The sequence below is a fragment of the Phocoena phocoena genome, chromosome 5 (assembly GCF_963924675.1).
Source record: "Phocoena phocoena chromosome 5, mPhoPho1.1, whole genome shotgun sequence".
In the NCBI taxonomy this organism is placed as follows: domain Eukaryota; kingdom Metazoa; phylum Chordata; class Mammalia; order Artiodactyla; family Phocoenidae; genus Phocoena; species Phocoena phocoena.
Window position 1 is genome coordinate 68,041,374 of NC_089223.1, and position 107,735 is coordinate 68,149,108.

The window sequence follows — 107,735 nt, forward strand, 5'->3', positions numbered from 1 at the left end:
TGTCTGTTATAGCTTCATAGTAGACCCTGCAATTGAGTTTATTTGAGTGGGTTTCTGACCCTTATAATTTCTGACCAGGACACCATCTGAGTTAGAGCCTCATTTACTCATGAGCCCAGGGTAAAGAACGACAGTCTCCATCATGATGAAAGCAAGGCCGTGTATTGCCCCACACTGTATTGTTGGTTTTGTGGGCATCGAAAGCCCAGCAAGACACAGGGCCTTTCTTCAGGAGTTCGTCTGCTCTGGGGGACCGTGGTCTCCCCCCATGCTGTGGAGCATTGTGTGAACACTCTTTACGTAGCGTTCACATAAGTAGTTCTTATGTGAAGAAGCTACTTAATGCCCAGCGACGAGTTGTCTCAGTCAACAGCATCCCACAGAACATTCTCCAGGAACAGCTGACGAGGTTAAACCACAGTTTTGCCAAGGAAACAGCTCACAGGTGGGCAATGCTGGGTTCAAGAGTTTACCCCCCTGGCTTCCTAAGCAAGTAATGGGCCAGAAGTTGTGCCCATGGCCTCAGAATAACACAAATACTATTCCCTGGCTGCCTGTTTCCTCGAGGACTCCCTGTAGACCTTGGGACATGAAAAAGGCATCTCTGTGGTTTGTGTTTGAAGCACTAAGAAGTCTTATCCATTCACGTGGGGCCCAAAGGAACCTGCGTACAGCAGGACTCAGGATCCCAGAGGATTTATTACGGCTCTTGCTTCCAAGAATGAGCTGAGGCCTCTACATTTGATTTTTTTTAAGCTACATACTCAAGGCCCACTTCCTCTACCATCTTCAAGCCTCATTAACAAGGGAGTGGCTTCTTCTGTCACATGCCAGGTTGTTGGGACCCGGATAGCATGTCCTCTGCGTGTGACTTCTCATTTCCCTATGTTTCCACTAAGGATCTAGAGGCAAAGAGCAGGCAGTCGAGGTGAATGACCCATCTACCCTCTTCTGTTGATTGCTCTGGCTTGAATATTATAGCAGTGGGACCAGAACCATTTAACTCACTAAGTGCTTTAATGATTAAAAAAATTACTATACGTGGCTGCGTTTATGGAAAATCAAGACCTTTTACGGAACACAGGCTGTGGCTGGCTACTCTGAGTAGCACCTTCACATGACCGTGGAGAATCATCTTTCCATTCTGGTCAGTTCATCCCCTGAAGGCTGTCTTCTATCCTTCCCTGTCCCCCTTATAATGGAAAAAAATAAAATATTTATCCTAAGTCTTGTCACAGTCTGTTTGCCACCTTCCTTCTCATCTTCCTATTTACCTGTACCCCCATCACAAAAATATACACATCTGTTAACTGAATTGTAGCTCATTCAAGGGGTTGGCTGTATGCGCGCCCTGCCCTACTGTCATTGTCATACCTTCCTCCTTCCTCCTTCCTTCGTCTCTCACCTTGAGTCCTCTCGTCCCTCCCAGCCCCATCCCATACTTCCCTTTTGACCTTGAGGAACTGTGTTTAGAGCGCTAGGTCGCTTTGAAGAGAGAGGAGAAAGTATAGCCCTTAACCTAATAGTTATGTATACTTTTGATGGGAAAACAAGATTTGGCAACATTTGGGAATATTTTCTTCAAAAATCTTTAAATATTTCACTAGAACTTAAAAAAAAGTTTTTATATAAAACCATAGCTACGGCTAAAGGAGAAGTAAAAATAGAAGAATCCACCCAGAATGTGTAAAGAGATCTTAATCTAGAAAGCAGGGAATAGGAAGGGCAACGTGAATCTGCTGTGTCTTCAGTGCAGTGGTTCCCTTTGGTTTTAGTTACTTTTTGGTTATTTTTCAGTGGGATGAAGTGCAACTCCTAAGTGCGTTTTTATTGTTGATGTTGTTGTGTTTGTAGTTCTCGGCCATGCCCCAGTCACCTGGGGATGGATTAGTTTTTTCCCTCCTGCCCCGCAAAATAAACTTTCCTCGTACGGTGCCTAAAGTGTTAGTCCTGAGTAGGAGGACAGAATATTCTAGACGTGGTACTTCAAAACGTACAGTCTAATTCTGTTTCTACCACTAACGGTGTCCCTTATCCTATCTGTGCCTCCAATTCTTTCTCTGTCCAGAGAGAGCAATTTGAATTCATGCTCTTTTAAAGGTCCCTTTTACCCAAATCTTGTGATTTCTTGAAAATGGTGTTTGCTGGAGTCACCCACGCACTCGGGAATGAAGAACTAATAGCAGCTACCCTCAAAGATCTGGATGTAGATTATCAAGCTTTCTCTTATATAGGCCATTGGGTTGTCATTCACACACTTCTCTGAGGTTTTTAGAACAGGAAAATAGGTGGGGTTAACTTTGCCTGTGAGAAACGTCTTGGGTGAGCTATGATTTCAGTTAAAAGATGTGTTTTTGTGACAGGAGCATCGCTGAAGACCTGAAGGCTGTTTTGTTTGCTCCCCGCACAAGTGCAGCCATGATTCTTTCCACCTGTAAGTAAGATGGCTTTGTCCTTTATCTTCAGGGCTTGTTCTGGGCATGGTGCTTAGTCTTGAACGCCAGAAATTGTGAAGTGTGGAAGATAATTTCCTCAGATGTTGTGACAGTGTTTTGTTTGTTATTTAAATACCCATGGTGGTGATGTAATTTTAGAAAATGTTCAGCATTAAGAACACAAAAGAAAACAAAATAGTGTCCTTAAATCTACCTGTGTGTGTAGAAATGCAATCAGTTTGAAAAGTGTTTGTATTTAGAATATTTAGTGTAAAGAACTGAGAGCAAAAGTCTAGGAGACCAAGTTCCACTTCAGGATTTGCTGCAACATTAGTGGGTCACCTTTGGTAAGTTCTTTAGATCAGGTACCCATCTGTACAATGGGCACTCTCTTTTTGCCTACCTCCCAACAAGATAGTAGAGAGAAACAATAGATTAAAATGACAGGCTCTTCATGAACTTAATTTTGGAGTTGCTTTGGAAGACTATTCAGTCCCATGTACAAGTTTTGGAAATGCTTGTTGATTTACCTCGAAGACTCAGAGAGCCTTATCATGCAAATAATTAAAAATCTGGAAGAAAAATACTGATTTTAATCCTGGATGACTATGGAAACAAGCTTCAACAAAGCTCAGTCACCTCAGAATAAAGCAATCAAGGCTGCTGACAACAGTTTTTGCACTTCTGAGTTTTAAGTGGCATTAGGAAAAATTTTTTGCAATTTTTAAATGTCATGTGTTTAAACCAAATCACCTCATTAGGACCCAACACTTGTTGGTAGGATTCGTAAAAAATAAACCAGGCTACTCCACTTGTACCTACCTGAATTATAACTTACAGTCTGGGTCCACACATAGATCAAGACGGGGTGCCCATTATCAGAAACACAGACCAAGTAGAGCAAAGCAGAAAGAGCTAAGAAGCAGTAACCTATGTCGCCACTTCCCCCAATGGCAGGACAAAGGTGAGCAGTGACTTAATAAGAACCTTTTCATTAAAAGCCATGTGGGCATCTGTTCTTCATTTCTCCTGAGGTCAGAACTCGAGAGAAGGCTGTAAATGATAACAGGAAGGATTCAGTTATATATAAGATAAACAGTGAGGGTTGAAACAAGGATTAGATTGCCCAAAGGATTGAATAAGAGACCACCTATTAGTGGGGTTATTTTGAGGATCATTCTATCTGGCCTGGGAGGGCATGGGTTTGATGAACTATCACTGTCCTTTCCAGCTTCTGATAATTTGATTCAACGGTTAAGACTCACCCGTTTATTTCTTCCACAGATTGCACTTAGATGTGGCTCCATTTTCTTTCTTTCTTTTAAAATTAATTAATTAATTAAATTTATTTTTGGCTGCGTTTGGGTCTTTGTTGTTGCACACGGGCTTTCTCTAGTTGCAGTGAGCGGGGGCTACTCTTCATTGCGGTGCATGGGCTTCTCATTGCGTTGACTTCTCTTGTTGCGGAGCACGGGCTCTAGGCGTGCAGGCTTCAGTAGTTGTGGCTCACAGGCTGTAGAGCACAGGCTCAGTAGTTGTGGTGCATGGGCTTAGTTGCTCCACGGCATGTGGGATCTTCCCGGACCAGGGCTCGAACCCACGTCCCCTGCATTGGCAGGCAGATTCTTAACCACTGCGCCACCAGGGAAGCCGTGGCTCCATTTTCTTCTGGGTAAAACAATGAGTGTTTACTGTTGACCAGAGAAAGCTAAGAGGTGCCCCAGGGTGTGTTACTACTAATCAAAAAAATGTTTATAGGTATTTTTTGGGCCAGAGTCATTTGGGAAATACATTGGTTGTTTTAAGGGCTGTCATAGAAGTCTGGCTTCATAGGCTGCTGTAGGGCAGGAGGAGATCCTTGTGGAAGGTGCAATATTGATCTTACTGACTGGTGGGCAGAGCCTGGGAGTGGTACCAGGGCACTGCTCCTGTGAGGGTCAGTTTGTGAAACACAATTGGTCGTTTCTCCCAACTAACCCCTGCTCTGAGGACAGACCCAGCCCAGGAGAATCATTTAGGGGACGGGGACCAGGGAGATGTGCTGGGGGTTCGAAAAGCTGACCACCTCCCTTCCCTCCATCTCATCATCACCTAATTTCTCTGTCTTTTCTTCCCAATTTATAAAGTAGAAGGAAAAATAATAATTGGGTGGTTCTTAAATGTTGGTGTGCCTGAAGTGTGCTTTAGGATACTGTCAAAATGCAGTTTTCTGGACTCATAATTTGATCTGGAGGGTGAGGTAAGGACCCCTTGGTCACTCTGCTTTTCTTGGGTCTCTGCTTTCAAAGCCCTCTCTTATTCCTCGTTGTGTTTGAGTCCCATGCCAACCCCTTTAAGTTAGTATCTTGTTATTTCTTTTACAATTAATACAGAGATAACGAGGGTAGCTGCACAGGCATCTCTAAGGTGGCCCCAGTGATGTCCCCCTCCAGCTGTTCACACGATCCCTCTCCTTGGGGAAAGATGGAGTATGGTAACAGGGGTGGATGGAGTGTTACTGGGAGGTCAGGTTACGGCAGACTGTGGCTTCTTAGTGCTCTTGGGCTCCCTGTCTCTTGGATAACCTGCTGCCATGCTGTGAGCATTCTCAGGCAGCCTGTGGAGAATCCCCATCACCAGGAACCAAGGCCAGCGACAGCCATGTGACTGAACTTGAAAGTAGATTCTCCAGCAAATCCCAACTCCCCTTTACTACAATTTCATGAGCTTCATGAACTTCTCAATTTGATTCAGAGGCGCCCAGTTAAGCAGTGCCTGGACTCCAGACCCACAGAAACTGTGAGATAGTAAACAGTTTCTGCCTCTAGGTTTGGAGCTAATTTGTTTCCAACAATAGATATCTAATTCAGTGGCAAAAGCTAGGAGAGCCATGGACCAAAAAAAGACTTGGCCACTTTTACTGCCACTTTGCCTCAGGCTGGAGATGGTCCCCTTTCTCAAAAATAGGTTCAGTGTTAATATGGACACTAGTATATGTGTCTTTCCTTTTGTTTCTAAACCACTTCACTTCTATCCTCCTGCAACTGCCTGAAACCTGTAGCAATAATGCTAACAGCAGTCACCATCTGGAACTGCGTCTGTGAGGTTTCCACGCCTTCTTGTGTGTGACCGGCAGATGCCCTTCCTGTGTAGTGAAGCCCACTGGCTGGCATCTGTCCCCTTCCTGCCCTCGGGGGGCAGGGTGTTGCCCAGTGCTGGCCGCCAGCAGGTCTGGTGGCCAAACACCTACATCCCAAGCTGGCCAGGTGTCTTGGTTGTGATGTCTGTGAGCTGCTCATGAACTTGGAGCTCACGGGCCACAGTCTCCTAGGAAACACTGCTCTGAGACCAGGGGATGGAGGAGATGTGGGCAAGATGCCTGCAAAGTCCGCCTCACGCCAGCTCAGGACTGGGAAAGAATAAAATTCCTGTGTGGAACAAACAAGGGCTTCTGGTGCTGGAATGTTTGGTGCCTGGGGCTTTGCTGGCTGAAGCTGTGAACAGAGGAGCGATCAGTCTTCAGGGAGACTCTGCCTTTTCCTTCAGCATCTTTGCCCCTGGGACCCTGTCTCCCCTAGTGCCCAGCGCCCCATGCAGCTCCCCAGGCTTCCGGAGTCTCTGCACCCCTTCCCCACACACAGCACCCCTCAGGCTCAGCCAGGCCAGCACCGTTCTTCTCCTCCACCCAGATTATCAGTTACTGTCCCATGAGCTAGCTGCCTGTTTTCTGTTAGGAACCAACAAATCCCTAATGGAGTTATTCCCCTTACTTGAAGGTTTCACAGACGGGATAATGTCCAGAAACCAGTTTGGGATCTAATAATGGGTTGCTAACTTATTTTGTCAATACATTCAAAAACACTAACATCTCTGGCGACTATCATTTCTTAGAAGAACGGACATTTTAATATCAAAAGGAAACAGTGTTCTTTCAGTAATTCTGTTGAAAGGAGTGCCCTTTTAATATCAAAGGAGGCACACACACAAAGCAGGGATAATTTAATCCTTCAAATATATAAAGAGCATAAAAATTCAGAATCAAGGATATCTTTAAAAATTTTTTTAATTTAAATTTTATTTTATATTGGAGGATAGTTGATTTATAATGTTGTGTTAGTTTCAGGTGTACAGCAAAGTGATTCAGTTATACATATACATATATCAACTCTTCTTCAGATTCTTTTCCCCTGTAGGTTATTACAGAATATCGAGTAGAGTTCCCCTTGCTATACAGTAGGTCCTTGTTGATGATCTGTTTTTTTTTTTTTTTTTTTTTATGCGTTACGCGGGCCTCTCACTGTCGTGGCCTCTCCCGTTGCGGAGCACAGGCTCCGGACGCGCAGGCTCAGCGGCCATGGCTCACGGGCCCAGCCGCTCTGCAGCACGTGGGATCTTCCCACACCGGGGCACGAACCCGTGTCCCCTGCATCGGCAGGCGGACTCTCAACCACTGCGCCACCAGGGAAGCCCTGATGATCTGTTTTATATATAGTAGTGTGTATATGTTAATCCCAAACTCCTAATTTATCCCCCTCCCACCTTTCCCCTTTGGTAACCATAAGTTTGTATCAAGGATAACTTCTTAAATTGAATAAATGTTTCTGTGAAAAACCAGTGTATTTCTCTCTCTCTCTCGCCCCCCCCCCCACCATCCTTCCCTCTCTCCCCCTCTCCCTCTCTTTCTATTTTCTTTTCTTTCTTTCCCTCATTGGTGTGGATTATTGGTTTGGTGTCTTTTCAGAAAGTCTTTTCTGGTGCCTGCTTAGAGGCAGAAATTCAGGTTAAAAACAAAGCCAGCTATGTGTCACACCTCCCACATGATATGGGTTAAGTCCATTAACATGTATCTGGTCTTCAGAAGTCCCTTAAATAGATCTAGTGGTGGGAATTTATTACAGTCATGAGGAGGTTTGACCTTTCTGTAAATTTCTGGAAAAAAAATAAGGCGCTTCTTGTAGTGAACTTAGAGGATCAGTTCCAATTGCCCAGAGCCATTTATCCAAAGCCACAGGTTTTCCACACTTTCCAGTTCCCCGAGCCCTTCAGCTGTGAGCGCAGCTGCCCTGGAATTCCTCGTCCTAAAACCGCGACCCGGATTGTGTGCGTTGGGCCACTAGCCTAGTCTTTGGCTCAAGGCACTTCTTGAAACGAGCCAGTTATTCATGTTTTCAAATAAAAATCACCAGCCTTCTGCCAGTTATTCTAAGCAAACTCAGGAGGACTGAATTTCGCCTGAAGCACTGATTTATAACGAAACTCTGCCATCGTAAATACGTGAGGTTACATAGATATAAATCTGAAAACATTCGAAACGGAGGGAACGCCACCAGCTTCGCTTCCCAGACGGCGGTGACCCAGCAGCCCTTCAGCTACCGTTCATCTGCTGGACTGTGAGCGGCGGGGAGCTGTTCGGAGAAGTGGTGCTTCTCCCACTCGCTCCCTTCCAGCGCCCCCTGGTGGAAACCCGTCCCCAAGCCGAGCCCCGCTGCAGCCGCGCACACAAGCAGAAGGCTGTTAGGAGACCTGCACGGGTGGGAGAAGGGGGAAGCAAGCCTTCCCAGGAGAGTACGCGAACACTAAATAAAATAAGATGTTCGACTCCCTTACCCATGAGGGACGTGCCGGTTCCTAAAGGTCACGGAGATTACGCCGGGATGTGATGCCCTTTTCCTGATTTGCTGGTACAAGATAGATAATTAAAGGTATTTGCTGGGGAATAAGAAGCAGATGAAAAGAATAGCGTAGATGTAAGCCTGGGAGGGGAAGCTCTGGCTTCTTCCTGCGTTAATCCTCAACACTGAATATAACCTTCTAGCAGGCAAATAGTCATTGCCCATCTCTGGGGCATTTTAGATCGTCTCTGGCAAAGACCAGATATGCATGAGTTTCTGCCTTCATTGGGGATTTTATAAAGGCGAAAAAGGGCTTTCTCTCTGCAGGTTACTGAGAAAAGCAATTCAAAGAATGGCTTCTGTAACCACAGCAGGCATGTGGCAGTGACTCTCCATTTACCCACTCACCTGGAAGACCTGTGATGCTGTAAATAGAAAATGACCACAAATCTAATAATCATTGCTATCCGCTTTGGCATGAATCATTACTTCAGTCTGTAAATAAAGAGGCCTAGTGTCTTGAAGAGTCAAGCCAAGCAAGGAACACCAGGAAGCTGTTTGGCTTTCACAACTTGTTTTTTACTCACTCATCAATTATTTAATGGGCAGCGACTAGTTGCTAGCAACTGTGCTGGGCAGAACTGAACCATAAACAAGGCGGAGGTTGTCCTCGCTGCTCACAGCTATTCTTGGTCTTCAGGGGAGATAGAACAAAACCGTGTCGTAATTAAAGCTGTGGCAGAGTAGTACCCTTATTTGAAGGCAGCTGTCTTTGCTACTGAGTGAGGACAAATAAATACTTGTGAAAAAACTTCCTCCTAAATTCCAGGCTGCAGGAGAGAGTAAAGATAACCGAGAGATTGCTGTTGGATTTATAGTCCACTCTGTTGGTGTGTAGTCATGTACGGTAAATTCAGTGAAGGTGGGGGGGAGCCTTTTCCTAGTCTCCAGATATCATTCCTACTGACAAATGCCAGCAATTTCTCTTTGAAAGTTCTATATGTTTAATTTAAGGTATAATAATGGTTAATTTTATGGGTCAACTTGGCTGGGCCTTGATGCCTAGGTAGTGGGTTAAATGTTACTGTGGATGTTTCAGTGAAGATATTTTTTGTGTGAGATTAACATTTAAATCAGTGGATCTTTAGTAAAGCAGATTACCAAGACATAATGTGGGTGGGCCTCATCTAATCAGTTGAAGGCCTTAATAAACCAAAGACTGACCTCCACTAAGCAAGAAAAAATTCGGCCAGCAGACTGCCTTTGGACTCAGACTGCAGCTCTTCCCTGAGTTGTAAGCCCACCCCGTCAGATTTTGGACTCACCAGCCCTCACAATTGTGTGAGCCAATTCCTTAAGTCAGTTTATCTTGCTCTCTCTCTGATCACTCTGACAAATACAGTTGTCACGCTTACAGATATGAAAATGCCTTTAAAAGAAGTACCGCCATACATGTTTACTGTTATATCAGTTTACTATCATATCATTTTCACCTTGCCAAGACTAAGCTTCAGAGCACCTCCGGAGAGCTGTGTTGATAGTGGAGAGAGGACCCCTTAGAGTCCTGAGCGGGGTGAACAGGGGTAGAGAATGGGCTCAGGGGTTGAAGGTCAGCTTTGGTTTACTTGACCTTCTTCCCATTTTGTCTTCAGAGGGAGGACCATAGTGTGCTTCTATCTGTTTACCTCAAATCTGCTCTTTGAATACACAATACATACTTGCTGAATGAATTCTAGGGAACTGAGTGAGGGAAAAGGTTGGACATTAAATGTGTCTAGGACTGCTCTGTCCTAGACATTTCATCTCTGCTGTCTTACGCAATCTTCTCATCCACAAGGACTGTCTCATTATTATGCTCATGGACTCAGCCAAGCTCTGTGGGCTTAAATTCAATCTCAGCTGCTTTTTTAGGTATGTAGCTTTGGACAAATGACTGAACCTGTCTGTTACTCAATTTCTTCATCTGTGAAATGGGGATAATTACAGGACCTATTTCAGTATGTAGGGAGTGAGTTAGTATAGGATAGTAAGATCTTCCTGTAGTCCCTCCATATGGTAAATGCTTTGTTGGTAGCAGTGGGAAACGGCCTTTCCTAGAAGGTAGGTTTTATTTCTATCATTTTCCAGATCAGGCTCCTGAGTAATTGCCCCAAATCATATTGTCGCTACAAGAAAATGGAGTCATGATTTGACTTCAGGTTACCCTGACCCTAGTGACTGCTCAACCCCATATGCTGTCCTTATACAGAAAAAAGAACATTTGAACACCAGGTTTTAACCATTTCATTTAGCATCTCGTGGATTGATGCTTGATTTTGGATAAGCTGCCGCTGCTTTTTCTCCTTCCCACCTCCTTCCTCCTCCTCCCTCTCTTCCTTCTTCTTTTTTTTTTGCGGTACGCGGGCCTCTCACTGTTGTGGCCTCTCCTATTGCGGAGCACAGGCTCTGGACGCGCAGGCTCAGCGGCCATGGCTCACGGGCCCAGCCGCTCTGTGGCATGTGGGATCTTCCCGGACCGGGGCACGACCTGCATCCCCTGCATCGGCACGCAGACTCTCAGCCACTGCGCCACCAGGGAAGCCCCCTTCTTCTTTTTTACTATGCCTGGAACAAAAGGTTAGACTTATGACCTACTACAAGCTCCGGAAGCTGTCTTCTTCAACTTTACTGTTCTACTTAGTCAAAAGGACGTGGTCAACCTAGCTTGCTCTGCGGCCGGCCAGCGTCGAGCTGTGAGATTGCATGTGGTCGAATGAGTTACTGACAAATAGAGCCTAAGTGTAATGTGATGGTGTAGATATCGAGGAGACGTTATTTAACAGCTATCTATTGAGTTCTTGCTCTGTACCAGGCTCTCATGCTGCATGCTATGGACAAGACAAAAAACCATGAGACTCAGACCGTGAAATTGAAGAGTTCACAATCTAGCTCAGTGGTTCTTAACAAGGGGTGATTTTTGCCCACAGGGGACATCTGACAATTCCTGGAAACATTTTGGTCTTCACACCTGGGTGTGGGAGGTGGGTATCAGAGGAGTGAGGTGCTGTTGGTACTGACACCTAGTGCACGGGGGCCAGGGATGCTGCTCAACATACTGTAATACACAGGACAGCTCCCGCAGCAAAGCACTCATCACTCTAAGGTGTCGGTAGTGGTGAGATTGAGGAGCCCTGTGAGAGATGAAGGCTACACAAAGAAAAGTAAATAACCATCGACGTTGGTACCTAATTATGAGCCGCAGAGCAAGACAGATAACAGTGCTTCGGGAGCCGAAGGAAGATTAGGTGGGAGTGGATTGCAATGGGAGCCTTTTTTAAGCCGGGGACAGAAATGTGCAAGGTGTCTGTGAGAACGGTGAACAGAAGAATAGAAGCTGGTGTAATAGGAATTGGTGAGCACTAAGCATCAGGGGGGGCTGGCCAGATTACGGAAGGCCTCGGAAATAAGGAAAGATATACTCCTGTTGCCATATGTAATTGAGAGTCTATTTTATTTTATTAATTTAATTAAAGGAATGAAGATGTGGAGAGAGTAGGGAAGGCTGACAGCTGGGGGAAGAATGGTCCAGGCAGAACAAAAGCGAAGAGCCTTGGGTGAGAGCAGTCCTGGTCCAGAAGCGCTGCGGGGGCAGTGTGGATGGGGTGAAATGAGCACAAGCACATTGGAGAGAAGGTGAGAGGCACCAGGAGGCCAGGTCGTGGACGGTTTAAGGACGATTGTGAGAAAATTGGCTGTAACGCACAGTGAAATGGAGAGCCATTGTGGGTTTGTGAGACAAGGAGAAGCATGATCTGACCTAGGTTTTAAATTAATTACTGTGGCCACTGAAAAATAAGCCATAAAGGGTGGGGGGGGATGGGACTAAGTGTAGAAGCAGAAAGAAGTTAGGAGACTATTGGTATAATCCAGATAATGGAGACTTAGACCTTGTTAGTAACAGAAGGGTGGGGAAAAGCAGTAACATTCTGTGTGTGTGTGAGTTTTAAATTGTGGTGAAATGTAACATAAAATTTACCATTTTAACCATTTGTAAGTGTAGAGTCCAGGAGCGTGAAGTCCAAGCACATTATTGTACAATCATCACCATTACTCATCTCCAGAACTTTTTCGTCATCTCAAGCAGAAACTCTTGGATACATTTTTTTTTTTTGCGGTACGCGGGCCTCTCACTGTTGTGGCCTCTCCCGTTGCGGAGCACAGGCTCCAGACGCGCAGACTCAGCGGCCATGGCTCACGGGCCCAGCCGCTCCGCGGCACGTGGAATCTTCCCGGACCGGGACACGAACCCGTGTTCCCTGCATCGGCAGGCGGACTCTCAACCACTGCACCACCAGGGAAGCCCTTGGATACATTTTTAAGGAATAGTCAGCATGCTCTCCTGATGGATTGGACTGGGGTATGAGAGGAAGAGAGGAGTCAAAGGTAACTCCAAGATCATTGGCCTGAGCAACTGGAAAAATGGAGTTGCTCTTGACAAGATGGAGAAGAGTGGATAGACGAGTTTGGGGAGGAAGATGAGAGGAGTTCAGATTTCTTCCTGTGAATTCGAGATGTCCACTAGACATCCAAGTGGAGAATTTGAGAGTGCCTTTGGTTGTGCAAGTCTGGAATTCATTGGAACTGGGGTAGAGGTGTACATTTGGGTGTCATCAGCAGATAGATGGCTTTTAAGACACAGGAAGGAATGAGTTAATCAAGGGAGTGAATAAGGCAGAGTAAAGAAGAAATCAAAAGCTTTGGGGCAGCCTAGCATTAGACCCAGTCTAAGAAGTTAGCAGGGAGGAGAAGAAAGCAGTAAAGGAGACTGAGAAGAAGGAGGACCAGTAGGACCTAGTGTCAAATGCTGCTGAGAGCACAGGTAAGATGAGGCCTTAGAATTGACCATTGTTTATAGCAGTGCATAGGACCCTGGTGACTCTAACAAGAGCAGTTTTGGGAAGTAGTAGGATCAAAAGCTTAACTGGGATGGGTTAAGAGAAAGTAGGAGGGAAAGAATTGGAGGCAGCAAATAAAGACTGCTAATTACTATAAATGCGGAGCAAAGCTGATGGAAGAAATAAGATCAAGGGTAATTTGTTGTTTTGTTTTTAAGGGGTGAAGTAGCAGTATATTTATCTGCTATTGGGAAGGATCCAGTAGAGAGGGGGAAAATGGTGATGTAGAAGAGGGAAGGAGTATTTAAATACCTCTACACGGGACTTTGACACAGCATTTTGCCACAGTCCATACCATACTCTGCTTGCTTCTCTCACTTGTATAACCTACACTGGACTTCACATTTCTTGGCCTGGATGGATGCATATCTGTACAGGGCTCTAAGGCAACACTGGAATAAATCGGTAAGGATGCAAATTAGAACCACTCCTGCCAAGGTAGACAGAGCCCCCAAGTGCTAACGTACCCTGTTTGGGGGGCGTGTTTTTGGCAATTGGCTCATGCAGAGGCCACCAGATGAAAACTGACAGTCAGAAGCAGTTGATATCCAAAAGCCTAATAATACACCATGTAGTGAAGGTTTGCGGAACTCTATTTCGGTCCCTGGAAATCCACTTTGTGTTTCTTGGTGCAGGCTAAGGAAGAAAGTTATTAAATCAGGGGTGAGTGATCTCACAGCAGTGGGAGCAAAAGTGAATCTTTGCCTGGGCTGGGACTGGAATTGTATCTCCAGAGTAGGAATGAGATGTTTACCCCTGGACACCACTAGTGTGTCTGTAGCCCAAACATTGAATAACAGCAACATCCAAACCGGAGAAAGGCAAGTAACTAATGCATGAATCTAGGTTTTGAAGGTGAAAGGCAAAGGAACCAGTATATATTGATTACTGTGTTGGATATCTTTATTCTTATCCACCCTATTCTATCCTGGCAGGATGACCTGTAGGGGATTAAACGTGGAAGCCAGCCTCCATCGTGGCTCAGTGAGCCCGGCCTCTTGGTATTCATTCTTCTCCACCTTGCACTCTATCCTGGAAAAGTAATCTGTAGGGCTTGGTTCAGCATGCTTCTGAGCCCTCTGGCTTCTGGTTACACTACATCCACCCGGAGCCCTGGAAGGAAGCTGTGGTGAGGTTACCTTGAACTGGCTATGTCCCTCTACAGCAGATCATTGCTCCTGTAAAATGGTCCCTGCTCTACTTAACTCTCTCACTTTCCTGGGCCTTTTGGACATGGGGATGGTGACAGTTCCACTATTGCTGGACCCAGGTGTCTGCACATTCTTTATCGTTACCTTACCCCCTTCTACACCTTTGTAATTAGTCTCTTTGTAAATAAACCCGTCTAAAAGTATTCTAATTTAAGTATGTCTTGTTTTATATTATAGGCCTGATTGATACCATAATTGGTATGATAAGTGGCTCTAGGAAACAGAGTCAAAATTGGAATTGGGATTTATTTGGTCATATAGTTAGAGGTCCAGGGATAGCCTTATTGCTGGGAGAAATAACTCAATTTTCCATTACTCCAGTTATCATTGGTGGTAGCCTGGGATGAAGGGCAAAATGTTGGCTATATGGAGCCTCTGAAAGTCCCATTGTGAGAATCACAGCACAAACCCTCAGAAATTTGGAGTAATTACTTGACCCTGTGCTGATAACTATTTTTGATTTTTTTTTTTTTTTTTTTTTTTTGGCCACACTGCGTGGCATCAAGGATCTTAGTCCCCCAACCAGGGATTGAACCTGTGCCCCCTGCAGTGGAAGTGAGGAGACTTAACCACTGGACCGCCAGGGAAGAAGTCCCCACTATTTTTGATTTGAAAAGTAGCTCCTGGCTTCCTACTGGTGAAGACTGAATGCTCCAACCATGCCATGAAATGCTTATGTGATCCAAACTGAGTGAGCCTGTCATGAGCTGAGTGTTATCTGATTCACTGAACCAAAAAATTGGGCATGTGTAGGAGTAATCCATAATAATATGGAAATGGTATATGTGAAAGTGGGCCCCCGTAGATCCAGAAGGCTCAAGAAAACTTCATGAGCAGGTGACATTCACATAGTACCTGTTCTTTCTGCTTCTCCTTCACCTCACACCCAAGACCTCAAGAGGAATTTCCCATCAGGCCTGATTTACAGGTAGATCTGCAACCCAAACCCACATGAGCAGGAAATGAACAGCCATCATGCTACAGCCCTATTCAGAGGTAGCCTGAAAGATGGTGTTGAAATAACATTCTTGAACTTCAAGAAGTACATCAGTTTATTCACTTCATTAGGGACAGTTAGTCTGAGGCATCGATCTACATTGACTCATATGCAATGGCAGAAAAGTTGGCCTGCTAGTTCAGGAACGTGGAAAGAACAAGATTGGAAGGTTGGTGAAAGATCTGGGGAGGAATGTGTTTGAAACTCTTGGAATGGGGACAAAATGAGAAGATGTAACCAAAGGTCTATAAGATGATACATTTTGTGGAGTCAGCCTTTTCTTAGTTTCATTGGTGCTGGTACAGTGGTTCTCTGAATACTCTGACCATGTGTCCCGTAATTCAGAAGCAGCTGGCTTAATAGGACAGAAGAATGGCCTGCTAAAGGCTCAATTGCTATGACACCTGGGAGACAACATCTTGCAAAGTTGGAGTGGTGTCCTATCATATACAGTAAATGCCTTAAGCCAACAGCCAATGTGGTGTTGTTTCTGTATAGCCAGGATGTCTGAGTCTGGGAACTAAGGAGTAGAGGTTGGAGTGGCCCCTATCACCACCTAATAACCCACTGGATATTGTTATTCTCTTTCCCTGTGACTTTGGGTTTGGTGAGTTTGGAGATTCTAGTGCCTGAGAGGAGAATCCTTTTGTCAGGGAACATTGGAAGTTGAGATTGCCCTCTAACCATTTTGGGATTCCTTGTATCAGCAAATTGATAGGCACAGGAAAGGGTCAGAGTAGCTGGGATGAGTATCCTGATTACCAGGAATTGGGTTCATTCTTCACAATGAGTACAATGAGGACTTTGAAACTCAGGGAATTCACTAGCTTCATTTCTTAAAATTCATAATAGTCCTGGTCAGTAGAAAACTGTAACAACCCCATTAAGACAATACCAACTAAGGACCCAAATCCCACAGGAATGAACATTTGGGCAATTCCATTAGATAAAGTACCTCCTTTGGCCAAAGTGTCAGCAGAGGCAAGGGGGCACAAGGAATGAATGGTGACAGGAGGTATCTGTGATCAGCTTAGGACTCAGAACAGCTTAAGAGGTGGGAATTGTAGCAGCTATGTCCTATGTTACTCTTCTTTTCTCCTCGTTTCCTTCTCTACCTGACTTAAGAATCCTAATGGTGGTTAATATACTAGGTTTCGGGTGGGAATATGATCAAATTGACATCACCTGGTGATAATATGGTAGCTCTTTTTCATCCCTTGTTCTGGAGGCATAGAGTGGATGCTGAGGGGTAGATTGTACCAGGTGTCTTCTGCTTGTACCCCTCTTCCATGTTCCAGGACTTTAGAGAAAATATCTAATTTAATCTCAACAACCCTATAATGATAATAGGTCTTCTTGATTACCCTCTTACTATTGATATATACCTGGCATTGTTCTGCATGCTTCATATGAATTCATTCAATTAATCCTCATAGTAGCCTTACATGCCTAGTGTCCTATTATTCCCATTTTACAGATGAGGAAACTTAAGCACAGAACAGTTAAGTAACTTGCCCAAACCCACAAAGTTGGAGATTAACCTCTGCCCCCTAAGGCTTCTCAAAGGGGGTAGGTATGATTATCTTGTTTTCACAGATAGGAAAACAAAGAGATAGAGAAGTAAAGGGACTTATCCCAGATGTAGTCAGCGCCCTCCCCCCTACCCCCGCAGCTAGAATTCATCCTTAGATCTTTCTAACCTCAAAGCTAATGCTCATGTCTGATGTACTCTGCTTCCTTAACAAGGCTTCATTTTTAGGGGTCAGTATGAGAAAGTGCCACTGCGAAATGCAGATTCTATGAACATAAAACAGCTTTTGATAAATTCAAAATTTATGGTTTGAAAAAGGCAAATGGTCTAGCTTAAATAAAGATTAAACTTGACAGTAGAAGTGTAAGCATGACCCAGATTTACTAGATAGCTAGTGCTTTCTTTAAATATTCAGTTTATGTTTGGACCTAATCCATAGAAAATTTGAGAGCCAAAAAGGTATAAATGTATTTTGATACATAATATATAAAAATAAAATAAATATGTTAAATTATATTATTATATAATATGTTAAATATATTTATATTACTTTATGTAAATATATAAAATATATATTAAAATATTTTTGAAGAAATGCGATGGACCTAATTCAAAATCCCTGCTAACAGATTTCCTAGGAGAACACTGTTTCTGGAATCATATTCTTTTGTATACTTGTCAACTGACATTAGCCCTGATCAAGGTAAAGAGGAATACAATGGTCATTTATCATTCACAGACTGAGGAAATGCATGAAACCAGACCCAGGAACAAGAGCCTGAGAAGGGAAACCACAGTGGCCGGGGTGCCAGTAACTTCTTTTTGTGTTAGTGACAGTTTTTCATCTTCTGCTAGTGAAGAAGGGCACGGTCAAGACTTTGCATATGCTTTGCAATACTTTCTGTCACCCGTACCCTCAGGGATTTCCTCCTTTGGACCAGCACCAGCAGCCTCCTCTATCCAATATCACGGACTCACGGCTTTCTAACAGTTGAGAATGATCTGCTTTTCAGATAATACCGTCCAGTCGATTTTCTGCTGTTGCTGTTCCGTGCAGAAGCGGTAAGTCTTCTTCCGAGGGCAACTTCTTGGAAATTAATTCATTCCTTTTCTTTATTGTCTGTCGAGTCTCCACATCTCTTTGTATCTGCTGTTGCCTCTGCCTGGGAAACCCTACTCCCATTTTCTTCCTGTTGAATGGCCATTCATTTAAAGCTAGCTGTAGGTCAAATGTCAGGTCTGTGATGCTTCCCTGATCCTCTTGGATTTAATTGCTCCTTCCATTGTGTTCCCAGAGCACACGGCTTGGTTCTTTATTTAATACTTATTTCATGTATGCTATTTATATGTCTGTGTTTCACTCTGTAATTTTTACCTTTTTTTTTTTTTTTTTAATTTTTACCTTTTAAGGGTAAGAATCCTGTCTTGTTTATTTGAGTATCTCCCCCAAACTATCAGTGTGTTTTACACTTTGGTGCCCAGCAAATGATGTATAAGGATAAAATCCAGCGCACCATGATAATAATAAGAGCCAACATTTAATGGGAGTGTTCTATATGTCAGACTGTGCTAAGAAGTTTGCATATTTTAGCTCAAGTAACTCTCAAAACCACCCATTTTTTTTACAATCCCCATTATACAGATGAGGAAATTGAGGCTTAGAGAGGTTACATTGCTTACCCAAGGCCACACTATGAAAACGGTAGACCTGGGATCTAAACTCATGTTCTTATCGCTACACCATGTCTACTTATAACAATAGATACCATCGAATGAGGTGATGCATGTAAAATGATAAACACTGTGCCTGACACAGAGTAAGATCTTCATTATCATGATTGTAATTGTACACCCTTAATATGCACCAGACTCTGTATTGGGTACATGATATGTTTTCTCAGTTTTATTTCATAACAACTCTATACGCTCTTAGCATCTCTAGTTCCCAGATTAAAAAAAATGAAGTTCTGAGAGGTAGTACCTTGTTCAAGGAAATGGAGTTTGGAAGTCTTCTAAAAAAAAAAACGATAGGAAGGAGATTTTTCTACCAGTTTGTGATAATCTAGTAGATTCATAGATAACTTGAGTACAAATAATCATTTGTAAACATGATTATTTTTCAATGTCAGACAAGTGAGGACACAAATAAGCCTTAGCAAAGATGAAGAACTTCCAGAAAAATACACGCAGCGTCGCAGACCATGGTTCAGTGAATTGCCAAGTAAGAAGCAAGTGAGTATCGTTTTGATGGGGGTGAAGAGGTAGAGGACGGTGGCATTTTTAGGGTCTGTGCCTCATGAGGTACCGTTTGCTGCCATGCCCAGAACCTAGTATCATGGTTGGCACATAATGAGTTCTCAGTAAACATTTAGTGAATCGATGTCCTAGAAGAAAGTGAAAGACAAAAACCAACCAACCAACCAACCAACAAAAACAGTTAAAATAGACTACTCTGCTATATTTTGGCAGAACTTGAAATTGGGGAAAAAATGTGTTCTGGCTACTGCCATTTTGAGGCCAGGATTAATTTTCAGTTCAGTGGTGGAGAATCAGTTTTCTTGGGAAGTGTGTTAAACCCAAGCACAAGCTTACAGCACGCGAAAGGGAAGAGCCGTTTTTCTTTTTCCAAGAGAGAAAAATCCTTGAAGTGAAACTATGAAGGAGGAAATACAATTTTAAGAATTGGGACATGAAAACAATTCAGTGCAGTGCTGGCAAGAGAATTGGTGATCTTGAGAATTTACAAAATGATGAGTGTGTTGCTGGATCTGGAAGTCGTTCTATAGTTAGTCATTTCCTACCTTTATCCCACCTGGTCTTCTGCTTTGGTGCAGCTGGCTGGGAGAAGTGAGGGGGCAGGCAGATAGGCTCTATCCCGATTCGTTTTTAGTACAGATCACTAAAACAATAGCACAACGACTCACTCTTTAGTGTTTACAGTCCAACAGGGGCCGAGTGCAGCCATCAAAACGCAAGCCGCTGCCTCCCCTCCCACCCTCTGAGTTTGCCGAAGAGATCCAAGTCAAAGCACTGTATGATTTCCTGCCCAGAGAGCCCTGTGACTTAGCCTTAAAGAGAGCAGAGGAATACCTGATCTTGGAGAAGTGTAATCCTCACTGGTGGAAGGCAAGAGACCGCTCGGGGTAAGACTGATGGCTTAGTCTTTACCAAATCTCTCATCTCTCATTCTCTGAAGACTTCTGAAGCATGACATAGACTCCGTGTAGTGGCTCATTTAATCCAGGTTTATAACTCTTCCTCGTAAATGAAACAGAAGCTGTTCCCACACCTCCCCATCTGTATGAAAGAGCATTATAGCACCGTGATTTCAGGCAGACTCTCTAAACTAGGTACATGTGGCTTTATATCCTGATGCTGCCGCGTACTGTTGTGTGTCCTTGGGCAAGTCACTTACCCTCTGTTTCCCTCCCTCCCTCCCTCCTTCCCTCCTTTCCTTCCTTTCTCTCTTTCTTCTCAGTTATAATTGACATATAACATTATATTAGTTTTAAGTATACAGCATAATGATTCAATATTTATATATATTGTGAAATGTTAACTACAAGTCTAGTTAACATTCATCACCATACATAGTTACAAATTTTTTTTCTTGTGATGGGAACTTTTACGAACTTTTATTTATTCTCTTAGCAACTTTCAAACATGCAATACGGTACTATTAACTGCAGTCACCATTCTATACATTATATCCCCAAGACATATTTATTCTGTAGCGGGAGTTTTATACTTTCTGATCCCCTTCACCCACTTCACCCCCACCCACCCTTGCTTCTGGCAACCGCCAATCTGTTCTTTCTATATATGAGCTTGTTTGTTTGTTTCTTCAATTTTTAAAAGATTTTACGTGTAAGTGAGACCATATAGTATTTGTCTTTGTCTGACTTACTTCACTTAACATAGTGCTCTCCAGGTCCATCTATGTTGCTGTAAAGGACAAGATTTTCTTCTTTTTATAGCTGAATAATATTCCATTGTAGAGATATATACCACATTTTCTTTATCCACTCATCCATCAGTGGACACTTAGGTTGTTTCCACATCTTGGCTATTGTAAATAGTGCTGCAATGAACATGGGGGTGCATATATCTTTTTGAGTTAGTGTTTTCATTTTCTTCAGATAAATACCTAGAAGCAGAATTGCTGGATCATATGGTAGTTCTATTTTTAATGAATTTTTGTTTCTTTATTTGTAAAATGGGAATGATAGTTCCTACCATACAAGTTCTTATTCTAATTTATGCTTTCTTTGGCAATTTGAATTTTTTTCCTGTTAAGCTCTGAGATAGAAATGGAAACAGTATCTTATTCATTTTCATATTTCTACAATGACTAGTTTTAGAAGTAAACATTGCAATAGTTTCTGAATTAAATTGGAAAGAAAAAAGACCCTGGGATGCAATAAGACTTCTTTGTGTCAGTTGCAATAGATTGCTAATGCCAGACTGGAGTCCTGGGTAGAGAAGAATTCTGAGGAGTAGGTGAGCTTTCTGGGAAAGAATGCTGGCACTGATTTCTGATCCTTGTCAAGATTTGGAGATTATAAGTGTCTAAGCATCAGAAGTACATACATACCTCTTTATTTATATTTTCCTGATGATTTGGCTGTGTTACCAGTTTTTGATTGAGTCTCAACATGTGATGGAGACTTTTCAGTGGGAAAAGAGGTATGATGTCCCAGTGATCACAGTAAGTTAGTAGGTTCAGGGCTGTGTAATTAGCTACAGCTGCAGGTGGCCTATTGGCATGACTCAGAGAGAAACAACAACAATTTTTAACTTCAAAGTTAATAACTGAATATAGTTGTTTTTTTTTGGATTCAAACATGATAAATAGTACCCAAATTCTGCTTTGCCGCACCTCCAAACCCAGTCTCTTTCCCAAAAGGAAGCACCATTATTCATTTAGTGAGTACTTGTCCAGATCATTCTCAATGCACTCATTGAAACATATGGTATTGTTTGCAGATATAATTTACCTAAGTCTGACCATACTTTATGCATTGCTCTGCAACTTGCTTGTATTCCTCAATAAAATGTCTTGGAGATCTTTTCATAATTTTAAATTTCAGATTTCATTGGCGAAGGTATAGGAAAAGTGAAACCCCTCCCCTGCCGATGAGTGTATAAATTGGTACATTTCCCTTCAACAGCAATTTACTGTATCTACTGAAAGATGTACATACTCCGTGACCCAGCAGTTTCCCTGCTTGGTATCTGTCTTAGAGAAGTACTTTTACTTGTACACAAGAAGGCATGTTCAAGTATTTCTTTCCAGCTTTGCTGTAATAGGGGCGTGGCTGAACTAGAATATTCTGTGGAATACTCTGTGGCAATTAAAAAGAATTAAGTCAATATCTTTGTAATTGGTATGCTTTTAATCTAGTCACTATGATGTCCCAGTGATCACGTAAGTACACCTTTTCCTCTTTGCAAAGATTTTTGTCAGAAAACGTCTTAAACTATTCACATTATAAGTCAGAAACTTAGTATTTATCATGCAGAGATTTTAGTTGAAATGAAAAAACTTTTCTTCTTTCAACAATTTAATTAGTCAAATGAATTTGATTTTCCCCTGCATCCTTGAGGTTTTTAAAAGGATTTTTGCCACAATAATGCCACAAATGTGCCAAGCATTTTGATTTTTGCTTTGTCTTTGTAGGAATGAAGGCTTAATTCCAAGCAACTATGTAACTGAAAACAAACCAACCAACTTAGAAATATACGAGTAAGTGTCCTCCAAAATATGTCCTATGGTTAATCTATGAAAAATATGTACATTTGGGCAGCTTATAAGTATACATAGTGTTTTTGGTCTGTAAGACCAAAGTAAGGAAAAGAAGGTAACACGGTTGGCAGCTTTAACCTAAGAGATCTTTGATCCTTGTAACGGTTGATTCAGAAACTTCTTTTTCTTAAAATCACTTTTGTTTTGTACGGTCAATTAAAAAAATTTTTGACAGTGACAATGTGAAACCAAACACTCATCTTGCACTTATTTTAATGCATGTCCTAAATGGAAAAGTTATTATTTAAAAAATGGGGACTTTCCTGGTGGTCCAGTGGTTAAGACTCTGCACTTACACTGCAAGGGGCATGGGTTCGATCCCTGGTCAGGGTACTAAGATCCCTCATGCCATGCAGCGTGGTCAAAACATTTAAAAAAATTAAAAATGGCATTAATTGTGCATAAATGAAATTAGACTTAATATATAGACACATGACTGTATTTAGCTCATGTTTTGAAATCTTTTAGAAATCAATGAAGTTGAGAAGTAGGCTAATGTAGTTTGGAAGAACATTTGGTATGTTACTAGAGTTCTGCTTAGAAATACATTCTTGCTACCCTTATAGATTTAGAAGACGGAAATCTTAGCAGTCACTCTGTAGATCATTCTGCCCCTCATTCTGCAGATCAGAAACTAAGGTTGAGATATTAAATTTATTTATTTTTGGCTGCATTGGGTCTTTGTTGCTGCGCGCGGGCTTTCTCCAGCAGCGGCGAGTGGGGGCTACTCTTCGTTGCAGTGCACGGGCTTCTCACTGTGGTGGCTTCTCTTGTTGTGGAGCACGGGCTCTAGGCACGCAGGCTTCAGTAGTTGTGGCTCGCGGGCTCTAGGGAGCAGGCTCACTAGCTGTGGCGCAGGGGCCCAGTTGCTCCGTGGCATGTGAGATCTTCCTGGACCAGGGCTCGAACCCGTCTTGAACTGTGAAATGAACAGGTAAGGCATTTACAGTTCGGTCCACCTTGCCTAGTATTACAGGTGTACTACATTCATAGATACTTCAGTCCTCCAGTCAATTTATTTGTTCAGTCTTTTTTATCGTGCACTTAGGATGTACCAGATGTTAGCTGTTCCAGGCCTTGGAAACACAATATGGAATACACAGAAGCAGTCCCTGCCTTCATGCAACTTACAGCTTCATGGGAAAATAGACATTAAACAACCCCAAATTCACAAATAAATATATCATTTTAAATTGTGGTATTATGAAGGAACAGTATGGGGCACAGGGAGAGGGAAGGGGATATAATTTAAATGAGCGTGTTGGGTGGGGAAGACCTTCCTGAGGAAGTGACTTGAGGCCTAAAGGGGGCAGGAGGGAGTTAGGGGCCGAGCGGGGAAGGAATGCTGTGTCCACATGGGCTTCTGACATTTCAGGGGAACCTTTATTCAGAGAAATATTTATGGCTACTTTGGTTTGAAATTAAATTATCAACATTACAACGTAAAACCCTGGTTTTCAGTAAGCCTTCAGATTTAACTTGTAAGTCTTGATATACCACGCATAAATCTAAAAAAGTTAAGAACAATCACCTTAATTCATACTCAACATACGAAATGTCTTTAAACAATCCATCCTATTTATAAGCTCAGTTAATTAAATTTCTGGAAACATCTAACTTGCATTGATAAACTGAATAAATTCAGTTTTCTTTTTAAGTATTGTACGTCACATGCCTGACAGGGCAAATTTGCAATTGTAATAGCCCTTTGTAAGTCCTTACATGATCCTGGAAGTGTAATAAGCTAAACAGATATATGTGGTAAATCGAGTTCTCTTATCCATATGAATGTCATTTTAAAAATTGGTTCAATTCCCTCAAACTTCAAATAACAAGTTTAAGATTAATTTTAAATCAAAGACAAAAACCTGATATGCCAGATTCTCTTAAAGTTATAGATATTTTAAATAGCAAACATTGATTATCCTGAGCTATGGAAATATGAGTCTGATTTATCTAATTGTCTCTACACTGAGTGCTTAACCTTCTCAGGGTTAGAAAGTCACTCAGTGAAGCAGATTAACCTTCTCAGACCTAATAGGGTTTCTAGGGCTAAAACTCAAGACCACAATACTGTTACTTATTGATCAGAAATCTAAGAATGGCACATGGGTGGCTTACATATATATAAGATGGTTGTACTCAACCACAGTTGGACGTACCGTGAGTCCAATCCTGGTGAGTTTGAGCCAGGATTTTTTTTAATATGTCAGTAGAAGGCCCACCACAATCCTGGGTATTGGGGCTTCTATTGAAATCATTCAATGTTAGTTTTTTTTTTTAATTTTTTAAACATTTATTTACTATTTATTTATTTATTTTTGGCTGCATTGGGTCTTTGTTGCTGTGCGTGGGCTTTCTCTAGTTGCAGGGAGCCGGGGCTGCTCTTCGTTGCGGTGCGCAGGCTTCTCATTGCGGTGTTTTCTCTTGTTGCGGACCATAGGCTCTAGGTGCGTGGGCTTCAGCAGTTGTGGCTCACAGGCTGTAGCGCACAGGCTCAGTAGTTGTGGCACAGGGGCTTAGTTGCTCCACAGCATGTGGGATCTTCCCAGACCAGCGCTCAAACCCGTGTCCCCTGCATTGGCAGGTGGATTCTTAACCACTGCGCCACCAGGGAAGCCCCTCAATATTAGTTTTATAATCAGTGTTGTCTCAGTAAAGGAGTTACAGCCTTACCTATTTGAAAAAAACAAAACAGAACAAAAACTCTTCTAACTTTCACCAACTGATTTAAAGAGATGAAATTCTGAAATACCATGCTCCCACCTCCTCTAAATTGCATTCATCCTATCTTTTCCTGCCTTACATATATCATTATAATAATGCAGATGGAATTCTGCATTATTTTAAAGGGTCTTAAATTCATCATATACTTCTATCTGGCTCTTTTGTTACTACTTTGAAGTCATTCTAAGTATGACTTCCACGTGGATGGATTTTTAATTTATATTTAGTCAAAATTAATATATTTATTTTATTTATCACTATAATAAATAAGTACAAAGCAACAAAATTAACACCAACACAATAGCAGGTAAAAAACATTATTGAGAAAAAAATCAATTTATGTTAATCTCTCCCCTTTCGAGTACATTATGCAGTCTTGGCTTTTTATAGCTTCAGTTATTTCAGTGAGCTATAATCATCATTCTCCTTTTAGCACCCATATTTCAGAACTTAGCCAGTGGGGGGCCCATTAAACTGGTTCCCTGTGTCTTTAATTCTGCCTCATTTATTTTGAAAGAATTTCTTCTTTCTACAGCAAGAGGTCTCAGACTCATCTTGAAATTCCCTTCCACAATATGAATAGTCATTAAAAAGTACTGAATGATATGCACAGTTTAACATCACAGTTACTCTTGTTTCCACTAGCAGTAAGTAGTCATATAGTCATATTACTTTGATTAGAATCATCTGTAATCATCCCCTATTCTCTGTGGTTCATCTTTTTAAAAGACTGTTTTCAATTGGAGGGCATTAGTATTTAAAGAACCTGACCATTCTAATTTAGTGGCAACTTTCTACTATTGAAGGAAGTCCACATTGATGAGATAGGTTCCATCCTCCAAGGCAGGTCTGAGTTTCAATCAGCCACCTTTGCGCTCCCCCCACTTGACTTACTGCATGGTTATATATGCACTCTTCCTTCCACTGTCCACAAAAATATTATTTCTGGTAAAATTAGAGTAACTCCTTTTTAAAATCTTGTTTTGAAATGAAAGCTTTTCCATTTTTCTGTCTCTCGCCTTTGTTCTACCGTTTCCTCTCTCTTTCCTGTACCACATTTGCCTACTGATTGTGTTGTTATACCAAACCATGTGTTTAAATTACAGTGTTACTTAATTATGATCACTGTGTGTAGCTCTGGTATTTTAAAGTCATTTAATGATGGCTTCATGCAGAGATAACAGCAAGGTCGGAGGCGGAAAAGGGCTTCGTGAGTTTGAGTCAGGAAAGATTCCCAATGTGGCCCAAGCTTAGTAAGCGAGGGGAAAAAGAGGACCACCATGAGGCCCGTGAGGGATTGGGGCAGGGTGATTTGTATATTGGTTGTTTACGCTATCAAACCACTGACTTTACCACAAGGTAACAAACTTAGGAGAGTCAGATAAGTTGGTGTGAGTTTTAAGTTCAGAAAGATAACGTAACACATATATAAGCATGTAAACAAGATGTTCCTGAGGGGAAAGAAATGGTTATTTTTTAGTTTGTTTAACCAAAGCTCTGTAAGGTGTTTATTGAAGATGATGACTTCCTAACCACATACCTTTTATGGAATTTTCAGGAGGTTATATCATTCAAAATTATATACTAAGTGTGTGTCAGAAAGTTGAATGGAGATGTGATAGAATAAGTGAGATCTTGGCTTGCAATCAATAAAACTGTATTAAACTAATGGACACATTACAGTACGTTATTGTTTATCTGAGTTAAAAATCACTCCGTTTTCTAAAATCAGTTCTGGAGAAAGTTTTTAAAAATGAAGGAAATGGAGCAGCTTGGGGTTTTTTGGGTTTTTTTTTTCTGGAAAGAAATAGAACATAACATTTAAAAATTATTTTTATTACTTTTACAGGTGGTACCATAGAAATATCACCAGAAATCAGACAGAACGTCTTTTGAGACAAGAGGTAATTCAATTTATTTGTGAATAAATTTGTGAATATTTTCAAAATTTCTGAGAGAGGCACATTATAAAGACTTTACCCAACTAAAAAGTTGTATTACTCACTGGTTTTGTTTTTTTAGCTTTAAAATATTCTTACAACTTCATCTCTACTATACATTTTTTAAGTCGTAAGCTAGATATCTTTGTATCAAATCATGTTTTTCATTGATTTTCACCATAATTTCAGAAATGTCTTTCTCCTGAAATGATTCCAGCTCTAACATACTAAAACTCCTTCATTCACTCTGAAGTGCTTTCTGCCAGAAGGGTCTCTGTTTGGATTGCCTGTGTACCTTTGCATCAATGACAATCCAATATATAGTCTGCCCTCCTGAGCTTAGCTTAGACTCATGAAAAACACAGATATAGAAAAATACACGGGGCTGCACTTTCGTTCTTGGGAACAAAAGGAAGAGTGGAGTAGCCAAAATATCAAACTCAGATCAAAACTGCTCATCTAGGTCAAAACAAAACAAAACTGTGTATAGTTTAAATTTCCACCTGACGGTAAATATCAACTGTGGGTAAATGTACAGTCAGAACTAGAAAGTAAGTGAGAAGTATATGTGTCATTATGACCTGGTGTCGGATATTGAGGAAATCTAGAAATATGAGCGAGAATCAGGTCTGTATCTCAAAACTCAGTGCCAGTAATGGCTTAGGACACAGGGATGGTCCAGTTAGTAGCTGGGGGACAGGCTGAGCACGAGGGACACAGACCAGCCTCAGGTGGTGGTGGGGACAGAGGCTGGAGGTCTGGCCTGGCCTCACTGGCTGCAAGGAAATGGAGCATGGCAGCAAATGCAATATCTGCCTGGCATGGTGACATTATACATTAGTGGGTGCAGAATGGACAAAGAAGGTGTGATGACAGGCAGGCAGAAGTGGAGAAGGGAAGTCGAAAAGTAGGTCCACAGTAAGCAAGCTGGTCACAGGTAATATGGCCTGAATCTCTGGGCTGGGCAGGTCCTACATGAGGTTCTACATCTGAGAGGAAACCAGAACGGGGCAAGTGTCTGACCTCCCTACAAAGGCTAGAATGGGGAATTTGGTAGCAAACCTTCCCATACCCACAACCCAGATATCGTAAATATCAATAGTAACATTGGGTCATAACATTCTTTAACAAAATAAGACATTACAGATACAGTTAAAGCCCACCCCCTCCCTCATCTTTCTGGTCCTCACTCACTCAGCAGAGGCAACCACAGTAGAAGGGTGTGTTCCCATTTTGTCCATGTGTTTAATTTTTTTTTTTTTTTTACGGTACGCGGGCCTCTCACTGCTGTGTCCCCTCCCGTTGCGGAGCACAGGCTCCGGACGCGCAGGCTTAGCGGCCATGGCTCACGGGCCCAGCTGCTCCGTGGCATGTGGGATCTTCCCGGACCGGGACACGAACCCGTGTTCCCTGCATCGGCAGGCGGACTCTCAACCACTGCGCCACCAGGGAAGCCCTAAATGTTTTAAAGATGTGCTTTTCACATTTAGATCTTTAATCTGTCTGAAGAGTGTGTATGATATTTTAAATATATACATATTTTTCCTCTATATCTTAAAATATTTTTGTAATTTACATATTTTCTGATTTTTATTTTTAAAAATATGCCTGGTTTACATCCTGTTTGGTTATGAAGCATTTAAAATATATTGCTTGTTTGGGTTTCCTAATATTTTATTTAGCATTTGTCCTATCAAGTTCAAAGTTAGCCTGGCTTCTAATTTTCTGTCCTCTTTGTCTGGTTTTAGCATAAAAGTTATACTAGCATCATAAAATGAGTTGGCATGTGGGGTTTTTATCTCTTTTTCCAATCTCTGGAATTGTTATATTAGATAGAAGTTATTTGTTTCTTGAAGGTTAGATATATCTTTTGTAAAATAGTCTGGCAAGCTGCATTTTCAAACAGATAGATATTTGATTACAATTTAATTTCCTTTTCCGTTTGCGTTTTCTTTTTTTTTTTTTTTTTTTTTTTTGCGGTACGCGGGTCTCTCACCACTGTGGCCTCTCCTGTTGCGGAGCACAGGCTCCGGACGCGCAGGCTCAGCGGCCATGGCCCACGGGCCCAGCCGCTCTGCGGCACATGGGATCCTCCCGGACCGGGGCACAAACCCTCATCCCCTGCGTCGGCAGGCGGACCCTCAACCACTGCGCCACCAGGGAAGCCCCTGTTTGCGTTTTTTGGGGGGATTTAATTTATATTTACCTAAGGAATTGCCTATTTTATATTTATTTTCAAATTTATTGCATAAATTATTTATGGAAGTATCTTATAATTTTATTAATTTCATATTTCAATAGTCAATAAATTTTTATACTTCAAAAATCAAAAGGAAGGACTTTGAATTTTCTTTCATCCTTGTCTCCAACCCATCAATTTCCCTCCAAACTACTATTATTAGTTTGTTTTGTGTCCTTTCACAGATATTTACTACATATGCAAGCAAGTACAATATATCAATATTTTCTTGTGTTATTTTTATGCAAATGGTAACATAATTATTATACTTTTCTGTACATTAGTTTTTTTCACTTAATAATATATTTTAGGAATCTTTCCACATCAGTATGTAAAGCGTCCTCATTCATTTTACACCTGCATAGTATTTCTTAGCATGAATGTGTCACAATTTATTTTTTTTAATTAATTATTTTTTTTTGGCTGCGTTGGGTCTTCGTTGCGGTGCGCAGGCTTCTCATTGCAGTGGCTTCTCTTGTTGCGGAGCACGGGCTCTAGGTGTGCGGGCTTCAATAGTTGTGGCTCACGAGCTCTAGAGCCTACGCTCAGCAGTCGTGGCACTCAGGCTTAGTTACTCCGCGGCATGTGCGATCTTCCCAGACCAGGGCTCGAACCCGTGTCTCCTGCATTGGCAGGTGGATCCTTAACCACTGCGCCACCAGGGAAGTCCCTGTCACAATTTATTTAACCGATCCTTCATCATAGAAATTTAAGTAGTATATACTTCTTTACTATTAAAACAGTCCTGCCGTAGGTAACCAACACATTTGTCTTCTTTCCATTTATGTGAGAATATTTGTAGGATAAATCACCAAAGGTGGAAATTCTGGGTCAAAGAGAATGCACATTTCCAATTTTGTTAGATATCACAATGCCCTCTATAAGAGTTGTATCAATTTATACATCTGTCTTACATTTAGACATGTAAGAGAGTGCTTATTTTCCCACAACATCTTCAGCAAGCATTTTAATTAAGCATTTGGAACTTTGCTCTCTGACATCTCATCTCAGTGTGATTTAATTTGCTTTTCTTTTATTCTGGGAATGTTAAGTAGTTTTTTCTATATTAAAGTCTATATATTTGTATTTCCTTTTCTGTAGCTGTCCATATCCTTTGCAAAATTTTCTGTGGGTTTTTTTGGTGCTTCCCTCACAATTTGTAGGACCTAGGTAGCTATACTGAGGAAATTAACTCTTTGTGATATGTGGCAATATTTTCTCCAATTTTTGCTTTGTGTTTTTTTTCTTGCCATGAATAGTATTTGAATTTTTAAGACAAATTTTCGTAAGACTTCAGGGTTTGTGTCAGGTTAGAATTGCCTTGTCCACTCCAAGGTTATAAAAAGAAATTCCCATGTTTCTTGACTACTTTAGTGACTTTATTTTTTATGTATACATGTTTGATCCATTTATAATTTTTCCTGTTATCATGAGGTTTGGATTCAAGTTAATTTTTTTCTTTACCAAGTGTCCTTCTTGTCTGTATTGATTTGAGATGCCACTTTCATCATAAACACAAAAAACTATGTCTGGACTTACTACATGGTTTCATTGATCAGCCTGTCTATTCATGTTCTGCCATTATAATGTTTTTAAACACTGAAGCTTTCTCTGGTGTGGCTAGCCTCCTTTCTTCTTTTTTAGAAACATTCTGGAGACACATATTTTGTCCATATGAACTTCAGAATTACTTTGCCTCATTTAAAAAACTTTCCTGTTGGTTGCATTAAATTTACAGATTAATTTAGAGAAAATTGTTCATGCATTACAGATCAGTGGGGTTTAGGGACCAATTTGTTCCAGGACCCATATATTAATTACTCATATAGAAAAAATTAAAATTAGGTCCCTACATCAAGCAAAAACAGATCTTAGATGGAGTTAAGACCTAATAAGAAAAAGCAAATACTTTTGTATTTTTCAGGATCATTTTAAGGTTTTCTTCATTTAGCCCTTGCACATGGATTTTTAAGTTTATTTTAAGGTATTTTATCTTTTTGTTGCTATTATAAATGGGCTTATCTTGTTATTTTTACTTTTGAAAGCTCTTGATTTCTGTGAATTAGTTTGTAACTGATGACTTAGATGAATTCAAAAAATTTTTGTAGTATTTTTTCAGGCAATTCTCTTGGGTTTCAGGTATGTAATCTTATCAGCAACAAACAGTGATTATTTCAACCCTCTTTTACAATTTTAAATCAGTGTTGCTAATTTCTGCCTCATTTAATTGCACTGGCTAGTATCTCAGAACAGAATTAAATACCAGGGCTGACAGTGGGTATTTCTTTTTTCCTGGTTTTAGTTAGAATGATTTCTACATAAAACATGATGCTGGACTTGGGACTAAAGTAAATAAGGGCTATTGTGTTAAAGAAGTACACATATATTACCATTTTATAAAAAATAAGAAAATCCTGATAATATAAGTTGAAATTGTCAAATGCTTCTTCAACATCTATGGAGTTGTTGATGAGATTTTTCTCCTCAGATCTATTAAATGATGAATCATATTAATAAAATCCCTAATATTAAATTACTTGTGCATTCTTGTATGTAATCCCTCTTGGTCATGGTATATTATTCTTTTATTGTGCTACTGGATTCAGTTTGTTAGGATTTTTTTTTTTTTTTTTTTTTTTTTTTTTGCGGTACGTGGGCCTCTCACTGTTGCGGCTTCTCCCGTTTCGGAGCACAGGCTCCGGATGCGCAGGCCCAGCGGCCATGGCTCACAGGCCCAGCCGCTCCGCGGCATGTGGGATCCTCCCGGACCGGGGCACGAACCAGCGTCCCCTGCATCGGCAGGTGGACTCTCAACCACTGCGCCACCAGGGTAGCCCCTAGTTAGGATTTTTGCATTGATATAAATGAAGACTGGTTAGTTGTTTTCCCTTTTGTACACAATCTTTGCTGTGTTGTTGGTATGGATGTTAAACCACTTTGTATAATTTAGAAGTTTTTCTTCTTTCATATGTTCTGGAATTATTTAATTGATCTATCATTTCTTTAAGATTTAGTAACATCACAAGGTGTAACTATGGTGCTTTTTAATGTTGTAGCTCTTTTAAAACCTTATCCGTGTTTCAGTTCAATTGGTCCAGTAAGATTTCTAGCTTTTCTGGAATCAATTTTGATAAATTTTATGTTTTGCTAGCTAATTACCCATTTTATTCAAGTTTTCAAATGTATTTTATAGAGTCAAGAAGATTCTTTAATTTTTTTCTGGATGCTTGTGACTTATTTTTTAATAGATTCACCCCATTATTTATTGATTAGGTTAAGTAGTAGTTTATCTATTTTATTGTTTTTCCCTAGGCAACCAGACTTTGAATTTAATTACTTGCTGTATTATATTTTTATAATTTATTATTTTCTGCTTTTGTCTTTATTTTTTTAGAATAATGCAATTGATAAGGAAATGTAGTTATTTCTGAGATATACATTTTAAATTAATAACTAGAATTATGACTTATATCGTTATGTCAGAACATATAAGATTTTTAGAAATTTCATGTAATGTCTGAAACATTTATATTAACATATTTCCATACAAATAACCCAAAGAAAGATTAGTATTAGTTGTTTTTTTTTGTACTGCAGGTTCTTATCAGTCATCGATTTTATACACAGCAGTGTATACATGTCAATCCCAATCGCCCAATTCAGCACACCACCACTCCCACCCCACTGTGGTTTTCCCCTCTTGGTGTCCATACGTTTGTTCTCTACATCTGTGTCTCAACTTCTTTCCTGCAAACTGGTTCATCTGTACCATTTTTCTAGGTTCCACATACATGCGTTAATATATGATATTTGTTTTTCTCTTTCTGACTTACTTCATTCTATATGACAGTCTCTAGATCTTTTCTTCTACTTTACTTGGGTTTATTTTATAATTCTTAACCTAACTTCTTGAGTTGGATCTGTTTATTTTGTATTCCTTTCATTTATTGATATAAATAATGAGACTGTGAATTTATTTCTGAGTATTGCCTGACCGATATAACAGAGGTCCTGATATGTAGTGTTTCCTTATTAATTTCTAGATTTTTTCATTTTAATTTGAATTTCCTTTCTTAATTGAAATATGGTTGACACACAATATTATATTAGTTTCAGGTGTACTGCATAGTGATTTGATATTTGCATACATTATGAAATGATCACTGTTAAGTCACCATCTGTCCCTTTACAAAGTTATTACAATATTATTGACCGTATTTCTTATGTTGTATATTACATCCCTGTGGCTTATTTATTTTATAACTGGAGGTTTGTAATGCAGTCCCCTTCACCTATTTCATGCCCCCTCCCAACCCCCTCCCATCTGGCAACCACCCATTTGTTCTCTGTATCTATGAGTCTGTTTTTCTTTTGTTGGCTTGTTTGCTTTGCTTTTTAGATTCCACATATAGGTGACATCATATGGTATCTGTCCTTCTCTGTCTGGCTTATTTCACTTAGCATAACACCCTCTAGGTCCACCCATGTCACAAATCGCAAGATCTCATTCTTTTTTTATGGCTAAGTAATATTCCATTGTATATATATGTACCACATCTTCTTTATCCATTCGTCTGTTGATGGACACTTAGGTTGCTTCCATATCTTGGCTATTGCAAATAGTGCTGCTATGAACATTGGTGTGCATATATCCTTTCAAACTAGTGCTTTCGTTTTCTTTAGGTAAATATCCAGAAGTAGAATTGCTGAATCATATGGTAGTTCTATTTTAAATTTTTTGAGGAATCTACATACTATTTTCCATAGTGGTTGCACCAATTTATAATTCCACCAGTAGTACACAAGTGTTCTCTTTTCTCCACATCCTTGCCAACACTTGTTATTTGTTGTCTTTTTGATGACAGCCATTCTGACAGGTGTGAGGTGATATCTCGTTGTGGTTTTGATTTGCATTTTCCTGATGATTAGTGATGTTGAGCATCTTTTCATGGGTCTGTTGTATATCTTCTTTGGAAAAATGTCTATTCAGGTCCTCTGCCCATTTTTAAATAGAATTGTTTGTTTTTTGATGTTGAGTTGTATGAGTTCTTTGTGTATTTTAGACACTAACCCCTCTTCAGATATATCTTTTGTAAACATCTACTCCCATTCAGTAGGCTGCCTTTTCATTTTGTTGATAGTTTCCTTCACTGTGCAGAAGCTTTGTAGTTTAATATAGTCCTATTTGTTTATTTTTGCTTTTGTTCCCCTTGCCTGAGGAGACAAATCCAAAAAAATGTTGTTAAGACCGATGTCAGAGAGCATACTGCCTGTGTTTTCTTCTAGGACTTTTGTGGTTTCAGGTCTTACATTTAAGTCTTTAATCCATTTTGAGTTTATTCTGGTATATGGTGTGAGAAAGTAACCCAGTTTGATTCTTTTGCATGTAGCTGTCCAGTTTTCCCATTGCAATTTATTGAAAAGGCTGTCTTTTTCCCATTGTATATTCCTGTCTTTTTTTGTCACAGATTATTTGACCATATAAGCGTGGGTTTATTTCTGGGCTCTCTATTCTTTTCAATTGGTTCAAAAATTTGACCAGAAAATGAGGCTTGTTTCTTGGTAAGCATCTGGAAAGAGAAGGAGAAGATGTATTACGTTCATCTTGAGGAGATGCTGTTTGGATCGTGCAGTTCTCAAGCAACCCACCAGCACTTGATAAGTGTAAGCTTTCACGGGTCTGCCAAGATTCTGAGATATTTTCCTCTTCATGAGTGTAAGTGCACTTAATAAGGGGAAAACTTTTTTTACGGTATCAAACTAAGCCAAACCGTCAACTTTAAGCTTATTTGAAAGCAATTTTCAGCTTTAGTGGAGTTTCCCAAAGAATGTCCATGGGGATCCAATTGATAATGTACCATCAAACTTATTATAATATTCTTCGCTCCTGCCATTTCTCCTAATGCCTCTCCTGTACCCCTAGAGCAAGCAGAATGGCTGTCCTCACTCTTCTCTCCAGACTCTCCCAAGTCTATTCTCTTTCCATCCATATCATGAACTCTGGTCTCTCTTTCCATTCCTCATCTTCCCAGATGTATTCCTCTCTGCCTCCTTCACCCTCACTTACCATGTTGTTTCTTTTCCTCTAAAGAACAATCCTGTCAGTCTGTCTCAGAGTTCTTCTTATTCATCAGCTATTTTTATCTATTATCTTGATCAGTAGAACAAAAATAACTAAATGGTGGGGCACAAGGCTGTCAAATGCAGAATTCTTAGAAAAATCAGGAGCAAAGTTTTAAAATACTCATGCATTGCAAATTCTTGTCCCAATTATATTTTATTTTATAGTTATGACATTTAAGTCTATAAAGGGTTTAAGAGATAACATTGTGTGTACTTGTAAAAACAGTATCATCCTTTTATAGTAAGTCAGTATAGCTTTGGTTTTCATTATTGAGATGTTTGTCTTTCTTCCTAATAAGGAATAAACTTGTACAATGAATGAATTGTTTTGCAGTCTAAAGAAGGTGCATTTATTGTCAGAGATTCAAGACATTTGGGATGCTACACCATTTCTGTGTTTATAAGAGCTGGGAGGTAAGCAGTTGTGATTTTGATCTCTCTAGAAATAGCAATCCCTGCGACAGTCATTGTTATGGAGACACCATCACATAGAGAATGCAAGTGAGAGCCTAGCATAGAAAATTGCTGGCCTGGAACTTGGGACAACTAATTGGTTCAAATTTTATCCCCTAACGAGCTCTGCATGTGACATTGGATAAATTACTTCAACTGTCTCATCTCCTTTTCTCAAGCATCAAGTAAGGAGATTTGATTAGTTGTAGAAGGCACTGCTGGTGCGATTCTCTCCTCACCTTGGTTTACCCCTGGGTTACCCTGCAGAGAGCTCTCTTGTACTCAGAAAGCTTCCTGTTTCTTTCTGCCTGAGGATGTTCTCTGGCTGCGGGTTCTTGTGGTCCCCAGGGGTGGACTGGAGGTACCTGAGAGTTAGCTTCCTAGGTGACCCTCCATCCATGAGGAGTGGAGGATAAGCCCTTCAGCTCCTTTGCACTTTAGTGGGAAGACTCTGAGGTATGTTCCACAGACTCTCATCTCTTCCTAGAGGGATTAAGCCCCAGCTGCCCATAGCAAACCTGCTCATCAATACACCCGATACTGGTTTTCCTCCCTCCTTTGTCTCACATCTCTCACAGTGCATTTATTCATTCATTGAACTGATACTTGATTCAATAAATGCTCATAAGTGTCCATTACGAGCTGTACATTTTTGGACACTAGACTTGTCACCTAGACAACTTTCGCTGAAGTTATGTTTGAATCTAAGACCCCAGTACCATAGCTGAGGAATTTTCCTGGGCTGGGGGTGCAGCTGTTGAATTTAATCCTATCTGCTCTTCAATGTGTAGTGTTACTAGGATATGAGTTTTAGAGGTGGAGTCCTATTGCTTAATGATTGACTTGGTTCCAACGTGGTCTTTTGCTTGTTTATGAACTCAAATTTTACTGATTGTAGAAGTATGGAGGCTACCATCAAACATTATCAGATTAAAAGGAAGGACTCAGGACAGTGGTACGTGGCTGAAAGACACCTCTTTCAATCAATCCCCGAGTTGATCTGGTATCACCAGCACAACGCAGCTGGTAAGTCAGAAACTTCAGGCTGGGAGAGTCGGGGAGCCAGTCCCCAGAGAGGCAGTGTATCTCTGGTCAGACACTTAACAGGACCAAATATCCCTGTAGAAATGTTTAAGAGTCGAAATACAACCTGTCTTCTGTGCAATTCTCCTCCTCATTGATGCGTTTTTGTTTTTTCTAGTCAGGTGGCAAGACGTAGGTTGATTTTTTTTTTTTACATTTCTGCCAGGTTGGAAAAATGATAGATGACAAGGAAGCAAAAGGCCATTTAGTCATTATGCCTCTGTTCTTGAAATTTACATGGAGCTAAATGTAATAAAATTTCAAATGTCCTAAAGGCTCATTCTTTTTTCTCTTTACCCCTCTAAATTTGCTCTTAACTTTAGAAAGTTGCAATAGAAAATTACCCTTAAACGTCTCATCGTCTGTTCTTTCTTGTATGGAAAACAGAAAATGTTTTACACAGGACACAGTCTTACACAGTTACTATTTGACTTGAATATACCAGAGGCATATTTAACCCCCTTTCCCAGCTGTAATTTGTAATAATGGCTATTTTTGCAAACCTATCATCTATGGAAAGATGTAGAATTCCAGAAAGTTCCAACACGATTACAACCACAGCTCTGGTCTTCAGCCCTCGTCCAACCTGTACTGGACTACTCTGAGCCTATGGGGGGAAATCTCCTTACCTCAGTGTTATAGAATTTGGAACCCACTGTAACTTCCATATTCTTTTGACTTCTTGAAGTACTTGCAGTACTTTTTTTAGATTTTTCTCATGAAAAGTTGTGATGCCCAAACAAATCCCTTTTGGAAAGCGGCCACTTTTCCATTACACTGGTTCTAAATATCAGGAATAAATCCAAGGAAGTTTTTATTCTCTTATGGAGTGAGTCCACTTGGGTATTCCTGATGGTCACTGGGCGTTTGGTTAGAGAGGAAGTGGCAACATGTCTGAGCGGGGCCAGTGAGGACATATTTGTGGCTAGAGATAGAAACCCTTAGAATCAGGAGTTTTCTTCTTCACACTCTTCTTTCCCCTTCCTTCAAAGAAAAAATTTAAGAAACAGAGTGGTGGTGGTGGTGACGTTAAAAAAAATACCGAGGCAGATCAGGATGTGCTGACCTGAAAAGATGTTAGTGATAAGTTGCTTAGTAAAGAAAAAAAGGTGCAAAACAGTATATTTATAGTCTTACTTTTGAAAAGTCAATATATAGAAATACGTGCATACATAGAAAAATCCTGTTACAGTTTAGGTAATAATTTTTAAACTAATAAGATTATAACAGATTACAAGCTGTTAATGTTTACCTCTGGGGAATGAGACTGGGGGTAAGGGAAACTTATTTTCTGCTTTGTAGATTGTGCTAGGGTTTTAAAAAATTACAATGTATATAAATTATTCTTATAATGTAAGAAATACCACACAGATAACTTTTAAAATTAAAGCTAGATCGAATGATAAAAAAAAGAAAAACAGGGGTTGAGAACTTCTAACTATGGCAGCTGTTTATTAGGGAGAAAAGAAAGTAGAAAAGAGATAAGACAGAGAGAAAGAAGGATGATAAGAGGAAAGGCATGGGACTCAGAAATAGTTGATATTTACTGAAGACTTACTTTGGACCAGACCCTATTTTATGTATATTTATTTATTTAATCTTCAGAGAAATCCAACGAGGTAGATGCTGTTGATGTCTCTATCTTACAGAAGAGGAAACTGAGGCATGAGTTGTGCTCAAGGCACACCGTTAATAAGTATTTGCACTGAGATTTGAATTCACAGAAATCTTTGAAACCATTGGAGCCGTAGAACCTACTGGCTCCAGAGTCTGTGTTTAATGACTGTCATCTCCTCCAGAAAGAGGCAACTTAGATCATTGGAGGATCCAGATGAGGCTGTGAATTGAAACCCATGACTATCCCGTCTACTTTTTGACTTCTGATCAGTTTAGCTCATGACAATCCATCTCTTTACCAGAAGTAATGACAATGCAAAGAGAGTGACAGACTTTTTTTTTTTTTTCTATCAGAGAGACAAACCATCACTAAACCACTGGTAGTAATTCACAGAATAAAAATATTTGGCAAACAAAAACTTTGAAGTTAGAGGAAGGTGTTAGGGTCTTAAGGAAATTCCTATTATGTTCTTTATTTTGATCATGTGTTATAGAGTCCCAACTTCATGAGGGCTCTAACCCCAACTAGGTCTTCAGAGTCACTGGTAAGCATCCTTTCCTGTTTTCTGTTCAAACTTTTACCATTCTCCTCAAGACCCCCTTTCTAGTATTATCCACTGCCCATGAGTAAATTGCCCAACCATCTACTTCATTAAGAAAATTGAAGTCTAAGGGGTACAAACTATTATGTATAAAATAAGTTACAAGGATATATTGTACAACACAGAGAATATAGCCAATGTTTTATAATAACTGTGAATGGAGTACAATCTTTAAAAATTGCAAAACACTACACTACACCCGTAACTTACATAATATTGTACATCAACTATACTTCAATTGCATGATTCTCCTGCCTGGTAGACACAGATACCTGCAATCCCACATGCCCTGAACTTCAATGAGGAAATGGAGCTCTTCATCTTATACCGCTACTTTCCTTCCAAATTTACTCTTCCTGGTGTATCATCATCAGATAATCGTATCATCGTCTTGCCAATTACAGGGGCTGGAAACATGGAAGTCAGAATAGATACATCCATTCTCCTTGCACTTCTCATTAATTTCCAAGTGCAATGAATTTCATGTCCTATATATGTCTCATGTAGGTCCCTGCCTCTCCCTGTGTACTAGTACTGCCCTAATCATTGTTCACTTAGATAATTACAGTGGCCTCTTCACTGGTCTTGTTGCCTTCAAGGTTGACTTCCTCTTATCCATCCTCTATACTGATGCCAGAAGGATGTATCAAAATGTAAATCTGACTACACCACTCCCTTATTTAGGATCTTTCAATGGCTCCCTCCCACCTGCAGGAAGATGGAATGCTCCTTTGCAAAGCATACAAGGCCTTGACCACAACCAGAATATAACCTACCTCTCATGTATAATTTCTTGCCCCTTCTACCTCTCACTCTTTGCTCAAATAGCTCTTCCTGCATCATACCTCTAAGTATCAATATCTCATGCTACTACCTCTGCCTACAATGTGGACTCCTTTTGTCAGATCCATCTCAGGTATCATCTCCTGACAGAAGACTTCTTTGAATCCAACAGTGTGCGAGGTGCTCTTCCTCTGTGTCCCAGAGCACCTTGCGTATCTTCATCACAGAACTTACTCCTTTTACATTGAAATTGCCTCTCTCTGCCTGTCTTCCCTCACTGAGATGGAGCCCCTGTGTGCAGAGTCCTCATTTTCCTCATCTTTGGTCCTCTGGAATCTTTGGGATCTACTTAGAGAAGTGTCTTGCACACAATGGGCACTTAATAATGCTGCTTTCTGTTCTTATGTTGGCCAAGTTTGTTCCTGTCTTCCAGCCTTTGCACATGCTGTTCCATCTGCCTGGAATGCTGTTCCTTCTGATCCTTGTAAGATGGCTACTCATCCATCAATGGCAGCATAGCTGTCGTCTTGTCAGAAAGGCCTTCTGTGGGCACTCATTCTAAAGAAGCTCTATTTCATCTACTCTACTTCATCTGCTTCATCTACTCATCATCTGCTTCTTCTTGTGTGTGCATGTACTTCTTTATTTTCTCTGTTCCCACTGGAATGTAAGCTTCATGAGAGTAGGGACCATCGCTGTCTTACTCACTGCTGTCTCCCACCATCTAGATAATGCTTGGCACAAAGCAGTCTTTCAAGAAATGCTAGTTGAAGAAATAAATAATAAATGTTTGTTGAACAAAAACTGAAATTGACCCTATGGAATACTACATGTGGACCCAATCAAGAGAAGTCTCATTACTCTACCATGCTATTAAAAAATAATAATAAACTACTCTCAAGAGGAGGATGGGGAAATGGGTACACTTAGACACTGTTGGTGGTTGAATGAATTAGTACAAACTTTCTAGACACTCTTTGATCAGGAAGTCACATTTTAAGGAATTTATGCCTGAGGCAATAATTTGAGAGGTGCATACAGATATATGTTCAAAAATATACAGCATATTTTACAATAGTGAAATCTTGGAAATAATATTAAGGTCTATTTATAGTCATTGACACATGTCAATTACATTTTGAGAGTAAAAATCTTGGAGCAAAACATTTACATTTCTGTGAAACATATCAGATGTTTCAAACACGCATAAGGAAATTTTTGTGAAGATGTTCTCCAAAGTGATAACAGTGTATCTCTGGATACTAAGATTTTGTAAGGGACCTTTATTTCATCTTTGTATTTTCTTGGATTCTTTAGTTTCTGTTCAATGAGCGTATATTATTTTGTGAAAAGTGTTTTTCTAATGGGAAAAATAAGCAAACAGACTAACTGTAGAATGCTTTTTTGCCAGAGCACTATATTCTAGTATATTTGGCTTTTTCTTTTGTACTAGTAACTAGGACTGAAATGCTGGCTTTTTTTTCTCCCCAGGGCTCATGTCCCGTCTCCGCCACCCAGTTGGGCTGATGGGCAGTTGTTTGCCGGCCACAGCTGGTTTTAGCTATGGTAAAGTATGCACATGTGCTCAAGTAAAAATCAAATCCAGTGAAGAACCTACCCCAAGTTCCCTCTATGTTCTTTAAATTCTCAGCTCTTTTGAGGTAGAGTCTGTCTAGCTACATTTCTCTTCAAAGTTTAAATCTCCCTTCTGAGATGTTTAAATATATGCAGCTCCTAAGGGTATTTAAACTTTGGGGGAAAATGTTTCACTTTTACTTCAAATTTCATTATACATTATTTGGAACCCTTTTGATAAATTCCGGTTCTTTTTATTTGAACGTTTGGGTTGTTGCTCTCTGGTTATGTGGGTGGCTGGGAAATGACTTCTCCCCAAGAGAACCTGCTAAAATGAGTTGCTAAAAGTGTCCTTGTCACCTTTTTCGAATAGAACTTGGACCAAGTTTGATTTGAGCTATTTTCTAGTGAATGTGATAGTTGCACATCTGTGAGAAAAAATAAGAGCCAAAGAATCCTGCTTTCTAATTTGGTGATACTTTATTTCCTTAAATTTATCTCATTAGGGGGACTCAGAATATACTGAAGAAAAAAAGATAACACAATTATTGTGTAGCAGATAAGCAGGACTCAGGGTCACTGTGAATTGGGATGGAAAGGTGATTTCAGGGTGTTATGGGTGCCTAGATTATTCCTCTGCCCCATAAATACTATATGTTTTAAAAATTCTGTCATTAGCCATTTATCTAAGTTAAACATGGTCGTTTTTTTGTTTGTTTGTTTGTTTCGCGGTACGCGGGCCTCTCACTGTTGTGGTCCCTCCCGCTGCGGAGCACAGGCTCCGGACGCGCAGGCTCAGCGGCCATGGCTCACGGGCCCAGCCGCTCCACGGCATGTGGGATCTTCCCGGACCGGGGCACGAACCCGTGTCCCCTGCATCGGCAGGCGGACTCTCAACCACTGCGCCACCAGGGAAGCCCAAACATGGTCGTTTTTAATTAAAAAATAAACTTTTCAATTTTTCAATATCCAGAAGAGTGCACAGTTCGTAAGTCTAGAGCCTGAGTAATGTTGTCTGGTTTTGACTACCTTATATAAATGAAATTGGACACCGGGCATCCATGTCTGGCTTCTTTCTTCCATCCTTCCACATGTGAATTCACCCACCATGCTGGGTGTGGTTGGTCCACATGCACTGCGGTGAACTGCTCCGTTGCAGGACTACACCGCAATGGATTTGCCCATCCTTCTTCAGATAGCCTTTCGGGTTCTAACCAATGTTTGGCTTTTCTAAATAATATTATTATGAACATTCTTGTATGCCTTTTGATAACGTTTAACACACACATATGCCCCGACAATGATGGATATATACTTAAAAGTAGAATTGCTGGGTCGTAGAGTATGAACATACTCAGATTTAGTCAGTTTTCTAAAGAATTTATACCAGATTATACTTTAATAAAGAGGGTATGGACGTTTCAGCTGTTCCACATCTTTGCCCTTGCCAATATTTGGTATTCTTGTGGTTTTTGCTTGGTTTGGTTTGGTTTCTGTTTTCATTTTAGCCAATCTGGTGCATGTGTAGTGGTATCTCATTTTGGTTTAAATATGCATTTCCCTGACGACTAATTATGTTGATCAACTTCTCATAGGTTCAGTGACCATTTGGATATTCTCTTTTGTGAGAGAATACACTATTCAAGTTATTTTTAACCCTTAAAGAATAGGATTATCTGCCTTTTCCTAATCGATTTATTCTTACTTTGAATAGGAATTCTTTGTTGGTTATATGTTTTAAGAAATATTTTCTCCCCGTCTGTGGCTTACCTTTTCATTTTCTTAATGGGGTGTATTTGATAAATAGGATTTTTATGAAATTTAATCTATCAGTATTCTCCTTTATAGTTATATTCTGTTGAACAAATCTATGTCAGTCCCAAGGTCATGAATATATTCTCCCATGTTATTTTAAAAACACACCTACTATTGGGAAGGGGAGTACCTTGCAAAGCCTGGTGGTACAAGGGGTCACTGGCCATTACAATTCTTTTAAATGCATTATTTTAAAGTTCCAGCAGATGGTGGTGTTGCTGTATAAAAGTGGTTACTAAAAAGTTAAGATTTAATTCTCAGTTTTCCAAAGGGTTATTTTAAAAACAGTTCTTTTTTTCTTGATTTACTTCTGTAGAGTGAGAAATATTCAGTAATGCAAGCATCATTTCAAACATACACTTAGATATAGGTTAGAATCTTAATATTGAAAATATTTATCAGGTGAATTGATTAGACTTTTCGCAAAGGAGAAAGGGCAGGAAAGCCCTTTAGGGGTGGGAGTGGGCAAAGGAACAATAAAAGAAACTGAGATGGGGGACCCCAAATTTTATCTAATCTCACAAGTTTACTCACCAGGATAAAAACAGACTGGGGACATAAATATTTAGGCTCCAGGTCTGGTTTCGGCAGGTTTAGTTTAGAAAGGCACAGAACTGTTTCATCCTGGGTCTCTCTGGAAAGAGAAAGCATGTTTTGATATCCATAATTCCTCTCCAAGTAAGTGAGGTTTGTATTTTTATACTTGAATTCTGGAATTATACTTTTAAGCCACAATAAGAGTATTAAAAATGGTTACAGGTCCTTTCCACTCATTTATAAATTTTTTAAACCTCTCTGAAAAAGAAGAGAATAGGTTGAGAAAATTCCTAAATCTTTTCTAGCTCTAAAAATTTAACATGTTTTTCCTTATTTGTAATGTGGATGTTTTACTTTTCCAGAAAAGTGGGAGATAGATCCATCTGAGTTGGCTTTTGTAAAGGAGATTGGAAGCGGCCAGTTTGGGGTGGTCTATTTAGGCCAGTGGCGAGCACATGTCCAGGTAGCTATCAAGGCCATCAATGAAGGCTCCATGTCTGAAGAGGATTTCATTGAAGAGGCTAAAGTGATGATGTAAGTACATACAATACCCAGATAAGTATCGTACAACATCCTGGTGTCATAGAAAGAACACAGATTTTGGAGTCAGTCACATCTGGATTTGTGTCACAACTCTGCCCAAGCTAGTTGTGGGACCTGGGCAAATTATTTGACCTCTGTGTGACCTGGGTGAGTTATTTCACTTTTCTAAGCCTCAATTTCCTCACCTGTAAAATGGGGATAACAATACCTCACTCACTGGATCAGCGTGTGAACTGAATGAGATAATCTATGAAAATGACATGTAGGTGTATTCTTTTCAGCTCAATAATAGGTGCTGAATGACTACATTTTTTTCCTTTTCCCAGAAGCAAAAATCTTGATTTTGTCTAAATAGTAATATAAGGATATACTCTTTGCTTTCAGAGAATTCGAGAATCATGAGGTCTAACAGAAGTGGCTCTTTGCAGATCATTGGATGCTGCTCTTAGCTTCTGGAATTTCCCAGATTCAGCCTTTTGCCTCAGTCGAACCTGTGGCTATGGTTTATGTCAGTAACCTGGGCTGGACCAGGATAGGCCAATAATTTGGCACAATTCAAATCAATATTCTTTAAGTACTTGTTGAGAACATTTACTTAGAGGAAAAGCAATGTGGTAAAAAAGGAAGACTGCAGGTGGCATTACCTAGATTCTGTTTTATTATCCAAAGCGATTTAGTTCTCTTCCAAATTTGCAGACCCCAGTTGACAAAAACAAAAGCAAACCCCCCAAGACCAGTGGTGATTAACTTGATCCATTATTTGAAGGCAGAGCAATGTGTCTCTTGGGCCTCTCAACCCATACTCCAAGTACTATCAAAATATTCTTTCCATCCTCTTAGAATAAAATGAATTCTGAGAGAAGTTAACGATAAACACAACTTTCCAGTGGTATCAGTTTCTCAAAGATGTTCTTGTGCCCCTTGGTTACCCTACTGGCCTTTGCTCCCTGATACTACCTGCATCAGACCATGGTTTTCCTACATCTAAAGGACAGACAAAAATTATATTCCTGTGTATTGGATTAAATAGGTACAATAAGAAAAGAACGAAGGGGAGACATATGATTCAGGGAAAGTTGAAGTCGTACTAGAATCCCTATCAAAAAGAAAGAATCAGAATTTAAATCCCCCTTCTGAGATGTTTAAATATATGCATCTAGGGACTTCCCTGGCAGTCCAGTGGTTAAGATTCCACACTCCCAAGGCAGGGAGCACGGGTTTGATCTAAGGGGAACTTAGATCTAAGGGGAATCTAAGGGGAACTAAGATCTAAGATCCCGCATGCCACGGCCAAAAATTAAAATAAATAAATAAACAAACAAATCTATGCATCTCATAAAGGCAGTTTAACCTTTTGGGGAAAAGGTATCACTTTTACTTCAAATATCATAATACATTGTTAGGATCCCTTTTGATAAACTACAGTTCTTTTTATTTGAATGTTTGGGTTGTTGCTCTCTGGTTACTTGAGTGTCTGAGTGGAGTGTGGAGAAGAGAAATAGTTCCTGGCAGTTTATGGAGGCAGGAATGAGGCTACATGCTTATTTTTAAGTCATTTCAGATGGACATAATGTGTTCTTGGGTTTGAGCACAGTTGATTTTTTCTCCTGATTTTTTTTTTTTTTTTTTTTCAGTACGCAGGCCTCTCACTGTTGTGGCCTCTCCCGTTGTGGAGCACAGGCTCCAGACGCACAGGCTCAGCGGCCATGGCTCACAGGCCCAGCCGCTCCGCGGCATGTGGGATCTTCCCGGACCGGGGCACGAACCCGTGTCCCCTGCATTGGTAGGCGGACTCTCAACCGCTGAGCCACCAGGGAAGCCCTTTTCCTGATTTTTTGATAGCGAGGCAGGAAAAGTCCTATTCTAATGTCCTTTTGCAAATACATTCATCTTTAAAAAGTTAAATAGCTGACATACATTGGGCTCTATCTGCCAAGAATATACAGCTTGGCATATTACCTTCCTTTTTGTAAGCATACAGCTTAAATGTCACCTCTACCAGGAGATCTCCCCTGTCTACCCTGTTTAATTGGCAGTCACTCCCCCAAATGCTTTCTGTTGTATCACCTTGTATTAGTTCCATCAAAGCACTTGTCACTACTCCCAAGCTTCACGTGTATTGGTTTGTTTCTCCCCCAGTAGAACATAAGCTCCATGATAATGGGACCTTATTTATCTCTCTTCTACAACCGGGTGAGTGCTTAAAATAATAGCTAACATGTAGTTGGTGTTCAACAAATATTTGTGGATTATTGAATGAGTTAATGAATCCTCACCACATTTCTATGAGGTAGGTTCTATTAAGACCCCAATTTTAGAGATTGGTTCAAGATAGCGGAGTAGAAGGACGTGTGCTCACTCCCTCTTGCGAGAGCCTCGGAATCACTGCTGGCTGCTGAACAGTCGTCTACAGGACGACACTGGAACTCACCGAAAAAGATACCACACATCCAAAGGCAAAGGAGAAACCACAATAAGACAGTAGGAGGGCGCAATCACAATAAAATCAAATCCCATAACTGCTGGGTGGGTGACTCACAAATTGGAGAACACTTATACCACAGAAGTTCACCCACTGGAGAGAAGGTTCTGAGCCCCACGTCAGGCTTCCAACCTGGGGGTCCGGCAACAGGAGGAGGAATTCCTAGAGAATCAAATTTTGAAGGAATTTGATTGCAGGACTTTGACAGGACTCGAGGAAACAGAGACTCCACTCTTGGAGGGCACACACAAAGTAGTGTGTGCATCGGAACCCAGGGGAAGGAGCAGTGACCCCATAGGAGACTGAACCAGACCTACCTGCTAGTGTTGGAGGTCTCCTGCAGAGGTGGGGGATGGCTGTGTCTCACCATGAGGACAAGGACACTGGCAGCAGAAGTTCTGGGAAGTACTTCTTGGCGTGAGCCTTCCCAGAGTCCGCCACTAGCCCCACAAAAGAGCTGGGTAGGCTCCAGTGTTGGGTCACCTCAGGCCAGACAACCAACAGGGAGGGAACCCAGCCCCACCCATCAGCAGACAAGCAGATTAAAGTTTTACTGAGCTCAGCCCACCAGAGCAACACCCAGCTCTACCCACCACCAGTGTCTCCCATCAGGAAACTTGCACAAGCCTCTTAGATAGCCTCATCCACCAGAGGGCAGACAGCAGAAGCAATAAGAACTACAGTCCTGCAGGCTGTGGAACAAAAACCACATTTACAGAAAGATAGACAAGATGAAAAGGCAAAGGGCTATGTGCCAGATGAAGGAACAAGATAAATCCCCAGAAAAACAACTAAATGAAGTAGAGATAGGAAACCTTCTATAAAAAGGATTCAGAATAATGATAGTGAAGATGATCCAGGACCTCGGAAAAAGGATGGAGGCAAAGATTGAGAAGATCCAAGAAATGTTTAATAGAGACCTAGAAGAATTAAAGAACAAACACCTAGAAGAATTAAAGAACAAACAGAGATGAACAATACAATAACTGAAATGAAAAATACACTAGAAGGAATCAATAGCAGAATAACTGAGGCAGAAGAATGGATAAGTGACCTGGAAGACAGAATGGTGGGATTCACTGCCACAGAACAGAATAAAGAAAAAAGAATGAAAAGAAATGAAGATAGCCTAAGAGACCTCTGGGACAACATTAAACACTACAACATTCACATTATAGGGGTTCCAGAAGGAGAAGAGAGAGAGAAAGGACCCGAGAAAATATTTGAAGAGATTATAGTCAACAACTTTCCTAACATGGGAAAGGAAATAGCCACCCAAGTCCAGGAAGCACAGAGAGTCCCAGGCAGGATAAACCCAAGGAGAAACAGGCTGAGACACATAGTAATCAAATTGGCAAAAATTAAGAAAGCAAGAAAAATTATTGAAAGCAACGAGGGAAAAATGACAACATACAAGGGAACTCCCATAAGGTTAACAGCTGATTTCTCAGCAGAAACTCTACAAGCCAGAGGGAGTGGCATGATATATTTAAAGTGATGAAAGAGCAGAACCTACAACCAAGATTACTCTACCTGGCAAGGATCTCATTCCTATTCGATGGAGAAATCAAAAGCTTTACAGACAAGCAAAAGCTAAGAGAATTCAGCACCACCAAACCAGGTCTACAACAAATGCTAAAGGAACTTCTCTAAGTGGGAAACACAACAGAAGAAAAGAACCTACAAAAACAAAGTCAAAACAATTAAGAAAATTGTTATAGGAACATACATATTGATAATTACCTTAAACGTGAATGGATTAAATGCTCCAACCAAAAGACAGGCTCGCTGAATGGATACAAAAACAAGACCCATCTATATGCTGTCTACAAGAGACCCACTTCAGACCTAGGGACACATACAGACTGAAAGTGAGGGGATGGAAAAAGATATTCCGTGCAAATGGAAATCAAAAGAAAGCTGGAGTAGCAATCCTCGTATTAGATAAAATAGCCTTTAAAATAAAGAATGTTACAAGAGACAAGGAAGAACACTACATAATGATCGAGGGATCAATCCAAGAAGAAGATACATATATATATATATAGAGAGAGAGATATAGATATAGATATAGGTATATATGCACCCAACATAGCACTTAAATACATAAGGCAACTGCTAACAGTTATAAAAGAGGAAATCAACAGTAACACAATAATATTGGGGGACTTTAACACCTCACTTTCACCAATGGACAGATCATCCAAACAGAAAATTAATAAGGAAACACAAGCTTTAAATGACACTATAGACCAGATAGATTTAATTGATATTTATAGGACATTCCATTCAAAAACAGCAGATTACACTTTCTTCTCAAGTGCACATGGAACATTCTCCAGGATAGATCACATCTTGGATCACAAATCAAGCCTCAGTAAATTTAAGAAAATTGAAATCATATCAAGCATCTTTTCTGACCACAGTGCTATGAGATTAGAAATCAGTTACGGGGAAAAAAACGTAAAAAACACAAACACATGGAGGCTAAACAATTCTTTACTAAATAACCAAGAAATTACTGAAGAAATCAAAGAGGGAATAAAAAGTACTTAGAGACAAATGACACTGAAAACACAACGATCCAAAATGTATGGGATGCAGCAAAAGCAGTTCTAAGAGGGAAGTTTATAGCAATACAAGCCTATCTCAAGAAAGAAGAAAAATCTCAAAACAATGTAAACTTACACCTAAAGGAACTAGAGGAAGAAGAACAAACAAAACCCAAAGTTAGTAGAAGGAAAGAAATCATAAAGATCAGAGCAGAAATAAATAGAAAAAAAGAAAACAATAGCAAAGATCAATAAAGCTAAAAGCTGGTTCTTTGAGAAGATAAACAAATTGATAAACCATTAGCCAGACTCATCAAGAAAAAGAGAGAGAGGAATCAAATCAGTAAAATTAGAAATGTAAAAGGAGAAGTTACAACAGACACCTAAGCATCCTGAGAGACTACTACAAGCAACTCTATGCCAATAAAATGGACAACCTGGAAGAAGTGGACAAATTCTTAGAAAGGTTTAACCTTCCACGACTGAACCAGGAAGAAATAGAAAATATGAACAGACCAATCACAAGTAATGAAATTGAAGCTGTGACTGAAAATCTTCCAAGAAACAAAAGTCCAGGACCAGATGGCTTCACGGGTGAATTCTATAAAACGTTTAGAGAAGAGCTAACACCCATCCTTCTAAACTCTTCCAAAAAATTGCACAGGAAGGAATACTCCCAAACTCATTCTATGAGGCCACCATCACCCTGATACCAAAACCAGACAAAGATACTCCCAAAAAAGAAAATTACAGACCAATATCACTGATGACTATAGATGCAAAAATCCTCAACAAAATACTAGCAAACCGAATCCAGCAACACATTAAAAGGATCATACACCATGATCAAGTGGTATTTATCCCAGGGATGCAAGAATTCTTCAATATATGCAAATCAATCCATGTGATACACCACATTAACAAATTGAAGAAGAAAAACCATATGATCATCTCAGTAGATGCAGAAAAAGCTTTTGACAAAATTCAACACTGATTTATGATAAAAAGTCTCCAGAAAGTGGGCATAGACATATGCCCTCAACGTAATAAAGGCCATATACCGCAACATAATAAAGGCCATATATGACAAACCCACAGCAAACATCATTCTCAATGGTGAAAAGCTGAAAGCATTTCCTCCTAAAATCAGGAACAAGACAAGGATGTCCACTCTTGCCACTATTATTCAACATAGTTTTGGAAGTCCTAGCCATGGCAATCAGAGAAGAAAAAGAAATAAAAGGAATACAAATTGGAAAAGAAGAAGTAAAACTGTCACTGTTTGCAGATGACATGATACTATACATAGAGAATCCTAAAGATGCTGCCTAAAAACTACTAGAGCTAAGCAATGAATCTGGTAAAGTTGCAGGATACAAAATTAATGCACAGAAATCTCTTGCATTCCTATACACTAATGATGAAAAATCTGAAAGAGAAATTAAGGAAACACTTCCATTTACCACTGCAATAAAAAGAAGAAAATACCAAGGAATAAACCTACCTAGGGAGACAGAAGACCTGTATGCAGAAAACTATAAGACACTGATGAAAGAAATTAAAGATGTTACCAACAGATGGAGAGATATACCATGATCTCGAATTGGAAGAATCAGTATTGTGAAAATGACTATACTATCCATAGCAATCTACAGATTCAATGCAATCCCTATCAAATTACCAATGGCATTTTTTACAGAACTAGAACAAAAAATCTTAAAATTTGTATGGAGACACAAAAGACGCCAAATAGCCAAAGCAGTCTTGAGGGAGAAAAACAGAGCTGAAGGAATCAGACTCCCTGGCTTCAGACTATACTACAAAGCTACAGTAATCAAGACAATATGGTACTGGCACAAAAACAGAAACATAGATCAATGGAACAGGATAGAAAGCCCAGAGATAAACCCACGCACCTAGGGTCAACTAATCTATGACATAGGAGGCAAGGATATACAATGGAGAAAAGACAGTCCTTTCAATAAGTGGTGCTGGGAAACTGGACAGCTCCATGTAAAAGAATGAAATTAGAACACTCCCTAACACGATACAGAAAAATAAACTCAAAATGGATAGAGACCTAAGTGTAGGACCAGACACTATAAAACTCTTCGAGGAAAACATAGGAAGAACACTCTTTGACATAAATCACAGCAAGATCTTTTTTGATCCACCTCCTAGAGTAATGGAAATAAAAACAAAAATAAACAAATGGACCTCATGAAACTTCAAAGCTTTTGCACAGCAAAGGAAACTACAAGCAAGACGAAAAGACAACTCTTAAAATGGGAGAAAATATTTGCAAATGAATCAACGGACAAAGGATTAATCTCCCAAATATATAAACAGCTCATGCAGCTCAATATTAAAAAAACGAACAACCCAATCCAAAAATGGGCAGAAGACCTAAATAGACATTTCTCCAAAGAAGGCATACAGATGGCCAAGAAGCACATGAAAAGCTGCTCGACATTACTAATTATTAGAGAAATGCAAATCAAAACTACAATGAGGTATTAACCTCACAGCAGTTAGAATGGGCATCATCAGAAAATCTACAAACAACAAATGCTAGAGAGGGTGTGGAGAAAAGGGAACCCTCTTGCCCTGTTGGTGGGAATGTAAATTGATACAGGCACTATGGAGAACAGTATGGAGGTTGCTTAAAAACTAAAAATAGAATTACCACATGACTCAGCAATCCCACTACTTGGCATATACCCAGAGAAAACCGTAATTCAAAAAGACACACACACCCCAATGTTCATTGCAGCACTATTTACAATAGCCAGGTCATGGAAGCAACCTAAATGCCCATCGACAGATGAATGGTAAAGAAGATGTGGTACATATATACAATGGAATATTACTCAGCCATAAAAAGGAATGAAATTGGGTCATTTGTAGAGATGTGGATGAATCTAGAGACTGTCACAGAGAGTGAAGTAAGTGAGGAAGAGAAAAACAAATATTGTATATTAACGCATATACGTGGAACCTAGAAAAATGGTACAGATGACCAGTTTGCAGGGCAGAAGTAGAGACACAGATGTAGAGAACAAACGTATGGACACCAAGGGGGGAAAGTGGCGGGTGGTGGTGGTGGTGGTGGTGTGATGAATTGGGAGACTGGGATTAACATGTATACACTAATATGTATAAAATGGATGACTAATAAGGACCTGCTGTATAAAAAAATTAATTAAAAAAAGGAAAAAAAAGACCCCAATTTTATACATGATAAAAAGGAAATTTTGAAAACTTATGTAATTTGCCCACAGTTCCTCAACAAAACATTGGTAGTGTCTAATTGTAATCAAAACTGTGAACTGTCTGGGTACAAAGTCCATAGTCTTAGCTAACATAATAATCAACAAATATTTATTGAGCAACTACTATATGCCAGATCTTATAGTAGGGGCCATAATTGTTAACCAAAATTGTCATCCCGTGTAGTTTTTCCAGTGCACTAGCAGAGTAACTTCAAATCTCTACTGTGTTCTTAATTACCATATTTTAGAATATAGCCTAAATTGGGGGCCTGTACTCATGGTGTTTCCAGAGTACCTGCTAAAAGATTATTTAGGAAAATGAAAGAAAACCAGTCTTTTTTTCAGCCCATAAATTTCTACTAAAATTAAAAATTTTATCTTTATATTTTTACCATGGTTTATACTTTTTATAATATGTTCACATACATTATCTCATTTAATATTCATTGGAAGAAAGAAGGACAGGTTTTATTATCCTTATTTTACATGTGAAAAAACTGAGGCTTAGAAATTTTAAATAAGTTGCTCCTGGTCATGCATCAATAGGAGATAAAACAACTTGACTTCAGCTCTTTTGTTTAGGAGCATGACATTTTCTTTAAATTATTATAACACTGCATTGCTTTTAAAGGATCCTTTATTTTAGTTGATCAACTGTGGGTTTGTATCTCTGGATGTAGCTTATTAGTAGCAGTGCATATAGGAAAGTATGTGAACTAATTACATTTATAATAGTAAAAATATGTAAGTAATTCTAATTTCTCTAAAACCTGAATACTATAGTCGAGAAGAAACAAACTTTCGAAGTATATATGACTAAAAAGATTATTTTAGGGGGCTTCCCTGGTGGCTCAGTGGTTAAGAATCTGCCTGCCAATGCAGGGGACACGGGTTCGAGCCCTGGCCGGGAAGATCCCACATGCTGTGGAGCATCTAAGCCCATGCGCCACAACTACTGAGCCTGCGCTCTAGAGCCCGCGAGCCACAACTACTGAAGCCAGGGCGCCTAGAGCCCCTGCTCTGCAACAAGAGAAGCCACTGCAATGAGAAGCCCACGCAGCACAACAAAGAGTAGCCCCTGCTCGCCACAACTAGAGAAAACCCACGTGCAGCAACGAAGACCCAACACAGCCAAAAATAAATTAAAAAAAAAAAAAAGATTATTTTAGTGTGTGTACTTTAACAGGCAGTATTTGAGGACTTGTGCGTGTGTGTGTGTGTGTGTGTGTGTGTGTGTGTAATTACTAAATACAGAGAAGAGTTTCACATTGGTAAATGTTTTTCAGTCTTCAACTTAATCTAAAAATTTCCTTTAAATGCCTTTATTCTTCAGAATTTAATATTTTTAATGCACATCAATCACTCTTTCCTCCCTCCTGTCCAGAATTTTTTGTCTAAGCAGCTGCAGTTGGGGAGGTTGAAACTCAGGGAACAGGAACTGGGCAAGGAGCAGCAGTACTGAGGAAGCAAAAGGCTTACAAAATGGAAAAGAGAAAAGCAGAACATGGACATGTACTATCCTGTATGTACAGTGACTTAGGAAGTACTGCGTAAACTCTCAACCCCACTTTCTCAGCACATAAAGTAGAAAGGAAACTGTTCTACTTTCTCTGTGGTTGGGTTAATTTTAATCATAGTTTGATGATGAACATTATATGGAGCTGGTAAATATCACCAGTTGATTTCAAACACTTCAGAATGCAAAAACGATTCGGGTCTGTGTTTTTTTCACCAGGAAGTTATCTCATTCAAGGCTCGTTCAGCTTTATGGAGTGTGTATACAGCAGAAGCCCCTTTATATTGTGACGGAGTTTATGGAAAATGGTTGCCTGCTTAACTATCTCAGAGAGAGGAAAGGAAAACTTAGGAAGGAGATGCTATTGAGTGCATGTCAAGATATCTGTGAAGGAATGGAGTATCTGGAGAGAAACTGCTTTATCCACAGGGATTTAGTAAGTATGGTGCAAATTTGCTGATTATGTATATATTATACTTGTATTCAGAAGGACGTGATAAGTTAGGACTTTCAATACTTTGAATAATGCATTCTTTGACTTAATTTTTAAACATTTTCCTATTTGTGTAACCTGTTGCGACATGTAGCTTTATTTTTAATTGCTCATTGATGCTGGAACCAAGCAAGGTGTTACTCTAAATACGCCTTGAAGTAATTAATCACCACACTAATCAACTAAAACTAATTTACTTTTCTTTCCTCTTCCCCCTCTCTTCTTCCTTCTCTTCCTTCTATCTTTCTTTCAACCAATAATCAAATATATATTGGGTGCCTGTATATGCCACGCACTCTGCCAGGTGCTGGATACAATGCTGAAGAACCCCAGTGGGTCTCACCCGGGGGTGAAACTGCCTCAGGTGGAGGTGGTTAGGTTTTTGCAGTATCACAGCAGCACTACTGGCATTATTGGGAAGGAGTCAGAATGCTAAACCATTCTGTTGCATGGTGCTCAGAACAGCTCTCCAAACAAACAAAGAAGATTGAAGCTTGACTTGCCCCAAAAGCAAATAGCTCTGCTTCCCTGCCTTGTTACCTTCCCTTGAAAAACATTTTCTATCTGCTCCATATTTATTCATGATATTCATACTATTCCTTCTATGTCCTTCCATGTCTCATTTCTAAGTTCCCAAATTAAATCCAATGAGAATTTGAGAATTTCTGAGAAGTCCCTGATACTGTCATCTAGAGGTAATCCTGAACTTCCATCAGCCATCACCAGAGTGACCATATTATTTATCATTCAGGCTGGAATATTTTAGGGAGAGAAAGGAGGCATAATTTCATTGGCCCTAGCACACCACTGCTTTCCCTACACATGACTTAGAACTGTCAGAGCATTTATTATTTACGACTTCCTATAATAGTTGTTTACACAAATATTAGACTCTAAACTCCTTGACATCAAGGCGTAGACTTCTGAGCTGCAGTTGAGCATTATGAGAATACAAGTTGCCAAGCAATGGCTCTCAAGCTTAGCTGTGCATTAGAATCACCTGGGAGGTTTAAAAACATCACAGTACCCAGCCCATACCCCTGACCAATGAAATCAGAATCTCTGCGGGTAGAATCTAGTCATCAGCATTTTCGGAAAATTTCCCTGGTGAGTCCACTGTGCAGTCAAGATTGAGAGCCCTGCTCAAGAGCTAGTTGAAATCTCGCTTCTGTTTATTACTAGCCATGTGACCTTGAGTAAGCTAGATAACTAGTAAAGTGGTGTTAATTATAGCACCTCCCACATATGGACTTGTTGGGAGGATTACATGAATTAATATGCGTAAGCACTTAGAACAGTGTCTGGCACATAGAAAAGCTCAGCAATGCTCGACCATCGTTTTGCGTGCCTCATGGCACATTCCCCAGGGTCCAGCCCATAGTAGCCATTGAGCACATTTTTGAATGTATGGATCTGGTATCAATTCCACCTAACTCACTTTCCTGGTCTCTGCAATTTGTCCTTCCTGATAAGGATTAGAATTCAAAATTCAGTCAGGTGACAGTTCTGGTCATTCTGTTTGCTCCAGGTGGCTTCCTGCAGACCCTCCTAGTCTCGGCTCCTTCCTTGATTGCTTTCCTTTGAGTTCTGTTTTCTCCACGTACATGCCACTTAAAAGATATTAGCCAACTATGAGTCTTTTCTCGGTCGAGGGTTTGCCTTGTGGTTTAGCTTTGAGATCATTTGCTGGCACTCGTCAACATCTTCCAAACTGGCTCCTTCTGGCTCTCCATTTCAAGTTTTTGGCTTTTGTTTTTGAACTAACTGAACCACAAATTAGCTCAAAAGAGAAAAATTCTATCAAACCACTGGCCTACATGAGGCTAAATAACTAAGTCAATGATTCTCCTGACTAAGCTGACTGAAAATGGATTGTTTGGGCATCAACTAGATTGTTTCTGAATTATATAGTACTATATTTAGTTCACTGTGGTAATTTAATAAATATGAAAATATTGTAAAGAGTTATGTTCAATGAAATGTGTTAAGATACAGTTTCTTTATTTTTATTAGCAATTATATATAATGACTATCCCAAAGATATATAGTGACGATCTGTTATTTTTCATGCATTTTGGACTTCCCTCTTTTTATTTATGAAGATAAAATTGTAAATACACACTATTTTTTATACCAAGATGCACTTATCAAGGATACTTCTTGAGAAAGATTACACATTTTAAAAAGGAAAAGTGTTAAAATTTCTTTTCATTTTTTGTCATTTCTTTGAAAAGTCATTAAAATCCATCACATGAGGGCAGATACATTAAATCATATGTAGCATCGATAGGTATCACCATGAAATAACATGGCTGTTCACACAGAGAGGTAGTGCTGGGGCCCGAAGAAACTAAGGAAAAGGAGAGTAGAAACTCTGGAAAGAGAAACTTTGTATTCACACGTGGGCTCTTTTCTTCTCCCTATAGGCCGCGAGGAATTGTTTGGTCAGTTCTACAAGTATAGTAAAAATTTCAGACTTTGGAATGACAAGGTATGTGATATTCTTTTTTGTTTGTTTACTCACAGGAGGGAATCTTACATTAGTCTACAGACAAATAGACTGTAGGGCAGTGTTGATGTGGTTGTATGGCCTGCTGACCCACTTTGAACTTTAGGACATGCACCAGTGTTAGCTGTGAGGGCAACAGAGGCTGTGGGCTATTCTGATCTTCTTTCAGGCGGTTATTAATAAAACTATGTCGTATCTTAAAATTCAGAAGAATTTCTCAGTCTACTTGTCATATATATACAAGGTTAAGAAAAAAGCTTTCCTTATATATGTATATTTCTGAAATAGAGAAAGAATAAATTTATTTTCTCAGCTCTGAGTTTTCTGTCATCATCATGCATTTCTCTTATCAAGTGTAGCAGCTGACTCTAAGCCTACAGCACAAGAGTGTGAATCATCTGACCTTATTTTCAGCAACTCAGTGCAGTTTACATTTTGCATCTCCTTTCCTTCAGGTTGCTAGAAATTTCATCCCAGTGATTTCAGGGCTTCTCCCTGACGCTGTTCAGGGTCACAATCCAAATTCTGTGTGTCTCATGGGGCCACATACTGGAGATGGCCTGTCTGGTCCCTGTTGTTATCCATTGACACTGGCTTCCTTACAGCCACCATCCTCCTCTTTTGTCTTTGGCTGGCCATCCACACAGGTGGCCGCTGACTCATCTTGAATTTCTGCCTGTGAGATTCCTTCATGTCTGACATTCGCCATGACTAGAGCTCTCCACATGGCTAAGGCCCCGTCTGCCTTGGCACACCCATAGCCATTTGTCCTCTGGAATCTTTCTGTGTTTCCCAGGGCTTGGCCTGCGAAAGAGGACACAGGTTCTGTTTTGCTCTTGAATCCCACCAACCGACTGTAGGGCAGTGGGGTCTTCTTTCGCTGCAGTGTGACTAGGGCAGCCCTCATAGGGTGCAGGGTACAGGACCCTACCTCAGCCATCCCCTAGTGTCTAATACTCCTTCCCTTTCCTTTTGAATCTCTCCCACACCCCCAGCACAAGGGATATTTTTGTAGCAGAATGGATGGTGGTGGTAGTGAGATATCATTCGTATTCATGAGCCATTCTCCCAGATATTTTGTTCATAACTCAGTCCTTCTCCTTCTCCGGAAAGTCTAGACTTTTGAAACTCAAAAGCTATAAAAAAATGGCTCTTTTCCTTTCGTTTTCTGTTATTCATTCTTTCCTCTAGTAGAATGACCTCTGGCTCAATAAAGGACTTAAAGGTGCGGTGAGGTGAGGTATGTGCAAAACAAGTGGGTGTGTGGGGAAGCATTAATAAATATATTAATCTTATATTTAATATATATAGTATATATAGTATACTATATATATATAGTATTTCAAAAATACTATATAGCATACTCAAGGAGCTACATAGCACACGTTAGCTATCCTCTCTTTTCTCCAGATTCCCACACCTGGATGTTACTGTGTATGATTTTCAAAAAAGAGAGAGGGTTTAATTTTGTTGCTGTTGTTTTTTTTTTTTTTTAAAGGAGATGATAGTTGTTCCCGATTTATTTCCATTTGAATAAAGGCATTAGAGATTTTACACACCAGATGTATTACAAACACTTTTATTTTCCCCTTCTCTATCCTGCAAAAATTATATGTATATAGAAAGAAAATAAGGCATCAAACTTTGAATTTATTCTTTCATATATATTTATCTTTTTAAAAAAATAACCTTGGTTGTTAGCGCATCAGCATGCTTCTTTGCAGAATTAAGAATTTATCATAACTAATCAGTGGAGCATGTTTCAGACTGAAGAATTGCTATGGTTTTCTGAGATCCAAATACAATAAATGCAATTGAGGCTTGGTTTAAGGAAACTTTATAAGGGCTACTTTCTCACTTTGATAGCAAGAAGAGAAGGTATACTGAACCTTTCTGTGGAAAATACTTTGTATTTTAGAAATCAGAGTTAACTAAAAGGATTTGAAGTAAACTGAACTTAGAGGTAATTAACACAATGTGCTCTGAAATCTGATGGCCCTAGGTACGTTTTGGATGATGAATATATCAGTTCTTCTGGAGCCAAGTTCCCAGTCAAGTGGTCCCCTCCTGAAGTTTTCCATTTCAATAAGTATAGCAGCAAATCTGATGTCTGGTCATTTGGTGAGTGAATTCGATGTTCTTTTGTTGGAGCTTGATTTAATAAAATATAGATTGCTCTTTTTTAAAAAAAATATTTATTTATTGGAGTATATTTGCTTTACCGTATTGTGTTACTTTATACTGTACAGCAAAGTGAAACAGCTATATGTATACATATGTCCCCTGTTTTTTGGATTTCCTTCTCATTTAGGTCACCAGAGAGCACTGAGTTCCCTGTGCTATACAGTAGGTTCTCATAAAATAGGGATTGCTGTTTTAACTTTGATTTCTTAATATGATGTAGCTAAAGGTCTTCTTATAACCGTGTTTCTGTCTTAGGTGTTCTAAACACATCAGGCTGTCTTTGGCAACTGGTGTCATACACCTTCTTACCTGAAGTTTGCCTCTTGGATCTTTTCCCTTCCCACTGAGCACTTGCTGTAAAACCATAACAGAGTCTACTGATCTAGAAAACCAACTCAGCCAACTTTCCCACACCACAGAGACTTGCAAGAAAAACTGATCTTACGGCATCGTTAAATCTTGAGCATAATTAATAAACATCATTGTCTGACTTTGAGTGATGCCGTCTCATTTACATGATCACCTTCCTATTTTGTGAAATTGGACGTAGGCTTCCTTGGGATCTATCCATTGCTGTTTATATTGGGTAATGCTCTTCATTGAAAAAGAGATACTGTGGACCTCTGTCCCATGGAGTTTGTTCTTTGAGTTGACTTTCAAAAAATGGCAACAAATGTATAATAATCTATCTATTCTCTTTCACCTGTACCTTTCTGGATGGCTTCTTGGCTTTGGAGAGACATCTGCACCCTCAAAGGGTGCGAATATTATTGCCCACAATAAGGTTAAGCTTGTATTGATCTCATTAGCTCTCCACTGACATGTGGTAGTCTTGGCAGGTGACATTATAAGCTCTACGGGAGAGCAGTTAAGTTGTGAGACCAGCGGATAGCAACACAAGGATCTCACCAGGTGGTTGTAGAACATTTAGAACTCCTTGAGTTTTACCTGACCACTTGTCTTTCTTCCTCACTGTACAGTGAGCTTCTTGAGCACATAGACTGGTTTCAGTCTTAAGAATCCTATGGCTCTAGCACAGGCCTGGCCTCTGACCAATACCTAATACACATTTGTAGAATAAGTGAATAATTAAATGAACTCAAATTGGGAGCCTTGAAGGAGTTTCATCACTCAATCAATGATTTTTTTTTTTTTTTTTTTTTTTTTTTTTTTGCGGTACGCGGCCCTCTCACTGTTGTGGCCTCTCCTGTTGCGGAGCACAGGCTGCGGACGCGCAGACTCAGCGGCCATGGCTCACGGGCCCAGCCGCTCCACGGCATGTGGGATCTTCCCGGAAGGTGACACGAACCCGTGTCCCCTGCATCAGCAGGCGGACTCTCAACCACTGCGCCACCAGGGAAGCCCTCAATCAATGATTTTTGAACACCTACTTATAAACAGAGCTCCTGCCAGATTTTCTGGGACTCTACCCAGCATTCTTTCGGTGGGAAGATGGGAACGCATGCCATCTACTGGCTGGTAAACTCTTGGCTTTAGCAGGCAGCAGGGGATCACACAATTCTGTCATTTTCTATGGAATGGCAAAGTTTCATTGATTTCAGGGTGTGGAGACATGAGCAGTACTTTGAAATGAAGACACTGCCAGCATTTTTCTTCCAATAAGGAGGCAGTCATGACCAATGGAAAAGGAAAGGCATTGTTTTCACTTGGAATATATTCAGTTCATAGGCCTCTTCAAAAAGTAAGATGCACAGGGTCTGCTTCCTAGATAGAACTGCTGTCATTCTGGATGATTGTAACTCAATGACTGCAGGAGGAAAATAATGGGTTGTAATTTGAAACAGCTGTTTCAGTTCCAAGTAACCATTTCTCTAACCTCTTATTTTCATGCATTTTATTTGCAGGAGTTTTGATGTGGGAAGTTTTTACAGAAGGAAAAATGCCTTTTGAAAATAAGTCAAATTTGCAAGTTGTGGAAGCGATTTCTAAAGGCTTCAGGCTGTACCGACCTCACCTGGCACCGATTTCCATATATGAAGTCATGTACAGCTGCTGGCATGAGGTGAGTGTCCCTTACTTTCCTGCAAAGGTTGACAGTTCCAGCCTCTGAGAGTAGATCTGTTTATCACCCACATTACTCCAGCACTTCGTCATGGCAGGAAAAGGTGTCTATTTCTCGGTAATGACCCCTGAGAGCCAGAAGTACTTCCACTACAAAATCGTTAATCCATTTTGTTTTTAACAATGGCCTTTCATCTGAGGAATTCAGTGCATTTTCCAAGTCTTATCTTGCTGAAGTTGGTTCCTGCAGAAACTCTCGATGTTACTAAAGCCTCAGTGATGAGACGTTTTACTCCTTTTAAGAACTGGTTGGGTGGAAACTAAGGGTAGAATCAGGCTTGTTCAGTTTCCACATTGAAACAGAAGGATGGTGTTTTTATTTACTTCACTCTAATTTGTCTTGCTTTTCCAAGGCTAAAAGTAATGGGTTTCATCTCTCCTATGGCACTCAAGACTCCTGATAGAGAGATTAAACGAGAATAGGAATGAAGGCAGAAAGTGTGCCAGGAACTTTTACTCGGAAAATTATCTCCTGGGAGGCCAGTTTCTCTTTTACTTGAAATGCCAAGCTTTAAAATAAAGCCAGAGGGTTTATATCCCACCTCTGTCTTTTCTGGGCGCTGACTCAACACACCACTCCGCTTCATCAGACTCCTCTGTGATTTTGACAGTTCTCTCTTTCTAGCTGACTGTTTCAGCCCAGAAAAAACTACAGCTGGATGAGGATTTCCTCCTGGCTGAAAAAGAAATCACTTGACTCCCTATTCACAAACACTAAAAAAATTCAGTATTTCAAGAGCGACATGGTTGTTTCCATTCCAGAGAAGTATTAATTTTATAAAGATCCCCAGTGTACGAAAATACTTTGCATATGATTAACTGTTCTGCAAGGAATCTTGAAAGACATAAAAAATATTAAGTGAGCTGTTAGTAGCAAACAGATGTCTTAAGAGCATCTTTGCAATAACAACGTAAATAGCTTAGGAATATATATTGTATATTAAGCAATATACTTGTACATGCACATATACTTTTTGAGATTTTACATATCTGTGGAGAGGAGACAGAGAAAGGAGTAAATAAGATGCTGACAAGAGGACGAAGTAAACCAGGCGCTTATGCACCTCAAGATTCAAATGTGATTATGTTAGCAGTGATAACACTTGTTTCATAGGGTTTACTACCTGCACAACCTCAGCACCAGCAAAAAGCTCCACTATTTATTCTTGAAGTCTCAAGGAGCCCTTTATGTGTGCTCACATATCCTTCTGCTCTGTCCTATAATTTTTAAATTTTATTTATTTTTTAAAAATTTATTTTATTGAAGTATAGTTGACTTACAGTGTTGTGTTAATTTCTGCTGTACAGCAAAGTGATTCCGTTATACATATATATACATTCTTTTTCATGTTCTTTTCCATTATGGCTTATCACAGGATATTGAATATAATTCCCTGTGCTATACAGTAGGACCTTGTTGTTTATCCATTCTATATATAATAGTTTGCATCTGCCAAACTCCCACTCCATCCCCCTGCCACCCCCTTCCCCCTTGGCAACCACAAGTCTGTTCTCTATGCCTGTGAGTCTGTTTCTGTTTCATAAATAAGCTCATTTGTGTCATATTTTAGATCCCACATATAAGTGATATCATATGGTATTTCTTTTTCTGACTTACTTCGCTTAGTATGATAATCTCTAGTTCCATCCATGTTGCTGCAAATGACATTATTTCACTCTTTGTTATGGCTGAGTAGTATTCCATTGTATATATGTACCACATCTTCTTTATCCATTCATCTGTCGATGGACATTTAGGTTGTTTCTTGCTCTCTCCTTTTATTGATGCCTTCTGTTTACAAGCCACAAAGGGTGGTGTCTCCCCACTAACCCTGCTGCCAGGGACCTCTGTGAGAATATGGCTACCATGAGTAGTTCTATTTCCCATGGATTTCAAAGATGCCGTGGAGCTCCTCTTGGAGCCAAAGTCAAACCGCATCCCACTGTGAAGTAGGAAAAAGGCTCCAATCCTTGGTTTCGTGGTTGGAGATTTTGTTGACTGAGCCTTAAGACAGCACAGTCTGTGCTCTAAGACCTGCAAAGTGCCTCATGAAAACATGGCTTTTGCTTTTTGACTAAAATCCATCTTTCTACAGGGGGTCAGGTGTAGTGAATAATTGGGGCTGAGCCTGGGGGCTTGGGGCTCTAGAGGCCCCTCTCTCCCAGCTCTTCCTTTACCCTGTGTATCAAGTCATCCAAATAGATCTCTAGAGCAGTACTGTCCAATGGAACTTTCTGTGATGATGGAAATGTGCTATGTCTGCACTATCCAGTATGGTAGCCACACCTGGCTGTTGAAGAATTGAGAAGTGGCTAGTGTGACTGAGAACTGAATTTTAAAATGTATTTTCTTTTAAGTAATTTAAATTTAAATAGCCACATGTGGCTAGTGTTTGCAGCTGTAGCTATTCTACTTTTGGAGCGCTCTCTACCGTTACATTTTCACACTCATGCCTCGCTCAACTGCCATTCATGTCCTGCGTATCAGCCAAGATGTCTTTCTCTTCCATTTGTGGTGAACCAGCCTGGATCCAGGTCCTGCCAGCAAGTTCTAGAGCTGGTGTCTGAGTGAGTCTTAAGCTGAGCTGACCACCTCTACTTCCCTTTTCCAGAAACCTAAAGGCCGCCCGACATTTGCTGAGCTGCTGCAGGTTCTCACAGAGATTGCAGAAACCTGGTGACCTGGAGAGAATGCTGACCCAGAGCATCATGGGGCAAGACTGTCACAAAAGGAAACCCTGGGTGGGGTCACTGGTGGTGAATATCTTCCTTTAGAGTCACTGACTCCTGGAAACAGTTCAAAGATCACAGGCTTTTCCAACTTTTTAAAGCTCAAGAATATTCTGACAATTTTTCTACGTGTGTTTGAGAGTGACTTCTAAACTCTGATTTTTCTGTAATATTCTTCATGTTCCATATGTGAGGAAGGGAAAAATGCTCCATAGTGGTCGTTATGGTGGCTGCTCTTCACCAGGGAGCCCCTGAGCACACCTGAAAACCTGATTCTTTACTGAGGAAAAGACTGAAGAGGAGGAACATTCTTTATTTTGGTGGCCCATGCATAGAAGATGAAAATAAATTCTGCCTGCTCCTGGAATAAAGGAGCCACCCGTGCAGAATCTCATGCTTTTGAACTGTACAGATCTTTATGAAAAATGCACCTTTACAAACCACATGAATCTGGGCATTCTGGAAACTGTCTTTCATAATCTTCCCTATGTTATTTAACAAATTTATTTTTGCACAGATCTGGTTATTTTGGAGACAGTTTCCTGTGTTCCAGTATTGAATACTGTTAGAAAGTTCTTCTTTGAACAGGTCCTGGAGATGATTCTATTTCTAGTGAGATCCATTGTCCAGGACAATTCAGAACCTGAATCTCAATTCTGAGATTTCACACTTTGTACGTGTGAACTTGGACGATTGAAGAAGCCTCATTTTGTCATAGGAAGTACCTCCAGTACCTTTTCTAGAAGAGGACTTTCTTTTTCCACAAGAACAAGAGGAGGGCTTCCCTGGTGGCACAGTGGTTAAGAACCCACCTGCCAAGGGCTTCCCTGGTGGCACAGTGGTTGAGAGTCCGCCTGCCGATGCAGGGGACACAGGTTCGTGCCCCGGTCCTGGAAGATCCCACATGCCGTGGAGCAGCTGGGCCCGTGAGCCATGGCTGCTGGGCCTGCGCGTCCGGAGCCTGTGCTCCACGGCAGGAGAGGCCACAGCAGTGAGAGGCCCGCGTACCGCAATAAAAAAAAAAAAAGAATCCACCTGCCAATGCAGGGGACACAGATGGGTTCGAGCCCTGGTCCGGGAAGATCCCACATGCCACAGAGCAACTAAGCCTGTGCACCACAACTACTGAGCCTGCGCTCTAGAGCCTGCGAGCCACAACTACTGAGGTCCGCGTGCCACAACTACTGAAGCCCGCACACCTAGAGCCCGTGCAACAAGAGAAGCCACCACAGTGAGAAGCCCGTGCACTGCAGCGAAGAGTAGCCCCCACTCACCGCAACTAGAGAAAGCCCGTGCGCAGCAACGAAGACCCAACACAGCCAAAAATAAAAAATAAATAAATAGGGGCTTCCCTGGTGGCACAGTGGTTGAGAGTCCGCCTGCCGATGCAGGGGACACGGGTTCGTGCCTCAGTCCGGGAAGATCCCATATGCCGCGGAGTGGCTGGGCCCGTGAGCCATGGCCACTGAGCCTGCGCGTCCGGAGCCTGTGCTCCGCAACGGGAGAGGCCACAGCAGTGAGAGGCCCGTGTACCACAAAAACAAAAAACAAACAAACAAACAAAATAAATAAATAAAAGAACAAGAGGAGGCAAAAACAAGATATTCAAATATTACACCAAGTTCCATTATTTCTTAAATCCAGGGTATTGGATTCAAGATGAAAGAACCAGGAATCACAATTAAATCTTAATTTTTCATGTACCATTTGTAGGAATGATTGGAAATTGATCTTTGTCATCCTGAGTGCTTTGGAAGTACATAGGGAAAAGGGTGCTGCAGAAAGCGGGAGTCATTACCATTAGGTTTAACAATGGGAGCCTATTATTTGTGGATTGTCCCACCCTGCATCATGGTTCTGGGGGAACGTGTTTTATGATTCTCATGAGATTCTAAGATGCTGGCTGTCAGTAGCTGTGACTTTTAAATCATATTTCCTCACTCCAGCAATGACATCTTTGACTCTCAGTGGTACTCAATCAGTGTGCATTGAAATAGTGAGCATCAGACACAAGAATTATCAATCTTGATCATGCAAGTGGTGGTCTCAGAAATCTTTGCGATACGGTGCTGTTTCTGAAACTATCATCTCCCTTCTCCTAATGATTCCTACTATGGGGAGGTGAGACAGAAGGCTCCTACTACTGATACCTTAGTTCAAGTGAGATATGTGAAAGCCTAGCTCCAGGAGACATGAGACTGTTTAACAGCAAAAGCCAAGGGAGGCAAGGTTAATATTATGACATAGGAAATAAGGAAGTATCAATATATGCAGGAAGATGTCTTTCTCAGGCTTTGCTAAGCTTAGAAGTTCCCACTCCCCCCTCCAAAAAAACCCACAAAAAACCCAAACCCAAACACTGAAAACATAGAGCATCTGCCATCCCTATAGATGCAATGCAGGGAGACAGTACAGGGTAGACTTATGCCTGGGGATCATATGGCAGCAGCCAGCACTTCTAAGAGCATATATTGGTGTTGGCAAGCAAATTCTATTCATTTTAACAAGTCAGGAAAGTTTGAGACACCAAATTAGGAAAGGAACAACTGGATTGTCACGTAGGTAACTCCCTGGGTTTATCACCCGTCATGTAGGCCTACAGTTAATGGGTCTCCCGGCCCATGTGCTGTTTCACAGATCAGAGATTTCACAGTGTGTAAAATACATGTCTGGCCTTGGTATCCAACATTCCAAGTCTGTCTTAACTTGGGGACATATCTAGGGGACTGATGCTGGGAGAAGACAAACCTAAAATCCTCCCAGGAAGGTCTCGGTCCGGGAGAAAAAGAGCACAGGCCTGCTGTTAACCCTTTGCTCACATATACATAAACAAAAGTCCACAAATCATATGTATATGGCTTAATTTTCACAGTGAATATGTCTGTGTAACTCACACTCATATCAAGAAATGGTTACATTCTAGAATTTCAGAATCCATTCTCATTTCTATTTAAGTCATTAAACTAATAGTAATCAGTATCCTCATTTCTAACACCATGAATTAGTATGAGGTATTCTTGAACTTTCTATAAATGGAATCCTATGGTATGGACTCTGTGCACCTGGCTTCTTTTACTTAGTACGTTTGTTTGATCCGTCCGTGTTGCATATAGTTGTATTCATTCATTCTCATTTGCATATAGTCTTCTACTGTTTATTTATATCACAAATTATTTATCTGTTTTACTCTTGATGGATATTTGGGTTGTTTCCAATTTTGGGCTATTAAGATGAATGCTGCTATGAACATTGTTCTACATGTCTTTTGGTGAAAATATGTATGTATTTCTGTTAAGTATATGCCTAGGGGTGGAATTCAGAGCTAAAACATATGGTTATGTTCATTTTTTGTAAATAGTGCCAAAGCCCAAATGCCTTTTTACCAGTTGGTTGCTGTTCTTTTAATAACTCACCCTATTCCCTTGCCTGTATTGTCCTCTGCTCTTTCCTTGTATCTGCCCCAAATTGTGTTCCCTTGGAAGCACCTTCCAAACCCAGCAGCACTTAGAGTGAGGGTGGAGGGTTATATTCTTTTGGGGCTTCCTAAGGACTGGGTATGTGGTTTGGGCCAGGGGCCGACTTCCCAACTCCCTTTAGAAAATCTTCCTCCAGTTCAGGGCTTCTTAGTCTCCGTGCTATTGACATTTCGGGCTGGATAATTCTTTGCTGTGGAAGGATGTGCTGTGTATTGTAGGATATTTAGCAGCATCCCTGGCCTCTACTCACTAGATGCCAATAACACACCCCACTCCCCCTAGTGGTGACAACCAAAAATGTCTCTAGAACATTGCCAAATGTTCCCGGGCGGGTAAAGTCACCCTTGCTCGGGAACCACTGATCTAGTTACAAAAGGATCTTGACCTGAGATTAAAGACATCCATGAACTTGAAAGGAAAAAAAAAAAAATCACATCTTTGTTTTTACTAGCCTTTAACTAAAATTTAGCATTTCCTGTCATTCTAAATGTAGGCAAACAAAACAAAACAAAACCCCAAAACAACCAACCCCCCGCACCTCCAAAACCCCAGTACATTATATTAGCAATGTCTGTGACTTTGTCTTAATGTTATTTTCATATCATGTGGGAGTTGTTTCAGCTTTCTTGAGAAAGAATTTGCATTCATCACGACTTCAAAGTCTCAGCTTTTAGGACTGCCACTAGATCTTGTCACTTAACTCAGTAAACAAGACATGTTACTAAGGCACACATGTTTTTAAAATATTTTGATAACTTTCATTCAGTATAATTGGTTACCTTATTAGTTGTGTGTATTTTTATTTTATTCATTTAAAAACATTATGCCGAGAAGGGGTATAAAGGTTTCACTGGACTTCCAAAGTGATTCGTACCATTAAAAAAATTAAGAACCCCTGTTTTTTTTTTAACATCTTTATTGGAGTATAATTGCTTTACAATGGTGTGTTAGTTTCTGCTTTATAACAAAGTAAATCAGTTATACATATGTTCCCATATCTCTTCCCTCTTGCGTCTCCCTCCCTCCCACCCTCCCTATCCCACCCCTCTAGGTGGTCACAAAGCACTGAGCTGATCTCCCTGTGCTATGTGGCTGCTTCCCACTAGCTATCTGTTTTACATTTGGTAGTGTATATATGTCCATGCCGCTCTCTCACTTTGTCCCAGCTTACCCTTCCCCCTCCCCATATCCTCAAGTCCATCCTCTACTAGGTCTGTGTCTTTATTCCCATCTTACCCCTAGGTACTTAATGACTTTTTTGTTTTGTTTTGTTTTCTTAGATTTCATATATACGTGAAGAACCCCTGTTTTGTTTTTTTGTTTTGTTTTTCTGCGGTACGCAGGCCTCTCAGTGTTGTGGCCCCTCCCGTTGCGGAGCACAGGCTGCAGACGCACAGGCTCAGCGGCCATGGCTCACGGGCCCAGCCGCTCTGCGGCACGTGGGATCTTCCCGGACCGGGGCACGAACCCGTGTCCCCTGCATCGGCAGCCAGACTCTCAACCACTGCGCCACCAGGGAAGCCCTGTGAGGCTTTCTTGAATCACCCTATTTAAAATGATAACCCCACCATGGACTTTCCCTGACTCCCTTTTCTGTATAATTTTTCTCTATAGCTCTTAACACTATATAAAAATATAATACATGTATTCTTATTTATTCTGTGTATTTACTGTCTCCCTACCCTTGAAACTGTAACATGTGTGAGTTCAGGCATTTTTGTCTGTTTTTCACTGCTGTATCCCCAGGTCCTCGAATAGGGCCTGACACAGAGTTAAGCTAAATAAAGACTCATGGAATAACCCAATGAAATAAAAGCAGCGGAATTATCCAGAGGCTTCGTCTTCCAGAGGTGGGGGACCAGTCTTATAAGCAGCTCTCCTCTTGGGATTCTGGGCCAATCCATTGCTTTTCCACACAATGGTGGATCATTTTTCCTTCTGGTTGTAGTGTATAACCTCAGGTGGTCATCCATTCTTCTTTTTGGTAGAAGTCTTACTTTCTCGGGAACAATTTGACTTACATGTACATTTTCTATATCTCCCTCTCCCTATTTACGTAGAGAAAAATACATTACGTTAGGGATTGATATCAGATTAATAGAAAAAAAAAAGATACCTGAATAAATCTACAGAGAAATATAAATCCATATAGACACATCAATATTTAATAGAGGAAGTGGATAATCCTTATGTCTGCAGCAAGGATGGAAATTTCCTCACACTCCTGCCGGATGTACGAGCAACCTGCAGATACTTTATTTTGTCTGTAATTTTCCTGTTTTCCTCGGGTGCCCCTCCTTGCTGGGAAAACTCAAGTTAGCTCAATCTTGTAACTTTAGTCCAGGGCAAAACCAAAAATATTCTCTGTGGGTGAAGTGGGTTGTCTCTCAGATTTTGCCTTTCCCTCTGTTTCTGCCAAGGTAGCATCTGGGCATAGAAGAGAGAGGGGTGGCTTTATCCGGGGGTGATATTCAAAATATTTACCAACCGATTTGGTACAGGTACAGACCAATCAGAATGGATGCTGGTGCCAATAATCCGTCCAGCCCCCCCCCGCCCCCGATGCAGACGGCGACTATCCGCCCTGGCAAGGTGACCTCAAGGTGGTGACGTGAATGGGAGGGCTGCTTGGATTGGAGCAGTGTCCCCTGGCACCTCTGGTCTCAGCAACATTCCTTATCAGCCTGGTTGCTGCTTGCCCTGCTGGCATTTGCAGACCATGTTGGTGGCTGGTATAGGTTGGCCTCTCCTGAATTGGTCAGGAGAAGGTATCGGGTAAGTGAAGGTATTTCAAAGATAGTATACCTGTTCCCTACGTCCTTGTAGGAGTTGGGGGTTTACCTTCCAAAAGTCAGGTATAACCCTTTCTTCTTCCTTTTATGAAAGGTTGAAATACTCAGTTTTCTAGGCTGTCTTGTGGCAAGCATACCCACATGAGAAAGTTCCACATAACGAGATGCAGCCACAAGCACCTGATGAGAGCTTCCCTTCCTGAAGGAAAAAACAAGTCTCACCAAAAGGAAGTTGCTTCTTCCTGCTTGGAACATGGCTTTGAGACCTGAAGGTATAATGTCTATCTGGGACTCTGAGGAAATAAGCATGAAGATGAAGGCCCATGGATGGAGTTGCCAGATAAAATATAGGCAGCCCAGTTATATTTGAATTTCAGATAATCAACAATCTTTTTTTTTTTTGGCCGCCGCGCGGCCCAACCAGGGATCATACCTGTGCCCTCAGCAGTGAAAGCACCGGGTCCTAACCACTGGACTGCCAGGGAAGTCCCAACAAACAGTTTTTTAGTGAAAGTGTTGTAGCCTTTTCTCCTGTTGTGGTCACCCCCAGAAATGGATGAACCCCTATCCCAAATTTGATTCCAGTGTTGCAACTGTTGATGTCATACACATACCGAGAGAGTAGGAAAGATTTCCGACTCACGTAATGAGGGTTTCTGGGGACATCAGGGGACAGGTTCCCCAGCAGACCCAAAAATGACTTGAGAGAACAGGGAGGGGCAGCCGCCTTGGGGTTTTGTGGTGAGGAGGGCTGGAGCTGAGGGGAAGGGGCTGAGCTTGCGTTGTTTGACCTTCTAGCTGGTACCGAAGGAGGGAGCAGCCGTTCTTATCAGCTCGCTCAGGCGTGGGCAGAAGAGAAGGAGGCATTGATGGGGCTTGAAAACTGTCATTCATTAGTCAAACATCAAAAATGGAGTCAGACTCTTTGTTACAGTAAGTGTGTTCCAAAGATTGTATGGACATACTTATACTGAATTGATGTGTCGTGTGTCTGAAATTCAAATTCAGCTGGGTGGTGTTTGTTGTTGTTAAATCTGGGAGCCTTATCTATAGGGCAGAAAGATACAAAGGGCATGAGTCTCTCCTGTCTTGTGGAGCCCTTGCGCCAACCCTGAACTGCCCACTTCCAGACTTCTTGTTTATGAGACAAATGAATCCCCATTTCTTTACAGCAGTATATTAGACGTTGAATTACCTGAAGCCAAACCTGTTCCTAAATGATACATCTCTACTGACTCTTCTGTTGCCAGTTATCTAGAGCTCTTCCGTTGAAAGCTACTGTACGCTTCTACGCAGGAACAGATTATGTACCTCACTTCAAAGATTGTTGAAATCTAAGAAATTGAAAATAACCACAACCACAGAATGTGCATATATTATATTTCAGCACTTTTAAAAAAACAACTTTGCAGTTGGGATGTGACTTGTATAGGTGGGGTCTTAGATTAGATCTGTTGTTCTCAACCCTGGCTGCATGTGAAAAATCATCTGGAGCGCTTCTAACGAATAGCGTTCCTGTACCCCACCCTCAAATGATCTCTCTAATTGGTCCCGGGTGGGGCTCAGGCACAGGAATGTACAAGAGCCTTCTCAGGTGGAAGTAATGTGCAGTTAGGGCCAAACATCACTGCATGAGATAAAATACTTTATGGATGTATAGATGTGTTTACTCTGGGACAAGGCTTCTTGTGAAGTGTTTTAAAAGGTTGAACTAAGGGAGAAAGATGTCTCATCGATGCCTGATGACTAACAGCTATTCAACGGGAAAGCATTGGATGCTTTAGCCAGCCTGCCTTAAGACAACAGCATGGCCAGCGAATCAAAGCCAAGGAGAGCAGAGGGAATACAATGGCTTTTTACAAGGAGCCAGAAATCCAGAGGCAGGAAGTCTGCAGCTTCTCCCCACTTGATAGCAGTCCTACCAGGTCTCTGGAGAAGATATTAAAGGAGCCAATAGAGGATTCTACTCTGTACATCTCGTGGGGGCGCGAGGGGGGAGGTGGGTAGCGGCACACACGACATGCAGAATTCAGAAAGACATGCAGAAAGAGCCAAAAGTTCAAATATTTTAGGAAGGGGGTTTGTTGTTTTGTGAAATCTGCTGGTTGATTGGGGAAAATGAAAGTCAGGTGAATCGACTTCTGACTCTGAAAGTAAGCCTCGTTTTCTTGTCCGCTTGGGAACCAAACTGGGCGTGTTTCTGTTCAGCTGCATGTTTTAGATCTCAGCCTTTACGCCTCATTGACGATTCCGAAGTCGTGGACTTTCAGAGACACTGCACACACAAATGTGTTTGGTAGAAGTGTTCAGTCTTCAGTCTGTTGGACTGGAAGTTATCCTGATGTTGTGAAGGTACATCATGTGCTCGTGTCGTGGGGACCTGCTTCATCCAGCCCCAGCTACTCCACACTGTACAGCAAAACAAGTAATATAATACTTGATCTTGTTCGACCAGTTCCTCCACGCTTTTTATTTTTCCTCTGGCTGCGGGCTAATCTCCCATCAGCAGGCACGCCCCCATAAGAAGTGGAACTGCTGCGTGTAACCTGAATTGCACTGAATTCCTTCAGTCTGCCTGATTCTAAACCAGTCTGGTTCTCACAGTGAAACCACATCGTGATGCCACTGATGTTGATCCTCTTTTTTGCCCATGTGGACTCAATCCAGCAGCCTCCCTTCGCTGAGTGTCTGTCTGTCTCAGTACTTGCTGAAAGGCTGAATCACTGCCTTCCTTAAGTTTACACCCTGCGCTCCTATGATCCCTGCTCTCAAAGCCTTGCCCTTTTTTCTGTGCATGCAAGATTACTCAGAAGGAATTAAGTGCAAATAAGGTAACAAGGGTAAATAAAACCCCATTCTATCCATAAGAATTTATTTTCTGTTTCTTGCAAGACTTGCCCATTATAACTCAGCCCTACTGTTCCATGGGTTAAGAAGAAGTGTGATCTCTTTTATTCAACTATACTTTATCTAAATCTCTTCTAGTAATATGATGCAATGTTCATAGTGAAAACAAAGGCAAAAGCTAATTGAGAGACAAGGAGACCTTCTGAGCCGGAGAGCTAGTTTGTCCATTCCTGGTCTGTGAAACAATCTTGTTTTATTGCGCTTAGGCTATGGGATCTTCTTGAGTTTATTTTCTGAATGTTTGTTAGGCACAATTAACTTAAGGAGGAGCCATATACCTTTACCCAGATCCATTCCAGGCAAGATCTAGAGACTTTATCCATAGATGCTAAACAATCAGGGCCCTGTATTTGGTTTCTGTGGTTGGTGAGTCCCTATAGAAGTCATTCACAATGCAGTTCACAAGCTTTTTTTTTTTTAATGCTTTTATTGTACCTAGTTTAAAAAATGTTTTTTATTGAAATATAGTTGATTTACAATGTTGTGTTAGTTTCAGGTGTATAGTAAAGTGATTCAGTGATTTTATATATATATATAACCCATTCTTTTTTTAGATTCTTTTCCATTATAGGTTATTATAAGATATTGAGTATTGTTCCCTGTGCTGTACAGTAGGTCCTTGTTAGTTATCTATTTTATATATAGATAAAATAGATTTTTATATATAGTTAGTTATCTATTTTATATATGGTTGTGTGTGTATGTTAATCTATTTTATATATAGTTGTATGTGTATGTTAATCCCAAACTCCTAATTTCTCCCTCTCCGCCCCACCACCCTTTGGTAATTATAAGTTTCTATGTCTGAGTCTAGTTCTTTTTTGTAAATAAGTTCATTTGTATTATTATTATTTTTTAGATTTCTTGTATAAGTGATATCATATGATGTCTGTCTTTCTCTGACAGTGTGATAATCTCTGGGTCCATCCATGTTGCTGCAAATGGCGTTATTTCATCCTTTTTTTATGGCTGAGTAATATTCCATTGTGTATAGATATACCACATCTTCTTTTTTATTTACTTATTTATTTTTGGCTGTGTTGGGTCTTCATTTCTGTGCAAGGGCTTTCTCTAGTTGTGGCAAGCGGGGGCCACTCTTCATTGCGGTGTGCGGGTTTCTCACTGTCGCGGCCTCTCTTGTTGTGGAGCACAGGCTCCAGACGCGCAGGCTCAGTAGTTGTGGCTCACGGGCCTAGTTGCTCTGCGGCATGTGGGATCTTCCCAGACCAGGGCTCGAACCCGTGTCCCCTGCATTAGCAGGCAGATTCTCAACCACTGCACCACCAGGGAAGCCCATATACCACGTCTTCTTTATCCATTCATCTGCTGATGGACATTTAGGTTGCTTCTGTGTCTTGGCTATTGTAAATAGTGCCACAGGCTTTGGGGCCAGATTGAGTTGCATGCTGGCAGTCAGGAGTTACTGGCTAGATCACAGAAGGCAGGGGGTGGGAAGGGATTCTGGGAACATGGTGCTCAGAACATGGCTCTTATCTCCACTACCAACCCCCTCCATGTGCTTCCCCCCAGTCAAGTAGTTGCTGGGGCCTACATGTGGCTGGGTGCGAGTGAGGGCCATGTGGTCTTATGAGGGTCCCAGTACAGAAAACTGGTGTGAGGCCTTGTCTCCTGAGGGCTGGACAAGCTTGAGCCTGGTAGGGCTTGGCCTGAAGAGATTCTGCCCCCTCTGTCCCCAGCCACAGGGGAAGTTCTACATATAAAAATGAAAGTGGCTTCTAACTCAGAGGCTTTCTCCCATACTAATGGCATTAATGGAGATTCAGTTTTCCCTGAGGAAGAAAGGTCTTTTTGTGATTTGTGACCAAAGTAGGAAAAGGTATCTCAGGTGGTCGGCTCTGTCAAAAAACTTTGTTTTTTTCAAGCAAAGCCTTCATTGGGAAACATATGTTGTTCATTGTTATAGACAAAAGTTAAGACTCTTTGTAACCTAAGCTTACCTCTTGGAGGCTTCCTATACACCACAGCTAGGGTACTGAAATGTTTGGTGTACACTAACACAGCTTGCTGGGGGAAGCTGTCATTCATTCTAACTCTGCTGAGATGTGCTCCACCAAGGCCTCCTTAGACGTGCCTACATTCCGTGGAGTGGGTAGTCTGGGAGGTTTGAGGGACTTGGATTTGGGTCCTCATTCTGATCCTAAGTAACTGCGCGATTTAGGGAATTGCAAATTATTTCTGTTCATTTACAAAACAGACACAGGTAAGAAAGAGGCCTTCTGTACCCTAGACAATTCACTTCCATAGAAACAACTGAGGGAGTTATTCTCAAACATGAATTCAAATCAGAACAGGGAAAACTGATAAAGTCATGGTGATGTGCTCAATACTGAAGTTCTAATGGGGCTAGAAGGAAATTTGCTGAGGGTTTGCAAATGTAAATTTTCATGTAATGCAATGCTACCAAATATTGTTATAATGCTTTTTTCTCCTCCTCCTCCTTTTTCTTTTAAATTTCTGAACTGAGGGGAGATTTCATTACACCGACTGTTCAATAAAATTATCAAAAGATAAGATAGTGTCTCCTACCTTTTGTTCAGGAGATGGTTTTGTGGAGAGCCTTTTTCTAAAACAGATTTTAATTTCAAGGAAAATGACAAAGCATTAAACAAAGTGCAGATTTTTTTTTAAACCTCAGAATTTTCTTTTTAATTTCAAGGAGTATTTTTGCCTTTACATAAGCTTAACTTCAAGAAACTCAAAACTGAACTCCAACAAGCATAATTAAACCACATTATTTGATTGCAAATGAAAAACATACAGAAACATTAGTTTAAAAGTTGTAAACTTCCTAAAATGAACAGTATTTATAAACATTTGAAAAATAGAAAATTTCATGATCATAGTTTTTTGAAACATTTGAAAATATTTCATATATATTCATATAAAGTACTTTTCCACAAAGTTTTGTTGGAATGTGAAGATTGCATTTAGTTTGGTTTTATTAGGAAAAATAAAATATTTTTGTCAGAATCATTTTGTATTGTTGAGATAGTATACTAATGGAATTCATTTTCACTCGGATTATTAAAAATGAACTAAGGTAACACGAATTGAAAAAAGAAAAAGAATATATGAAAACTAGCAACTAATGGTCCTTACCTATATAGTACTGAGACTATGAGAATTAAAATGTTGATTGAAAGAGAACTAAATTGTATTAAATGCCTCAATATCAGGCATGATGTGGGTGCTTTCCACATATATGTATTTGATTTCGTACTCTTAAAACAAAAATGTTAATTTAATTGCATGTTGCCAAATCGAGGGTTTTATGAACATTCTGAAATCTGAACTAGAAATAAAATCATTAACCACTGACCTAAGAATAAAATTGTAAGTTGAAAAATAAAATGAAACTATTCTGTTTATAGAATTAGGAAAAGCTTTCCATTTGGCTGTGTGAGGACAGCTTTGTGATCCTTAATGACATGTGTACAGATATTCACATAATAAATCTTAAGGTATCTATGTGAGATAAAGTATACATATTAAAATATATATATATGAGACTACCAGTTAAGACTAACACAGTTAGTCTCAATACAGGGATCCAGCATTTTATTCCTCCTTAGACAACATCTTCCTATTTGGGAAAAAGTACTCTGGGTTTCGGATTTGCAACATTTTAGTTTTTCAATGCATATGCCCACCGGAGATTTTTAGAGTTTTTCAAATGTTTCATTGTTTCTCAACAGATTTCAGCTCATTAGCTCTTTCTCAGACTTTCTCCTGGGTGTATGTGTCAACACCAGTTCATTTTCCAACCCAGTGTACACATGGGTTCTTGTGTTACAAGAACCTTTAACCTGGGCACAATATACCAAGGGCAAAGCTTTGTCAACAGGTGACGTTGAAGAAATATCTGACACTAAGATACAGTCGAGTGGAGGACTACCCCAACCTCAGGTTGGATGCTATTAATTTCCTCACCAAGAAGGTGTCCTGGAGAAATCAACAGAGTTTTCAACAGAAAAAGAGAAACTTAAAAGAATTTCTACAACTTTCAGACACTACTTTTTGAGAGAATACTTTTTGTACAAACTTGTGTTCGTAGCTTATATATCTGATATACAATTAACAGCAATCAACACAGTAAACATATAGTTGACCTACGGTATCAACCCGTGAATCTTCCACAGATTATCAATTTTCAAAAGTTTAGAATGCCCTGAATTGCACTCAACACTAAACTATGCCAAAGAGACTATGCCAGCACTTTAGGGCTTTGCAATCATCTCAGGTCATCACCGTGAAAATCAATCACAGTTCAACCGAACTGGGGAAATGCTAAAGTCACTTTAATAGAATTCTGAAGAAAAGAATCTACTATTATTACCCAGAATAGACTTGAGGTAGATTACAAACAAACAAAACTAATAACATTTGACATTAGAAGAGAATAATCCAGTCAACCTGAAGAGTTTTTGTTTGTTTTTAATGTCATAATGTTTTGGTTAGGATTTTTTTTGAGAGGAATAAATTAGTCTAGAAATAAGATAGCTAATTTCTTTTCCATTAAATCAATGAGAAAAGATTAATGGATTAATCGATCCATAAACGGTAGAGACCACCAAAAATGTTACTCCTGCCACGCACCTGGAGTGAGATAGGAAAATTTTATATAGGCTTTAATAGAAAAAGGTATTTTCCTGTAGTATTCCCTGAGTTTTCTAAGAAGTTAACTTGCCTTCCTATTCTCCTCAAACTCCTCAATAAGTTACAATTTATAAGCTCTTCATAGGCGTGTGTGTCTTACACATTCTAGCCCACCAAGCAGCAGATTTCCAACATGTCTATTTTTTTCTTTAACACTCTACCCGTTAGCTACCTAGTTTAGAAAGAAGGAAGTTGTAGAAGGTGGGAGGCATCAGTGATCTCGCTTCTCAGTTTTAATAATTTGAAACTATGACTCATTAGAGAATGGTGACTGATATTCTGCTTATCAGCACACAGTTGTGTTTACCTGTGAATTACTGAGAGACTAAGAATAGCGGCCAAAGAAATGAAGAGCCACCTGGCAGAACCAAACATATTGTGACCAGAAGAAAGAGATCATTCTGAGAGTTATCCAACTCTGACTTCTTTCATGCTTAGGGAATATTTCAAGTTTGCAGAAATGAAAAACAGCAGAAGCCTTCTGGAGGAGGATCAAAACTTTGATTTTCAATTTTTTTTTTTTTTTTTTGCGGTACGTGGGCCTCTCACTGCTGTGGCCCCTCCCGTTGCGGAGCACAGGCTCCGGACGCGCAGGCTCAGCGGCCATGGCTCACGGGCCCAGCCGCTCCGCGGCATGTGGGATCTTCCCAGACCGGGGCACGAACCCGTGTCCCCTGCATCGGCAGGCGGACTCTCAACCACTGCGCCACCAGGGAAGCCCTGATTTTCAAATTTGATGGCCAAAAATAAAGGCATTTTTCTTTGGCCTCATGTCTAAATTATTAGTTAGAACTTTAAAAATGCCAGCTTTCCTAATAGTTGTTCCAAGAATCAGGTATTCCTTCTCCTCTCCAAGTGTCTCTTAGCGGTTAAAGTTCAGGGTTTCTAGCGACTTTGATCATCAGTCCTGCTAAACAAGGTAATGTCATCTTCAAATCCTGGGGCTGAACATTCTACATTCTCTAGTAAGACGTATTTGTCTTCATTGCCATTCAGAGAGAGGACTTCTTTCTGAGTGGTGGATGTCAGATCACTCCAGGTAATGTCAGTGTTTTTAAAAGCATGTAGAAGGAAGATGCCATTGATAATGGTGAAGAACCCACTCAAAGTCCCGATGATATCTCCAGCATTCATGCCATACCATTCTTGGAATAAGATGGCGGAGCAAGTTACTACCATGGAAGTGAAGAACACATAATAAATGGGAGTCACAAGAGATGTGTTAAAGGTGTCCAATGCCTTGTTGAGATAGTTAATCTGTGTTGTCACTGAAAGCACGAGTACAGCCAGCAAAACAAAGACCAGGGGATGCTTATAAATGGGCTTCCATTCCAGTAGTTCCTTGATGGCAATTCCCAGGCCCTTGACAGAAGAAACTGAAAATGCTCCAATCAATGAACAGATTGAAATGTAGACCAATATATTGGTCTGTCCTTTCTTGGGAGCTACAATCAAAATCAGCACCAAGGAGATCACAGTTATGATCACAGCAAAGGAGATAAATCCTGTTAGGAGGAGAAAAGAATTAGACTTCAGAAAATGCTAATAGAATCAAATCTTTTTGAAATCTTGTTAGTCATGAGTTTAGGAGCCTAGGTGTTTTAGGAAGAGACATGAGACTAAATAAAAAAACAGGAGCAACAACATTTTACTGCATGGCTCAATATTTCGCAATGGACTTTCACAGACATATCATTTGAACCTCACTGACAACACTATGAGGTACAGCAGGTATTGTCTGATTGACTTTTTATTTTCAGAGGGAGAAAGATGTGAAAGTTTGGGTTGGAGTATAAGTCTTTTCCCTTTTCTAACCCCATCTCTTCCTTTCATTTTGTGGAGGGGAAGCATGGGTGCCACATTTTCAGAAGACTTGTATCACTCGGTCAAACTGTACTGTACCTCAACCCACAACTAGGCTTCTAGGAAGCCTCTTACAATATTATTACCAATTCATTTGATGAGAAGAGAAAGTGGAGCAGAATTTGAGTAAGGGTTTCTTTTGGTTGAATCACAGACCTGGGTCTCTCAATTTCATTTCCATTTCATGCAGAGAAGCAACTTCCTCTTCTTGTGGGGCATGGATAACCATCACAGTTGACCCCAATATACTTAATATGCAGCCTATTTTCCCATGAATGTTCAAGTGCTCATTTAAAAAATAGGAAGACAACAGTGCACTGTTGGAAGAAGAAAAAAAAAAAATCACTCTTGTTCAGTTACCTTTGGATTCCGTGGCAGCTCAGACGTCGCACTGCGGTGCGCACCAGTCTGTATCCCAATCAACTGATTGGAATATGCTATGTGACACTGAAAACCCTGGTTGGCTGGCTTCCTTCCTTCCTTCCTTCCCTCCCTCCCTCCCTCCCTTCCTTCCTTCTCTCCCTCCCAACCTTCCTTCCTTTCTGTGTGTGAAGTTCGTTATATATTACTAAATTTGTATCTAGAAAAATACAAGTAATTAATCAAGTCTGCTTAATTGCTTTTATAGTTAAAAAGTTATAACAGGCATTCTATACACCTGTCATCTTCCCATGACCTTCTAAGAGGTCCCACTTAATTCATTTTGAATTTCCCCATTTTCTCCTATAAAGCCAAACAAAATGGAAGAACTTTTACATCTTACTGGCATGACACATTTAGAACATGTGTGCTCAGGAAAGCTTCAAAGAACGATATATACCTAAAGAAGAATTACTCTGCTCAGGGCCAATAGTTACCTGGTACACACAAGTACAACCATATGGGTTGTCAAAATATTAAAATATTTCCTTACCGACTGCTATTGCTCTGATACTTTCACCTATTCACTGCTCCCACTACCTTGTTGCCATGGCCTCAGGAAGTTCTAGGTTGGCACCACCATGGACACAGATGCCATCCTGCGGCTCAACCAGTAGGTCCACTGTGGCCCCTTCTCCTGATGCCCTGGCACTCCCACCAGGGCATTATCAGTATCCATTTGCACCCAAGACTATGGTCAATTACCAAGTGCTTTCTGAGAGTCACCCTCATGTGGCCACTGATGAGGACGGCAGCCTCAGCAAAAAGTGCTACTACCGATATCTACCATTCACTAGTAGCCAGTGTTCTAGTGCTTTCTTTATGGACTCACTTACTTCTCACAACAATCCTACAAAGACGGTGAAAAGAAGTGGGTAGCCTTAGTCATAAGCTTTCTTCTAGAGGTTGGTAATGAATGGAGATAAAAGGAAAAGAAAAAGACAACAAACAAAACAGTTGCTTAGTTACAAAATAGAGTTCATGGAACACATTCATTTGGAATCATAATAAAGACCAACTCAGAAATATTAGATCCACTTTTTATTGACAGGAATATGATTCCTGTTTCCAGTACTAAAAGAAACTAAGATATCTCCAAACAGAAGTATCCAGCAGACAATGCAAGAGTTTTAGTGAAAGTTGAAATTTAACCCGAACACCATGCTTTGTAAAGTCCTCTGACAACTACGGTCATTAGCCACTATGACAACAGAAAGCATTAAAAAGGGCTGCGGTAATTTGTTCAGGTGAGAGGGGAAAAAAATCTGCTTGGCTCCACTGAATCGTCACAAGGAAAACGCACAATTACTCTGGGTTTTGCGGGAAGACCATCCATTTCCTATTTCTCCTGCTATTTATTGTATAGTCTTCTCACATTAGTTTTGTGATTTTCAAAATTCTGTTTTGAGGTATGCTTCGTAATCTGTTTCTTGTGGGTTCAGTTTATCATGGTATTAAAACCCCTCAGAAGCCAAGTTCCTTATTGCTTACGTACCTTATGAGAACACTCAGAGCGCCCAGTGGGGTGACCAAGGTGGCAGGTGCGAAAGCATAAGCTGCAAAATTCGCAGCCTCGCCTGCTCCCACTGGAAAGCAAGCAGCAGTATTAATATAAAAGACAGGCTTATTGATCCCTATGAGAAAAACAACTGACGCATGCAAAGCAGTCGTCTTTTATCCCACAGACACTCATATATCTAATGAAAAGGAATAATTTAACTTCTTTTAGGGAAGGTGGGGAAGGTTTGGTATTAAAAGGATAAACTGTAACTACCTGGTGATGCAAACTCAATGAATGCAAAAAATGGCGACAGAGGAATAGCTATTTTAAATGACCTTCAATAACGTTTTTAGTTACTTTAGAACCAGAAACATGTTTGGTCACCCTGATGAAATCTAGAAGAGGTAGCTTTGGAGTAAGTAAGAATGATTGTTTGCTCAAGAATACCTACTGCTATGCAAATTAACAATAAAGCAGCTTGTAAAATTAGAACGCTTTCTAGAGATGTACATACAGTCTAGGCAGGGGATAGGCAGAGATGCCTACCACGGGCCTGTGTAGTCAGGCACCTCTGGATTGCAGATGATCTACATGTAAGTAACAGTATCTCAGTAGCTCAAGGATATCCAAGCAGCTCTTTGAAAGTCCTAACAACATGCTCCTGGAATCTTTATCTGAGGAACTCCAGGCTTCCATAAGATAGTGTGATGCAATTAACTTCTAGAGTGAGGGAAAATCTTTCTAAGAGTTGGGCCCTTGAATTGGGGCCGAATTATTCTCATGGGTCACAACTGAATGCTTGCCCACAGAATGTAGTATTTCACGCTGTAAACTGCGCCAAGCAGACACACTGTAGAGGGAGCTCCTGGAACAGATAAAAGACACCAGCACCCATTTTCTTTTTCCCTCTGGCTGCTATCCACTCCACCCCCCAAGCCCGACCCCAGCCCCAGCCAAATCTACAGGAGTAATCAGCTTTAAAATATCATAAAATAAATAGAAACGTACAGAACGGTAGGAGACTGCTCCCTTCAGAGCAACAGTGGTAGTTTTCTCAGAATAGTAAGTAATGAAATGAAATTCATACTTTATGGCAAGATGAGAAAAATGTAAACATAATTTTCTTTTTTGGCCCATCTGGACCTCCTCCCTCCCGTTTAGTGTGTGTTGTACGTCTGCATTAACCAGACCTCCTTAGGAGATGACCTTCCTTCTTAATCTCGTAAGGGCCCACTACTCTCTTTGTAAGTGCAGCTCTGGATTGTGTAAACTGTCCATTAGATGGCATTTAATGCCCCCTGTCTCAAGAACTTATAACTGTGCTTTGATCTCTAACAGGCGGAGCAGTTCTGTTTCTGAGAGGCTGTTCTCGGGTTATAATCCTCAGTTCGGTGTGAATAAAACTTGCCATTTTTTTCTTAGATCGACTGATTAATTTTTTTCATCGACGTGTTTTCTTGAATACTTCATTATTTATATTTTTATCATTACAGACAGCTTTCCAGGAAAATACTGATTTCATAATTGAAGTACTGTATGTTTGTCACTAGATAAAATCTCTGACGTTGAAGACTTGTGCTTTTCACTCTTCAATACTGGCAGAAACTTTGTGCATGGTGAGACTAAAATTACAAACATAGCCATATAATATTCTCCTTCTACTTTCATTCTATTGTGTGGGTAGAGGGTGGAGAGATACGACAGACAGAGAGAGAGAGAAAAGGAGAAAGAATCATCCAAATATTTATTTGGAATCTTCCCAGCACAGTCCCTGACAACATTTACTCAAATGAAGTAAGAAAACAGATGTGAAAACACCTTAAAAGCTGAAAAAGCTATACAAATTTAAATTATTTTTATTTACCATCCTGTAAGCAGATAGGGTATGGGATCCCGGGAGAAAAGAACCAGATACAGCTTTTTGACATAAGAGAAGCCATTTTAGGACTAAGCCATTTTTGATCTAAGCCTGGCCACAATGCTTGCCCTCAAACAGGTCTCAGTAATTAATGATCTTAAGGGAACAAAGGAACAAACTGTTATCAGGCAAGAGGAGTAACAACAGCAAAGATGATAAATCAGTTGTAAAGACTCGCAGTTCTGTTTCAATGGTAAAGATTAGCCTGAAGTACTTCCTTGACCTATTTTGTAGAATTTAAGTCCCCTCAACCACCAGATCAACTTGAACCCAAGGGACGATGATGCTGACCTTTTCTTTTTCTTTTTTTCTTAATTGAACCATAGTGCTTCCCCAGCATATATAACACTTATTTTTAGAAGATTTTTTAAGGTATTATAATTATTATTAAATTAAAAAAAATTTTTTTTGGCTGTGTGGGGTCTTCGTTGCCGTGTGCAGGCTTTCTCTAATTGCGGCGAGCGGGTGCTACTCTTCATTGCAGTGCATGGGCTTCTTGGTGGCTTCTCTTGTTGCGGAACATGGTCTCTGGGTGCGCAGGCTTCAGTAGTTGCAGCACGTGGGCTCAGTAGTTGTGGCACACGGGCCCTAGAGCACACGGGCTTCAGTAGATGCAGCGTGTGGGCTCAGTAGTTGCGGTGTGTGGGCTCTAGGGCGCGTGGGCTTCAGTAGTTGTGGTTTGCAGGCTCTAGAGTGCAGGTTCAGTAGTTGTGGCGCACGAGCTTAGTTGCTCCGCGGCATGTGGGATCTTCCTGGACCAGGGCTCGAACCCATGTCCCCTGCATTGGCCAGTGGATTCTTAACCACTGCGCCACAGGGAAGTCCTGATGTTGACCTTTTCTGACCCTCGTGACTTCCATCAGTTAATGCGTGGATTTTGTCAACCTCTGCCCCAATTCTATGCTGAATGCTCCTCTGCTCAAGCCCCTTCATGAATATGCATGTACTTTTAGCTTAAAACTTTCCTAGTTTTGCTGTTTGGGAAGACACTGCTTTGGGAAAGATCCCCAGTGTTCCCCTTACTTGCTGCAAGTAATAAATCCTTCCTTCTCCCAACCTCTGACTTGGTTGTGTCTTTTGACACCCATCAAGAGATGAACCCAGTTTTCAGGTAACACGCCTTTTAGATACCACCATTTATTAAAGAAAAGTTATCCAATTCTTTCTTGTAACAGGATCTCAAAAATACTGAAATGTCTTACTTAGTACAAGAAAATCACTGGAAGTTTTAAGGCTTTTGGCTGCAGAGATGGCTGGAAGTAGTGTGAAACTACAATTTATGAGGTCCTTTCCCTGGAAGTTTTAGGCTTGGGATTTGAGAAAGTTCAGAGGAGTTAGGAGGGAGATATAAATCTGCAAAAGTGCCTGAGGGTGATACACTGCCTTCTTACTGGACATCACATTAGCGTTTAGACAGTGCTTTCACCTCATACAGAGTCTCATTTAATCCTCAGGGCAAGTCTAGGAGGAAGGAGAGTGCTGGCAACCTTCATCTTCTCTCCATTTGTTCAGAGCTAAACAGTCCAAGGGGACTTTCATTTATCCATATTTTGGTCCTGGCCAGGAAAGTGTACCTACTCTATGCAGCGAGAACAGTCGCATATTGAATTAGGAGCTGGGAAAATGTGGGAGGGAAGCATTTTCCTCAATTGTTATGGGGAATAAAATACAAGAGAAGGAGAAGTTTGTGATAAAATATAAGATTCCAGACAATAACTTTTTTACGTGCATTCCAAAACAGTATTGAGAATGTGCAGGTGGGGGGAAGAAAGAGTAAAACTTAATTCTAAATACATGTAATTTATTTTATATGTAAGACATTATGCCCACACAAATCTAGACTTAAATGCCATCCTTAACACTTAGCTAAATTAATCAATTTGAACAATTGCATGTACTTTATCATTTCACAAGCAAACACTATTCTCGGCATTAAGGACTTACTTGAGAGTAATCCTGCCCACCAGAGCCATTCCTTGAGGTAAGAATATCCACCTTGTCCTAGGAAAATGATACAAATAGAAATTAAGTTCTAAAGTGGAGGAAGAGGGTTTGAGGAATTAATTTCTACAAAAGGTACCGGAGTATGGTTGGAAAACACAAGGCTTAAGGCCTGGTCAGTATATCTCATCTTTAGCTTATTTACTTGGTCGTTTCCAGTAAATCTTCCATTTAGAAATCTTCTAAAGCTTTTTTTATATTGTCTTTGATTTCTACACAAAGTCAGTTTTTTCATCTGCAGGAAAATTTTATTTAGTCATCAGGTTACTACTGTCTACTGAAAAGAAATGCGCAACCTGAAAGTTGAGAATTATGCTTTATTCGGTGGACTTGCTGAGGACTTAAGCCCAGGAGGCAGCCTCTCAGACAGCTCTGAGCAACTGCCCTGAATGAGTAAGGGAGGAGCCAGGATATATAGGAGTTTTTGCAAAAACAACAAACAAACAAAACAGGTATTTGGAACATCAAAAGATTACCATTAATTCAAGAAAATGAATTTAGCACTTTTCTAGGTATGGGAAGGTGCAAGGGTCTGGGCTCATTGAAATCACTCCTTTGATATGCACTTTTAACTATCTAGGGCCAGTATCCTGTTTTCTCCATCCTGAACGCCCTCAGGATGCACTGTCTGCTGGTGGCTGCAGTGGCTAATGGCTTGATGTTGGCAACACCATTTGTTTACTGATATGGCAGGTTATATTTTTTGTCCACACTATATTTATGCCATTCAGATATGGACATAGCGTATTATAAGCCCTAAATACTTTGTTTCAGCCACAGTTAAAAAATTAAAGACATAAATCATAAATTAGGTTGGTACCTAAGGAGGACCTCAAAGGGATGAAGATGGTTGACATAAGAGCCTTTGAGATTTTGGATAGTCAATGAGAGAATAGCCAGCATTGGCCAGCTGGATTCTACTTATTCTCTACCTTGGCACCATGAAATTGAATTTGTCTAGTCTACTGAAAAGGACAAAAACCTTTCCTAAGATATTCAGAGAGTTATCTTCCCACTCTGTAATTTGTGAGCTTAAGTCATTGTTATGATTGTTTTAGAAATTGCAATTTTCTCACCAATTTTAATATACTTAACGCTGTGAACTTGACCTATCTGATTTTGTTATAGTTAAGCTAAAAAGGATACGTTAGCTGTGAGGATTATGTTGCAAAGCAGTTAACCATGTTTATTTATGATTTTCTCCTTACAAAATTTGCAAATAACCAAACTGGAAAATTAAAATATGATTTCATATGCTGTTTTAAAAAAACTTAATAGAACAAATACTTTCTCAGCCCTTAATGATTGAATAGTCTAAAATCTGGTCTATTATATATTATTATTATTAATTTAACCTGTATGAGACCATATATATATATATATATATATATATATATACGTATGTATATATAATATATATGTGTTCGTTTTCTGTGTCTGTGAGTCTGTTTCTCTTTTTATATATATTCATTTGTATTATTTTATAGATTCCACATCTAAGTGATTTCATATATTTTTCTTTGTCTGACTTACTTCACTTAGTATAATATTCTCTAGGTTCATCCATGTTGCTGTAAATGGTAAGATTTCATTTATTTTTATGGCTGAGTAATATTCCATTGTATTGATATACCCCATCTTTTTAATCCAGTCATCTGTTGATGGGCACCTGGGTTGTTTCCATGTCTTGGCTATTGTCAATAGCGCTGCTTTGAACATTGGGGTGCATGTATCTTTTCAAATTAGAGTTTTCGTCTTTTTTGAAAATATGCCCAGGAGTGGGATTGCTGGATCATATAGTAGCTCTGTTTTTATTTAAGGAAACTCTATACTGTTTTCCACAGTGGCTGTACCAATTTACATTCCCACCAGCAGTGGAGGAGGGTTCCCTTTTCTCCACACCCTCTCCAGCATTTCTTATTTGTAGACCTTTTTGATGATAGCCATTCTGACCAGTGTGAGATGATACCTCATTGTAGTTTTGCTTTGCATTTCTCTAATAATTAGCAATGCTGAGCATCTTTTCATGTGCCTATTGACCATCTGTATGTCTTCTTTTAAGAAATGTCTATTTAGATCTTCTGTCCATTTTTTGATCGGGTTGTTTTTTTGATATTGAGTTGTACTAGCATTTGTATATTTTGGATATTAACCCCTCATTGGTTACATCGTTTGCAAATATTTTCTCCCATTACATAGGTTGTCTTTTTAGTTTTTTGGTGGTTTTCTTTGCTGTGCAAAAGCTTTCAGTTTGATTAGGTCCTGTTTGTTTATTTTTGCTTTTATTTCTTTTGCTTTGGGAGACTGATCTAAAAATATTGCCACGATTTATGTCCAAGCATGTTTTGTCTATGTTCTCTTCTAGGAGTTTTATGGTGTCACATCTTATATTTAGCTCTTTCAACCATTTTGAGTTTATTTTTGTATATGGTGTGAGGAAGTATTCTAATTTCATTGATTTACGTGTAGCTGTCCAGCTTTCCCATTGCCACTTGTTGAAGACACTGTCTTTTCTCCATTGTATATTCTTGCTTCCTCTGTTGTAGATTAATTGACCGTAGATGTGTGGGTTTACTTCTGGACTCTCTATTCTGTTCCACTGATCTATATGTCTGTTTTTGTGCCAATACAACACTGTTTTGATTATAGTACTGTAGCTTCGTTCACTTCTGAAGACAAACTCCTAGAGGTAGAATTATTAGATTTTAAGATATTAACATTTTTAAGCTTTCCCAAATTGCTCTCAGGAAAGTTTGTACCCATTTATATTGCTTCCACCAATGTTTGAGAGGGCTATTTATTTCCCAAATTCCCTTACCAACATAGGGCATTATTTTTTAAAGAAAAACCAAATATTGTTAAAATAGTAGGTAAAACCCAGGAGTTCAGTGTTATATAGTTGGTATATCTTTGGGTACTAGTGAAGTAACATTTACTTAGGTATGTTTATTGGCCACTTACAATTCTTATTCTGTGAGTTCCTTGTTTATGTGTTTTGCCTTTCTGTTAGGTACCTATCTTTTTCTTATCGACTATAGTCACTCTTTGTATATTGTGACTTAACTACCCTTTGTCATATAGTTTGAAAATTTTCCCCACATGTCATTTCCTTTATAGTTTCAGTTAAAGGTGTTTTTATATAGGATTTTTTTTTGGGGGGGTCAATCCAGATAATCTCTTCCTTTATATAGAATTGTTTCTTCCTTTATCTTTACGCTTAGGAAGACTTTCTTTTAGGTTTTTATAAAAAAATTATTTCATTTTAAATTTAACTCTAAACTATGAGGAATCTATTTTACCAAATGGTATAAAGTAAAGCTCTCACATTTTTCTCCTCTAGCTTTTGCCAGTTGTCTCAGTACTTTTGATTGAATAATTAATCCTTTCTCCAGTGGATTGAAATGCCACTTTTAAAAATTGTATATTAAATTGCTGTATGTACTTATATAAGTTTTCAATTATCTTTTATTATTTTGTCTATCTTTGTTAACGCCAAACTGTTTTATCAATGTCCCCTCAATAGTACTCTTTTATAAACTTGTTTGCACAATTCATAGCCGTTTATTTTCCCCTATGAACCTTAGAAAGATATTTAACTCTTTTAGGACATTATTCTTGATAAGAATGAATAGAAAACTCATGGTTAATGAAGGATAGCCAAGCAGAGCTACACAGCTTCTGAAATGTCACTACAAATAGTAACCTAACTCTACTGTAATCCATTTACTGATTTGACAATACTTATTGGATGCCAACCCCTATGCTAGGGTACGTCCCTGCTCTTGTGAATATACTATCAATAAACAAGTAAGCCTGTTGACAACAAGTAAATAGACTATTAATGTACAATGACAAGTTATTCCAAGTACAATGAAGGAAACCCTTAGTGCAGTGATAGAGAACAGCAGGGGTAGAGGTGAGTGAAACCTCCCCAGAGAGGATGGTCGAGGAAGGGCTTTCTGCAGGGGTGATAGTTTAGCTGAAGTCTGAAGGATGAGTCAGCTAAATGACAGTCAGGCAGAAGAGAGCTGCAGACAAAGGAAAAGACCCCGAGGTGGGAGAGAACTCGGTACATTCCAGGAGCCAGAGAAAAGCACACGATAGTGAAGGAGGCTGAAGATGAAGCTGGAGAGGTAGCACAGGCCATTTTAGGCAGCAGGTGAGGTCAGAGACTGTGCAAGGATGTTTGGAATTTACTCTGAGCGCAAAGAAAAGCCACTGATGTGTTTTAATCAGGGGAGTGGCCTGATCTGACTAAATCCTGGAATCTCAGACTAAGGCTATGAAAGAAGAGCTCATCCCACACCCCAAACCTCTTGCATTTTAGTCTCACCCTAAAGGAGACACAACTGGCTCAATCCTGGAAACTGCTGAGAACAGTTGCTAAGAACAGGAATAGGGGTGAAGACAGAGACGGTGAAACGTTATTCCTGTAGCACCGTGGTCTTACAGTAGGATGGTTTCTGCAGTTAGAAACTTGGATTCGTTAGTTGCATCCATTTCTTACCAGCTCTAGTAACTCCCCTGTTGGCCAGTTGTAAGAGGCCCTTTTTTTTCAAGATGAAACTGGAGCCAATAAAAATACTGGAACTTATTGCCAGTACCAGGCCTACATAAAGACTGTATTTGTTCTCTGCATTTGCAGAAATGCTGCAGTTGGTTATGCTGGAATTCAGGTCCCTGTAGAGGACAGGAGAAGCCAGCAGCTGTGACACACGTGTGATCTCACACCAAGCCTGGGAGGCATTCGGACAGATCAGAGACAGCACGTAGCCTGGAAAAGGGAAAGAGGGAAATGTCAACCGACAAAAGGGAGACACACTAATCTTTATTTTCTTTGTCCAAGAAAGAGAAACTTGAGTGGGCAGTACTGACACACTGTTTTTTTACTGCCCGATGGGCGGTCTCCAGCACGTGGTCCACGGGCTCACAGGTTCAGCTGGGCTCACACAGGTTCTTCAAAATGTCTGCAAAGTTGTTGAGCTGTTATCATGCAAACATGCGAGACGTCACGTGAAAGTCTGGATTCCTCTCATAAAATGGAAGATCTAGCAGTACTCAGTTCTCTGCTCCAGCTGGAGCAGCGTGGAGCTGTTCAGACCCGGCTTGCGCTCAGCGGTTCATCACAGCCCTACAATGTCCACTTCTCTTCTTCACGCCATCAGTGTGTCTCCGGGAAAGCAGCAGCATATATGGCGACTGAAGGTGGAAAAGGGCAGAGCAACCCTGTGGGTCTAGAAATCACCATGTTACAGGAAACTGAGCTATCCCACTTGGTGGGGTACGAATTGTTCATTTCAGAAAACATGTTTAAAAGCGGGTTTAGTTTTCTGGACCACTTTCCTAAAAAGAATAATTTTGCAGGTCTACTAACTCACTTCCTCCTTAAAAAAAAAAGCATCTAATAGACAAATGAATTAAATATCAGGAGGTTTTTTTTTTTTCCTGAATAGGATTCAAATGAGCATGTAAATCCACTGAACCAGACCCATTATTAAGTGCCTTTCTTTTTTTTTTTTTTTTGAGGCTAAATACTAAAACACAGAATAAAAACATTTTACACTAAGAAACTTTTTATAATCTATTCTCCACTCAAAAAGCTGCAAACAAGGTGACACCGTGACTAGGTTTTCTGACCATCTTCTCAACTTTTTTTTTTCCATTTAAAAGGCATATTTCCCTAGCATGACTTACCTTAAACAAAAACGGGCAAAGAAAAATTAATCAACTACAATTTTAGAATTAAGTGAAAAAAGAAAATCAGTTTTACATCTCAAAAATCTTAAGAGGGCACATGAACAACTAAATGATGTCTTAGAAACAAAACTTTAAAAACAGGATCTATGCCCCCTGGGCAAAGCATTATGAAGTTATGTGAATTTTACCACATACACAGTTGAGAAACAACCGTAAAGTTCAGGGCTAGCAAAAGGTAAAATAATTGAATTCAATCTTTTCATGATTACTATTTCATTTATCTCTGTAATTTGAAAATGAACCAACTTTGATCCTGTGATACAGGATAAATTCTGGGACAAAACTTCTAAATATTCCAAAGAGAATTATATTACTTCAGGGATATTCTATGGTAACTGAGGAATTGTTCAGGCTGGTTGTTTTAGTAAGAATTGCTGCAAATTTTCACATAAGCTAGCATCTAGCAATCTGTCCCAGGCACTGTTCATCTCATCCAACCCTTAAGAGTGCAAAGTAATATTTGGTAGTAAGAATTTTGATTGCGTGAATTCTTGGGAAAACATCTGACTTGACTGTCCAGTAAATTCCATGGCTGCATTAGTGTCACTTACTATGTAGTTAACATAACCATTCCAAAACTTTATCTCTGGAAACAGTGTGGGTGGACCTCATTCCAATCAAACAATATTCTTTCTGAGCTGTTGACACAGCAAAATGTTTCCAACATTTTAGGGGGTGTGGAGGCAGAAGGTGATAAGGGGGTGCAAATAAGTTTTGTTGCCTTTTATAAGTTCTCATTGTAAGCGGACATTAATGTTGCAAGGTATTTTTTTAAGTTAAAAAATTTTTTAAACAAAAACAAATTTTTTTAACTTAAAAATTTTTTTAATTATTTTTTTTGGCTGTGTTGGGTCTTTGTTGCTGCACACAGGCTTTCTCTAGTTGTGGCAAGTGGGGGCTACTCTCAATTGCGGTGCGCGGGCTTCTCATTGCGGTGGCTTCTCTTGTGGAGCACGGACTCTAGGCGCACGGACTTCAGTATTTGTGGTGCTCAGGCTCAGTAGTTGTGGCTCGCAGGCTCTAGAGCTCAGGCCCAGTAGTTGTGGTGCACGGGCTTAGTTGCTCTGCGGCATGTGGGATCTTTCTGGACCAGGGATCAAACCTGTGTCCCCTGCATTGGCAGGCGGATTCTTAACCACTGAACCACCAGGGTAGTCCCAATGCTGCAAGTTTTATGGCAGGAAAAAGTAATAAAAATCTTATCTAGTTACTGACCTTAGAACTTAAATTGTTTTATGTTTGGGGAGCATATTAAGGAGGGAGCCCACAGCAGGTATGACTGAAGGAGGGAGTGACTGGCAGGTTGGTGGGTGTGGAGTGGTGCTGGGCAGGAGGGGAGAGATGGATGAAGCAGAACGTGTGGGCAGGGACTTTGGAAGGTTTCAGAGGAATTAGAGATATCTCAAAATCAGAGGTGGCTTCTTATGTTTCTAGTAAGCAAAGTAATTCTCCAGAGTTTAATCCAAACCTTCTTCAACACAGAAAATTTATTACATTACTCATTTTTCATTTTATTTTATTATTATTATTGTTTTTGGCCACATTGCCCGGGCTTGTGGGATCTTAGTTCCCTGACCAGGGATTGAACTCAAGCCCTCGTCACTGAAAGCTCGGAGTCCTAACCACTAGATCACCAGGGAATTCCCCTTTATTTTTCATTTTAATAGACACTGTCAATAACCCTCTCAAGTGTCTGTACCAATTTACACTCCTGTCAGCAAACAGCATGGTGTTGTAACTTCTTTGATGTTATTATATATTGTTCTAAATATTGGATAATTAAGATTTAGGAAATATATGTCAGTTATAAAGAAAAAAATAATTCAATACACACCAATGTGTCAACCACCCATTTTAAGAAATAACAACTTGGGAATTCCCTTGTGGTCCAGTGGTTAGGGCTCAGCGCTTTCACGGATGGTGGAACTAAGATTCCGCAAGCCGTGTGGTTTCAACTGTCCTGATTTTCTGTCTAATATTCCTTTTCTTTAAAAAAATGATTTCCCCTATAAGATTATATCTTTAAATAATAAAGTGTTTCATTTGCCTCTTTTTGCACCTTCTAAAAATGTAATCATATAGTATGTATTCTTTGGTGACTTGCTTGTTTTTGAGATTTATCAATCTTGATGTTCTGGCTGTAAGGTTTGGTTTTTCCCCCACAGTTCTATAGAATTCCACTGCATGACTATCTCACCATTAATTTTTCTATTTTATAGTTGGTGGACATTGGATAATTTACAGTGTTTTTGCTTTTACAAACGGTGCTAATGTTCTCAATTATGTTAAACCAAATGAAATTGATGATATTTGACAATTTTTGACCCTACATAAATAGCAGTTTCATATGATTCAACTTAATATGTATCTTCTATGTACGGGTGTGAATGTTTCCTTACAGACACACACAACTTAAAAATTTTAAAACAAAGTTAAATTTTCTATAGGATTATATGCCTTTTCCCACCTTTAGCTCCATTACAAATTATCTATAATTTTGGGCAAGTTGAGTCATCACTCTTGGTTTCTTCTTCATCTCTAAAATGAAGGAGTTGGACTTGATGATTCTAAAGACCCCTTCCTTAATTTTGTGGTTTCATCATAAGCTATCTTGGTTCCCAGAGTAATTTACTTATAATCCTGGTAGCTCATAAATATTGCTGGTGGACCAGCTCTAAATTCATAGGCACTTGTAGCTGGAAGACATTTTAAAGAAACTGATGCCAAGATATTAAGTGACTTGCCAAAGTCATGTAACTGCCCAAACAGGGCCAGGTAACACAATTCCCAGGCTACTATTCTTTCTATTTCAGAAAAGTAAAAACATAAAGTACAAGTAAAGTCAGTTAAAATTTATTATTGTTTATACAAAGATGAAATGCTTTAATTTTTTCAAGTCCTATTTGTCTACAGAGAATAATAATATATATAGTCCAATCATTACATGGAATAGGGTATCAGTATCTTGGTTTCTGAGAAATCAGTGACTATATAAAACTACATTTTTAATCACTGCAAGATATTTCCAATTTGAGAAAATCATTGTCTCACCATCCATTCTACCAGTTAGTTTGGATTATTATTCAGCAATTAGTCACTTCCTTACCCCTCCCGACGAGGGCAGAGTATTCTTCCCTTGATGTCAGCTGGAAGTGAATTGGTGGCCAATGGGACATCAGCAGAGGTGATATAAGGAGAGGGTTCAAATATACTTACATGGTTGGGTCTACCACCTTGTATTATGGTTGGCTTTACTCTTGCACCTCTGTACTTTTCAGGAATAGAGCTTCCCTGAGCAGCTGCTGCCCCTTCAGCTTGATCCCAGAATGAAAACATATGGAGCAGACCTAAGCTCATCCCACATTAAGGAGCCAAACCCAGGTGGGTATGTAGCCTGATGCAGAGACACCCAGGTGTACCCAGTCTAGATTAGTCAACCATCAGCTGGCCTACAGACACATAAGCAAGGATATATGATTGTTGCTTTCAGTCTTTGGGTTTTGGGTTGTGTGTTATACAGCAATAGGTGACTGATACACCTGCCTATTTATATTAGCAAAGGAAAGAGTGAATGAAATCTCTCATGTCTCCTACAATTTGTTCTCCAAGTATCAGCCAGTGTGAATCAGATTATATCACTCCCCTGCTTAATTCCCCATGATTTTTCATGGCAGTTATAACAAAGTCTAGATTCCTAATCCTGGACTTAAAAAAAAAAGCTTTACATGCTCTAAAGCTTGCTCACCTCTGACATTACATTGCATTACTCTTTCTCTCTCTCTCATTCTCTGAAAAAACACTGGTTGTCTTTTTCATTCTTTGATTCAATATATATTTATTGAGTATCTATTATCTGTCAGGCATTTTTTAGAAGCTGGGGTTACAAAAGTGAGTAAAATAAAATTCCTGCTCTATTACATTCATTCTAATGGGGGGGGGGAATAAACAAGTGAACTAATAACTACAGAATATGTTGAGTGCCATGGAAAGCAGTAAAAGCCGCATGAAGGAGTATTTTTTTTAAAAAACAGCATTGAATGGAAAAACCTCTCTGCTAAGCGTAAATGCAAACACCCAGACTTGGGAATTTGCTTGAGGGGGTGGGAGGAACTGCACCAGCCAGGCTGGCTGGTGAGAGAAGGGAGATGGTATGAGATAAGGTCAAAGAGTAGCAGGGGACAAGCTCAGGTGAAATGAGCTTTTAGATAAGTAGGTCCAATCTTGTCATTTCTCCTTGCAAGATTCTGTAATGGCTTCCCTTTTCATTCAGAAAAAATCCAAAATCCCCACCACAGTCTACAAGGGCCTACAGAATCCTGGCCTCCAGCGTTCTCTGTAACCTCATTCCCTAATTTTTTCCCCTCTTCCTTTCATAGGCTAAATTCCTTCTCACCTTAAAGCATTTAAGTAGCCTTTACTTGTTACGTAGTGCCAGTAGTGGCTGGCATGCCTAACTCCTCTTCACTGAGCTCTCACTTTCTTAGAAAGGCCTTCTCTGCCTTTCCAATCTAAAGGAATTTCTCACTTTCCATCATACAATTTAATACTGCCAACCAAACAGACTTCCTCTTACAGCTTAATTATGGCTTTGTAATAACATCGTATATCCATATATCAATTTTATTTATTCACCCAACAAATCAGTTGTTGAACACCTACCATGCAAGACACCATGCTACGTATACATTCATGCAACACTTAACAATTCTTATTGAGCACTTCCTGTGTGCCAGGGTCTTGTTCTAAGAACTGGTGAGACAGTGATCAACAAGACAGGTAAACAGGTCTCTGTTCTCATGGAAACTGACAATTTTAGTGAGAAAACGAACAGAAAAACAGGAATAAGGGGAGTAGAATAGGAATGAGAAATAATTTAGAGCAAATTTGGAGCAGATAAGAATGAGAAATAAGTTTGAGTAAATTTGGAAATCAAGCAGATATATTTAGCAGATATATCTACATATGAACTCTGATAGGGCTGGGCAAGAAGCACATTATTTCAAGTAACCCAAATAAATTTGAGCATATACTGTTGATTTTTTAAAAAGTTAAAAATTTGTATCTCTAAACAAGATTGTCCCACTATCAGTGTTTTTGGAGGTCAAATACTCTATGAGGACTGTTGACCATCAGATTTCCTACATAAACTGCTGCAAGTAATAACATACTGCTTTTTGAACAACCTTTAGTGAATAATTTTTAATACCTTAAAGCACTTGAATTTCAGCACTTAGGAAATCTACAGAAGGCTGAAAAAACAACTTCTGCTTTTAATCGTCTTGTAAAAATCTGGAGAAAATCTTTTTTAGTGTAACATAAAAGAAGCTATAGTTTACATAGAAAATGCAGCTTGTCCTGCTGATAAAAGTTATGTTCATTTGGTGGAATTTTGAGAAATGTTTATAATATGGATTTTTTTTTAACGAGTAAAATCTCAGAATTATTAATGTATACCACTGCATCCAAGAGGCCAGAGAATGGGGATGGACACCTACAGAAAAAAACAAAGGCTCAAATAATTTTGTGCTTGGTTGGATTGCTAATTATGAAAACCAATTATCTGGGCCTCTAGACCCAGACTGTCTAGGACCAGATTGTCTTGCAAATCCCTCTATTCTAGAACTTAGGCCAATGTCTGGCACATGGGACTCTTGTCATTTGAATAAATGAACAAATGAAAAATGGAGCCTTTACTCCATGTCAGGCTCTGAAGTGTGTGCTTCATGTGTAATCCCATCTGCATCTATTCCTCAAACTCTAAACTGTAGGAATTATTCCCAATTTACAGATGAAGACAAGGAGGCCGTCATAGCTGAGAAGACTGGTGCCAAAGCCTAATCTCTTCCCACTACTGATAAGAAGGATTCTGATTTCTCTCAAGTCTTTCCCACTAGCATCCCACCTAATTAATTACCACAGTTAATTAACCCCAGGTATTAAGCATGGAGCTTGAATATTTCTTGTTGGAACTTAATGCATGAGCAAAGCAGGAAAATCATCCCTAAATTCAAACAAGTGGATGTAATTCACACATCCTCCTTACTTACAGATCCTTGAGTAAACAAGGGTGGATGTGTTAGTAACAGTCTGATTTACTAGTTTAGGAATTCTTTAGACAAAGAATGACTGACTGATTGTCTAGGAAATAATTCTAGATCCAGCTGTCTTAGTAACCACTTCCAAAACCTCAACTTCTGAATAGTTTGTGAATTGTTCAGGTATTTTTCTTTCTTTGTGTCCCTTCTTTCTCTTGGTGGCACAGTTTTGACTGGTTCACTGCCTTTTCCCCCCTTAAAACAACAACTCTCCGCATCAAGGAATAAACTGGGAGAGCCAAGAGAAGAGAAAACCCGGGGAAGTTGCCAGCAATTTTGGAAAGATAGTTCTTGCCACGCCTCTCACTGCCCCCTCCCTCTTTACATCCTTACCGGGTAAAATAGAAATCTGCTTTTCTTTGGACTCCGTAAAAATTGAAAACTGTCATTTCATATGATACACACTGTCCGCCCGCGCCCACTCCCCGCCGCCGCAGCCGTGCCCCTACTTTTATCCGGACTCACGCGCGCCTTTGGTATTGAGACTGTAGAAAGCCTGCGAGTGTTATAAACACCTGGCATATGGCAAGGGGTGGCGCCCTAAGAGTTTACACGACGCAGGGGGCGGCTGAAACCCCAGACTAGAAAGCAGTGAGAAACCTAAATGAGTGCACCTAGTTCCCGGTCTCTTCCTCTGTCCTGCTCTCGCCTTAAGCAGCCAAGAAGTGACTTCACAGCGAGTCAGACGCGAGGGTACTGGGGTTGGAGGCGTTTTCATCACAAAGGAAGAGGAGAGAGGTGGGCAGCCCAGGTTTGTTCAGAGCCCTCCCCCGGGGGGTGGGGCGGGGGGTGGTCCAGGGCGCCTGACCCTGCACCGTGTTTGACCCTCGCCAAGCCAGCGCTGGACGCAAGACAGGACTCCTGTCCGGTCCGCGGGCACGCCCTCTGCCCACTGGGTGACGTCGACCACGGACTCTGGAAGTGAGTCCGAGTCAGTGGAAGCGTCTTTTTCAGATGAGACTTGCGAGTCTTCCTACAGCACCCTGATTACTCAGTCACGACACTCAGCTCTCCGTATTTTACATGGATCTCTCTTCCGGACCAGGGTGGGAACCACGTATGTCTTGTTCGACTCAGGCATCCCCACAGAGTCTGGCATATTGTAGGCACCGATAAATACTTGTTGACCGTCTGACTGGCGGAATGACTGAATGAATAAATGCGTGAATGAGTGCGTGAAGAGTCGGCGTATCCCTTTCTGGACTCCACAAGTACCCGGGACCGCCCGCCCGCTCTCATCGCCACCTGAACGCCAGATCCTCCGGCTCTGGGCAGACACTCACCTTCTCGGCAGGGCTCTCCGGGTGGTAGCCTCACCTGTCCCCCCATGGCCCCCGACGAGGCTTCCCGGGCACAGAAGCTCGCTCCTCACCCACCTGTGCTTCTCCTCCGCTTGGATCAGCGTTGGGGTGGAGCTGCGGGGTCTCGGACTGGAGCGCGTTGACCCCGGCCCCGGGCAGCCTCAGCCAATGGGGACGGCGGGGTGGGGCCTCCGCGCAAGCCCCGCCCCCGAGGTCCGAGGCTTGGGTGCTCTCTCTTGTCGCGCTGGCTGCGGCTGCGGTCCGGGGGTAGTGGTGTGGCAGGTGGGAGCGCCGACCGCCACGCGGGACCACTGCGGGAGCCAAGCAGTACAGAAGCACAGACACACTTTACAGGGTAAAGGCGTCTCTCGGAGCGTGGAGGCCACCGAGCCAACCCCTTGGGAATTTAGCGGCGTAAAAGTCTGTGCTGAGGCCCCCTCTGGCTTCTCCGGGTCGGGATGTCTCCTGCCTTTGGATTCTGAGCGCCCTGCTTTGTGTGTTTGCGGCTTTGTAGGGAAGTTGTGGCCACTGGGATTCTGCTCTGATTACCATGCTAAAGTTTATTCTCAGGGCTTGACAATAGACCTTGCCGTTTTGTGCTAGTATCAGTTTCTCCTGCGGTCCCTCGGTTTCAAACTCCCGCCTTCAATACACCCCTTTCCTAAGTCATATAGTTATTGCAATAAACCCTAAAGGAAAGGCAATGCTGAAACTGAAACGACTAATTCCTACCAAATAATAATAGCTAATGTTTATGATATTCTTGCTTTACCGTGCATATGTAGGCACTTTATATGTATTAACTCATTATATCTCACAACATAGTCTATTAACCCCTAGTTTACAGATGAAAGATCAGAGGAAAAGAGTGAGATTAAATGATTTAACTAACTATTCAGTGGAAGACTTGGTAGCCGGTTATTATGCAACACGGTATAATTCCTGCTAAAACCCTCACCACAGGAATGGGGTGCCTCTGTGCTCTGGGGCTTCAGCACTGAAGGAAATACCCTTGTCTGCTTATCTTGCCTTTGCCTTAGATAATCATAAGCAGTGCTATTAACTTTGTTACCTAGGAGTTTCACAGCAGAGGCCTCAATCTTGCTTTTTTTGTTCTTAGGCTGAGTGAAGAGTTAAGATCAGTGAACAAAGCAATACAAGGCACACACTTTCACAGGTGATTGGCTTGGTGGAGAAGGAATAGCATGGGAAGGGGAATAGGTGAAAGTTGGAAGGGAGGGAGATTTATGCCCAATTTGGATAACAAACCTTAAAGCTTAGATTTCTGTTTAAACGTTTGGTTTAGACATCAGACATGAAAATTTTACCTTTATCAAAGATTGGTGATGATTGTAGACAGTGATCCAAAGTATTTACTTATTATTTATTTAACTGGCACATATATAACATTTATATGGGCAAACATTATTCTAAGCACTTTATAAATATTTACTTTTAAAATTATCATACTGATAGATATTATCATTAATCCCCACTTTACAGTTGAGGAAAGGGAGGCACAGAGGGATTCAGTAACTTGCCTATGGACACATAGCTAGTGAGTGGTGGAGCTGGGATGTTAACTAAGGCTTCAGAGTCTGTGCTCTTAACCCATTTGCTAATTGGATATTAAAAAAAAAACTAAAAATGTACCTTTGAGGTTTTTTTTTTAATAAAAATCGAATTCTAGTTTCTTATTAAGGTCTGTCTTAGGTAGGAGGAACTTTTATGTAGTTCTTCTCTTTTAGTTCTGCAAATAAAGAGAAAAACACTCAGAAAAAGTATTTAAGCCTATTTAAGGTCATTGTCCTCCCATTTAAAATGTTGCCTTGAAAACCTTTATAATGTATTTTCTTTCACTGCCTATTCCTAGATGACTTTGGGTGTTCAAATTTTGATGTGTTGTTATTATCATTTAGTTAAAAACATTTAAAAATTTTCCTTGTGATTTTTTTCTTCGGTGCATGTGTTATTTAGGAATGTGTTACTTGATTTCCAAATATTTGGTGATTTTCCAGATATCCTTCTGTTATTGATTTATAATTTAATTCTGATTTTCACACAGAATATATTCTGTATAATAACAGTCCTTTGAAATTTATTGTGATTTGGTTCATGGCCCAGCATATGCTCTATCTTGGAGAATGTTCCAAGTGAAATTGAAAAGAATGTGTATTCTGTAGTTGTTGGGTATAATGTTTTATAAATGTCAATTAGGTTAAACTGGTAGCTCAAAATCCAGTTTATTACCAATTTTGAAATTTGTTCTATCAGTTGCTAAGAAAGAAGTATTAAGATCACCTGTAATTTGATTTTGACTATAAATTTAGTGCTGTCAGTTTTTGCTTCATGAATTTTTGGAGCTTTGTCATTAGGTGCATATACAAGTAGGATTATTGTGTCTTCTTAATGAATTTACATTTTTATCATTATTAAACGTCCCTGTTTATTTTTTAGTAATACTTTTTGATTTGAATTTACTTTGATATTAATTTAGCTAAAACCAACTGTTTTATTATTAGAATTTATGTTATACCTTTTTCTGCCCCTTTACTTCTAACTTATCTTTGTATTTAAAACTTATTTCTTTGAAATGAAATATAGTTACATTTTACTTTTCTAACCAAGCTGACAATCTTTGCTTTTAATTAGCCTTTATAGTCTGATTACATATTTTGTAATTATTGATGTAGTTGGATTAGAGACTCAAAAAGTTCCTTTAACATTTCTTATAGTATAGATTTGCTTGCAGTAGTTTCTCTCCATTTTTGTTTGTCTGGGGAAAAAAAAAGTCTTTATTTTGTCTTTGTTTTTGAAAGCTCTTTTTCCTTAGTACAGAAGTATAAGTTGATAGTATTTCTTTTCTTACAGCACTTCAAAGATATTGTTCCGTTGTATTCTAGCTTACATTGTTTCTATTAGAAGGCTGTGACTATTCATTTGTTTTTTTCCCCACTATATGTAATGTACCTATTTTTCCCCTCTGGCTGTTAAAAATATATTTTTTTTTACCACTTATTTTCAGTAATTGGGCTTTTATTTGACTTGGTGTGATTTTCTTTGTATTTATTCTGTGTGGGTTCTTTGAGATTCTTGAATATGTAGGTTTATACTTTTCATCAAATTTGGAAAACTGTTGGCCATTAGTTCTTCAAATGTTTGTTTTTACCACCTTCCTTCTAGGACACCAGTTATGTTGAGCCATTTAATATAGTCTCTGATGTTTTATCTCTTGCTTCAGTTTGGTCAGCTTTTATTGCTATGTCTTCAAGTTTACTAAGCCTATCTTCTGTATTCTTTATTCCACTGAATAGACATCTGATGAATTTTTCATTTCAGATAGTCTAATTTTAACTTCTGAAAGTTCCCTTTGTTATTTTTCATGTCTTTCATGTTTGTTTATTCATTATGTACATTTTATTTTAAATTCCTGAGCATATTTATGATACATATTTTAAGGTCCTTGTTTGCTAATTCCATCATCTCTGTCATTTCTAGATCTGCAACTATTGAATGACTTTTCTCCTTCTTATAGATCACATTTTTTCTGTTTCTTTCTGTGTCTAGTAATTTCTGACTGAGTGCCAAACATTATAAAGTTGCATTGTGAAGTTTTTGGATTTTTGTTGCCTCCCTAAAAGAGAGAAAGGGAGATGAGTTACTTGGAGATTAGCTGGATCCTTTACAAGTTTGTTTGAAGACTTGTTATGGTAGATGAAAATATCCTTTACTCTAGATCTAGTTTAGCGCTACTACTAAAGTGTGGCTTTCCTGTGTACTCTATTAATGCTTGGGTATTCAGTGAGATCTCCCCACGCTGACAGGTAGAAACTTGATTATATCCACGGTCTGTGTGAACTCTGGGAATTATTTAACATTTAGTTCCCTGGCAGTTTTTCACTGCCCAGGCTGTGGGGTTCCAGCCTAGGCATGTGCAGTATTCCACCAAAGACTTGAAAAGACCCCTCCGCAGACTTTTGGAGCTCTTTCTCTACACAGCTTCCTCCTCTCTAGTACTCTGCTCTGCAAATTCTAGCTACTTGGGTCTCCAAGATAATTTCTGACTCCTCAGCTGAGCAAGACTGTAGGGCTCTGCTTGGTTTCTTATGACACAGTTCATACATTGCCTCTGAGCAGGGTTCAACTCATTTTTTCACCCTTTCTCAAGTATCACACTCCTGTGCTGCCTGTTGCCCAATATTTTGAAGACAACTGTTTCACATATTTTGCTCATTTTGGAGTCAAGCTACTTTTTCATGAGCAAAAGCTAAGTCCACAGTTCAGGTGATTTGTGGGAGCCTAATGCAATGTTCGAACATGATATTTAAAATTCATGATTTATTTCTGAGTCTAAGCATCATTTTGTGAGTTGTGTTGACAAACAAACAGTACAAAGTTTCTCCACATAGAAATTAATAAAAAATCTGTGATGACTTAAGAAGTGTTATCTGACTTGGCACTACTGTCAATAGAGCACAACCCCCTCTCTGTGATAGATTCCTGCCCTGCTCTGAATCCCTCTGAGCCCTTCTGTATTTAATTATGTTGCTTAACTAGAAATTTGATACTCTACCAGTCAATCATTAATTAATTAATAATGAACTCCAGGAACCATCTCTCAGTAAATAATATCTTAATAGTTATCATAGTTGAGGTCCTGATTTGTGCTAGACCTCTGGGAAGAGTTTTATGTAGATTATCTCTAATTACCATAAACTGATAAAAAGGATCCCTACCATTATACCCATGAAAAAAACAGAGGCCCAAGACCTCAATACTGTTGCTGATTGGCAGAGCCAGGATGCAAGTCTACATTAGCTTAACTCCAAAGTCTATTAACTTTTCAATATTCCAAGCAGCTGTTAACGTCAGGTGCTAAAATTCCATTACTCAGCTTCTTCTAGATAGATAAGAGAATTAATCAAAATTCTGTCAGTTTTTAAGGTCAGTTAAATTCAGACATAATAATACATATTTTTTTTATTTTAAATTGCATAATAATTTATGAAGAGTCTTGTAATTTCAGTTACAATAGCAAGATGATAACTTGGTATGTGCAATTCTTAGGGGTAGGACTGTGGCTATGTAGGTTCTAAAATTCTATTTTATTTATTCATTCAGTGGGTCTGGTTTTACAGATTGGATGCTTATAATCTGTAATTAGTGTGTTTTCTCCCTGTAAACAAATTTACCTGAGAAGCTAAATTATAATTAAGGGGTTAGTTTGCTCATCAGCAGAAATCTAGCCAAACATTGAGCACCGCATTTGTGGAAGACAGTTTACTGTATTTTATATATATATAAATATATATATATAATGTAATATACATGTATATATTTGTGTGTTTCAAAGCTTTTGTTTATTTTTTATTGAAGTACACTTGATTTACAATGTTGCTCCAATCTCTGCTATACAGCAAAGTGACTCAGTTATACACATATAGACATTCTTTTTTTAAAATATTCTCTTCCATTATGGTTTATCACAGGATGAATATAGTTCCCTGTACTATAGAGTAGGACCTTGTTTTTAGATAGATCTTTTAACTAAGAAATAGAGGTTTTTTGTTCCTTTTTTTCATTTTTGAAAATTGAGGTATAGTTGATTTACAATGTTTCAGGCGTACAGCAAAGCGATTGTTTTATATATATGTGTGTATATATCTTCTTTTTCAGATGCTTTTCCATTATAGGTTATTATAATATATTGAATATAATTCCTTGTGTTATACAGTGGATTCTTGTTGTTTAGCTCTTTTGTACATAGTAGTGTGTGTCTGTTAATCCTAAGTTCCTAGTTAATCCCTCCCCTGCTTCCCCTCTAGTAACCAGAAGTTCATTTTCGATTTCTGTTTTGTAAATAAATTCATTTGTATCAGGTTTTCAGATCCCACCCGTAAGTGATATCACATGATAAGAGATAGAGAAGTTTTATAACTTGCCATATAGGTAACACAGCTAGCAAGTGGAAGAGCTGGAATTTGAACCAAAGTGTGTCTAACATCCTAAGCTGATATTCCTGCCTGACTCTCATAGTGAGTGATCTTATGGACACTCCCGACCCCCCTGCCTGGCATGTAACACTACCCATTATTTTTTTCTTAACTGAATAAGAACAATAGCGTTTTCTCAATCTTGCACATTTTACATACTTTGGACTCTGAGTTTACTAAATAAAGAAGAGTTAACAGGTACTTAATAAATGTATATTGAATTAGTATATTGATACATATTAGCTATTTGGGGGAGGCAAATTGATGGAAATCATGGATCATCTCAGAAAAGAACACATTTTCCTGTATATACCAAACCATGTTACAGTATCATGGGGTCCTGGACCCCCAAATTCTGCCAATGGAATTTGTTTGAGAACCTTCGCGTTCAAAGGGCAGTGGGAGGCAGTTCTACTGTTTATCTCTTTATCAGTATTGCTACTCTCAGAACTATACAGCCTCCACTTCCTCTTGCTGGAATCCCGATTAATAAAGTAAGTACAGGTACAAGAAAATACATAAGTTTTTCATCCATCCATTTCAGTGTTACTGAGGCACTGACATGCACTAATGCCTTATTTTCCAAACAGAACCCCCCATGTCCCTCTATCCCCATCATGTTCTTCTTGGTGTCCTTCCTATCTCATTAAATTGCAACCTCTTCTTTAGTTGCTTAGGTCTAAAAAACTCTAAAGTCAACCTTGACTCCACTCTTTCACTCACAGCCCACATCCAATCAATCGGCAAATCTTATTGCCTCTATCTTAAAAATATATCCCCTTCTCATCACCTCCACATCTGCCATCCTGGTCTGCACCACTGCCATCTCTCACTGAATTGCTCTGATAGCCTCCTAACTGTTCTCCACGTGATCTGTCCTCTAAGACCTTAACTCCTACCCCTCCTGCCCTTGCTTCCTCTAACTTAGCCACCTGGCCTCCTTGATGTTCTTTAAATAGTGGAAGCACAGTCCTGTCTTTGGGCTTGGCACATATTTTCTTACCAGGCAGGATCTTCCCCCCAGGACTGGGCATGACCAGCTCTATGCCTACCTTGAGATCTCTGCTAGATGAGATCTTCCCTGACTACCCCATCTAAAACAGTCCTGCCCCATCCCCACACCATTCTCTATCACCCTGCCTTGCTTTATCATATTACTACTCACCATCTGGCTTCTTCTGTGTTTACTGCTTTGTTTATCGTCTTTCCTACCCCATTAGAATGTATACTGCACGAGGGCAGGAACTTAGTTACATCTACTATTGACTTCTCAGTGCTTAGATGGGAGCCTGTCAGTGAATATCTGTTGAATGAATGACTATGTGTGGCATTGAGCTAGACACTGGAGATACAGTAATGAACAACACAGACACAGTCCCTGCCCTCGTGGAGTTTACAGTTCTTATAGGGGAGACAGACATTAAACAATGACTTACATGAGATTTAATTATTATGGTTATAAGTGCTGAGGAGACATCATTGACCACTCTGACTGCAGGTCTTGGTGTGCTGGAAGACAATCAAATATTTAATAATTTAGGACCAAGAGCCAGAATCCCTTGAATCACACAATTTTGGAAATGAAAATACAAAAGAATCGATATCATGCAAATGAGCATCTATAGTTAGAGGCAGTTTAAATAGGATTATAAAGATTTAGAGGGAGCTGACAAAGCAAGGCTGGGAACCAGACTAAAAGTAGCCTACTAACCAGATAATCCAGTGTGGCTATGTTCTTTCTATCAGTCAAGGTTACTGCAGGTCCCAGGAAAAGAAATCCATTGATAGATAGACTGGGTCAAGCTAATCATACTTTGAAGGGGAAAACAAAACAAAATTAAACATACTCTTACCCTCTTAAACTTGGGTAAATCAGAAAAATATCCTAATGTGTGTGTTGTATATATAAAACAACATTTCTACTTACCTTCAATTTCAGCAAAGACATAATTTTTCCCCAAAAGTTTTCTCACCCAGCTCCTTTCCTCCCCAAATCTTAGGGCTCCTTGTATGTGCTTCCTCAGCACTTAATCACGCCGTGTTGTAAGCATCTCTTCCTTTGCCTGTCTCCCTCCTGTGTATAATCTTTAAGGAAGGGCTTGCGTGTGCTCACAGACCTTAGAACAGCACCCAGCACAGTGTGGTGCTTGGGAATTGTACGTTGAATGAGTTCTATGCCTTTATGAAGGATTATTATTTCACGTTGTTAAGTACTCTACACAGAAAACACAGACTTACATTTAAAAAAAACAGAAATGAATTATTTCATTTGGTCACTCTGCTAGAATTATATAATAAATTATTTAGAAACAAGGTATAAATAATGGCTCTGTATCTTTACCTGTTAGTTATTTAATGGCCACATGTACCTGGCTATCAAAAGTTCAGTTGCAACATGTTGAATACAGGTAAGGCCTAAGCAATATGCTGAAAAGCTCCAGTTTAGAGGAAAGTGAAAGGAAGAGAGAGCACGTTATTGTGTCCTCTTGTATCATATGCTATGATTTTGCTCCATTTTGCCTCACAAAAACCTACTGAGGGAGGTTTTATATTTCCATTTTACAGATAAGGAAATTGAGGCTCAGAAAGGTTAAATCATTTTTCCAAGACTACACAACTAATAAGTGTCATCCCGACAATCAAAAATATTCAGTTCATCCTTAATTATAGTT

General features: G+C 40.0%; 2 protein-coding genes across 2 annotated transcripts; one reads left to right on the forward strand and one right to left on the reverse strand.

Annotated features, from left to right (window-relative positions):
• The first annotated feature begins 17,542 nt into the window (after positions 1-17,542).
• On the forward strand, positions 17,543-64,880 carry TXK (TXK tyrosine kinase). The gene is made up of 14 exons (XM_065878175.1): positions 17,543-17,761; positions 18,829-18,931; positions 19,640-19,842; positions 22,380-22,445; positions 27,082-27,136; positions 35,869-35,948; positions 36,886-37,013; positions 41,564-41,638; positions 44,362-44,533; positions 54,584-54,800; positions 57,284-57,348; positions 59,369-59,487; positions 61,416-61,573; positions 64,245-64,880. Exons 1-14 carry the CDS (start codon positions 17,697-17,699, stop codon positions 64,311-64,313), a joined length of 1,575 nt encoding a protein of 524 aa, XP_065734247.1. The 5' UTR covers positions 17,543-17,696; the 3' UTR covers positions 64,314-64,880.
• A 14,219-nt stretch (positions 64,881-79,099) lies between these two features.
• On the reverse strand, positions 79,100-99,157 carry NIPAL1 (NIPA like domain containing 1). Its single transcript, XM_065877894.1, has 6 exons — positions 99,053-99,157; positions 90,425-90,691; positions 85,861-85,917; positions 81,993-82,083; positions 80,234-80,394; positions 79,100-79,719 (listed from the first exon to the last, which is right to left on the reverse strand). Exons 1-6 carry the CDS (start codon positions 99,096-99,098, stop codon positions 79,100-79,102), a joined length of 1,242 nt encoding a protein of 413 aa, XP_065733966.1. The 5' UTR covers positions 99,099-99,157.
• Positions 99,158-107,735: the final 8,578 nt, after the last annotated feature.

Coding starts and splice junctions, on each gene's coding strand:
- TXK (XM_065878175.1), top strand. CDS start 17,697: ATGATCTGCTTTTCAGATAATACCGTCCAGTCGATTTTCTGCTGTTGC. Junction 41,639..44,361: donor CACAGCTGGTTTTAGCTATG/GTAAAGTATGCA, acceptor TTACTTTTCCAG/AAAAGTGGGAGATAGATCCA. Junction 54,801..57,283: donor GCTTTATCCACAGGGATTTA/GTAAGTATGGTG, acceptor TTCTCCCTATAG/GCCGCGAGGAATTGTTTGGT.
- NIPAL1 (XM_065877894.1), bottom strand. CDS start 99,098: ATGGGGGGACAGGTGAGGCTACCACCCGGAGAGCCCTGCCGAGAAG. Junction 90,692..99,052: donor CGGAGAGCCCTGCCGAGAAG/GTGAGTGTCTGC, acceptor TCCCTTTTCCAG/GCTACGTGCTGTCTCTGATC. Junction 85,918..90,424: donor CAGGGGAGTTACTAGAGCTG/GTAAGAAATGGA, acceptor TCATTTTCCTAG/GACAAGGTGGATATTCTTAC.